This window comes from Lepidochelys olivacea (assembly GCF_965140295.1).
Source record: "Lepidochelys olivacea isolate rLepOli2 genome assembly, chromosome: 20".
In the NCBI taxonomy this organism is placed as follows: domain Eukaryota; kingdom Metazoa; phylum Chordata; order Testudines; family Cheloniidae; genus Lepidochelys; species Lepidochelys olivacea.
The window spans coordinates 16,662,121-16,801,739 of NC_140430.1; the positions used below are offsets into that span (position 1 = coordinate 16,662,121).

At 54.3% G+C, this 139,619-nt stretch overlaps 4 protein-coding genes across 8 annotated transcripts; 2 read left to right on the forward strand and 2 right to left on the reverse strand.

Moving 5' to 3' along the window:
* The first annotated feature begins 13,888 nt into the window (after window positions 1-13,888).
* LOC311510658 (CCN family member 1-like) lies at window positions 13,889-23,886 on the forward strand. Its single transcript, XM_084610502.1, has 5 exons — window positions 13,889-14,049; window positions 15,031-15,244; window positions 17,578-17,895; window positions 19,399-19,598; window positions 21,449-23,886. The coding sequence occupies exons 1-5, from the start codon at window positions 13,999-14,001 to the stop codon at window positions 21,755-21,757; spliced, it is 1,092 nt and encodes a 363-aa protein (XP_084466628.1). The 5' UTR covers window positions 13,889-13,998; the 3' UTR covers window positions 21,758-23,886.
* Window positions 23,887-34,311: 10,425 nt separating this feature from the next.
* Window positions 34,312-75,510, forward strand: PRR36 (proline rich 36). The gene is made up of 6 exons (XM_084610713.1): window positions 34,312-34,465; window positions 62,038-62,554; window positions 63,694-63,748; window positions 67,864-68,009; window positions 68,773-71,409; window positions 72,938-75,510. Exons 2-6 carry the CDS (start codon window positions 62,119-62,121, stop codon window positions 73,363-73,365), a joined length of 3,702 nt encoding a protein of 1,233 aa, XP_084466839.1. The 5' UTR covers window positions 34,312-34,465; window positions 62,038-62,118; the 3' UTR covers window positions 73,366-75,510.
* Window positions 75,511-80,693: 5,183 nt separating this feature from the next.
* SAMD1 (sterile alpha motif domain containing 1) lies at window positions 80,694-88,903 on the reverse strand. Of its 2 annotated transcripts, none has more exons than XM_084610080.1 (5): window positions 87,843-88,903; window positions 83,463-83,859; window positions 82,849-82,942; window positions 82,170-82,281; window positions 80,694-81,495 (listed from the first exon to the last, which is right to left on the reverse strand). In XM_084610080.1, the coding sequence occupies exons 1-5, from the start codon at window positions 88,563-88,565 to the stop codon at window positions 81,337-81,339; spliced, it is 1,485 nt and encodes a 494-aa protein (XP_084466206.1). In that variant the 5' UTR covers window positions 88,566-88,903; the 3' UTR covers window positions 80,694-81,336. The 2 variants fall into 2 exon arrangements, with proteins under 2 accessions (XP_084466206.1, XP_084466205.1); XM_084610079.1 differs by having other exon boundaries at window positions 83,463-83,862.
* Window positions 88,904-92,998: 4,095 nt separating this feature from the next.
* Window positions 92,999-117,372, reverse strand: LOC311510812 (cAMP-dependent protein kinase catalytic subunit alpha-like). 4 transcript variants are annotated; one of them, XM_084610826.1, is made up of 10 exons: window positions 116,918-117,145; window positions 107,071-107,132; window positions 105,558-105,686; window positions 105,280-105,378; window positions 97,204-97,286; window positions 96,191-96,317; window positions 95,852-95,947; window positions 95,613-95,735; window positions 94,321-94,485; window positions 92,999-93,517 (listed from the first exon to the last, which is right to left on the reverse strand). In XM_084610826.1, the coding sequence occupies exons 1-10, from the start codon at window positions 117,111-117,113 to the stop codon at window positions 93,392-93,394; spliced, it is 1,206 nt and encodes a 401-aa protein (XP_084466952.1). In that variant the 5' UTR covers window positions 117,114-117,145; the 3' UTR covers window positions 92,999-93,391. The 4 variants fall into 4 exon arrangements, with proteins under 4 accessions (XP_084466952.1, XP_084466951.1, XP_084466949.1 ...); XM_084610825.1 differs by lacking the exon at window positions 116,918-117,145 and adding an exon at window positions 117,204-117,372 and having other exon boundaries at window positions 93,000-93,517; XM_084610823.1 differs by lacking the exon at window positions 116,918-117,145 and adding an exon at window positions 113,756-114,327 and having other exon boundaries at window positions 93,000-93,517.
* Window positions 117,373-139,619: the final 22,247 nt, after the last annotated feature.

The following is a 139,619-nucleotide window of genomic DNA, read 5'->3' on the forward strand; positions in this document are numbered from 1 at the left end:
CTGGCCAGGGGACCCGGGGGTGGACTCCCTGGGTTTGTGCCCCTCCCCCACCTGGTCAGGGGGCCCTATAGCATGGTACCTGCTCTGTCCCGTCCCACCCCCTTCCCCGGGCCTGAGCCACCCCTGTGGCTGGGTCCCTCACACTCTGCTCAGAGTGGGAGCAGCCACGAGGTGGGGCCCAAGGGACGGGTTGGGAGGACATGTCACCCCCCATCACCCTCCAGCCACAGGGAGCTCGCCAGGCCACCAAAACTGTCCAGTAGCCCTCTCCCATCCCATACTGGCGGGGCTTCCCCTCCCCTTCCTCCCCCTAACCGCCCTGCCCCATACTGGGAGGGGCTGTACCGCCCACTCCTCCCCTCTGCCCCATACCAGGAGGAGCTGTACCTCCCCCTCTTGGTTTGAGCATTGGCCTGCTAAACCCAGGGTTGTGAGTTCAATCCTTGAGGGGGCCATTTAGGGATCTGGGGCAAAAATTGGGGATTGGCCCTGCTTTGAGCAGGAGGTTGGACTAGATGACCTCCTGAGGTCCCTTCCAACCCTGATATTCTATGATTCACAAGTACTCTTCCCCCTTGCCCCATACTGGGAGGAGTTGTCCCTCCCGCTCACTCCCTCCCAGGCTCCCACCAGCCCCACACTGAGAAGGGCTCTCTCTCTCTCTCCCTCTGCCCGACAGACTCTTCTGCTCTTTACTGGGAGGAGGGGGCTTCTTTTCTCTGGCCAAAGGATGGACTTTCCAAGAGGCAGCACTGGCTAGTGGGTGAGAGCTGGGGCTGGGTTCTCCTGGGTTCTGTCCCGCCTCTGGGTGGGGAGTGGGGTCTAGACGGGTAGATCCAGGGTCAGGGGAGTCAGGACTCCTGGGTTCTGTCCCCTCCTGGGGGGGCTGTTGTGCCCTAGGCAGACTCTCCCTGCTGTTATTAATAGGCACCATGTTTGTCGGGGCTGTTGATGCAGGGGGGATCGGGTGTCACGCCAGCGAGGGTAATCTGAGCTGGTAATGGGATCCCAGTGCACCCCATTTATCCCGTTCGTAGGAACCCCCCGAACACAAATACTGCAGGGGCTTTTTTATAATGGGGGGGGGGAGCTGGAACACTAGGTGCACGCAGGGGACTGCCCCCCAAACTCTGCTGGTGCCCCTCAATCCTGACCTGCAGCTGCCTGCTGTCCTGGCCCCGTGCCTTCCCACCAAACACAGCTCTGCTGGTGCCCCTCAATCCCGACCCGCAGCCCCTGCTAACCCTGGGGGGGGGGGGGCTGCTTGCACACACCCCATGGCAGAGGTGTGCGGGGGAAGAGGGGGGAGCACACAGGACTCTTTGTCCAGCCGGGGCCAGAGGAAGCTGCCTGAAGCTTCCACAAACATCCCTGGAATCCCTGCTGGGCTGGGCCACTCCAGCTGCTGGGGGTGGAGGTGGGGGTGGGTGTCTCTCCCCTTCTCCTGGGCAGAATCCAGGGGGAGCCATCACAGGACTGTATGAGGCCCCCCGACCTCTCCCCCCACCACTACTGGGGGTTTGGGACCCTTCGCTTTTTTGGAGTCTGGATCCAAATGGCAGGGGGGCAGGGTCCAGATCCCAGATTCACAGCTGGCTCTGTCTGCAGAGGAAAAGGGAGAGCAGCCCCCCCACCCCCCGCCTTTGTGGCTGAACCAACCCCCCTCAACACTGGGGGCTCGGACAGTCCGAACCAGAGCTTCTCTCTAGGGTTAGCTACACGGACAGAGGCTGGGCTAGAACCCCGGAATCCTGACTCCCAGCCCCCCATTCTAACCACTAGACCCTATTCCCTCTCCTAAACTGGGACTAGAACCCAGGAGTCCGGGACTCCTCATCCCCCTGCTCTAACCTGCTCGACTCCAGAAGAGCTCAGGAATGCTGAGGAGTTACAACCCCCCTGACTAACTGTGGGGCTGTTTTCATCTTCCCCCATCACCTCCCCAGGGCTGCGGCTCCCAGTGGCTGCATTTATGGGGCTGGCTCCCTCCTCAGCCAGATGGGGTGCCTGGTGCCCCTCTGCCCCCCTCCCTGCAGGGTGTGTGGGGAGGGGGTTAGCTCAGGTGGCTGCAGGGCAGTCAGGCCGGGAGTGGGGGGCATGCGGGGTGCACATGGGGGTGGGGGGAGGGGTCAGCAGCCTGGGCTGCAGGTTTAACATGCCCAGACTGGCTGGAACCAGCAACCCCCCTCCATCGCATGCCGCCAGCTGTGCCCAGCTCGTCCTCTGGCACCGTCACGCCGGATTCCCTGGCCAGCGCTGACCCGACCCACCGGGACAGGTTCCAGGGAAGCTGGCGGTGGAGTGGGGAGGGCAAATCCAGCAGGGCAGCCCTGCCCCTGGCTTGGGGTGCGAGGGAGGGGATTAAGCACCAGTGGTTCCCATCAGTCTGGGTTCCCACAGCAGGAGGCTGCCCGGGGGCCTCCAGAGGGTCCCTGCCCAAGTTCCTGGGGCGTCCCATGGGGCTGGACCGCTCCCTGGTACCAGCATGTACCTATGGACCCAGCCAGCTCTGTATCTGCCCCTCCCTAGACTGGACCCATGTGCCCAGAGAGGGTAGGGGAGAGGAGAGGGGGTGGGGGTGCCCAATGGGGACAGGGGAGGGGAGCAGGGGTGGGGGTACCCACAGGGGCCGGGGCCTGGGAAGATACCAAGGATATTTCTCATTCCCAGGGCGCAATGCTCCCTTGTTAGGCCCTTCCCCACACCCAGCTGCCTCCCCTCCCCCCCCTTCTCCTCCTTTTGGGGTTGTGGCTTTTTTAACTCTGATCCTGCTTTTCCCTCCTCGGGGAGGGGGAGCAGTGGGAAGCGTCCAGAGCCTGGATGGGGATGGCTCAGTCACAGTGCACAGGAGGTGCCTGTCAGGGGCCTTCAGCTCCAGGGAGCCGAGTATGGGGCAGAGCTTGGCTCCCCAGCTGCTCAGCTCTCCCAAGAGCGCGGAGCTCACCCCCCTGGTGCTCCCCCCCCCCCGCACATCTGATTCTCCCATAGGCCCAGACCTTTTAGATTTTTGGGGGGTGGGATTGGGAGTCAGGACTCCTGGGTTCTATCCCTGATTGTGGGAATGCTGCGGGGAGGGGGGGGGGAAGAGGGGGAATGGAATTGTGTCGTACCCAGGGCACTGTTCTGTTCCTGCCCCCTCCTCTGTCCGTGCTCCACCCCCACTCCCTGCACCAGGTGGGGAAGGCTCAGGATTCAGGACCTGGGTAGGGTTCCCCCCAGGGACAGATTGACGGGGGGGGAGGGGCAAGGGGCAACATCACCCCCTTGCCCCAGGCAAAATCAATCCCAGCACTGCCCCCACCCTCTGGGTGAGCTAACGGAAGGAGTGAGTCCAGCCCAGACTCAGTCCCAATTTCAGGGAGGGGAGGAGTGGGGAGCTGGTCCCAGGCCAGAATCACAGGGTCAAGATTCCTTTCACCCCTTCCCCCCATCTCCTTCCCTCCCACCCGGAAGCCATCCACCTCCCTTCCCCTGTCTGACTCATTCCCTCTTCTCCATCTCTCTTCCGCTCCCCCCACCCATTCTCTTCCCCTGGCCTCAGTCCATGGGCCTGAGCCCACCAGATCCCTGCCAAGGGGCGTGGCTGGTGGGTGTGGGCTCTGATGGTTTGCAGGGGAGGGGAGAGTCAGGACTCCTGGGTTCTATTCCCAGCTCTGGGGAGGAGAGTGGGGTCTAATGGGTCAGGGAAGGGGCTGGAAGCCAGCACTCGGGGAGTAGGGAGCAGAATTCTGTCCATATGTCTGTCTTATCTAGGCCACTGCTCTGTTCCTCCCCTCTGGCCATGCAGCACCCCACCCACGGCCCAGGAGGGGAAGGCTCTGGGATTCAGGGCCTGGGTAGGGGGATGCCATTGAGTTCAGTGGGTTCCCCCCAGGGGCAGATCTGATTGGGGGGAGGAATGAGAAAAGGCGGGGAGAGGGGCTCCAGCTTGGAGGGGAGTGGGCTCTAGTGGTTAGAGCAGAGGGCAGTTGATTCCCATTATCCCCACAGAAACAAGGAAATGGAAGTGTGAAAAAATAAGAGCTGGGCTTTCCCCTGCCTGTCCTGCCTCCTCCTCCCCAGTCCCATCCCGCTATAAATCTCCTCTCCATGCCTTCCACATCCCCCACTCCTCTGCCCCCCAACACCTCCAGGAACAATGTCTGATCCCAGCGCCCTCCCCGGTGCGGTGACTTCACCCATGTGCCCAGGCCCTGCTCCCAGCACCCCTGGGCACAGCAGTGTGGGGTGGGGAAGACTGTGGGTGTGTTTCCCCTGCTTGGGAGCAGAGAGACAGCATAGACCCCTTGGGTCACCACACCCTTTCGGGGGGGGGCGTGTCCGGGGAATAGGGTGTGGCCAGAGCACCCCTGTGCTGTGGCTATTCCTGGCTGCTGCAAAGGCCCCAGAGCACTAGAGGGGACCAGCCCCAAAACAGGGGCGGCACAAAGCATAGAGCACCCACTGCCACCGCTCAGGTGCATGGATGAATCCAGGCTAAGAAATCCAGTTCAGGATTTGCTGGTGACCGGTCCACGTGGGACCTATACAGTGGGACAGGGCTGGAAGAGCCATTGATCAGCGGAGTCTGGTTAGCACCAGGAGAAAACGTGGACTGGAATTATGGCCCCCTGGAACGGAGTCTTGGAGCAGCACCCGCAGGAAGAGGGGAACTTGGGCTGGTTTTCTGTGCCTCTGGAATGGACCTCGATGTGAGCCATTCCTTTCCAGAGGTGGACAGATTCTTCAGCACAGAGGTTCCAGTTAGGGACAGATTCTGGTGGGGCTGTTGGCTGGATCAGGGCATGGCTTGGGGATAATCAGAATCTCCGGGTTGATCCAGGAAAAAAAACAGGGGTGAGCTCCAAATGCAGAAGAAGGGGCAGCAGGGTGGCCTACAGTGATGCCCTCTGACCCATGTGTGTCCTGCCAGGCCTGGGGGCAGGGCTCCCCATGGGCAGAAGAGCAGTATAACACCTGAGACACAGAGAAAGGGGGGCGTGCCTAGAGGAACTTAGGAAGAGATCCGGATAGAGGGATAGATTTGTAGGTTTTATGGCGAGAAGCCATTTGATCACCTCATCTGACCTTCTGTATAACCCATGGCAGAGAAATCATCTAGTTCCCCTACACTGAGCGCAGTAACTTGGCTTTGCCTAAAAGCTTCTTCCAAAAAGGCATACAGTCTGGACGTGAAGACTTCAAGAGATGGCGAATCCATCATGTCTCTTGGGAGTTTGTTCCAATGGTCAGTGAGGGCGACATCTGGGCCTCATTTCCAGTTGGAATTTGTCTGGTGCCAGCTTCCAGCCATTGGGACTTGTTCTGCTTTTTCGCTGCTAGACTAAAGAGCCATTCAGTACCTGCAATTTTCTCTCTGCGAAGGTACAGATACACTGCAATCAAGTCAATAGAGGACTATGGATAGAGGGATGGACAGATTGGTAGCAAAGGAGTTCAGAGGGAACGATAGATAAATAGAAGTGTGGATGAGTGGATGGATGGATAGGGTGTGGATCTAGGAATAGATAGAGGGAAAGAGGTGGATGGATGGATGGATGGATGGATAGGTAGTTAGAGAGATTTAGATGTGGGGTATGCATGGCTGATAGAGGGATTGGGACAGGGTGGATGGACAGGGGGTGGGATGGATAGAGGGATATGGATGGATAGATAGAGGGATAGATAGAGAGGTGTGGATGAATGGACAGGGTGTGAGGGTGGATAGAGGGGTAGGTGGAGGGGTGTGGATGACTGGTTGGACGTGTGGGTGGATGGCTACAGAGGTGTGGGTGAATAGAGAGGTACGGGTTGATGTGACACTCTGTACCTCAAAGCAGCACCCTGGAATCCCCATGCCCACTCTGTCATATAATTAGGGTATATTTCATATAAAACATGCCATGTAAGATATGTAAAAGGTCATGATTTGCTGAAACCCACTGTTCTGTCAAAATATGTATATCACTAAGTGTGTATGAAGTTATGAGATTTTGCTGTATGGTTGTTACTGAAATATGCTGTAAATTTGTAAATGACATACAAAGGAGGGTGAACCACTCCCAGGAGGGTGTTTAACAACCATTAATCAGTACGGGAGTTGTAATCAATGACAGTTGCACAAGACCACCCCGGGGGATTGCTCAACTCTGTGACTCAGCAAAGCCCACCAGGACTTGTCTCGGCTAGTATTTTCGAGGCACACAGACTGAGGGTATTAACTAAGAGATAGTGGGATCATGCTTTTGTCTTTCTCCTCCCCTACCTATGCCTGAAGCATCAAGAATGCTGGAAAGACAAAGACTTCAACTGAGGGCACTGGTCCCGGGGTTAAGGGAGAAGCCAAGAAAGGGACCGAGAGACTTTGTCCGTTGGACCATATGAACTGGAACCATAAACTCACTGAACATTAAATCTCACCAAATGAGGGTCAATCCATCCTCATCATCGTATCCACTCATTATACTCCACATCTGAACATAGCCATTATATGAACATACCCTCATACCTCAATGTCTCTACTTGGACCCGTTAACCTTTTACCCCCAATAGGGGATATTGCAGATTACGTATTCTTTATGCCATCCAATATTAAACCAAACTTTGCACTCCTTGATAATCTGTACGTTATTCCCTGATAACCAGAAACTTTGACGCTTAAACTCTGTACCATTCACTTTTTTTTTAAAACATCTTAATAAAACTTTTGAACTGTAACATCCAGTGGGGAGTGAGAAAACTGCTTGATCTAAATACTCCCTAGTGTAATTGTGTTTAAGATTTAGACCTTGGTAATTATCTCTGACCTTTTATGCCTGCCACTTATAATCACTTAAAATCTAGCTGTCTGCAGTTAATAAAACTGTTTTATGTTTTACCTAAACAGCGTGTTTTGTTTGAAGTGCTTGGGAAATCTCAGCTCAGTTTACACAGGCAGGTAGGTGCATGTTCTCTCCACTTGAGGGAAGGATGGACTGGTTAATAAACTTACACTGGTCAGGCTGCTGACCAGAGCAAGATGGTATAGCTCTAGAGAGCTGGTGGGGAATTGACCGGTGCTTGTCTCTGTGTGATTCGTGAGTGGCTCTGGGAGCATTCATGCAATCTAGCTGGGTGTGGGTCTCCATATGCTGTTGTGATGAGTAATAACAGCACCTGGAGGGGTTTGCTGCTGGTCAGTAGTAAAGCATTGTGAGAGACAGCCCAGACTGGAGAGTTAAGGGGGCACAGCAGTACCCCATTTCCAGGTTGTATCCCGGGGACTCCATCACAGTGGATAGAGGGATAGATAGAGAGATGTGGATGGATAGACAGAGGGGTGGGGTAGGTAGAGGGGTGTGGATGGGTGGATGGACAGAGGGGTGAGGGTGGACAGAGGGGTAGATAGAGGGGTGTGGATGGACAGAGGGGTGAGGGTGGATGGAGGGGTAGGTAGAGGGATGTGGATGCAAGGACAGAAAGGTGAGGGTGGATGGAGGGGTCGGTAGAGGGGTGTGGACGGATGGATGGAGGGGTCGGTAGAGGGGTGTGGACGGGAAGACAGAGAGGTGGGGTTGGATGGAGGGGTCGGTAGAGGGGTGTGGACGGGTGGATAGAGAGGTGAGGGTGGATGGAGGGGTCGGTAGAGGGGTGTGGACGGGAGGACAGAGAGGTGAGGGTGGATGGAGGGGTCGGTAGAGGGGTGTGGACGGGAGGACAGAGAGGTGAGGGTGGATGGAGGGGTTGGTAGAGGGGTGTGGACGGGTGGATAGAGAGGTGAGGGTGGATGGAGGGGTCGGTAGAGGGGTGCGGACGGGTGGATAGAGAGGTGAGGGTGGATGGAGGGGTCGGTAGAGGGGTGTGGACGGAAGGACAGAGAGGTGAGGGTGGATGGAGGGGTCGGTAGAGGGGTGTGGATGGGAGGACAGAGAGGTGAGGGTGGATGGAGGGGTCGGTAGAGGGGTGTGGACGGGTGGATAGAGAGGTGAGGGTGGATGGAGGGGTCGGTAGAGGGGTGTGGACGGGAGGACAGAGAGGTGAGGGTGGATGGAGGGGTCGGTAGAGGGGTGTGGACGGGAGGACAGAGAGGTGAGGGTGGATGGAGGGGTTGGTAGAGGGGTGTGGACGGGTGGATAGAGAGGTGAGGGTGGATGGAGGGGTCGGTAGAGGGGTGCGGACGGGTGGATAGAGAGGTGAGGGTGGATGGAGGGGTCGGTAGAGGGGTGTGGACGGAAGGACAGAGAGGTGAGGGTGGATGGAGGGGTCGGTAGAGGGGTGTGGATGGGAGGACAGAGAGGTGAGGGTGGATGGAGGGGTCGGTAGAGGGGTGTGGACGGGTGGATAGAGAGGTGAGGGTGGATGGAGGGGTCGGTAGAGGGGTGTGGACGGGAGGACAGAGAGGTGAGGGTGGATGGAGGGGTCGGTAGAGGGGTGTGGACGGGAGGACAGAGAGGTGAGGGTGGATGGAGGGGTCGGTAGAGGGGTGTGGACGGGTGGATAGAGAGGTGAGGGTGGATGGAGGGGTCGGTAGAGGGGTGTGGACGGGTGGATAGAGAGGTGAGGGTGGATGGAGGGGTCGGTAGAGGGGTGCGGACGGGTGGATAGAGAGGTGAGGGTGGATGGAGGGGTCGGTAGAGGGGTGTGGACGGAAGGACAGAGAGGTGAGGGTGGATGGAGGGGTCGGTAGAGGGGTGTGGATGGGAGGACAGAGAGGTGAGGGTGGATGGAGGGGTCGGTAGAGGGGTGTGGATGGGAGGACAGAGAGGTGAGGGTGGATGGAGGGGTTGGTAGAGGGGTGCGGACGGGTGGATAGAGAGGTGAGGGTGGATGGAGGGGTCGGTAGAGGGGTGTGGACGGGTGGATAGAGAGGTGAGGGTGGATGGAGGGGTCGGTAGAGGGGTGCGGACGGGTGGATAGAGAGGTGAGGGTGGATGGAGGGGTCGGTAGAGGGGTGTGGACGGGAGGACAGAGAGGTGAGGGTGGATGGAGGGGTCGGTAGAGGGGTGCGGATGGGTGGATAGAGAGGTGAGGGTGGATGGAGGGGTCGGTAGAGGGGTGTGGACGGGTGGATAGAGAGGTGAGGGTGGATGGAGGGGTCGGTAGAGGGGTGCGGACGGGTGGATAGAGAGGTGAGGGTGGATGGAGGGGTCGGTAGAGGGGTGCGGACGGGTGGATAGAGAGGTGAGGGTGGATGGAGGGGTCGGTAGAGGGGTGCGGACGGGTGGATAGAGAGGTGAGGGTGGATGGAGGGGTCGGTAGAGGGGTGTGGACGGGTGGATAGAGAGGTGAGGGTGGATGGAGGGGTCGGTAGAGGGGTGCGGACGGGTGGATAGAGAGGTGAGGGTGGATGGAGGGGTCGGTAGAGGGGTGTGGACGGGAGGACAGAGAGGTGAGGGTGGATGGAGGGGTCGGTAGAGGGGTGCGGACGGGTGGATAGAGAGGTGAGGGTGGATGGAGGGGTTGGTAGAGGGGTGTGGACGGGAGGACAGAGAGGTGAGGGTGGATGGAGGGGTCGGTAGAGGGGTGCGGACGGGTGGATAGAGAGGTGAGGGTGGATGGAGAGGTCGGTAGAGGGGTGTGGACGGGAGAACAGAGAGGTGAGGGTGGATGGAGGGGTCAGTAGAGGGGTGCGGACGGGTGGATAGAGAGGTGAGGGTGGATGGAGGGGTCGGTAGAGGGGTGTGGACGGGAAGACAGAGAGGTGAGGGTGGATGGAGGGGTCGGTAGAGGGGTGTGGACGGGAAGACAGAGAGGTGAGGGTGGATGGAGGGGTCGGTAGAGGGGTGTGGATGGGAAGACAGAGAGGTGAGGGTGGATGGAGGGGTCAGTAGAGGGGTGCGGACGGGTGGATAGAGAGGTGAGGGTGGATGGAGGGGTTGGTAGAGGGGTGTGGACGGGTGGATAGAGAGGTGAGGGTGGATGGAGGGGTCGGTAGAGGGGTGCGGACGCGTGGATAGAGAGGTGAGGGTGGATGGAGGGGTCGGTAGAGGGGTGCGGACGGGTGGATAGAGAGGTGAGGGTGGATGGAGGGGTCGGTAGAGGGGTGTGGACGGGAAGACAGAGAGGTGAGGGTGGATGGAGGGGTCGGTAGAGGGGTGTGGATGGGAAGACAGAGAGGTGAGGGTGGATGGAGGGGTTGGTAGAGGGGTGTGGGTGGGTAGAAGGGTAGGTAGGCAGAGAGAGGGGTTGCACTAGACACACAGCGTGTGTGGGGCACATCCATGCAGGAGATCAGTAATGGGGAGTCATTTCCATCACCCACGCTGGGTCACCCCCCTGCAGGAGCACATTCACTCCAGGGTGAGCAGGTCCTTCCTGGGCCCACCCGCCTGCGTGGTGAGCAATGCCCATGGCCCCAGCTCCGCTTGCAGGCTGCCAGAGGGGCTGAGTCATGGACCCGGCAGCTTTTGCTCATAGGTGTGGGAGGATACAGACCTGTCTGTGCACCCCCCCACCCCACCCCACCCCACCCCGCTGCTCCTGAGCCATCTGGGGCAGAAGGAAATAATTGTGTTGTGACCTCAACTGCCTCCTGACCAAGGGAGAGAAGGCGGCTATGCAGTGTGTGTGTGTGGGGGGGAGGCGGAAGCTCCCTGAGCTGCCCCCCGTCTGTACTTAGCCCCCTCACCTCACCCTGGCTAATGTGTGGGGAGGCCATGCAGAGGGTGGCCCAGGTGAGTTGTGTCTCCAACGTGTGTTACACCCAGGGAGGAGGAATGGGTCAGTGAAGGACATGCCACCTGGCAGAGAGCCCAGGGCACAAGGGCCAGCAGCACACGGGGTCCTTTCTGCTTGAGCCTCTCGGGCTAGGAGCGTGCAGTGGGCTGGAGAGGGACTCTAGTGGTAGTGGGGATTGGGAGTGTCTGAGTGTGAACACCTGGGCTCTCGCCCCAGTTCCGAGAGGGGAGGGGGGGTCTAGTGGTAGAGCCAGGGCAGCCGGGAGCCAGGGGTCCTATTCCTAGCTCCAGGGTGTGTCATTAAGAGCTGGGCACTTGGGAGTTGCATTTGTACCAGCCCACTTGTCCCCTGGTGCGCAGGCCCAGCACTACACTTGGCAGCAGGGTCTTCTGGGTAAAGTACTGCATTGTGGGATAGATTTGGGCAAGCCAGCTAGAACCAAATCAGCTGCTGCCACACTCACTGGGAAGCAACTCTTGTCACCCTCAGCAATACAGGCCGGGAACCTGCCGGCTATCGCCAAAGTGGCTAGACCCAAGGGGCCACTCTGGCAGCGTAAAGTGGGTGCGAACCTCCCTCCTGCAGAGGGTCCTTCCTGGCTGGCATAGGGACTCTGCACCCACCCTGCTCCCAGCACAGGCATGGGGTGGATCGGAGGGATGGCCAGAGCACACTGAGCTGTGGCTGATCTCTGAGCCCCAGGAGCCATAGGAGGAAGAGCATGAGTTAGAGCCGCCACAAGGCGGCTCTAACTTATGCACAGCTGCCAAGTTTTGTGCAGCTCCACATGTGACATTTTATGCAAATGATCCCCTGAGCTCATCGGCATGTCTTCAATGAATTTGCAGGTGCTAATACTCCCTGGGGGCGTGTGCATAGAGCTAAACCTCACTGGGCAGGTATACAAGGCTGGGGCAGGGAGGGAGAGTCCTGGCTCCTCAGTGGCATCTAGTGGCTGACAGAAGGTACAGCAGCTGAGACAATGTGTGTGAGATTTCAGGCAGAACAGTGGGCACGTGTGATAGGGACATATGTGCCATATGGGGAGGCACTGAGAGGCAGGGCCCCAATTATGGGGGGTTTAAAGCTACCTTAACCCCAGTGAGGGCCCCAGTATACAGGGCTTGCAAACCCCTATCTGCAGCTTGGGGGTCTGGTTTCCAATGGGAGCCCAGAGACCCCCAATGTCAGGTCCCTTCACAGCTAGCGCAGGGTCTGCCGGCCAGCTAGCACCTGGTCCCAGTCCGAGCCACACTGGCGCCTGTCCCTGGGGCTGGCTGGGGTATTAGCAAGGTCTCCTCTTCCTCCCGCCCAGTCAGGGTGAAAAACAAATCAAGGTGAAAACCCAGCCCAGCCCCCGCTAACCAAAGAAGCCGCTGCAGGAAATAACAGCCAGGAATGTCAAGCTATAAATCGAGTCACCGGCAGATCACAGCTATGAAGTTGGCACAGCAGGAAATCCCTGCTGTGGGTTATTGCCCTCTCTGGATGCTGCCTTTATACACAGAGGACTTATCTAGCTGGGAGGAACAGAGAGTTATTTAGCTACCTTTGGAATGAGCCAGGCAGCAGCTGATTAAGTCTCCTAGCCTAGGAGTGGGGTAGAACTGGCCAACCCTGGCAGTAAGAACCTCCCCCTCCAAAAATTACTGGGCCAGATCCTCAGTTGGTGCAAATTAGTGTCACTCCACTGAATGGGGATCTGGCCCATTGATTCCAATGGAGCAAGGGCCATTTACCCCATGTGGCCCTTTGCATCTGGACCTCTGAGTACAGACCTAATACCCGCTAGATGATCCTTGGTGTGATTGCACTGGGGATGACTGTCCTCTCATTCACACCTGGTGTCAATCAGGAGCCACTCTGCTGGGGTTTGTCAAGTGTTAATCTGGAGTAAGTGAGATGAGAATGGGGCCCCTTGATTTCACTGGAGCTGCTCCTGATTCCTCAACCCAGTGAGGAAGTGGGATGGATTCTTCTCTCAGTTCGACGGATGTAAATCTTGAGGAACTCCCAAAACACTGATGGAGTTACTCCAGATCCACACCAGCATAGCTCAGAGCAGACTCTAATCCAGCGGGAGGAGAAACAGTCCCTTTTGTTTGTAGAGCCTCGCCTCTCCTTGCTCACCCTGGTGTGAGTCCAGAGTGACCCCACTGGAGCGGATTTTCCTCCTGCGCCAGTGTGTATCTGGAGTAACTCCATGGATTCTGATTTCCCTTTCATTCACTCCACTGTAAATCCGGAGTAACTCCAGGGGGTCTGATTCTCCTCTCCCCTTGTGTAAATTGGGAATAACCTTATTGCTCCCAGTTCTTTGTCTGGTGGATCCAGAATAACGGTTCAGGCTTCCAGATTTACACCCGGAGAGCTGAGCAGGAGCATTGCTTCAGATTTCAACAGGGGGGACTTTGAGTGCTGGTGCAGTGCCCCCATTCTTCAGAGCCGGGGGGGGGGGTGAAGCCCCCAAGGGAGGCATGGCATGACAGTGGTCAGCTGGGCCAGATTTGAGTGGCGTGGGACCTCATGCACCAGGTCGCCCTAGCTCTGGGGAGCGGGCGGGGAATCGACTGGTGCTTTTCTCTGTGCGGTCACTCGACCTTAGGGAGGGCGGGTAAGTAACCTCCTTAGCCGAAAATCCTGGGCGCACCTCTGGCGAGAGCCTTGGGGGCGGGGCCTGCTTTCCGGGGTGCTGGTCAGAGCACATGGGCCCTATGCCCTTTGGGCCCTAACCGCGATGAATAACCCTATGGGCCCGCAGAACCCAGTGCTGACGGGCCGCCGGGGCGGGAGAGGCGTGCACAGACCTGCTCCCGCGGCCCCTAGCCCGCCGCAAAGCTCACAGCCTGGCTCGCCTTACAACCCCCCGCGCTGTTTATTTCCTTTCGCCCCGTCTGCCGGCCGCCCGCGGCGTGGAGGTGGCTTTCGTGCATTGCAGGGACGGCTGCGGCCGGCGCTGCCCCTCGCCCGGGCAGGTCTGCGGCGCAAAGGGGGCGAGGCCAGGCGCTGCGCCCAGCTGGAACGCGCCGCGGCCCACGCGCGGCCCTGCAGCCTTGCAGCGCCTCTCCTCTTATGAATGACTCCATTCACGCGGCCCCTCCCACCGCCGCAGGCCCCGCCCCTTCCCCCTTGGAATGTCTGGAAGGCCGCCACCCTTGCTATTGGCCGGCCAAGGCCGGTGGGCGGGGCGCTGGCGGTGGCAGTATAAATAGGGAGCCGAAAGGGGCCGGCGTAGATGCTGTTCGGGGTGGCTGGGTGATGCATGTGCTCGGCGCGGTTTGCTGAGCGGCGGCAGCGGAGCTCAGGCTGCCGGAGCCGCTGAGCCCTCGGGGCGTCCTTTCCTCTGGCCCGTTGAAGTCCGCGATGGAACAAGCGTCTCTGCTCAGCTTTGTTTTCCTGCTGTGCCTTGCGCTGGTGAGGGGGGGACCTTCCGGCTCCTCCTGGGGGTGGGCGGGCGGATCCTCAGCTGGTGTAAGTCCGTCGCTCCCGTTGACTCGAGGCTGACTCTCACCGGCCGAGGGGCTCGCTTTGGGGGCGTCCAAAGTCTGCGCAGCTGTCTAGGGAGCCGGTTTCCATAGGGGGCAACTTCTGAGGGATCCCAGCTAAGGAGCTGGGTCCTGTTGAGACCTGATCTGGCCTTTCCTCGCCTGGACTTCACGCAGCGCTGGGTGTTCTGCAAACCTGGCTACTGACGTGTTTTTTCTTTGAGGTGCTTAACTTTAGGTTCCTGAATCTGGGGATTTTTCTGCTCGATGCTCCTCTCCATCAGTGGGCGTGACACTGGTTTAGGTTAGCTGAAGATCCGGCCTCCTGAGCTCACTTGCTTTGGTGTAAACCTGGAGTCACTTCCTGTGCTGCTGCTCTAGATTTAAACTAGTGTAAACAAGATCAGGAGTCACTCCAGTGGGATCTGTGCTAGCCTGAGAGCAGAATTTGATCCTGAGGTGTTTGGTTTTTTTTCTTCTAAATTACTTCCCTAAATCCCTTATCTCGTCTCTGTCTCGATGGTGGTGACTTTGATCCTGGCTGGATTTTTATTGTTGAGGTTTAGTGGGGGGGGAGGGGGGGAAATGCAGATCCTCTGAGAAATGCAGCTGCACCTAGGAAACTATTTTAGTGCCACCTCCCATAAAAAGAGGCCTCGCTCATCCATCCCAAAATAGTCCCTCTTTGAAGTGCTTGCCCAGCTTTTTGGGGGGAGGGGAATGTTTGGACTCAGCAGGGCTTGTCTATTTAAAACCTCCAAAACCTTTTTGTAGGACCTACAAAAATGTTGTTGTTCTGTCCCTCTTCCCCACCTCTAACATGGCGTCTATTCAAAACCAGCTGGGACTCCTTTTTTTCTAGGTCTTGCCAAAATATTATCCCTCATCCAAGGGCTTTCTTTGCCTGTAGGTGGCGTGTCGTTGCCCTCTGCAGTGTCTTTGCCCCCCCAGCCCACCCCATTGTGCTCCTGGGGTCAGCATGGTGCTTGATGGCTGCGGGTGCTGCAAAATCTGTGCCAGGCAGCTGAACGACGACTGCAGCAAACACTGGTTGTGTGACCCCCACAGGGGGCTCGACTGCAACTTTGGAGCGGACCCGTTGGCCAGCAAGGGCATCTGTCGGGGTAAGCAGGCTGCTGGGACTGGCACAGGGTGTGTGGGGTGGGGGGCACATCCTCATTTACTTTCTGTCTACATCTCTGGGGGGGGTACCCTGATTCCAGATCATCAGGGAGGATGGGGGGCAAATACCCCCACCCTAATATAAACTCTGCTTGTGACAATCCCCCCACCCTAAAAGAGTGAGATGAACCCCCACATACAGACCCTGCTGGCAACACCCCCGTCCCTCTGGCTCTTGAGCTAAATAAGAGGATCTTTTTTTAATGTAGGGGACAATGAACTCTTTTCCCCTCCTCCCCCACAGTCCAACAGATCTAGCCCCTGTCCTCGCCTAGGAAAGGTGTTAATCGGGTACCAAATTGGCATGGAGGAGGTGTCCACCTGTCTGAACTGGTGGAATTCCCATCCCAGGGGTAATGACAGGGCCTAGGGTGTCTCCTGGAGCCTCCCTGTCAAAGAGCAAAGTGGTGGTACTGTAGGTCCTTCAGTAACCATGCCCAGCTGATGCACTGCACAGGGCAGGTGGGGAGAGGAGCCCAGGACAGTGGAGGGGGCCTGTCACTGATGCTCCACCAACCCCTATGATTGACTGACACACACCCCACCCGCCCCAGCACCAACTTCCCAGGCTCTATTCCAAGCGGGGGGGTGGGGTTCATGCCAGCCCCATGGGGCAGTGGGATGGGTGAGTGCCTGCCCCACAGGAGTCCAGGATGGTGTAAATGGGGGGACGGGGTCTCCCTTTGAGTTCTCACTGGCTGAGAAGGCAATCCGGCTCAGGGTGTCTTGAAAACCCATCTCCCCTGCCATGCTGGAGCTGACTGCCCTGGGGAGACTGTCTCCCTTGATCACGTGTGTGTCAATAATACCCTGGTGTGACAGAGGATGGGGGATGGCTGGCTTAGGAGTGGGGACACACGTGTGCTTCTCTTGGATTCAACCCCCATGTACATCTGGAGGGCAGGGCAGGGGGCATGGCACAGAGCCCAGAAAGAGAAGTTCATTCAGCAGCCTGTTCAAGCATGGGGAGACCGAAGAGCAAGGCGTCCCCCCTGCTGGCTTGGGGTGGGAGAGCGTCGCTGACCTGTGCCCCCCTGCCCGAGTGTGGATGGGCTCAGGCCCAAGTCCAGAGGGGGGGGTGGTGGGAAATCTGGAGCCTGTGAGCTCAGGGCTCAGGAATGTGTCCAGGAGAGTGAAAAGCCGGGCCAGGGATCCAGAGCCAGCCACATTCCTGCAGGGATTGTACATTTGCCCCTCCATCCTTGGAAATCTGCCCCCCTCACCCTTTTCTCCTGTGGGGGTGGGGGAGGTAATTTTTCCCCTGGTCCTGGCGGGCAAGGGAGCCTGAATCCAGCATGAGGGTCTCTTTTTTTTTTTTTCTTTTCCCCTGCTGTTGCAACACGATCCATTCCTGGCCCTTGTGATCCCGGCCCACATCCTGTTTTCCGGAGCTATTTAAAGCTGGGGCTCCTCTCTAAAATCTCTTGCTCCTGGGCCCTTAAGGGGAGCAGCAGCCTCAGTCCCTGCTCCAACACTTGGGTCTGGCCCAATGGTGTGGTCTAAGGATGAAGCACCTGTACTCCCCTGCCCCCCACACCCTCCGTCCCCCGCCCAAGATCCATCCACGTCCTTCATCCTGCAAGGTCACTCAGCATCAGCAGCTCCCATTGGCCTCTCCAGGGCCTGGAATGCTCTGGCGATGGGCTGTGAATTCCCTTAGAGGTGAGGTTCCTTCCTTATTTTGGGGGGCACCCTAGTCACCACGCTTAAAGGACCCCTGCCACAGGAGGGGGCTCCAGCCTTGGACCTCTGATGGGAATGGTCCAATCCTGAACCATGCTGTGCCCCCCCTTAACAGGCTTGACCCCCCCAAGTCCTCTCTAGTCCCCAGTGCAAGATGCCCCAAGTCTCCTCTAATCAAATCTGATGCCTGCACAACAATCCCCAGCTGGGCATAGGCCTGTGCCAGGAGGTAAGGGCATGGATGCCCAAGCACCATGCTATAGCTGCCCCAGGGTGCTGCTGACCCCCAGTCCGTGTGGAGCAACTGATGCTGCAAGTTGTCTGGCCACTGCCGTGGTTCTGCCCCTCTCCCACAATGCAATGCTTCTGAGCAGCAAAGTACCCGGAGACCCTTGTTGCTCTGGGGCCACAATGCCAAGCCAGCATGTGGCTTTGGAGGGGTGGGGGAGTTAGGAGCTGGGCAGACCAGCAGTGGGTTCCTAGGACATTTGGCTATCTTGACATGAAAGAGGTGGAGGGATCCACTAGGGAGTGGGTGCCCCTCTTGGGCAGCTGACTAAGGAGCCTCTTGGGGGCCCTGCTGTGTCCCCAGCCAAACAGGAAGGCCGGACATGCCAGTACAACGGGCGGATCTACCAGAACGGTGAGAACTTCCAGCCCAGCTGCAAGCACCAGTGCAGCTGCATTGACGGTGCTGTCGGCTGCCTGCCCCTGTGCCCCCTGGAGATGCCCCTGGCCTCCCTCAGCTGCCCTGACCCACAGCTGCTCAAGGTGCCTGGCCAGTGCTGCAAGAAGCTTGTGTGCGGCAAGGGGGCTAAGAGGTTTGGGGAGGTCTCCTTTGAGGGCAGGGAGACCAACAGCAACGAGCTTGTCTACGTGGGCAAGGATGGGCACTGGAAGAACCTGCCAGGTGAGTGCATGAGGGGTGGGCACCAGATAAAGGGCTGGGGAGGGGGTGCCCACCCACCAAGGAGCCCAGGATGAGATGCCAGGGCTGGACAAGAAGTGGTGGGTGTTGTGGGATAACCCCTGATTTGTAGGGTGCTATCACCAGCTAGCAACAAGCTCAAGTCTGATGTACCCGTCCTGGTAGGGTGACTAGGAATGGTGCTTCACCCACCTCCCCAGGCTAATGCTCCAACTCCTCCTGTCATTTAGCCTGATTGTCTGTTCTGGGAGAAAATCTCTCCTCCCTCCCCCCACCAGCAGGGAACTTCCTCAACTGGCAGAAGGGCTCTGCTCTCACACTAGGGAATGGATCAGGGCACAGCCAGAGCCTGTTGTGCTGCGGCTAGTCTCTGCTCCCCAGGGACCACAGAGGGGCAGAGCATAAATTAGAGCAGCCTCTAGGCAGCTCTAAATGCACATCTGTGGCTGGACTGGAAGGTATCTTTGCCTCCAGTTTCCCCACATTGCATAGGCTGGGTGCATGCTTCCGTGCATACTTCGTTTAGACTGGGACCCTGCTGGCTGCAGTAGGAACATAAGGCTGGAGGCTAGTCCCTGCCCCAAGAGTTGGAAATCCACATTGGCTGTTTGAGTGCCCAGGAATGGCAGGTGCTGTGGTCAATGGCACCCAAAGGGCTCGGTTCACCGCTGCTGGGAAGCAGTGGCAAAGTTAGTAGGAGGGTGTGGGGAGCAGGGCATGGCAGCCTCTAGGGATAAGTGTGGTGCCTTTTCAAGTGGATTATGCAATTGACAGGAGGGGGCACCTGCCCCCCATTGTCCTGTGGGGCCGGAGAGTGCGCTTGCCTGGCAGCAACAGTGCCTGTCCCCGGGGCTGGGCCTGGCTCCCTGCTCCTGGTGGTGTGATGTGGTGCACAGGGTCAGGTGACACCCCACCATCATCCCCAAGGGCCAGCGGGGCCAAACCTGCATGGCACTGTGACCCCATGTGCCAGGCTGCAACACAGGGAGCTGAACCCAGCCCCGTGGGCAGGAGCTGCTGCTGGGTGCCCCACCAGTGACCTGTTGCACCCCCGGTTGCAAATCCTGGCTTGGCCACCCCTCAAGAGGCGGCCCAACTGGCCATCAGCTGAATTCCCCTCTGCAAGTTCAAGAGGGCAGCAGAGGAAGCTGCGTAACCAGCCCCCGAATCCAGGGGTGCTGGGCAGGCAGAGTCCCTGGGGCAGTGCAGGACTTAGGGTCTGCTGTGAAGGGGTCATGAGCAGGTTGCACTTCCATTCTCCCCTTCTAGGACCAGCTCCAGAGTTGGGAATGGGGCAGGACAGAGACGGCAGCTTTAGTCGGTTGCCCTATATACCTTGCAGCTCATGCCAAGCTTCTAGGCCTGGCTTTGCTGTGGGAGCGTGTGACTGAAGGGCAACCTGAAATTCCCAGGTCCTGGCTTGATGGCAAGCACCCCCTGCTGGTGAGCCTGTGTATTAACTGGGCTCCCTCTCTCCTTCTCCAGCCTGGGCACCTCTGTTCAAGGCCCATTCGGTGCTGAGGAAATGCCTAACCCAGACTACGGACTGGTCTCCCTGCTCCAAGACGTGTGGCCTGGGTGCCTCCACCCGGGTCACCAACAACAATCCCCAGTGCAAGCTGGCCAAGGAGACGCGGCTGTGTCAGATCCGACCCTGCAGCCAGCCTGATTTCACCAAGCTGAAGGTGGGGCTGGGATCCCTACCTGTGGGGCAGTGGGGGGGATAGGCTGGGAGGTCCTTGACCTTGCCAAGGGAGGTGGGGACAGCCTCTAGAAGTGGTGTTGGAACAAGGAGCTTGCTATCCTAGCAAAGGACTCCAGGGGGGTGGGGGTGTTTCAGGAGGGGCTAGGAATCAGGACTCTGGGGGGGGGGGGTATCTCCTGCTCCAGGGGAGTGGCATCTAGTGGTTAGAGCAGAGCTGGTAGGGGAGGACTCTTGAGTTCTCTCCCTGGTGCTGCCACTGGCTCACTGTGGCCTTGAATCATAGAATATCAGGGTTGGAAGGGACCTCAGAAGGTCACCTAGTCCAACCCCCTGCTCAAAGCAGGACCAATCCCCAATTAAATCATCCCAGCCAGGGCTTTGTCAAGCCTGACCTTAAACTTCTAAGGAAGGAGATTCTACCACCTTCCTAGGTAACGCATTCCAGTGTTTCACCACCCTCCTAGTGAAAGTTTTTCCTAATATCCAACCTAAACCTCCCCCACTGCAACTTGAGACCATTACTCCTTGTCCTGTCCTCTTCTACCACTGAGAACAGTCTAGATCCATCCTCTTTGGAACCCCCTTTCAGGTAGTTGAAAGCAGCTGTCAAATCTCCCCTCATTCTTCTCTTCTGCAGACTAAACAATCCCAGTTCCCTCAGCCTCTCCTCATAACTCATGTGTTCCAGTCCCCTAATCATTTTTGTTGCCCTTTGCTGGACTCTCTCCAATTTTTCCACATCCTTCTTGTAGTGTGGGTCCCAAAACTGAACACACTACTCCAGATGAGGCCTCCTCAATCTCAAATAGAGGGGAACAATCACGTCCCTCAGTCTGCTGGCAATGCCCCTACTTGTATATCCCAAAATGCCATTGGCCTTCTTGGCAACAAGGGCACACTGTTGACTCATATCCAGCTTCTCGTCCACTGTAACCCCTAGGTCCTTTTCCTCAGATCTGCTGCCTAGCCATTCAGTCCCTAGTCTGTAGCGGTGCGTTGGATTCCTCTGTCCTAAGTGCAGGACCCTGCACTTATCCTTATTGAACCTCATCAGATTTCTTTTGGCCCAATCCTCCAATTTGTCTAGGTCCCTCTGTATCCTATCCCTGCCCTCCAGTGTATCTACCACTCCTAGTTTAGTATCATCCGCAAATTTGCTGAGTGCAATCCACACCATCCTCCAGATCATTTATGAAGATATTGAACAGCTGGGGAAGATCCTTCCCCCCTCAGTTTCTCCATTTGTCAACTAGAGATCAAAAGGGTTGCTAAAGCCCCATCTCCACATGGAGACTGTATCCAGGGCCCAACACAGCACTAAAGGCAGGGGCGGGTCTGGTGTAGAGCTAAGGGGCTGATGTAGGGTCACACTGGGCTGGCTTCTGGGGGTTGGGGATGCAGGTCAGGGTCATGAGGGTCTAGACCCTCTGCTGGTATAAATGGCTCCATTGAAGTCCAGGCTTCCCCGCTAGGGAGCTGGAGACTTAGCCCAGCCTTTGAGTGATGGGTTGGATCCCAGCCAGTGCTGGGAGTGTCTGTCCTGCCACAGGCAAACTGCGCTGAGCCCCAGTGCACCCATTCCTAGGAGTCCCTCCTCATATCCCCTCCCCAGACACAGCTGAGGCCTAGCATACTCATTCCACTCTGGGTGCATCCAACTGAGTCCCCCATCCCCCTCTTGGCTGAGACCTGGCAAACTCATGCCACACTGCAGCTGTAGATATTGGGGCCCTTATAGCTGTCTGACATGCAGGCAGCTCCTACTCCCGCCACATTCTCCCTTCCCCCTCCAGCTGCATCTAACTGGGGTGTTTCCCTCCCCCCCCACAGAAGGGCAGGAAGTGTCTCCGGACCCAGAAGGCGCAAGAGCCGGTGCATTATGTCTATGCCGGCTGCAAGAGCCTCCGCAAGTACCAGCCCAGCTACTGCGGCTCGTGCCTGGACGGGCGCTGCTGTGTGCCCCTGCGCACCCGCACCCTGGCTGTGCCCTTCCACTGCCCCGATGGGGCCTCCTTCACGCACAGCGTCATGGTGATCCACTCGTGCCAGTGCGGGCCGGCTCACTGCCAGCCCCTCAACGAGCCTGCCATGCATCCCCAGCACCGGCTAGATGAAGACACACACAAGTTCCTGGAGTGAGCTGTGCTGGCAACCCAGAACGGGCGAGGTCCTGGCGATGGCGTGGCGGGAGGGATGCCCCCTGCTCAAAGGACACTTTAAGGACTTGGATCTCAGCTCTAGATTGGGGGGTCTCTAAGTTGATGGGTGGAGGGCAGGCCTAGGGAGCTATTGACCCACATGGCAGCCCCTTTCTATCCTGTATTTCCACTCGTGACCCCCCCCCATTTCCTATCCCATAGTGTCTCTTTCCACCTGTGCCCCTTCATGTGCCCCACTTCCCTTACCTACCCCATGGAACCCTGCTGTGCACCCCCACTTCCTCCTGGGGGTGGGAGTATCTCACCACATCTTCCCCCCAACCCAACACACTGTCTGCCTCTGCCTTGTGCACACTCATTGCCCCCTGGTGGTGAGCCCCCAATGGACACCCTCTCCATCCCTGGTGGAAGAGAGTAGGTGTCATTTGAACCACATGGGGGGCAATATATAGCTGCCCCACCCTCTAATAATCCAAAGGGTTCTTCTCTCTCCCCCCAGCCTCATTAAGCACTTTTAATTATACCCTGGATGCCAGGAGCCAAGGGGTTGGTGGTCCCATGGGAAGGATGCAGAGGAGGGTGTCTAAAGAGTTTCATGCCTGTTCTATCGCCCCCTGCTGGGCTGTTTTGTACTCACAGGCACAGCAATGTTGCACTTGCTGGGGGGGAGGGGGAGAATTGTTTAGGGGAAATTGTTTTGTTTTTCTTTAGCACACACCCAGCTTCAAACTCGGCTTGGAGCGATGGCTGTTGGCTTCATAAGGAAGCCCATCTCATCTGTCACCCCTTCTTGCTGTCTTCCCCTCCTTGTTAATTAACGATGCCTGCTTTCTCTCTCCCCCTCCATGGGGGGGATGGAGGGGGCAATTTATAGTGACTGTCACCATGATTGAAAGTCCTTTCTCTCTCTTGCTGGTGGGTATAATTGCTTTGTGGGGGAAGGGGTATCCCCAGACCCTCTGCAAACTCGTATCTCCATCAGAATGTGTTTCTCTTTTCTTCCCCCCACTCAAAAAACAAACAAAAAACTGGAAGGGAGTTTAGAAGCTGGTATTCTGCTCCAGTTGCTGGCTGGATAACTAGCTGCAAATGTCAGATCTGGATCCACCAAACCCTTTAAAGTTTATGGGGCTCTTCTGAACCACCCCACCAGCCCAGCTGTCTGTTCTCTGCTTAGTTTGGCTTAGAACAGGAATGGCATATGAGGGGAGGGCAGCTCTGTTTCTCTCATAAATACCCTCCCCCATCATCCTGCCATTATCTCCTGATCCAGAGGAGTTTATTCAGGATTCCCCCTTCAGTGCATCTAACTAAGCTTGGCAGCATTTGATTTTAATTTCAATAGATAATGCTTGTTTGGTTTTTTAAAAAAAGACGTTTACAGTTGTGGGAAATTATGGAGGGGGATCAGACAAGGGGGGGGTCAGATGCTAATTACAGTAGATGTTGAGATTCGAAAAGTTAACGGTGAACAAGCTTTAAAACACAAATGGCCAACACCCTATGTCAAACTCTACACAGGAAACTGCCTTAAATCAAACTCAGGAGTTCTCAAGCAGCGCGTTTCAGCTGTGGCCGGTCGTCACTGATAACTGACTTGTACCAAAGCTATTTTTTGTGGGTTTGTGTGACTGGTGTAATTCATGTTTGCTGACATTTATCCCTAGAAATCGAATCCTTCCAAGCCTCCCTGTAACCCACCCTGAGCAGCGTTGTCGCCCTCTCGGGCCTCATCCATGGGCAGGGGCTCATAAGTGCTACACCGCAGTCAGAGTAGCCACTCCTGCTTCTAGATTCCCTGCTTTTGCCCTGGTTGGGGGCATCTCATCAGAGGCAGCCTCCCCTTGTCTTGTGAGGTTAAGCAGCTACTAAAGAGTTAATGGCGCTTGGTAGCCTGGGGGTGGGGCTACGGGGTCTCTGTTCTATGTCCAGGTCAGTGGCTACCTGCCAGCCTGGCTGTTTCTCTGTGTCTAAGGTGGACGGAGCCCGGTTTATGGGGAGAGGTGATATGTATTTATCACAATAAAAGCTGCTTATTTTTTTATTTTTGGATATAACTAATGGAGTCTAGGGCTTGGGGGGTTTATTTGTTTTTTTTAATTTACACAATAAAACAAAGTTTATTTTATAGAAAACTCAGCTGTGGCTAGTTTGGAGGTTTGCTTGGTTTTTTTCCCCAGTGAGTGTCTGCACCCCGGGGCAGAAAGAAGAGCAGGTGCTTCTGGGCTGCAGCTTGCCCGAAGGATCAGGGCCCTTAGGCTTGGTCTAAGCAACAAGCTGGACTGATTAGATCACGTTCATGCTAGCAGCCCTTTCCCCCTACTGCTATATCACCAAAGCACTAGTCGTGTGGATATGGCTGGCAGTGAGGTCTAGTGAGTGGATCACCAGGCTAGGTGCTGGTCCCAGCTCAGCCATTGGCTTGCTGGGTGACCTTGGGCAAGTCACATCCCTGCTCCGTGCCTCAGTTTTCCCATCAGTGCAATGGGGATAATGATCCCAAACTCCTTTGTAAAGTGCTTCAAGAGCTACTGCTGGAAAGTGCAAGGTAAGTTAGGGGTTGCTATACTGGCAAAAGGGCTCCCAGTCTGGCTGCAGCAGGGCTGTGCACGGTGCTGCTACAGTGAAGCCTCCCCCTGCCCCACCCTTGACCAGAGCAACCTATCCTGGTAACAGGGCAGCTCTGCAGGCAAAGTGAGTCTATGCTAGGAGCTCATGCCAGCAATGCTCTGTCCTCACCGCACCCCTGAGTGATGCCAGCAGAAGTCAGTAGCGTAGACCTGCTTTAACTCTTTGAGTTGTAGTTATGCCTAGGATCTTAGCTGTGGGCCAGGCCCCCAGGGGGCTAGGTGCTGTACAGTATCAGGTGTATTACAGCAGTGCCTAGGATCTCAGCTGTGGGCCAGGGTGCTAGGTGCTGTATGTTATTTGGTGTATTACAGCAGTGCCTAGGAGCCCTGCCATGGACCAGGCCCCCAGGGGGCTAGGTGCTGTACGAACACAGACCAGAATGACACTCCTTGCCCCACAAAGGTCACAGTCCCCATAGAGTTCTGTCCCCAGTGCGGGTGCTCCCTGGGTGATGCAGCTTTCACATTGAAATAGGAGCATGCACATTTGGGGGTAGGTTATACAGGTTTAATCCAATGGGTGTAACTCTGCCTGGATACTCTTTTTTTTTTTATGTAGGTTTAAATCTAGCACCGGCCTGGGCTGAACAGGGGTTTTTGTATATCGGGGGGAGGGGGTTATACCGAGGCTGCTCATTCAGTTATAATCTTTCCTAGCCCTTTCTGGGGTAGATCTGAGTGCTTTACAAAGGAGCTCAGTGCCATCCCCATTGTATGGATGGGGAAACTGAGGAAACAGAGTGGGGGGAAGTGACTTTTCTGAGGTCACCCAACACGGTGGGCAGTGCCAGGCCAGCACTGTACCCACTAGGCCACTCTGCTTCCTCTGAGTAAGGATGCAGTTTGAGCAGGATGAAGGTGTGCTCATAGATTCCAAGGCCAGAGCGGACCACAGTGGTCACATGGTCTGACCACCTGCTTAACACAGGCCGTAGGATGGCCCTGAATTAATGCCCATTGAAGTGCAAAAGCTGGGGTTGAGCTGCAGCATGTCTCTCCTAAAAACCATTTAATCTTGATTTAAAGATTTCCAGTGAGGAAAAATCTGCTCTAGCCCTGGGTGAGCTGTTCCAAGGGTGAATGACCCTCACTGATACCAAAAATGGTTCTTTATTTTTGGTGTGAATTTTGTCTAGCTTTAACTTCCAGCCTTTGGATTTCGTTAGATGTTTGTCTGCTGCACTGAAGAGCCCATCAGCAAATTTCTCTTTCCCCTGTAGGTACTAACAAATGGCAATCTAGTCACCCCTTCAACCGCCTCCTTGTTAAATTAAATAGATTGAGCTTCTGGAGTCTATCACTAGAAGGCAGGTTTGCTAATCCTTCAGTCCAGAAGTCCCCAAACTGGGGGGCATCCTCCTGGAGGGGTGTGGAGGGCCTTGGTCAGCCCCCATGAGGGTGGGGAGGGAGCACCACCCAGCCCTGTCCCATCCCCACGTATGGCTCTGCATTGGCCAAGGGCCCAACTGCTGGCCCCCACTACAGCCTGGCTGCAACCCTGCTCCTGCCCCCAGCCTCGGCCCCTGGCCCTGGCTCCCTTCCCTGCCTGGGACTGAGAGCGGAGCTGTGCCTGGGTGCTGCTGCTGCTGCTCCTCCTTTCCCATCCCTAGTCCTGGCCCCCTTCCCCCATCCATGTTCCCCCAGCTGCAGCCGTGCTCCTGGCCTGAGCCTGGCATGGGGGGTATGTACAGGGATAAGGAGGGATGTGACCCTTAAAAGTTTGGAGACCACTGCTCTAGTCGTTCTGCTGGGTCATCTCTGAATCCTCCCCCATGGCCCCGCAGCCAGCCTTCGCAAACTTTAGCAACCAGAACTGGCCATGTTATTCCAGCAGCGGTCACACCAGTGCCAAACAGAGGAATTGAATGTCCTTGCTATGGATCAATACTTCCTGTTTACACAGCCACGGGATTGCACTAGCCCAAATAACGGGCTAAGCTATACAGGTGCCTAGGGTTGCCAACTGTGGTTGGACAAATTCCTGGGGGTTTCATCACATGTCATAATCTTTAATTAAAGATTAATCTTTAATTCCTGGAGACTCCAGGACAATCCTGGAGGGTAGGCAACCCTGCTGGTACAACTGGGCCCGTACTGGGGGGGGTTGTACCCCAGTTTCCAAAGGGATCGTAGTTAAATCAATATAATACTGCTTCAGGCTCTGTCTGTCTACTGGAGATGCTTGTGTCTGTATATTTAAGCAGGTTAAAGGACTAGAGTCCAGGTATGGGCCAGCACAGGTTTTAACTAACGAGTTCTAAGCCCCGTCTACACTAGGAGGGGCTCACTGGCGAGGTGCTAATACCCCCTCAGTGAGGAAAACAGGCTCTACAGGCAACGCACAACCACTCTCGCACAGCTGTGTCTACACTAGGGCATTTGCTGGTCTAGAAACGTCCCCCGTCCCCCCCCCCGACAATGCTATATGGGCATACGTTCCTAAAATAGACCTGGCTTAGGGCAGCGGCCCCCATGCTGTTTGCTGAGCAGCCCCTGGAATAGGAACGCTCCCCCGCAGGGGGGATGCATCAGCAGTGAGAGACGATGAACGTGTCATTCCTCACCCACCCAGACGGAGAATGGAGCAGGCAGGACAGATGCCTGATGCACGGCTGGGGGGCACCCCAATGCCACGGTGATGGACGTGGTATAAGGACCTGTTGAGACTAGGGTCCTTCTCAGATTGGGCCTGAGTGAGGGTGGTTGGGGGTTGGATTAGACCCTCCCCCTCTAGTGGTGGTGGGCCTGATGGGCCTGATTCAGCCCCGGCCTGCAAACCTGGCTCTTAGCTCAGGCCCCAGAGGCTCACGTGTTAAGAGCCAGAGATCCTAGGTTCAGCTCCTGAGGGGGGCCATGGCCCAGTTTAGGCCTGGGTGAGGGAGGGGAGGTGCCCCATGGCTTGGCCTAGGTCATTCCCAGGGGGTGGTATTCTGTTAGGAGGGAAGTATCCCACAGCCCAGCCTTTGCTTGTGGAGGCGACAGGACCTTTTTGAACTACAGCTCCCCCGCTTTGCTCCTGCAATGATGAGGCGCACCCCCACTGAACCCGCAAACCTCAGGGCCGAAGCCCAGGCCCCGCCCAAGGAGCCGAAGGAGGAGCTCCACTAGCCGGCAGTAGTAGCAGGCTCTTACCCACTTGTGCAGACCAGCCACTGGGGCAGGAGTCACAACCCTCGCGGCCCCGCCGGTGGGTTGACAGCTCTGGGGCTGCTGCAGCCGCTGCCTGCTAGGGGAGAAGCCGGACATTTCGTCCGAACGGGTTCAAACACACGGGTGCAGGGGGCGGATGAGCTGGTGGTTGCTTGAGTTGTGGCTGTTTTTAGAGATGCCCATTGTGTGGGGCTGGGGTTCCCAAAGGGCTCAGCCAGCAGCAGCTCCCCAAGACTCCAGGGCATTTCCCCCACCCCCGGCATTGAGAACAACTGTACCAGGGCCTGGAGATGCCAGGGGTGGGGGCGTGTGCGTGTCACACTGCAAAACCATCTGGGAGCAGCTGAGTAGCGAAGCAGCCCCACCCCCCCTCGGTAAGGCCAATGTCAGCAGCATTGACAGCACCCCAGACCTCCAGCTAGAGCCCTGACGTGTACTTGGGGGCCCACAGTCACATTACACCTTGAGCTACCAGTGCAGGGAGGGCCAGCTCCCACGGCAGGCCTGCTGCAGTGTGTGGCTTTGCACATGCATGGGTGCGTGCACGTGCGACTGGCCGAGCAGGCCTGCAGCGAGCGTGTGCACCCGTGTGTGTTGCCGGAGCTGACAGCAGGTGGTGCTGTCGCTTTACAAACCTGTGTGAGGGGCCCAATGATTCTGAATTCCAACACCCCCCCCCCACATACACATACACCCCACACTCCCCCCGCTGGACCCCAGGGAGGCAAATCTGGACTGTTCTGCCTTGAGGCATCTGTGGGGACAGAGAGGGTGAGGCGGGGAGGGCAGTGCTGAGAGCCGGCACCTGGCTGCGGGCGGGGTGGCCGTCTGCGTGGTGATGGGGGTGGGGGGGGGCCACCGGCTGCCACCCAGCTCTCTGCATTTGGCAGGGGGCTCAGTCAGAGGCGTCTCCAATAACATGCCCCGGACCCCTGCAGCCCAGAGAGACTGAGAGTACCAGCCTCCGCCGGGCAGCTGGACAGGGACGGGCATGGGGGCGGGGGGGCGTCTCCTGGGCTCCTGCGGGGTGCGGTGCCCCCTTGCTTGCCCTCCCTGCCCAGGCTGAGATGCCTGCCTCTCGGAGACAGTGGCCATGTCCATGCAGTGCGCTTGGTCCCCTGCCCTGGCATCCAGGTGACTGCCTCTTACGAGGGTGGGGGATGAGAGGGAAGAGGCAGTGGGGAAGGGATATGGGGCGGGAGAAAGGGAAACTCATTCTGTCCGGGGAAACCTTCCTAGCAGTGCAATCTCTGCCTTGGGGTGTGGATGGAACAGTCTCCCAAGGGAAGGGCTAGTGTGTGACCCCTACGGTACAACCTGGGCTGGAAGAAACTGTCTCCTGTTTTATATGTTTAGTCCATGTGCTCTGGCAAACATAAGTCCAAGCATCATGTTGGTGGGGGCGGGCACTGCTGAGTCCCAGGGTTGAGTAATTCTCATTGAATTGCTAATTGTCGTTCACTTGGCTGCACAATGGCTGGTGATGGTTGTGTAGCATCCACCCAGCCATTCGGTCAAGTGCCTTGTTGTTTCTGGGGAGATGCCTTCTGGGCTACTCCCAGATTTGCAGCATATTTCATTAACACCATACAGCACAATTTCACAACTTTATGCACTTTAATGATACACATATTTCGACAGAACAGTGGGTTTCAGCAAATCATAACCTTTTCCATGATACCTTACATGGCCTGCTTGATATGAAATATAAAGAATATATACAAACGATGAATATGGGGCCTAGAGAGCACAGCACGCCACTCCCCCAAGGTATAGAGCAGTGGATCTCAAACTTTTATACAGGTGACCCCCTTTCACATAGCAAGCCTCTGAGTGCGACCCCCCCCCATATAAATTAAAAACACTTTTAATATATTTAACACCATTATAAATGCTGGAGGCAAAGCGGGCTTTGGGGTGGAGGTTGTCAGATTGCAACCCCCCCATGTAATAACCTCGCGACCCCCTGCGGGGTCCTGACCCCCTCAATTTGGGAACCCCTGTTATAGAGCGTCACAGCTAGAAACTCCAAGGCTTTGGGACTTTTAAAAGGAGACTGGACAAAACATGCAGTAAGGATCAGCCCTGCATTGGCAGGGAGATTGACTGAGCCAGGATGATCACAGAGGGCTTTGCCCCCGGTAACTTCTATAATTCCATCCCTCTCTCCTGGGAGTACAAATTCTGGCACTAAAGACCTGGTGCCTGGATCCCACATTGCCTTGCACTGGGACTGGGAATTAGTGCCCAGACGTGCAACTCCTCCTATTGGGCCAGTGTAGGGCCTGCGGTTAGTACAGCCCCGTGCAGGTGCTCTGGTGTTTAGCTGACCCCTTGGACTCAGTCCCTGAGTGTAGCCCCACTAAACTGAGAGCTAGACGGACACTACTATCCTGCTGTGTGGATCCCAGTGTGCTTGTCCTGTGACTGTCTGGCATGCACCCGTGGCTATATTCATCTCATTGTGCTGGCCGTGCTCCTTCCTTGGTGTGATGATGCCATTACGCTAAAATGAATCCTGAAAATAGCGACTTTTGCTGGTAAGAGAGAGAGAGAAGCTTAGGAGCTTTCACAGAGTTCTTCTTCCTGAAGAAGGGCTCTGTGAACGCTCAACATCTTGTCTCTCTCGCCAGCAGAAGCTGGTCCAATAAAAGATATCACCTCACCCACCCTTTTTCCCCAATGTGAATAGCCTCCCTCCAAAACTGGCAGAGGTGCTCGGAGGAGGGGGCGGAGGGAATGAGCGGGTGGGAAGGGGTGGAGCGGGGGCGGCGTCTCGGGAGTGGGCAGAGTCGGGGTGGGGCCTCGGGAGGGCACCCACCGGCAAAACCAAAAGTCAGCACCAAGCCCTCATTCAGCTCTGCCGGTGCCCCTCAGTCCCAGCCTCCAGCCCCCTGCTGGCCCAGCCCTGGGCTCCTCTGGCACACAGCTCTGCCCATCCCTCAGCTCCTTGGGGGGTGCCCCGTCAGAGCTGGAGAAGCAAAGGCAGCTGATTGAAGGAGCAGCCTCCAGAACAGCGTGCGCAGCAGAGAAGCCTGGCTGGGGGCGGGGGGTGCGTCCCGGGGTACATCCAATAATACTTCTGCCTGCGGTCTCCCATGTCCAGGGTGAGGCTCGAGCCTGTGACCTATAAGCAGCCCCCTACTGCTTGAAATGGAGGGGCCCGCGCCTACCTCCTGCTGCAGTTGCACAGAGCAACCACTGGGGGGGGGACAACCTCGTGGGCAGGCCAGCTGTTCCATTCCGACACAACTGGGGCTGTTCAGCAATAAGGAGTGTAGCTGGGGACTGCTTGAGCAAGAGGGGGCAAAGCCAGCCCTAGCAGCCCAGGCCCTGTTCTGGGGAAGGGGAGGCAAGTCCTACCATAGGATCCTGCCCCCAGAAGCATCCCCTCAGCACCCCAGGCACTTCAGGGCCCAGGGTTCACCCAGTTTATTTCCCCTGATTTCATAGAATCATAGAATATCAGGGTTGGAAGGGACCTCAGGAGGTCATCTAATCCAACCCCCTGCTCGAAGCAGGACCAACCTTAACTAAATCATCCCAGCCAAGGCTTTGTCAAGCTGGGCCTTAAAAACCTCTCAGGAAGGAGATTCCACCACCTCCCTAGGGAACCCATTCCAGTGCTTCACTACCCTCTTCCCTACGCAGACCTGCCCACTCCTGTTTCACCTTGTTTGCAGCCCCCAGGGAGATTGCACTTCCATCCTGCTGGCCCCACCGCAGGGCCCAGCTGGCAGGGTGCCATGGGGCTGAGCCCTTACCAGGACAGCAACGGGCTGGTTCCCTTTCTAGAGCCCTAGCCCTACATAATGGGTGGTGGGTGGGGCGGGGGAGAGGGGCAGGCTGTCTCTCCAAATTCCCCTGGAGGCTGGGGAGCAAGGAGAGACCCGTCCACAAGGCACGGGTTTGCAGCACAGTCATAAACATACTGGACGATATGGGGCAATATTGAATGTTACAGGATCTACCAGGCGATCCTGGATTTCCCACTTCCTCTGACACCAAAGCGTTAGAGAGAGAATGCATGATGGACAGACAGATGGGTGAGTGTGGGGTTGGATAGAGAGATGCTTGCCGTGGTGCTGTAGCCGTGTTGATCCCAGGAGATGAGAAACAAGGTGGGGAAGGGAATATCTTTTATGGGACCAACTTCTGCTGGTGAAACAGACAAGCTGCACAGAGCTCTTCTTCGGGTCTGGGAAAGGTCCTCTGAGTGTCACAGCTACAGGCAAGGTGGGACAGATCGTTCAGCATAGGTAGGTAGCACATACTGGAAGGAGGGGTAGTTAATACTGCAGGCCAAATCCGGACTGCCAGATGCTTCTGAACAGACCCTCAAATCTTTTTATTTATCATTATTGTGGTGTGAAAAATGTTTCTCTGGAATCTGGACCTTGACAAAAAAATCATTTACTACCCCTGTTGTAAGAGAGGTTTCAGAGTAGCAGCCGTGTTAGTCTGTATTTGCAAAAAGAAAAGGAGGACTTGTGGCACCTTAGAGACTAACCAATTTATTTGAGCATGAGCTTTCGTGAGCTACAGCTCACTTCATCGGATGCATAAAGTGGAAAATGCAGTGAGGATGTTTTATACACACAGACCATGAAAAAATGGAATCACTTCAAAAGGTTTTCTCTCCCCCCACCCCACTCTCCTACTGGTAATAGCTTATCTAAAATGATCACTCTCCTTACAATGTGTATGATAATCAAGGTGGGCCATTTCCAGCACAAATCCAGGGTTTAACAAGAACGTCTGTTAAAGAGACCGTTCAAGGCAGCGTGGCCCATTAACCCCTCTGCAGTCATAAGACAAAAAGGGGGCGTCCATGGGTTACAGTTTGTTGTGATAAGCCATAAAGGCAGAGTTATGAATGGACACTCCCAAGCTCCTCTTCTGAAATGGTGCAGGTTTCTCTTGAGGTGGAGGCCTGAGAGGTCAGAGGCAGAGCGATCACTCTGTGAAAAGACAGGTTTCAGAGTAGCAGCCGTGTTAGTCTGTATTCGCAAAAAGAAAAGGAGGACTTGTGGCACCTTAGAGACTAACCGATTTATTAGAGCATAAGCTTTCGTGAGCTACAGCTCACTTCCTCAGATGCATATCGTGGAAACTGCAGCAGGCTTTATATATACACAGAGAATATGAAACAATAGCTTTGTAAGTCACGAAAGCTTATGCTCTAATAAATCGGTTAGTCTCTAAGGTGCCACAAGTCCTCCTTTTCTTTCTGTGAAAAGAGACAAGGTGGGGGAGGGAATGTCTTTTGTTGGACCAACTTCTGCTGGGGAGAGAGCCCAGCTTTCCAGCCACACAGAGCTCTTCTGCTAACCAAACCAACCCGGCTACAGCAGACAGACAGAGGTGCAGGGGGATAGAGAGATGGACCGATTTGTGCGCAGGGGTGACTAGACAAAGTAGCTTGTGGGGATAGACAGACAGAGAGGTATGTGGGGGGGATAGACAGGCAGACAGAGAGGTGTGTGGGGGGGGATAGACAGGCAGACAGAGAGAGGTGTGTGTGTGGGGGAATAGACAGGCAGACAGAGAGAGGTGTGTGTGTGTGGGGGATAGACAGGCAGACAGAGAGAGGTGTGTGTGTGTGGGGGATAGACAGGCAGACAGAGAGAGGTGTGGGGAGCGGGGGGATAGACAGGCAGAGAGGTGTGTGGGGGGGTAGACAGGCAGACCGAGAGGTGTGGGGGGGGGCGGGGGGAGAGACAGGCAGACAGAGAGGTGTGGGGGGAAAGACAGGCAGACAGAGAGAGGTGTGTGTGTGGGGGGGATAGACAGGCAGACAGAGAGAGGTGTGGGGAGCGGGGGGATAGACAGGCAGAGAGGTGTGTGGGGGGGTAGACAGGCAGACCGAGAGGTGTGGGGGGGGCGGGGGGAGAGACAGGCAGACAGAGAGGTGTGGGGGGAAAGACAGGCAGACAGAGAGAGGTGTGTGTGTGGGGGGGGTAGACAGGCAGACCGAGAGGTGTGGGGGGGGCGGGGGGAGAGACAGGCAGACAGAGAGAGGTGTGGGGTGGGGGGATAGACAGGCAGACAGAGAGGTGTGGGGGGGGCGGGAGGATAGACAGGCAGACAGAGAGAGGTGTGGGGTGGGGTAGACAGGCAGACAGAGAGAGGTGGGGGGGTAGACAGACAAGACAGAGAGAGGTGTGGAGAGCGGGGGATAGACAGGCAGACAGAGAGAGGTGTGGGGAGCGGGGGGGATAGACAGGCAGAGAGGTGTGGGGGGTAGACAGGCAGACCGAGAGGTGGGGGGGGGCGGGGTGAGAGACAGGCAGACAGAGAGAGGTGTGGGGAGCGGGGGGATAGACAGGCAGAGAGGTGTGTGGGGGGGTAGACAGGCAGACCGAGAGGTGTGGGGGGGCGGGGGGAGAGACAGGCAGACAGAGAGAGAGGTGTGTGTGTGGGGGGGGTAGACAGGCAGACCGAGAGGTGTGTGTGTGGGGGGGGGGTAGACAGGCAGACCGACTGTGGTGCGGGCACAGGACAGGGAGCCCCTTGCTCCCCCAGGAAGCCCTGGCAGTGAAAGGGTTACAGGCCCGCTCCCCTCCCCCCGGCCCATCGATCCAGGAACCAGCTGCCCGGCGCGGGGGCACCAAGCGGCAGCACCCGCCGGCTGGCGAAGATAATTGACCAGCCCCTGGGGGTGGGGGGGGGGCGGGTGACATCATCGCTTTAAACCCCAGCCTGCCCTGCCATTGGCTAAGGAGCTAATTCAGCGGGGGGGGGGGGCGTGTGTCCTCCCAGCCTGGTCCCCTCCTCACCCAGTGGGGCTGGGGCGCGACTCGGCACCGCACGCCCGGGCCGGGAGCAGCCGCCGCGGCCAGACAAAGCCGGGTTTGGACGGGGGCTGCAGCAGGTGGCGAGAGGCGTTTCCCCGCGGATCGCAGCAGGTAACAGCCAGGCGGCCCTTTCCCTGCGGCCCCCCCCGGCTTGAGCTGAGCCCCCCCCCGGCCAGTCCTGGGCTCTCTCTCTGCGCCCCCCCCCATCCCCACCCCGCCGGGTTCCCGGCTGGAGCGGAGCTGCGGGGGAGGTTTGTTTTGATGTAGCCGGGTGTGAATCTTAATCGCCCAGCAGGTGCAAATCTCTCAGCTGGGCTTGGGGGGGGGGAGCCAGCGCCTTTGTTAGCCGGGGCGGCTTGACCCACCTCGCTTCTCCCCCTGCCCCGCGTCTGGCTGGAGCTGGCCGTGGGTGGGTGGCGCCCTAAGGTGGGGCGAAAGGGCTCTAAGGGTCACCCACTGCTCCGAGCCCCTTTGGCAGTGGGGTCCTGTATGTTTTACCCTCCCTGGTGAGTACCACGGATGGCTCAGGATTCCCGACAGCTGACTGATGATATCCGGGGGGGTTTCCTAGGTCGCCTTGGGGCTGCTACTCTGCCCATCAGAGAGGCCTGGGGGTGGGAATGGGCTTTGTAATGGAGGCCCAGTGTGTCTGGTTCACTAATGCAATGGGGGGGAGGGAAGCGCGCTTTGCCTGTGGCTGTTTAAGGGTGTGAAGGCTGAGGGGATGGGCCTGGCAGTTCTGAGCCAGGCGTAAAGCTGCACCCAAAGTGGCTCTGGTTTAGCCCCTCCTGGGGCTCTTTCCAGGAGAAAAGTGCATGAGCTTTAATTCAAGGGGTGAATTTTAAACTCCTCGCAGCCAGCCCGGGCGGATGGGTGTGGAACCATGGCTAGGAAAGGGGCTTGGGAGAGCCATCCGGGGCCGACCCTCCTCGTGTGACCACAGCTCCCGCCAGCAGAAGTGTCCCAAGGAAAGACCAAAGCAACAGGCTTAAGCTAAATCTAAATCAGATGCTCTACGAGGGTTGGCAGTGATGCATGTGGGTATGTCTACACAACAGCTGCACAGGGGAGAGGGAATAAGCCAGACCAGCATCAGTGAATTTAAAACTGCAGCTGCACTAGGGGTTATGCTGATATGAGATGACTTTAAAAAGTCACACATAAACAACTGCCTGGTTACACAGTCCCAAGCGACTGAAACAAATCACCTGGTGAAGGCCCATGGGAACACTCTTTAACTAAACTGGTTTAAACTAACACCTGAGGAACACCATCTTTAACCTACCTCATGTAGCAGAGCCCTCGGATAAAATTGTGCATTCACTGGGCTGAATACGGGGGTAAGTGAGTGGCAGTCTCTGGCCTGGTTAGACAGGAAACTTGCATAGATACTCCAATAGCCCCTTCTGGTCTTAAAATCGCTGTGTGGGTTGGCCAGGGCTGTAGGTAGTTGGATTAAATTAGAGAGGCAGCGAATCCTCGTCAGAAATTGACAAGATCATGACCAACCACTGTCTTAAGTACAGAAGGGGATTCACCCCCATGCTGGCGTCTCCAGTGTCTGGTCATTGCATGTGGGACAAACGCTCCTCTTTGCGAGGAGGGGAATTGCCTAACTCACCTTGTTCTGTGAATGCACCAGGGTCTTGGTATCTCTCTGCTGAGATGAGTAAAAGACGCTCCACCCTGGATTCTGTCTGTGGATTAAATCCAGTTTATAAACTAAATGGCTGATTCATGAATAATTAGTTTATTGATTGGTTTAAGGGAGTAGCTGCCAGGTTGGAATGGGATTATTTAATTTCAACCCCCCTGCTGAGAGAGACTGAGGAAGGTCCTGTTTTGAGATGTCTCTTCCTCCCCACTCCACCCCACACAGTGTCCCTTGATGCCAGGGAAACTGTCATCTTGTAGGGCTCCTGTTGTGAAGGCCTCTTGGGCAAGGCCTGTGTCTCTGAGCAGAGGCACCTGGGGAGCAAGAGGATCTGGTGTCTCCAGCCCCCACCCGACTGGTATATCCTGATCTGTCGGGCACATTCTGCCCCTGAGGGGGAGGGGGCTTTGGGAGCCCACAGTAAATGCAGGAATGTCTGGCCCTGGGCCACTGGCCTCCGGACAGTCTGGCATTCTGGAACCTGCGGGACGGGCTGGGGATTAGGTGGGATCTAGCTGGTGGCAGCAGTGTGTGGTGGTGGTGGGGGGGGAGGGAAGGGACAGCAGACAGCGCACACACACCCTTTCCCCCAGGGTTAGGGGTCAGTGCAGATCAAGATTCAGCTCTTATAGGGGTGTGCGTGGAAGCTTATCCCACCGTTGTGCAACTTTTATCCAACCTGTGGGTACACGGGGTCTCCAAGGCTAGCATCTCTTCTCCTCCCCCACCTTCCATGCCGTCACTGGGTGGGGGAGTTGCCTAGAATACCATAGGCTGACACATTACCATGCTTTCCCCCCTTGTCCTTGGTGAGGAGAGGAGGTTTACCAGTTGCATAGGGCCAGAAACTAAATGTTTCCCAGCATGGTCTAGGTCTTGAGATGCAGCCACCTCTGGGGATGGTGTGGCAGAATGTCTGGGTTCTATTGCCAGCACATAGCTGGATGCAGGTGGGGGGAGGGAGGGGCACTGAACCCCGTGCTCTGCCTCCATGCCATCCCCTGGCATCTTAAGGCACTTGATGCTCTTCAGTGTTGTGGTTTCCAGCTATTTGCCAGGTCTAGAACTAGGATTGTTGGTGGGGTGGGAATGATCCCCCCCCCCCCCCAACCATAATAGGAACAACTTCATCCTATGATGACTCTTATCTGGAGTGGGCCACACCTTGGGGTGCATCTGGGCTCCCCTTCCAAACCATCCTGCCAGAGGTGGAGATGAATGGGCTGGGGATTGACCCTTTCATTGCAGTGGGGTGAAGTTTTCTCCACCTGAAAGGGGAGCTGTGATCTAGAGGAGAAATTGCTGAGCTCCTTCCAGGTGCTGGCAGGACTTGTCTCTGCTGCATCTCTCTAGGGTGTGTCTATTGCACCTGCCCCCTATCGAAGTCCCTGCTGGATCTGAGGCTTCCCCCAGCATGGCACAATGGCTGTACCCAATGCTGCCCTATAGGGTGTCCAGATGTCCTGATTTCATAGGAACAGTCCTGATATTTGGGGCTTTGTCTTATATAGGTGCCTATTACTCCCACTCACTGTCCCAATTTTTCACACTTGCTGCCTGTCCACCCTACTGCCTTGCCACGCTCTGGAGTGGCCGAGATGCCATGTCCCAGTGTGTTGGGGAGAAGTGCCTGGCCCCCTAAACTCCACCGTGTGCTGTGCTGGATCTGAGTCTCTCTTGGTTCTCCTGATGTGTCAGAATCGGCATGCCCGATGCTGCTCAGAAACGGCCACGTATGGGAACAGAGCTGGGAGGCACTCTTGGCTGGCTCTAGAACCTGCCTGGCTGGCTTTTGAGTCTCTGTCCCAGCCACCCAGGTGAGGTGGTCACCAATCCTCTCCCTCTGCTCCACTTGCCCAGTCAGCTGCTTAGTGTAGACAGCAGCCGCTCCCATGCATGCTCAGGCCAGGATTTAGGGTGACCCCCAGTGGTGGTGCTAGGTAGTGCAGGCTGGCAAGCGTTTGGAAACCTCTGGGTCAGTCAGCCTCACTAGAGACTCATGTGGCCTAAAACCGCTTCCCCCTCAATTGGAAACCAGTGTCGCAGGAGAAGGCAGCTGCTGCAGCCTGGGTTCTATCCCTGGCTTTGCCACTGGCTCGCCCTGGGCAAATCTCTCCCCCTCTGTGCCTCAGTTGTCAACCTGCAAAAAGGGGGTGAATGACACTGACCTGTTTTGGGAGGTGCTCGGAGATCCACTGACAGAAAGCGCCAGGAGTCTGAGCATGTTCTGCGAGTCCTTGTACAGGGGGCTCACCACAGACAGAACAGAGCCCTGCTCTTGGGTGGGTGCATGGGTGTCTCCTGCCATGAGTTCAGCTGAGAAGCCCCCGCCCCAGCCTTCAGAGCCCAAGCTGCAATTTCAAAGCCCAGTCTATTATCAGGAGTGGCCAAACGCTGATGCTCCGAGCCGCATACAATAATCTTCAGAAGTCTTGCGGCTCTTGAACAGGGGCAACCTGCTAAAGCCCTTAGACCCACTCCCCCCGTTGGGCAGAAGCCCCTAGTCGCACCACCCTGCCACAGGACAGAAGTCTGAGCTCCCCCCCCATACAGACTGGTAGGCTGAGAATGGGGGCAGCCTCTGCAAGCCGCACTTTAACTGTAAAAGAGCTACGTGTGGCTCACGAGCCCCAGTTTGGCCCCACCCAGTCTACACCATTGTCTTTACAGCATTGGCGTGAGCCCTGCTGGGCAGAGACGGACATGGGCTGGCAGGCTCCGGAATGCAGTGTAAACATACCCATAAAGGCCCCAGGGACCCTGGGGATCTTCTAGTCCGGCCTCTGTAACCCAGGCCACAGGCCTTCCCTGGCCTTTGAGGGGGCTGGAGCAGACCTAGGAAAACAACTGATCCTGATGTCAAAACATGCAGTGAGGGTAGGTAGGCTGTTCAGGGGTTGATCCCCTGCCCTGCTAACTGCAGCCGTGATGGCTTCTCAGCGATCATTGATTGAGCATCTTTCCCCGGCAAGCCAGGTGCCTGGGCAAGGGGCTGTTCCCAGGGAGTTCAGTTGCGTATCCAGCACACAAAGCCAAGTGGGGGAGAGGCAGCTCGACTTTGTCACTGCAGTTATTTGAATAAACAAAACAATCTGGCAGGGTATTTGCCTAGTCAAGGCTCCCAGGAGGATCTGTGAGATGCTGCTGAGGATCAGCAGGGGAATATTGACCCATGCCAGCATTTCCGGGATTCTCCCAGAGCTGGGAGTAGCAGGGTGGGGGATCTAGTGGGTTTAGGCTGGGGGCACCAGGATTCCTGGGTCCTCTGGGAGGCGAGTGGAGCCTAGTGGCTTGAAGCTGGGGGGCAGCAGGATTCTTGGGTTCTCTGGGCAGGGAGCAGGGTCTAGTGGATTAGATCAGGGTGAGGCTGGAGAGCCAGGATTCCTGGGTTCTATTACTGGAGTGGGGGGAGGGTTGGGGGGGGCAACTACTGCTGTTCTCCCAGGACAAAGCACAAGCCAGGAATCCGTGGAGTGACTCCTAGGCCTTCCCCTGTGCTGTGCTTGTGACTCAAAGGCATCTGTGGGAGGGTGGGATTGTGACCCTCCCATTCTTAAACAGCAGGTATTTTGCTAATGGGGAATCCTCACCAGTTGTTAGCAGTATAGGCCATGACACCTGGCTATGCAGTTCAGATTCCAGCCAGCAGAGGTCACTGCTGCAGGGAACACTAGTCAGCTTGTAGCAATAGCCGGGGAGTGGGGGGGGGGGGCCTTTTGGGGCAGCAGCCTGAGCAGATGGATGTGTGGGGCTGGCTCTATGACTAGGCTTCATGGCACTGTGTGGGGGATGGATCGGTGCATGGGGAGCAGCAGCTGCCTGGCTCAGCTCTGATCCAGGGATGTTTTTCTTTTGGTTGTTTCCCCTTCTCAATGGATTTTCTCTCTCTCTCCTGCACCGCCCCCCCCCTCCCCCCTAGCTGGGGCCATTCTTATGCAAACAAGGGCTGGGATAGAGAAAGCTCTTAAAGGGGCCATGCCCCCTTTTGTCCAAGTGTGGAAGCAGGCGCCAAGCCTGGACTCTGCCTCTGAAATGCACTGGCCTAGAAGGCCTTCGGAAAGGGAAGAAAGACACGATCTTGTTTAATCCTCTCTAAATCTAGCTTTGGGGGGGAAGATCCTGCTGCCCCAGCCTTTCCCAGCAGGAGGTGCTGTGGGGAGCAGGGCAGAAGCCCTGTGCAAAGCTCTCACAGCTGCTGTACATGAGGACAAAGGGGGTGTGGAGCCCTGGCACCCCAGTGAGGCCTGGAGTGGGCAGTGCCCAGGGCTGCCTGGGGTGTGAGCTGGATGAGGCGGCTCATTCCAGATTGTCTGTGTTTGCACGGGGCCAGTCCAATAGCAGGTCTGTGTGCCCAAAGCGGGGTGTTTCAATGGGAATGCAGGCAGCTGTATGGAGCTGGGTTCCTTTCCCACAACCCACTCCGGGCTGATGTTGGATCCAAACCGCTGGGTGGAAGGGCTGGTGTCTGCCAATGCTTCAGCTGGGAGGGGGCAGCCCCTTCTCCCTGCCCAGAGGGGCTGAGGCATGTCGGCTGCAGATCTCTCTTCTGGGGGACTGGGACGGGGTGGGGAGGGGAGGGGAGTGGTGTCTGCTTTCTGCGAGCCTTGAGTGAGGTCTGGGGTCACTGGCTGCGGGGGGAGATCCAGGATCCGGAAGAGGTGGTTACAATTGGGGTATTTGGGGGGGATATATTGTGAATGAAGAGTCCTATGCTTAACTTCATAAACTGTAGTTGGCGGGGTGTAGTGGATCGAGCTGGGCAGCAGGACTCCTGTGTGTTGTGAGGTAGCTCGCAAGCTACCATTACGGTGCCCGAAGGTGCTACGGGGACCAGGGCTGCATTGTGCTAGGTGCTATACATAGAATGACGAAGGCCTCTGCCCCAAAGAGCTTATAAGAAGAGACTGCAGGTGGATACAGTGAACAGACTGGGGGAGGGGGCTTAGCTCAAGCTCCCAGGGAAGATCTTGCTGAAGCAAGTTTCTGAAAGCACCAATTCACATCCCTGTGTGTAGGAGCTAGACTGGCAGCGTGTTAGTAACAGCAGGATTCTGACCTGCTTGGAAAGTCTCTGCCAGAAAAACACTGACTCATTCAGCTGAGATCCTGACCCATTTAAAGATCCTGCGATGTCCTGGCCATGCTCCAGCTTGAGCAGTTTCCATTCTGCCTCCCCAGTCTGCCCCTTCCTCGCCTTTCTCCACCTGCAGATGCAATAGTCTTCGCTTCCTGTGTGAAACAGCATGGTGTTAAAAGCAGCCACAGCTGCGCTATGCCCCAGAGCTGGCTGCATCTCGGCGGTTGCTTTTTGTATCATTCTGCTGTGCCGAGCAGCCTAAACAGCTGTTGGACAGAAGTGGAGCTACGTGCTCGAGCCAAGCTGTGTCCTAGGTCCGTTTGTGAAAGCGCCGCTTGGGGTTTCACGAACAGAACCACCTGTTCTGAGACTGCTGGCTGCTGAGCTAGAGGCGAATCACCCTTCGGTGGTCTGTAGCATAGGGCTTAGGACACATGGTTCTGAATCTATCCACTAATGGGCAGTGATGCACACACACGTTTTTCTAGCTCGTAGAAATGGAGGGTTGGAAGGGACCTCTGCTATCTAGTCTAGCCCCCTGTGCTGAGGCAGGACCAAGTAAACCTAGACCATTCTTGATCGGTGTTCGTTCAACCTGTTCTTAAAACCCTCCAGTGATGGGGATTACAGAGCCTCCCCTTGGTCCCCTGTTCCAGTACTTCACTTCCTAGTTGTGAGGATAGTTTTTCCCAATATCTAAGCTACAATATCTCTCCCTTGCTGCTTATTAAGCTGGTTCCTTCTTGCCCTTCCCGCAGTAGACGTGGAGAATAATTGATCACTGTCCTCTTTATAACAGCCCTTAATGTATTTGAATACTGTTATGAGTTCTCCCCTCTCTCAACCTTCTCTTCTCTAGACTAGGCATGTCCAGTTCTTTCAACCTTTCCTCATACAGCTTAGGTTTGCTAAAGCTTTTATAACACTTCCCCCCCCCACCCCCCCAAATCTCCTCTGGACTGTCTCCAGTTTGTCCACGTCTTTCTTAAAGCGGGACACCCAAAGCTGGACACAGTACTCCAGGTGAGGCCTCACCAGTGCTGAGTAGAGGGGGACAGCTACCTCCTGTTTGCTATATGCAAAGTTTCTGTGGATGAACCCCAGAATATCTGGCTTCTTCACAGTCGCATCATTGTTGGCTTGTGTCCAATTTGTGATCCGCTCTAACCATCAGGGCCTCGTCGGCAGGACCGCTGCCAGTCTCTTCTTCCCCAGTTTGTAGCTGTGCTTTTGATTTGGCCTCTCTAGGTGTAGTACTCTGCACTCATCTTTGCTGGCTTTCACTTGCTGAAGTCGGAGCATGCCAGGAACGCCCTGAGCATCCTTTCAAAGGACCCCCTATAGAAACAGGAAGTCACAGTAGAGCATTAGCACTATTAAAATTAACTCTGCTTTTATAGTGTTTATTATCAGTAGATCTCGAAGGGCTTTGAAAAGGTCAGTCTCATTAGCCGAACTCTACAGATGGGGAAACTGAGGCACGAAGGGGCATGCTGTGACATCACCAGGGTACAGTCTGGACTGATGGACAGCTGTGTCCCCTCAGTTCTCCAGCCTGGGGTGCCTTTTACACTGCTTCACTGAGAGAGCAGCCACTCTTGGTGTGCTCTCTCACAGCCTCTTGCATGTGCATTGCTTCCAGTTACACTGCATGTGGGCTCCAGCCAGCCACTCTTGAATTATGCTGCAGGGCAACACCAGCAAACTCCCAGTCCCAGGCTTCCCCCAGAAATGTGCATCTTGCACTGCCCAGCACCCTCCTGGACAACACAAGCTCATATAAAGTTGGTTGTGTTGTCAATAAAAGGTGATTATGTGCAAATCCTGTTATCTCAAATGGAGTTTCCCAAACACTCCAATCCAAACGCACTCGTTTAGATAAAACAATGAAGCAAATGTATTAACTAGAGAGAGAATTTAAGTGATTACAAGTAATGAGGCATGAAAGTCAGAATTGGTTACAAGAAAATGAAAGCAAAACACAACCAATGCCTAACTTAGACTTTGCTTAGAATTCTCTTAGCTTGTTCTCTCACTGCATATTCCCAACTGTTTTACGAACTCAGTCTCTTTCAGACAGGATCCCTCCCACAGTCCAATGCTGTTTTCCTTGTTCTTTAGGTGGTGGTGAGGCTGTGGGTAGAGATGAAGGAGGAGAGAGAATTTGGGGTGTTTGCTCTCCCTCCTTATATGTTTGTCTCTTCTTTGAGAATCCTCTCCAAGTCAGGGGGAGTCCTGTCCACACAATCTCCTCCCCCCCCCCCCCCCCCAGTGTTCCTTTGTCAAGGTGTAGATTTTCGCCCACATCCTTTTTCCTGTCAAAGAATGGCCACTTAGCCAGGTGGTGGGTCCATTTGATTTTGTTGACACCTTGCTGAGGCATTGGCTGGCCTTTTTTTCTCTGGGGAACTGTTTGTGAGTGGTCTTCAGATTTGGAATATGGCTTAGTAACATCATACAGTAAGTAGAATCTTACAACTTTGCATACAAAGTTGCCACACACTTCACCAGGACAATAATGATCAGCAAATTGAGTTTTCAAATGATACCACACAGGGCCTCCTCTTTACGAGATCTAGCATAGCTCTATAAAAGAGGGGTACAGACTTTCACACGTGCCCAAGGTCATCCAGCAGGCCAGTGACAGAGCAAGGAATAGAACCCATGGCCTCTGGATAGTGGTGCTCTAGGCAATGCTGCTGATATAGTGTCACAGGCATGGAGTGTGCTGGTGTCAATGGGGTCTGAGCCAAACTCCCTGCAAACGGTGAAGTTCTGATCTGTGTCTGAAGTTGGCCTGGTGGCATTTAGACCTGGGAGGGGAAGAATTCTCCATCTTGGAAGAGGCAGGACTGGGAATTCCTCTTGGGGAAGAAGAGTGTTTAACACTTTCTGCTCTCCCATATATCTACATAGATGCAGATCCGTTCTGACCCCAGGGGCATGGTTCTGCCCTGGGTTGGCCTCTATTGAAGGGTGAAGTGATTAGTCTAGAAGTACCTACATGGGGAACAAACATTTTATACTGCGCTCTTCAATGTAGCAGGCAAAGGCCTAACATGATCCAATGACTTGCAGCTGAAGCAAGACCAATTTAGACTGGAAATTGAGTGTATGTTTTTTAACTGTCAGGGTAATTAATTAGCCATTGGAACAATTTACCGTGGGTTGTGGTGGGATTCTCCATCACTCACGGTGTTGAATCAAGACTGGCTCTATGAATGATTGTGGGGCAGTTCTCTGACCTGTGCTATACAGGAGGCCAGATTAAAGCCAGAAGGAACTATTGTGATAATCTAATCTATGAATCTGATTCCAACCCTACCAGCTGGGGCTGTTCAGAGGGGAGATCAATGCTAATTGTATAGCACCCCAGCAGAGATCAGGGCCCTGCTGTGCCAGGCCCTGCACAGACACAATGAGAGAGGGTCCCTGCCCCCAAAAGTTCATTATCCAAATAGGATGAAAAGTATTCCCCACCCTGGCTTAAAGGTGGGGAAACTGAGGCACAGAGCTGCCGTGACTTGCCCAAGGTCACCCAGGCAGTCTGTGGCAGAGCTGGGATTTGAACCCTGATCTCCTGAATCCCAGTGCCTCAGCCATGGCCCTGCCCTTTCTCTAGCTTGGTGCTGCCTCGCAAGCTCCGGATCTGAAGGGGATCTGCGGCTTTGGAGGTGGGGTGAAGAAATGGGGGCACGGCTCGCCGACGCTGGCTGCTTAGCTTTCCCTGAAATCCGATCAGGCTTTTGGCCTGCCCCTGGCTGGCACGGCAGAGCGCTGTGTGTCTGAGCTGCCTCGAGCCCTTCCGCAGAGCCTTAAAGATGCTGATTGCTGCATCTAATGAGGAGTTAATCACTAGCAACCTCCTGGTATCTTTCAACCCCAGGGAGCGGGAAATAAACAAAGAGGGCAGCTGCCATCTTGAGGCGTGGGGTGGGGGGAGCTCGAGGAGCAGAATGGCTGGGGCTCAGAGCTGTGAGGCAGGGCCTGCACACGCTAAGGAAGCTGGCTAGACCCATGGGCAGGGAAGCTGCCATCTCCGCTTGCGGGAACTATCCTCCGTGAACTCTGGCTGATGGTGTGTTTCGAGCTTGGAGCAGGGGCAGTAGGCCTGAACGTGACCCGCGGGATGCTTGTGTCTCCCTGTTTTAAACGGGCCTGGGGGGGCCTGCTTTACAAAGCAAATGTCCAGACTCCTGAAACTGACAAAACAAAGGGATGCCCCCCGGCTAAATGTAGCTTTTGCTTCTGGCCCTTTGCTAGGCTGGAGTCCTCCTGCCACGGTGGCTCGGAAAGGAGTGGCTGTGGCAGGCTTAGCATTCAGCAAAGAGCCCCAGGGAGCTCGCCCAGACCTCAGTGTGGGCCAGTGGCCGAGAATCTGCCCCCTCCAATCAAACCTTGCCTGGATCTGTGTGGCTTATTGCCGCTTAGCCTCCTGTCCATGGGGAAAGCAGTGGGCCTTCTGCCCTCTGGGCCCAGCTGGGGAGGGAGTGACTGGTGGGCTGGGACCTTGGGGGGTGGGGGACACTGTCCAGCTGGTGCAACCCCCTCCTCACAGGCCTCCGGGTCTGATTAACTTCCTCTAAACTCAGACAGTTAATAAAGCCACCGAGCTGGTTAAGGGGCCCCATTGTTAGCCATATGGTGCCTCCCAGCACTGAGTTGCAGGGGGGAGCAGGCTGGGCTAGCAGCGGCTGGTGTCTATTGACTTGCTCCCAGCCAGGCCACAGTGGAGCCAGATCTGTTTTCAGAGTTCAGAGTAACAGCCGTGTCAGTCTGTATTCGCAAAAAGAAAAGGAGGACTTGTGGCACCTGAGACACTAACCAATTTATTTGAGCATGAGCTTTCGTGAGCTACAGCTCACTTCATCGGATGCATACTGTGGAAAGTACAGAAGATCTTTTTATCATACACATTGTAAGGAGAGTGATCGCTTTAGATAAGCTATTAGCAGCAGGAGAGTGGGGTGGGGGGAGAGAAAACCTTTTGTAGTGGTAAACACCCGTTTTTTCATGGTTTGTGTGTATAAAAAGATCTTCTGTACTTTCCACAGGATGCATCCGATGAAGTGAGCTGTAGCTCACGAAAGCTCATGCTCAAATAAATTGGTTAGTCTCTAAGGTGCCACATGTCCTCCTTTTCTGTTTTCAGAGTGGGGCCAGCATAGGCCAGTGGGAAGAGGAACAGACCTGGAAGCTGGGACTCCTTGGTTCTACGCCCAGCTCTGGGAGGGGAGTGGGGTCTTATTGGCTAGAGCATGGGGGAAGGGGGCAGGGCTGGGAGTCCGGACTCTGGGGTTCTGAATGGGGTTTGACCACTGCTCCTGCTGTAGGGCCTTGGGCCAAGTTGCTTCGTCTTTCTGTGCCTCCATTTCCCCAGCTGTGGTTACCCAGGGCTCCTCTCTGCCAGGGCTTTGAGATCTAGGGCTGAAAAGGCCCTACAGGTTGGAGGCTGAGCCCAGAGGACAAGGGACCTGCTACTGCTACCAGCCATAGGAGAGCTGCCCTGGCTCTAGTAGCAGGAGCCTGCGGGCTGGTTCTCCTCCTGGCTTTGCAGGAGTGGCTGGACAGGCACTAGGCCTCTGTATTTGTCCATAAGATACCACTGGGTTGCACCCATGACCCCAGGTGCAAGGGTCTGCAGCTCTGTGGCTGGGAGCAGCGCTTCATGCCAGCCTGGAGGGGACAGCAGAATTGATGCCTCTGGGGCTATTGGTCACCAGAACAGGGCAGCTGCTGGCCATAGGAGGAGGGGGTGGGGGCAAATGCCTTCTGCCTTCTCCCTGGAGGCAGCTCCCCAGGCACTATGGGGCACTGCACCCCATTTGGAGTGTGTGTGTGGGGTCGAGTCTTGGATTCCCTCCACTAAGTACTTGCAACTCCCCCAGTGGGGGCTCTGCTCTGATTTTTTCCTCCCACCCCACAAGCACCACCACTGCTGGTTGTCCCAAGCATGGGGAATCTCCCTTAGCAGTATAGGGCCTATGACACACAGCAGAACAACTTTGCTTCCAGCTAGCACAGGGCAGTGGTGAGCAAATGGGATCATAAGACCCATGTAGGTTCCTCAGTGGCTCGTATGACCGGCAGAGACTGCTGTGACCCATGTGGTGCGCACTCTGGGGCAGACTTTCAGGCCAGCTGTGCAGAGATGCTGCTGCCACCCAAACTTGTTGTGTCTCATCCTTCCCAGCATGCTCCGGGAAGGGATTTTGCTGTTAAATCCCTCTGTGGCCTTAAACCACCCGAAGTGCTGTTGGAGCCTGTAACTGGATTTGGGGGTAGGGATTGGCAGGGTGACTAGATCTCTGCTGGGGGGGGAGCACGGGGGCAGTAGCACAGATCTGTTCTCCCCTCTACACAAGCAGAGATCTCTGGGCATGGCGGGAGGGCAAGGCTGCTAGATCTGTGCACGGGTCTGTCTGTAGCAACAGTCAGGCCGCGTCGTCAGCTACTCCCAAGGAATCTCCTCTTCCCTCTTTCCACCCAGCCCCTGCGGCTCTTCCTGTGGTGCTGTGAATGTGCCTCTTTCTGTGTGTGTGTGTGTGTGTGTGTGTGTGTGTGCACACAGCTTGTGGTTCATGAGCTCTCCCACCCCACTGCATCATGGCTGCTCGCAACTTCATGGCATCAGCGGGGCGAGAACTCTTCCCCCTCCTGCGCCTAAAGCCCAGCCCAGCCCACTTGGGCTGAAGGAGATCTCCATCAGCAGCGCGGGGCCTGTGGCACACGATCAACCAGTCCCCATTGTAGCCAGTAGAGGGCAGTGTTGCACATAGCCCTGTGTTTGGCTTCTGCATGAGCCATGGCTCCAACCCCCTAGTTCCATAGGATGGTGGGGTCTCCTCCTGGGCAGGGTCAGGCATGGCTGGGGGGGAGGGGACAGGAAGACTTTGCTCTCACTAGGAACAGCCTCTCTGGGTGGCCCTTGGCATCAGGCTACCGAGCCAGCACAGGGGGCATGTGAGGCTGCTCTCTGGCTTGGGGGTGGGGTTTATGTAATGTTTAATTAGTGACATAATTGTGCCTCTGACCAGCACTGGCCTGGAGCCCTTCCCAGACTCTGCTCCTTCCTCTGACACAAAGGCAGAGACCCTCTCCTGGATGGTCACCACATGCTCATTCAGGCTGACTTTGGGGTCCCTGTGCTGACAGAATGGGCTCTTGGCTCTGATCTGTCACCGTGTGTGACACAGCTACATAGACTGGGACTGCTGAGAGCAGAGGGTCCTCGAGAGCCCTGTAGCAGAGAGGATGCACAGTGCAATGGTTAGAGCACTAGCCTGGGACTCAGAAGACCTGGCCTGACATGCCAGATCTGCCACAGCCTTCCTGTGTCACCCTGGGGGAGCCCTTCAGTGCCTCAGTTTCCCCACTAGTACTATGGGGATAATAACCCTTTAATGTAAGGATAAATACCTTCCAGATTGAGACGCTCAGCTACGGTAGTAAAATAAATCCCAGAGCTACCTAGAGATTAGGGATTGCATTGCTTTAACTACACATCTTGTGCTTAGACAAAGCCCTAGGATAGATGCAGTTATATCTGTTTAGAGGTGCTTCTACTGATATAGTTATACCTGTACAGGAAGGCGAGTAAACCATGTTGGAACAATAATCCCTAGCGTCTTTCATCAGTAGGTCTCCTTTGTAAAGTGCTTTGGGGGTCTGTGTCACTAGACCCATTTTACAGGTGGGGAAACTGAGGAACACAAGTGACTTGGCTGAGGTTGCCAATTGGGGAATAGAACCCAGTACAGTGCTGTAGCCACTAGGCAGTGCTGACATCTTTATACCAGTATAAGTGTCAACACTAGGGGTTGTACTGGATATAAATGTTAAAAATCACCCAGCCTCAACCCACATAGTTATCAGTACAAAAACTGGCTAGAGCAGGCCGAGCTCTTTTCAGTGGGCAGCAGATTAGAGCAAGAGCCAGCAGTGTGTATCTGCAATAATTAAAAAAGCCACCTGGTTTTGGCCCGCTGAGGCAACTCCAGAGTAGGTGGGGAGAGCTGCTTCCTGGAGGTTAGAAAATATCGGAGTTTCTTGCAGTTGACAAAGGAAGCTAAGAACTCTCTTCTCCTCTGCAGGCCACTCCTATTTCCCCCCGCCGCCACCACCCTTGTGCTGACTCGGCGACAGCTCGAGGGGAGGGGGGTAAACTTTGCCTGTAAAAATCCTAATTCCAAGGCCCAAAGGGATCGTTGGGATTGTCTAGTCTGACCTCCTATATGCCACAGGCCGGAGAACTGCCCCCAAACCATGCCTAGAGCCATCGCTTGGGTACAGTGAATCGGGGTGATCGCCCTGAGCATTGCATGGGGAGGTGAGGCGGGTGGTGAGCAAGCAAGGTGAGGGGGCAAACAGGGAGGCGAGCGGCCGGGGGCGGGGTGTGTGAGGAGGAATCCCCCTACCAGAACCTCTCTCCTGCCCGTCGGCAGGCCCCCGCCAATCAGCTTCTCCCCCTCCCTCTCAGCATCTGCTGTGGATCAGATGTTTCGCGGCATCAGAAGGTGCTGGGGGGGAGGGGAGAGGATCGAGGGTGCAGTGTGTTTGGGGCAGGGGGTGGAACTGGGCAGGGAAGAGGCGGGGCAGGGGTGGGGCCCTGGGGAAGGGGTGGGGGGAGGGCGTAGCCAGGGGGAGCAGATTAGAAGCTTGGCACCTACGTCCTGGGCGCTGCACGCCCCTAGGGCCGGCCCTGCCTAGAGCAGAGCGTTCAGAAAAACATCCAAACTTGACTTAAAAATGGTCCGTGCTGGAGATTCCAGCATGAACCTGGTAAATTGTTCCAGGGGTTAATTCCCCTCCCTGTTCAGAACTTTGGGCTTTATTTCCAGCCCGAATTGGATCGGGTAAGACCTTTCGCTGCTAGATGGAACAGCCCGTTGTCATTTGTTCCCTGTGTGGGCACTTGACTGTCGTCAGGTCACCCTCCCCGCTTCTCTTTGCCAGACTAAGCAGATACAGTGATTGAGCCCCTTGAGCCTGAGCCATGTTGTCTGATCCTTTAATCCTTCTTCGAGCCCTTCTCCACCCCTCTCTAATTTGTCAATACCCTTCGTGCATTGTGCACACGGCACTGGATGCCGCAATTCAGGGCAATTGCACCTGTATCCCCTCCTCTAGGGGCCAGGAAGGGCACCCGCTCAGTTTCAGGCTCCTGACCTGTCCTGGGTGGACATACTCACCCCATCCCTTCGGACTGGCCTATTGCTGGGCTTCCCAGCAACCCGACTCTATTGTAACGTCCTCCACAAAAGACAAGTGGCCTAAACAGCCTGTTGTGTCTTTCTCTTCCCAGTTAACCGCGTAATTGCCCCAGTTAAGCCACCACTCAGCTATTTCGAAGCAAGCACATTGTTTTCTGAAAGTAAAAGCATCAGAAACGCTGGGCAGGAAGGGACTCAAAGCGAAGTCCAGTGCTCTGCACTGAGGCAGGGCCCAGTAAACTCAGACCATCCCTGACAGATGTTGGAGAAAATGGGTTTAAGCCAATACAAGAACCTACACGCATGCTAATAAGCTCACCAGAGAGCACTCGATCACTCCCACAGGGGCTCTCGTTGGGGAGTACGCCTTCAGATCCCACTCGGGGCTCTTTCTTGTGCTTACAAGCTCACCGCAGTTTTAGCTCCCAACAAGCGCGCAGTGTCTTATGGGGCCTCTGTGGACTAAAATCCTTCCAACACCTCCCTAAGGACAGGGGAGGGAAAACACTGTCTGTGAACGAGGTAAAATAACCTCTCTGTTTCTACTTGAGATTTCCCTGTTCATGCATCCCAGGATCTCATTAGCCCTTTTGGGGTTGCGTTCAGCTGATGAGCCACCCCCACCCCCAAGTCATTTTCAGAGTCACTGCTCCCCAGGATAGAGTCCCCCCCACCCTGTAAGGATGGCCCTAGATGTCTGTTTACCTCTAGCCAGATTAAAACCCAGCTTGTTTGCTTGGACGCAATTTACCAAGTGACCTGTCCTCTTCCTCACGTGACCACTCCTCCAATCTGAGAGTCATCAGTGATGCCTTCCCCCTCCCCGCAGCTCATTGATGAAAATGTTAACTAGTGTAGGGCCGAGACCCTGTTCCTGCAGCCCCCCGGAAACGCACCTGTTTGATGCTCATTTCCCATTCTCAGCTACCTTTTGAGACAGCCCGTTAGCCAGCTTTTTTAAAATGAGAATATTATGAAATTGATGTGGCACACATTCAGTGGATTGATCAGAATGCCATACATATTCTACCAACATTACTTTCATCAACTAATCTGCTAATCTCATCAACAAAAGAGATCAACTTAGTTTGACGGGATTCATTTCCCATAAACCCATGTTGCTTGGCACTAATTACATTACCGTCTTTTAGTTCTTTATTAATAGAGTCCCCTATCAGCTGCTCCATTATCTTGCCTGGGGCCGATGTCAGACTGACACGCCTATAATTACTCAGGTGATCCCATTTACCCTTTTTAAGTATTGGCACAACATCAGCTTTCTTCTAGAACTTTCCAGTGCTCTGAGGCTTATTGAAAATCGGTGTTCACAGTCCAGTGAACTCCTCAGCCAGCTCTTTCAAAATTCTTGGATGTAAATTATTCAGGTCTGTTGATTTAAAAAATGTCTGACTTCAGTAGCTGCTATCTAACATCCTCCTGAGAGATACTAGTGGAATGGAAAGAGTGTTATCCTATGTGATGACTACATCATTTCTACGTGGGAAAATACAACAGAAATATTTATTAGACACTTCAGCCTTTTCTGCATTATTATTATTTATTACCATTTGCATCTAGCAATGGACCAATACCGTTGTTTAGGATTCTTTTTGTTCCTAATATACTTTAAAAAACAAACAAAAAACCTCATTGTCCTTAACTCTGTTAACCATAGATTTATCCTTGCGTCCCTTTCCTTCCCTTACCAGTTTTCTACAATTCCTGACTTCTGATTCATAGTCATTAACAACTTCCCTCTTTTTTTCCATTTTATATGTGCCTTCTAAACCAGGTTTGTTTTTGTTTTTTCCCCCCCTAATCAATGTGGCCTTCTTCTACTGTGGCTTTTTGGGGAATCTAATAGTGTTTAAAATTCCCAATTATGATTCATATTTTTCTGATTAAATTCTTCCTCCCAGCTGATTTGGCTCAAATTGGTTTCAATTTTGTGAAATGGCCCTCTTAAAACACCGTGTGTGTACATATCACTGGTCTGGACTTTATTCTGCCTGCACGTTATGAATGCAATGGAATCATGATCACTTGTATCTAAGCTACTATGTAACTTTTAGTTCTGTCATCAGTTCCTCTTTATTTGTCAGGACAACTTCTAACAGAGAAGTCCCATGAGTTGGATACAACATTGTGAGTTAGGAAATTTGTCATCCTAAAATACTTAGAAATTCCAAGGCTGTTTTAGTGCTGGTAACGTGAGACCTCACACCATGAGGGAATGTCACACTCCAACTGGGAGAAGTGTGAATCTGAGAAGAGGGCTTTAAAAAAAAACAAACAAAAAAACCCTTTAATTGAATCTAGATCTGGTGATAGTGACCAAGCTACCTCCTTCCCTCCACCCACAACTCAATGATCTGAGGCTGAAGGCTCAAGATTAATTTTCACTGGGGGGCCGCAGGAGTGAAAAGGTGCTGTTAGTTTTATGTGAAATCCTAGGAGACAAGGAAGAAGTAATTCCTTACCTCCTCGCATCGAGAGATTTAACTTTAGGGCTGGCAAATAAGAATTCCATAGTTTGGGAACACAGGAGGATTTCAGCTTTGTTTTTATTCCACATCAGAACTTTCCTGAAAACAGGGAAGAATCATAGATTTTTAAGGTCAGAAGGGACCATTATGATGATCTAGTCTGACCTGTACAACACAGGCCACAGAATTTCACCCACCAACTCTTATAACAACCCCCTAACTTATGTCTGAGTTATTGAAGTCTTCAAATCATGGTTTAAAGACTTCAAGGTGCAGAGAATCCTCCAGCAAGTAACCCATGCCCCACGATGCAGAGGAAGGTGAAAACCCCCCTGTGGCCTTTGCCAATCTGCCCTGGAGGAAAAATCCTTCCCAATCCCAAATATGGCAATCCGCTAAACCCTGAGCATGTGGGCAAGACTCACCAGCCAGATACCCAGGAAAGAATTCTCTGTAGTAACTCAGATCCCACCCCATCTAACATCCCATCACAGGCCATTGGGCATATCTACCACTAATAGTCAAAGATCAATTAATTTCCAAAATTAGGGCTATTCCATCATATCATATATATATATATGTCTCCTCCATAAATTTATCGAGCTTAGTCTTGAAGCTAGATATGTCTTTTGCCTCCACTGCTCCCCTTGGAAGACTATTCCAGAACTTCACTCCTCTGATGGTTAGAAACCCCTTCATCTAATTTCAAGTCTAAACTTCCTGATGGCCAGTTTATATCCATTTGTTCTTGTGTCCACATTGGTACTGAGCTTAAATATTCCTCTCCCCCCCGATATTTATCCCGCTGATAGATTTATAGAGAGCAATCGTATCTCCCCTCAACCTTCTTTTGGTTAGTCTAAAGAAGCCAAGCTCTTTGAGTCTCCTTTCATAAGACAGGTTTTCCATTCCACGGATCATCCTTGTAGCCCTTCTCTGTACCTGTTCCAGTTTGAATTCCTCCTTCTCAAACATGGGAGACCAGAACTGCACACAATATTCCAGGTGAGGTCTCACCAGTGCCTTGTATAACGGTACTAACACCTCCTGATCTCCACTGGAAATACCTCGCCTGATGCATCCCAAGACCACATTAGCTTTTTTCACAGCCACATCACATTGGCGGCTCATAGTCATCCTATGATCAACCAATACTCCAAGGTCCTTCTCCTCCTCCGTTACTTCTAATTCATCCGTCCCCAGTTTATAACAGAAATTCTTGTTGTTAATCCCTAAATGCATAAGCTTACACTTCTCATTATTAAATTTCATCCTATTACTATTAGTCCAGTTTACAAGGTCATCCAGATCCTCCTGTAGGATATCCCGGTCCCTCTCTGTATTGGCAATACCTCCCAGCTTTGTGTTATCCGCAAACTTTATTAGCACATTCCTGCTTTTTGTGCCGAGGTCAGTAATAAAAAGATTGGCCCCAAAACCGATCCTTGAGGAACTCCACTGGTAACCTCCTTCCAGCCTGACAGTTCACCTTTCAGTGTGACCCGTTGTCGTCTCCCCTTTAACCAGTTCCTTATCCACCTTTCAATTTTCATATTGATCCCCATCTTTTCCAATTTAGCTAATAATTCTCCATGTGGAACCGTATCAAACGCCTTATTGAAATCGAGGTAAATTAGATCCACTGCTTTTCCTTTGTCTAAAAAATCTGTTGCCTCCTCAAAGGAGATCAGGTTGCTTTGACACAATCTACCTTTTGTAAAGCCATGTTGTATTTTGTCCCAATTACCATTGACCTCAATGTCCTTAACTATTTTCTCCTTCAAAATTTTTTCCAAGACCTTGCATACTACACATGTCAAACTAACAGGTCCGTAGTTACCCAGATCACTTTTTTTACTTTCTTAAAAATGGGAACTGTGTTAGCAATTCTCCAATCATATGGTACAACCCCTGAGTTTACAGATTGATTAAAAATTCTTGCTAATGGGCTTGCAATTTCATGTGCTAGCTCCTTTAATATTCTTGGAGGAAGATTATCCAGGCCCCCCCAATTTAGCCCCATCAAACTGTTCGAGTTTGGCGTCTACCTCGGATGTGGTAATATCTACCTCCATATCCTCATTCCCATTTGCCATCCTACCATTATCCCTAAGCTCCTCAATAGCCTCGTTAAAGACTGAGGCAAAGTATTTAGATATTGGCCCATGCCTAGATTATCTTTAACCTCCACTCCATCCTCAGTGTTTAGCGGTCCCACTTCTTCTTTCTTTGTTTTCTTCTGATGTATATGGCTATAGAACCTTTGCTATTGGTTTTAATTCCCTTTGCAAGGTCCAACTGTACATGGCTTTTATCCCTACGTGTGCTGACCTCAGTAAGGTAGCTTTCCTTGCTGATCCCTCCCATCTTCCACTCCCTGTAGGCTTTCTGCTTTCTTAATCACCTCTCTGAGACGCTTGCTCATCCAGCTGGGTCTACAACTCCTGCCTATGAATTTTTCCCCTTTCTTGGGATGCAGGCTTCCGATGGCTTCTGCAGCTTTGACTTGAAGTAATTCCAGGCCTCCTCCACCTTTAGATCCACAAGTTTTTCAGTCCAATCCACTTCCCTAACTAATTTCCTTAATTTTTGAAAGTTAGTCTTTTTGAAATTAACAGCCCTGGTCACAGATTTATTTTTGTTAATTCTTCTGTTCAGTTTGAACTGAATTAGCTCATGATCACTTGAGCCAAGGTTGTCCCCTACAACCATCTCTTCTATGAGGTCCTCACTACTCACCAAAACCAAATCTAAAATGGCATCTCCTCTAGTCAGTTCAGCAGCTACTTGATGAAGGAATCCATCAGCTATCGCATCTAGGAAAATCTGAGCCCTATTTATTATTACTAGCACTTGTCCTCCAGTCTACATCTTGGAAGTTAGTCTCCCATGATCACACAATTCCCATTAGTATTTGCTTCTTTAAAAACATTAAAGAGGTCTCTATCCATATCCAGATCGGATCCCAGCGGTCTATAGCACACCCCAAGCACTATCCCAGGGGAGGGTCTGGTAGCTTTCTTCCCCACTGTGGGATGTGGGAGACCCAGTGTCAGGCCTCTGCTCTGAATCAGGCAGAGCAGGTCTCCCACATCCCAGAAGAGCGCCCTACCCACTGGACTGTGTTGGGAAGTGTCCATCCTGGGCCTGAGAAACCTTCCCAACCAAAGTTTCATCAAACCTGATCCATTCCTGCGACACTTCAGGTTGGATGAATCTTCATTTTACAACGTGTCTCCTGAGGAAAATCCCTCCCCCCCCCACCGCTCTGACTGACCCTGCCTAGCGACATCTACAGAGCATGGTCTCTGTTCCAGACATGCACAGAGTTCGGTGCACTGTAAAAACACACGCCTTCTCTTTGCAGCGAACACAACTTAAGTGTTCACAGCTGGAGAGCTAAAGTGAAGTGACTTACTAAATATGGATTTTGGGGCCCCATTGGTAGAACTGGCTGGATCCTCTTCACTGATGCTAGGGACATGAAGGGCTTGCTGGACTTGCTCAGATTGGAGATCAAGGGTTGCCAACCCTCCTGGTTTGGCTGGGTGTCTCCCAGAATCGGGCTCTATCTCCCAGAGGCTACTGAAGCCAAATGGGGAGATTTTTTTTTTTTAGGTGCTAAAAGTCCAGCAGGGCTAAGGCAGGCTCCCTGCCTGCCCTGGCCCCGTACGGCTCCCGGAAGCGGCCGGCATGTCCCTGCAGCCCCTGCGGTGGGTCCAGGGGTCTCCGTGCTGACTGCACCCTGAGCACCAACTCCACAACTCCCATTGGCCAGAAATTACAGCCAATGGGAGCTGTGGGGGTGATGCCTGTAGGCAGGGGCAGTGTGTGGAGCCCCCCTCCCAGGGGCCCCATGGACTTACTGGCCACTTCGAGGAGTGGTACACAGAGGGGGCAGCACGTGAAGCCTTTGTCCTGCTTAACTCTGGCTCCTGGGTGCAAAGCAGTGGGGTTAAGGCGGGCTCCGTCCCCGCAGCTCCCATTTGCTGTGGTTCCAGCCAGGGACATGCTGGTTGTTCTGGGAGCGGCGTAGGGCCAGGGCAGGTAGGGAGCCTGCCTTAGCCCGTCAGTGGGTGGCGCAGCGGTAAGCACCGCCTGGCTGGAGCCCAAACCCCCTCCTACACCCCATCCCTGAGCCGCCTCCCAGAGCCAGCACCCCAAAACTTCTCACATGCCCCAGCCCCACACCTTCTCCCGCACCCCAATCCCCTCCCCCAACACTGAGCACCCTCCAGCACCTGATCTCCCCCAAGCTTGAACCCCTTAGCCCCAGCCCAGAGCCCGCACCCCAACCCCATGCTCCAATCTTGTGAAACTGAGTGAGGGTGGGGGAGAGCGAGCGATGGAGGGTGCAGGGCGGGACAAGGGTGTTGTGTTTGTGTGATTAGACAGTTGGAGGTTTATAGCGTCCGGTATCTGGCCTCCAACTGCCTCAGAGGAACGTATAAGAAGTGAGTCCTACAGCGGCAGGTGTGGGGGTAATCTTACCTCCCCTCCCCCGACCCCCGCTGATCCCTACTAGTTGAATTGTGTTAAGTCCCAAAGCAGGAGGTTCAACATCCTTCCATAAAGTGTTGGCAGTAATGAACTCTGGATCTTCTCGCCCATTTAAATATCTGCTCCCTCTTTTGAAGCTCGCCAAATTCTTGGCCAGAATGAATTCCGGTGGCCAGCTGCAGTTCCCAGGAATTTCAGTGGGGTTTGTGTGTGTTGTGATCTCTGCATGCCCTGCAAATTGTTGGCTGCTTGCCTTGAAACTGATTAGCCAGTCTGGGCGCCCAGATCATAAAAATTCTTGGCCTGAGGTCCTCAGTGCATGAAGTAGGGTAAGAACAGAATTAATTGAGGTAAACGCCCTCCACCATCAGTGTGGCATTCCTCTGGGCCAGGCCATGCTGGGCAGAAAGCTGTGGCTTTGAATCACATTACGTAAACTCGGGGAGCCTGCGGGGCAGTGGAGAATGCTGGACTGTCTATCCATGGTATACCACTCTCCTTGCTGAACCAAATACACTGGTCCAAGTGGTGCCATATGAACATGCTCCATTGAAATGTATCCGTCTCCTGCTGAGCTAACCTGTCCAGGGGCAGCTTTTTTGCAGACAGGGTGAGGTGTTGCAGGCTAAGCTGTAAGCAGGTTATGTCCTGGCCTAAGCCGCCAACATACCTCCAAACACGCTAGCCAGTGTCTTGACTTGGCTTTTCAATATTAAGTGAACTTTTGTGTTAACGCGATTGAGACCCACCCCCTGACTCATCAAGACCTCCTCTGGATAACAGGGTTGCCAACACTTGCAAATATCAGCTCTCATGTGTAGCCAGTTTCTAGCAGTCATGCTTCTAAGCTCTTCTCTGTCATGAGGGCTGCAGAGGATTGCCAAGCAAGGTTTTTGACCAGAACGCTCGGTCAAAAAGGGACCCCGGCGTCTCCGGTCAGCATTGCTGACCAGGCTGTTAAAAGTCCAGGCAGTGGCATCGTGGGGCTAAGGCAGGCTCCCTGTCCTGACACCACGCGGCTCCCGGAAGTGGCCGGCATGTCCCTGCAGCTCCTAGGCAGAGGGGCAATCAGGGAAGCTCCTTGTGCTGCTCCTGCTAGTCAGCGCTGGCTCCGCAACTCCCATTGGCCAGGAACCGTGGGCAATGGGAGGTGTTGGGGGTGGCACCTGAGGGTGCGAGCAGTATGCAGAGCCCCCTGGCTCTGGTGCCTAGGAGCTGGACATGCCAGCCACTTCTGGGAGCCACATGGAGTCGGGTCAGGGAGCCTGCCTTAGCCCTGCTCTGCCGCCAACCAGGAGCTTCTTGAGCACTGCCCAGCTGAAGCCTGCACCCCAAACCCTGGCCTGCACCCCACCCTCCTGCCCCAGATCAGAACCCCCTCCTGCACCCCCAAGCCCCTCATCCCTGGCCCCATCTGGCAGCCTGCACCCCCTGCCCCAGCCCAGTGAAAGTGAGTGAGGGTGCGGGAGAGTGAGCAATGGGGAGTGGGGGGTGGAGTGAGTATGGGTGGGGCCATGGGGGAAGGGGCAGGGCTGTGGGAGAAGGGGTGTGGCAGAGGTGTTCAGTTTTGTGCAATTTAGAAAGTTGGCAATCCTAGCTCTACAGGCTCCAACCAGAAGACCCAGATCCCTCACATGCGTGAATTCTTAAGCTGATCATCTGATTTCTGCACACTCAGGCTTGGCAACACTGATTAGGTCTGATACTGGCATATTTGGGGCCAGCATCGCACCTTTTAAACGCCAGTTTAGACACAGCAGGAAACCACCTGGGAGTCAGGGCATGAAATACTCTATTCTCCAGGCCTTTTCAAACCAGATCTCCCCATTTCTGCCCCCCACCCCGATGATTAAGAAGCCCTGGCTGTGACAGGTTAGTTTGCTCGTGACTGGACGGGGGCCAGCACCGCTCATCTCCTGGGTGATTATGTCCTCTTGAATGTGAATCTGAGCTCCTGGCTGAAAGCTGTGATCGTGGAGGGGGGGTGGGTGTTTGTAAGCGCGCTCTGTGAAGACCAGCTGGCTGAGCGTCCACGAAACACTGGTGAGAACTGAGCAACCCAGGTGCAAATAGGAAACGGGCTCCCTGCCTGTACAATAAAGATTTTTCTATTATGTAACTGCTTTCTAGTGTATTCCAGCCACTTAGTAGAATTAACAGCTCCAGCATTTTCCAGGGAGATAAAGAATAGATGGTAAGCACAAGGCCTTGTGGATTTCCCTGTGAGCTTGGGGGTCCAATGCTATCAGAGTTGCATCCCTGGGGATTTGGGTTCCCTTTAAATCCAAGGGGATTTCGGGACTTGAGTCCATCTGGGAAAAATCTCTCAATCCAAGCAGGTTGGACTAAGGCGTATTCCCAGATAGCTTTGGACTGGCTGTGTGGTGCAGGGCAGATTTCCACCCTGGCAGTGCCTTAGTTTCCCCAGCTGTGAAATAAGAATGAAGCTGGCCTGTTTTGCAGGGAATGGGGTATGAGGCTAAATTTCATTCAATCTGTAAAATGCTCGGCGTCTCAGGCTGAAGGGAGGTTACTAGTGGAGTTCCTCAAGGATCGGTTTTGGGGCCAATCTTTTTATTACTGACCTTGGCACAAAAAGCGGGAATGTGCTAATAAAGTCTGCGGATGACACAAAGCTGGGAGATATTGCCAACACAGAGAGGGACTGGGATATCCTACAGGAAGATCTGGATGACCTTGTAAACTGGAGTAATAGTAATAGGATGAAATGTAATAGTGAAAAGTGCAAGGTTATGCATTTAGAGATTAATAACAAGAATTTTAGTTATAAGCTGGGGACGCATCAATTGGAAGTAACGGAGGAGGAGAAGGACCTTGGAGTATTGGTTGATCACAGGATGACTGAGCTGCCAATGTGATATGGCCATGAAAAAAGCTAATGCGATCTTGGGATGCATCAGGAGAGGTATTTCCAGTAGAGATAAGGAGGTTTTAGTACCGTTATACAAGGCACTGGTGAGACCTCACCTGGAATGTTGTGTGCAGTTCTGGTCTCCCATGTGTTAGAATCATAGACTTTAAGGTCAGAAGGGACCATTATGATCATCTAGTCTGACCTCCTGCACAACACAGACCACGGAATCTCACCCACCAACTCCTGTAACAAACCCCTAACTTATGTCTGAGCTATTGAAGCCCTCAAATCGTGGTTTAAAGACTTCAAGGTGCAGAGAATCCTCCAGCAAGTGACCCGTGCCCCATGCTACAGAGGAAGGCAAAAAAGAAGGATGAATTCAAACTAGAATAGGTACAGAGAGAGGCTACTAGGATGATCCGAGGAATGGAAAACCTGCCTTATGAAAGGAGACTCAAAGAGCTTGGCTTCTTCAGCCTAACCAAAAGAAGGTTGAGGGGAGATATGATTGCTCTCTATAAATATATCAGAGGAATACATACCAGGGAGGGAGAGGAATTATTTAAGCTCAGTACCAATGTGGACACAAGAACAAATGGATATAAACTGGCCATCAGGAAGTTTAGACTTAATTAGACAAAGGTTTCTAACCATCAGAGGAGTGAAGTTCTGGAACAGCCTTCCAAGGGAAGCAGTGGGGGCAAAAGACATATCTGGCTTCAAGACTAAGCTCGATAAATTTATGGAGGAGACATATATATGATATGATGGGATAGCCCTAATTTTGGAAATTAATTGATCTTTGACTATTAGTGGTAGATTTGCCCGATGGGATGTTAGATGGGGTGGGATCTGAGTTGTTACAGAGAATTCTTTCCTGGGTATCTGGCTGGTGAGTCTTGCCCACATGCTCAGGGTTTAGCTGATCACCATATTTGGGGTCGGAAAGGAATTGGCATAGGCCCTGGAGGTTTTTTGCCTTCCCCTGCAGCGTGGGGCAAGGGTCACTTGCTGGAGGATTCTCTGCACCTTGAAGTCTTTAAACCACAATTTGAGGACTTCAGTAGCTCAGACATAAGTTAGGGGTTTGTTACAGGAGTGGGTGGGTGAGATTCTGTGCCCTGCGTTGTGCAGGAGGTCAGACTAGATGATCATAATGGTCCCTTCTGACCTTAAAGTCTGAGTCCCGAGCTCCAAAAGAGTGGGAACCCTTCCTGTGTGGAGGGGCAGGCAGTTGACATCCACTGCTGCGGAATTTAACTTTGTGTTTTAAGTTAAACTCGTGCTTAAGCCTGTAAGTCTTTCCCAATGCAGCACTGCCTTCCTGAACCTGCAGGCAGCTCTGTGCTGCTTCTGTTGCTCATCTTTCTACCTAACCATGGGGACCTGTATGGGCTCTAGTCAGTTTCATGGCTACTCTGTCTATGGGCACTCATGACAGTGACCAGCACAGACTGTTTTGTGCCCCTTGGCAAGGCTGAGCAGGAGGAGGATGCCAGGGCTGGAGCTATTCATGGGGTGGGGGGAAGTCCCTCTAAGATTGGGGGAGGGGATAAGACACCCCACTGTTAAGGGGCCTGATGGAGGAGAGCCCCCTCTTCCTGGTGCTTGGAATGCTTCAGAGGCTACTAGCCAGAGGTGGCCAGGGAAGATGGGATCAATGGACAAAGCGTGGGGATGGGCCTTTCCCATCAGGTCTGGGGAGGTCAGGGCTTCTAACCTGGTGTGCTACGGGTGGGGGCTGATCTTTCAGCTCTGCCCCTGGCTAGTAGAGATTTCCCTCCCTGGAGGTGGGGGAGGCAAAGCTTTAGCTGGAGGTGCTGCAGAGTGGGGCGGAACTGGTCCCTCTCTGATTAACGTCTGTCTCTTTCGGTCCTAGCTCGGAGGCAGAGGAGGATTTGGCTGTTCTCCATCACCTTGGAGGGGGCAGACGGCCTGCCCAGCACCTGGGTGGCACAAGATGGATGGCAAAGCTACTGCCAATGGGCCCCCCCCGCCCCAGACCAAGGGCACGGCAACTGCTGGGAAAGGGGCGGCAGCAGCTGGCCAGCCTGCAGCAAAACCCAAGCCTGCCAAGAACGCTGTGAGATCAGCCCCCGTCTCTGGAGCTAGGCGGCCTGCGACCACCCACGCCCATTCCCCCGCGGCCCCGGGTGGCGGCTCCAAGCCGCTCAGCAATGGGGTGCCCCCGAGGGCCGAAGCCTCGCAGAGGAAGCCACCGGCAGCAGCAGCAGCACCCAAAGCTGGTGCTGCCGTTGCCAAGCTCACTCCGGCCAAAGCGGTGGCCAGGAAGCCGGCGGGCGAGAGTGGGGCAAAGCCTTCAGAGAAGGCTGGGCCGGGCAAGGCCGGGCAGCTGAAGGCCGTGAGGAAGACGCCGGTCCCAACTGTGGCCTTGGGTATGTTCCTCACCTTCCTGCCAACACCAGGCCCGTCTGGGCGGGTGGTAGGGTTGTCAACCCTCCAGGATTGTCCTGGAGTCTCGAGTAATTAAAGATTGTCATGTGATGAAACCTCCAGGAATACGTCCAACCCAAATTGGCAACCCTAGGGGGTGGCACCAGGCTGGGATCCCTGGGACCTACAGGTGCCTTAGGGCCTGTTCCTCAGCCCCTTGTCCTACGCCAGGGCGGTTCAGTCCTGATCTGGGGAAGGCTCAGTGCAGAAAGTCCCCTGTGGGCTGATAGAAGGCTGTAAGGAGACTGGGGGGAGGAAGGCTGGAAGGGGGGGCTCTCACTATGGCTCTATAGTAAAGGGGGGAGGGGTGTGCTGGGCTGTGATCAGAACCCCCCAAATAAAACGGCTGGCAGGGCTCTGACAGACTGGGGTCAGGGGTTGGTGTTGCTGATAAGGGAGCCACGTTGCGGCATCCTGTCCCACTGCAGGGGCAGGGCAATGCCATGCTATGGCATGATAGGTAAAGCGCTTAGCGGGGGAGGGTCCCCTTAGTCTCACACCCTCCCACACACACCGTGACCTGGCTTGGGGGAGTGGGATAGAACCCCTGGTTTCCCCTGCGCTAGTGATAGCCAGGGTGGTTGAGAGGCCCCTGTTTGCAGCGAGCGTGGCAGATCATAGTCCCCGTTCCTAGCGGGCCAGGTGCCCGTCCTCCCACTGCCATGGGGTTCGGCCCCTCTGCCAGAGGGGCCAAAGCTAAATCCCGTTCCACGGAGGGTGGCCCAACTGCACTGATGGGGGGCAGCACCAGCTTCCTCTCCTGTGTGCCCTGACTTCTTGGATCCCAGAGCTGGGAATAGAACCCAGGAGTCCTGTTGCCCTGGCACTAACCTACCTGCCCAGAGCTTTGGGCAGCCCCTCCAGCTTCTTACTCTAGACTTCAGGGCTAAACTCCAGAGCTGTCAGCCTGTGCTCTCTGCTCCCGCATCCACCCCTGTGGAACTGGAACGCAGCCTGTGCTCTCCGTGAAACACCCCCCCACACACACACTCCATGTCCATTGATATTGGAACAGCGGCCTCATCAGTAACCTCAGATCTCCGGGCGCTGAAGCTGTGTCTGTCTCTCTCCCTGTTTCTAGTCCCAAAGTCGGCCTCAGTGAAGCCTGAGAAACCGGAATCTGCTAACCCTTCCAGGTATGGTATGAAGTTGCCTGCTGGCTGCTCTTGATACTATGGGGACAGATGTGGGAGGGGCTGGGTAAAAAGCCTGCCCTAGGATACCCAGCAAGGGGGCACGTGGTGGTGCTAGGAAGGCTGGCATTTGATGGGGTCTGGATGAGATTTCCATGTGGGATGGCTCCTGATCAGGCAAGGCCCTGCCCTTGGGACCCCCAGCCCACCTGGAGCAGCAGGCAGAGGCAAATGCCATGAGCCACGTGCAGGGTGTGTGTGCTACCTGATCTGATGTGATCAGACGCAATCACGCGAATAACAGCATGAGAAGGGCTGGTAGCGGGAGTCCCTGATCTAGGGGAACTTCCAGAGGAAAACCGTCCCAGATCAGAGGCAGCACTTGGGAGAGCATGAGATGAGACGGAAACAGACTCTGTGTTAGAAACCTTTCAGAATTTTCTCTCCCATTAGTGTGTGGTGGGATGTTCACTGGCGGTATGTTGTTCAGCCACTAGATGTCCCTGAGCTGCATAGCATTCCAGTCAGGGAGTGGTCCCTGGTAAACAACAGAGACAGAAGTGGGACATGAGTTAAGTGGAGGCTTGTCTGTGGTTCAGTAAATGCTTCCTGTTACCGATGGACTGTGGTTCTGCATATCATGAGACAGAAATATCCCAAAGGGGGGAGGAGACTTCTGGTGGTAGACGGCTCTTTAATCTAGCAGCCGAAGTCCAAATGAGATCAATGAAGTTGAAGCTAGCCAAATTCAGATTAGAAATAGGGTGAATTTTTAGCCCTGAGAATGCTGTGGGGGATTCTCCATCCCTCTAAATTGAGCCTGGATGTCTTTCTACAAGAGATGCGTTGTCTCAGACAGATGTGAACCTGCCTGATGCACAAAGCCCCAGGTGGCTTGTCTGGCCTTTGTTTGTTGGAGTGTATGGGAACAAGGCAGCGTCCCTTTTGGACTGCTGGCCCCCGTGTTTTGAGAGCTGTCAGAACCTGTCCGAGCAGCAGGCCGTAGGTGACTAGGCCTGGCTTGTTTTGTGCATAGTTGGGAAATAGGCTTATCTGGGACCCAACGGTGGCTTTTTTCCTGTTATGTAACAAACCAAAGAGATGACAAGAAATAGCTACTGCTATTCTTCCTGGAAGGCTAAAGGAGACCCCTGCGCAACACAGGAGTCCCATGACTCGGGAGCTGTGGCTGAACTAGGGAGTGGCCTTAAAAACAAAAACAAACAAAACCATCCAGGCTTGATTATTCTTAAAGACATCCAGTGATGGAGAAACCACCACGCCCCTTGGGAAGCTGTACCAATGGTTCATCACCCTCTCTTAAAGTCCATTCACCCATTCTGGCCTAGTGGGTGGCGGGAAAGCCATAGACATGATGTAACTTGATTTTTAGTGAGGCTTTTGTCACAGTCCCAAGTGATCCTCTATCATAAGCAAACTAGGGAAAGGTGGGTGTGCAACTGGTCATACTCGTAGTTGTTCCAGTGCTGTGATGTCCTGCAGGGGTCAGTCTTGGGTCTGGTACTAGTCAGTATTTTCATTCATGATTTGGATCATGGGGCGGAGGGTAAGTTTATAAATGTGCACATGACACCAAACGGGGGGTTGCAGGCACTTTGGAGGAGAGGATGAGAGTCCGAAATGACTGTGACAAATTGGAGGATTGGTCTGAATTCAACAAGATGAAATTCAGTAAAGGCACATGCAAAGTACTTCATTTAGGAAGGAAAAATCAAATGCCCGTCTACAAAATGGAGAATAACTGGTTAGGTGGTCATCCTGCTGTAAAGGATCTGGGGCTTATAGAGGACAAGTCAACAATGTTGCAAAAAAGGCTAATGCCATTCTGGTGTGTACTAACAGGAGCGTCCTATGTAACTGTCCAGCTCTGCTCGGCACTGGGGAGGCCTCAGCTGGAGTCCTGTGTCCAGTTCTGGGCGTCGCACTTTAGGGAAGATGTAGACAAATTAGAGTCCAGAGAAGAGCAACACAAATGATCAAAGGGTTAGAAAACCTGACCTGTGCAGAAAAGCGAAAAACCTGGACATGTTTAGTCTGACAAAAGAAAACTGTGGGGGGAGGAACCAGACAATGGTCTTCAAATACATGAAGGGCTGTTAGAGAGGACTGGGATCAATTGTTCTCCATGTCCACTGAAGGTAGGATGAGAAGTAATGGGCTTAAGCTGCAGCAAGGGAGATTTAGGTTAGATATTAGGAAAAACTTAACTACGCTGAACAATTAGATTAAAGATCTGGAACAGGCTTCCAAAAGAGGTTTGTAGAATCCCCGTCACTGGAGGGTTTTAAGAACAGGTTGGACAAACAGCTGTCAGGGATGGTCTAGGTGTACTTGGTCCTGCCCCAGTGTTGGGGGGCTGGACTTGATGACCTCTTGAGCTCCCTTCCAGCCCTGTTCTTCTGGGGGAAGTGGACTTTTGTCTTCAATTAGATAGCTTAAAAAAAAAAATAAAGTATAGCTAAAAGGCAAATCCAACTCTCACCAGCACACCTTTACTGAATGCCTCAAGGTAATGGGGAAAGCTTGAGCCAACACTGTGCCCAGTTCCTGGCTCCCATGTGGACTGGCCTGTTTGAATTCTGGGAAGGGTGGGGGCTAGGCCCACCCAAAACTAACCCCCACCCCATCAGCTGAGGACTTGGGACAACACATGTGAAAACAAGGATGTGGGAGCGAGGGGGGTGTGTGTGTCAAAATGAGGGCACCTGACAGGGATTCTGAGCAGAGAACCCTGGCCACCTGCTGCTCAGAGGAACTCTGCCTGGAGACAGGATACCAGTGGGGCTGGAAATAGGCCCCACAGTTGCAGTGCAGCTCCCTGAGATAAGTCAAGAGATAAGTTATCTCTCCTGAGATAAGTCAAGCTTGTCAGTTTCACTTGAGCGGCTAGTCAGTTTCACTCCCCCAGTGTGTTAGTGGGGTTAGAGGGCTCTCAGCATCCCACCCCGCAGGTTAGCGGGAAACTCTGCTTTGAATGGGACTTCAAATGTTCTTCCCGTTTTTCTCTCTCAAAACCCTGATCCCAGCACTGGGGGGAGGCCAGGGCTCTGGCTCACCGGGGAGGCCCGGCAAGCTGCCCTTCAGTGTGGATATGGTGGGGCTAATCGGCTGTGATTCGGAAGGGGTTTTACTGTAACCCCAAGACTGATGGATTCAGCACTTATGTTCAGAGGCGCTGCAGCTGCAATGCGTCCTGCCTGCCGAGGGGGCTTGCAGCTGGGAGACAAAGGGGGTGTTGGAGGGGCACCAGTCAGAGCTCTCCAGAGGGTGAGCCTCTACTTGCAAGAACGTGGCCTCTATTCAGATCCCCTAAGCTCCTGGGCTGGCAAAGGGCCTGGATGGCTTGGATTTGTTTGGTAGGTGGCCAAGTGCCTCTCGGTGCAGAAAGGAAAGGCCGGCCCAGTGACTAGAACTCTGGGATAACAGGCTAGGCCAATAGAGGGCGCTGTGAGCTGCTGCAGCACCCTGGGAAAGCCGCTGGGTCCCACTAAAAAGCTGGGGACTTGAGACACTGGGTTCAGTTCCCAGCACCACCACAGCCTCCCTGTGTGAGATCGAGCAAACCACTTTGTCCCCTTTGCCTCAGTTTCCCCTCCTGGGTACATTGGAGTAACAGCAGTAAAGATGGTGAGGTGCGCAGATGATACAGTGACCCCTGCTCGAGCTAGTCAGGGAGCAAGGAGTCCCCCAGTCAGGGTTGGGAACATCCGTCTCAGACCACTGCAGACTGGTACTAGGCAGTCCCTTTGTGGTGCAGCAGTGCGTGCACTGGGGGAGCTTGCTCTGGCATCCCCTGGGCTGTACCACTTGGTCCCTCTGGTGGACAGGGCACAGGACTGGCTCTTAGGTGACCTGGGTTCTATTCCTAGCTCTGCCATTGGCCTGCTGGGTGACCTTGGGCAGGTCACTGCCCTGCCCTGTGCCTCAGTTTCCCCATATGTAGAGTGAGGAGAACAGGGCTTTGAGCTCTGCATGGGAGAAGCGTAGAGAACATCCAGATATTCAGGGTGTGACATGGACCCATCTCTGTTGACTGCATGAGACAAACACCTGCTGGCTTCTCTCTCTCCCTTCACCCCTCTCTGTTCTGGTTTCAGACCCCCTGCTCCAGGGACGGAGTACACCAGAGCCCTGGCCAGTAACAAACCAGCCATGGCCAAACCTAAGCAGATGGCGCCACCTGGTGGCCAGGCCTCAGCAGTACCACAGCAGCAGAAGAACACGGCCGCCTCCGCAAAGAAAGGTACACGCGCCTCGCGACTAAGCATGGGTAGGCGGCTTCGATCTGACACCAGCAAGCTACGGTGACCCCACCGCGCGGGCAGCCGGGGCGTCTGAGACCCAGGGTCTGCTTGGATCCCTTGGGAAGGGTGCCTGGGGCAAAGGGCGAGGTGTATTCGTAGGCTGCTGCCCGCTTGGGCCGCCGGGCTCCCCCTGACCCTGGGCAGGAGCGGGGGTGGCCCTTCCTCCGGGCAGCGGGCTGCTGCCGCTCGCTCGCCCAGCGGTGGGATGTCCAAGGAACGATCTCCACCCCCCCAACCCCCCCACTTTGTTACCCCAGTGCCCCGACGTGCTGCTCAGGGCTCAGCTCCTCTGAGAGTCTCTCCCTGGCCCACCATGCTGGGGGGCACGGGGACCCCAGCCAGCATGGAGCCGATCCCAGGGCTCAGCTCCCCGCCCTGGGCATTAGGGATGCAGCTGGAGTGTTCTCTCATTTCCTAAGGGAGCGCATGAGTTGGAGCAGCCCCGGGGCTGCTCCCAGTGACTCTGTGGGCAGGGCCATCGTTAGGACCACCACCAAGGTGGCTTAAAGCCTGCTCTATCCTTGCCCCGTGGAGTGAGGTGGTACTTGGGCCACTTTCGTGGGACCCAGTGGCTTTCCCAGGGTGCTGCAGCAGCTCACAGTGCCCTCTATTGGCCTGGTCTGTTACCCCAGAAGGCACTTCCAATTGGCTATAAATCTGCAGCCTGGCCCTGAGACCTGGCTTCTTTCTTGTCCCTTACAGACCTCGTCAGAGCTGCCCCCATCTCCAGGGCCCGGCTAGCTGGCTCAAACCCTGCCCTCGACAAGATTGCTGGCCAGGTCAAAACTGCCAAAGCCAAGCTCCCGGTGGAGCCCAAGGCCAAGAGCCACCCAGTCCCTGCCGCTCCCAAGGGCCTGGAGAAGCCAGGGCCTCCGGGGCCGAAGACCTCTCCCAAGGCAGGGGGCAGCCGTCCTGTCACCCCACAGAGAGCGGTGGCCTCCACCCCGAAGAGGCTGATTGCTGGGAGCCCTGGCAAGAAGCCCCCTAAGAAAGAGGCTAGCTACAACCTGGAGCCAGTGCCTGTGCCCAGGAAAAAGCTGCTTTCCTCAGGGCAGGGAGAGGCCAAGGAAGCTGCTGCCAATGTCCTTGTGGCCTCTCCTGATGCCCTGCCTGGCACGGAAAGGGCAGCCCCTGAGGGCGCCGTGAGGCCTCTGGATGAGCAAGGATTAACGCCAGAGGTGGGCCCGCTCCTGCCCAAGCCGGTCCCTGCAGACAAGGATGCTCTGCTCCCAGCACCTCCAGCCTATAGCTCACGGGAGCAAACACCCGTCAGGGACCTGGAAGGGGTGGTTGGAGGTGGAGCACCCCAGGAAGGAGGAGGCTCATCTGGCCCAGAGCTGGTGGCAGCTGAGCCTCTGTCCCACCAAGAGAGCTGTCCTGGAGACCAGCAGCTGACTGGTCTCTCCCCACCACAAGAGGTTGGCTCTCCTCCCAGAGAGATGCTGCCCACAGCAGGTACCTGGGGGCCAAAGCCAGTGGGCACAGAGCTCCCTGATGAGATGCTCACACCCCAGGCAGAGCAGAGCCTGGTGGACACCCCGGCTATGCCTCTAGACCCCTGTGAGACTGGCCTAGCAGCCGAGGGGGAACCATTGCCCTGCCAGGAAGCGCTGATGCCTGCTGAGCACCTGGACTTGTGGTCGGAAGGCAAAGGAAGAGCGGTTCAGGACATGACCTGCCTGGCCCCAGCCCAGCTGGATTCCTCCTGCCCAGCCGGGGCCTCCCAGATGCTGCCCCTCAGTGAAGAGATCCCTCGGGGTGGCACAGGGAGATGGCAATCTCTATCCATGTCACCGAAGCACCCGGCAGAGCCTCTGCGAGGGGGGGAGCGGGAGGAAGAGACGCCGGCACAGCCAGAGGCAGAGTGGTCAATGCACGAGATGGACTCATTGCCTCGGGTTGGCCTGGAGGGGGTCTCCCCAGAAGATGTGGCAGAGCCAGGAGCCGTGGAGCTGAGAGAGGAGCGGAACGAGGGGAGTCTCTCTCTGACCCTGCCAGGGCATGGACAGGAGACCCAGGATGCTCTTCCCCTGGAGAAAGGAACACAGGGCGCTCGCAGGGGCTCTGGAAAGATGGAGGATCTGGATGCTGAAGGAATGACTAGTACAGAGGCAGTGGCTGCTTCCCAGGGGATAGAGGGGCTCAGCGGAGAGCCTGTCCGTGCAGGGCATGAGCCAGGGGAGGCGGCGGCTGCTCCCCCCACAGAACAGCTCCCTGAGGACAGCAAGGGCCCTGAAGACCAACCCAGCCTTGCTTCTCCTCCTGGCATGTCCCTCTCTGGTGCTGGGGGGTCTCTCCCTGCTGAGCTGGCCGGAGTCGCCTTGAGAAGTCCTGAGGAAGCCGAGCTGGGATACGACCACCTAGGTTCTCCTGGAGACGTTGCCAAGGTGGGGTCTGCAGAAGGGGAGCCCTTACTGAAGGGTGGGGCTGATGTGCTGGAGGACCCAGAGCCACATGCCCAACGGGGGTCACCGCTGTGCCCCGAGGTGACCATGCACAAGCCTCAGAGCCTGCCCCTGAAGAGCCTGGAGCTGCCCCAGGAGCCAGCCCAATGCCCCCCGCACCCGGGGCAGCTGTGGTCCAGTAGCGCCGAGTCGGAGGGGCCGCCCAAGAGCCGCTCCTCCAAGTCCAGCACGCTGAGCGGCCCCGACCTGGCCGGCAAGAGCAGCAGTGAGACGAGCACCCCAGAGGAGCTGCGGGAGTACGACAGCAGCTCTGGTGTGGAGTCGAAGTCAGACGAGAAGCCAGAACAGACCTTCCCTCGCAGCCCCCTGGAGGACCTGCTGGGGGAGCAGGACCTGGGGATCCACATGGACAAGGGGGACGATGAGGCAGAGACCCTCCCAGCAGACGAGCTCCTAGGTGACCTGCCCACAGTGTCCTCTGAGGAGGAGGGCGAGCTGGACGGAGACCTCCTGAAGGAGCCTGATTTCCCTGCCATGGGCAAGCCCCTGGTGTGCCGGGCAGCCTCCCCGCCCCGCAAGCCGTCCCTGGAGGAGTCGGAGCTGGGCTCGGGTGATGCTGGCACGGGGACGCCGGCCTCCACCAACTCGGCCACCTCCTTCGATGCTGCCTTCCACCTTCCCTCCACTGACAGCTGCGGGAAGAGCCCCGGCCTCTCCTCCCTGGAGAGCGAAGAGCACTTGACCGAGAACACCAGAGACCAGATCCCCAAGGGCGCCGAGCCGGCCAGCCTCCCCGAGACAGAAGAGCACAGCAAAATCTCCCTCCCCAGGGACTGGGGCTGCCAGCTGGAACGCCCCCTGCAGATGGGCCTGGCGGACGAGGAGGAACCGGCCTCCCAGCCCTATGGCACTGCTCCCCGTGGCCCGGCGGCAGGTAACGTATAGAGGAGCCTGCCATGTGTGTCCAAGTGCCATCGCCGAGGTACCTTAAAGCTTAACTCAGTCATGTGCAATAGTACCCCCTGCTGAAGGGAATCTCCCCCCCGCCCCATCAGTGTTCCCCCTCTTCCTCTCCCGGTGTTTATCTCCCACCTAGCCAGAAGGGTCTGACATTGCTGTACAGTCCCTCGTTCATAGCCTACATTATTCTGTGTCTAGATCAGGCTTTCCCCCCAGGATCATGGGCACCTAGGGGGAAGACATCTGTGTTTTAATGTTCTTCCGTTTCTGGGTGGAGGATTGGGGGCCAAACTTTTTAGCCTTTCAGTACGTTGAATAAAGAGTCACTTATCTGGATCTGACCTCCTGGCCTGTTCTTTGTATTTTTGTGCAGGACTCTTACCTTAGCTTGGGCTGGGGAGGGGAGATTAGAGGGAGCGGGGGCGTGGGGTGTGATTGGCAGCAGCAAGCAGAGCCAAGTAGGTTTGGGGTGGGGGCTAGGAAGCAGCCATCTATCATGGCTGATGTCTAACTGCTTGGTTTGTAGCCTAGCAGTAGACTAGAACGTCTGGCCTTAGCCATAGACGTTCTGTTGCCATGAGTTCTCCAGGAGATAGTTTGGCCACCACATGGAAGTTCTTCATGGGGCTGAGAGCGTCTCAAGCCTTCCCTAGACCACCATGTGGTGGGCAGACTCTTCTAGACCCCACCAGCCCTCATCTCCTGGATGTTTTGGTCCAAGGGAACTTTCCTGAGTCCACAGACCATAGTTTTGAGAACCAGAGCACCTGATGCTGTAGTACCTTCCCTTGGACAGATCTAGCCGAAAAACCAGGCCCCTGCCATGACCCGAGGCCTAGTTCTATGGGCAGCTTCAGTGATGCGGTTGTCATGGAGACGCTAGATAACTTTAACAGCCGAAGGATGCTGTGCCTAGGTTGGTCCCAGCGCATTGTGCTTAAATGGAAGCTTCGTGGCTGGTAGGAGATGGACCTAATCTAGGCATCTCCCACCAGACTCTGTCCTCCTTGGTGCTAAACCCCAGGTCCCTAGCTGCAGTACAGGACCCAGACATGCAGTTAATGTTGCATCCATCAGCCAACTCACTGCAGCAGGAGTAGCTCCACCCAGCAAAGACCATCTGGGGGGGGGGGGGAAGCAGTGAAGGCGCCACTAGCCTTCTCCTTAGCTGCTCTGCTTAGGATACTGCCCCCAAGACCTTGTCTCCCTCCTGGGCAGCTGCTGGCAGCCTGGGTATCGCTGCCATGGAGGCATCCCGAAGATCTGGCCATAGGCGGGGAAGTAGGAGCCAGTTCCTAGTTGAAGCCGCTTTGGGCATCTTGCCTGGGTGGGGTGGTGTCAAATGGGCTAACCCTGGATGTTGCCTGGACTCTCCTCCCTGCCTGTCTGTGTGTGCCTATGCCAGTCTGTCCTGTTGGTGCCCCCTGTCTTTCCTTCGTCCGTCTTGACACCCCTCCCCATGGGCTGTTGTCTCCAACCCGTGCTCCTGTGCCCTGTTGTAGGTGAGAGTGGGGCTGGCCTGGGGCCCTTGTCCTGGGGGCCCTGCCCCCCTGAAATCCTCTCCACCATCTACGAGGTGGAAGGAGGCGCAGAGACCCCTGGGCAGGTGCCGGAAGAGGAGGATGGGAGCTGCCAGCTCCTGCCCGCTGACCCCCGTGACAAGGCCCCCCTGCACCTGGGAAGCCTCCAAGCAACTGTCATGCAGCAGCTGATCAGCCGGACTCTGCTCTTCTCCACCACTGGGGAGATGCCAGTGGGGGGCAGAGGGGCCCCTGTCATGAGTGAGGTGGAGCTCGGCAAGTGGACAGACCTGCTGTCACCATTGGATGAGTCTCGGGCCAGCATCACCTCAGTCACCAGCTTCTCCCCCGAGGACGTCTCGTCTCCCCAGGGCGACTGGACGGTGGTGGAGGTGGAGACCTTCCACTGACTTCCCCCACCCACGCTGGCTTCACCCCCTCTTCCCCACACCTCCTCTGGTTGAAGACTCTGACTGTTGTGGCTTAAATCCCTGCTGTGACCTGCTCTTCTCCTTCCCTTGGCTTTTCTGGGGGATCATGCATGGTGGGTTGGCCAGTGCCTCTGGTCCAGCCACGCAGAACTTTCCTTCTACCTCTTGGCCCACAGTGGAGCAAGTGGCTTCCCAAGTAACCAGGCGGAGGCGGCCACTGGAAGAACTTGCACTGGGATGAGACGTAGCTGCTTCCCCCGAGTCCTTGACTTTGGTTTCAAATGTCTGAATTCTGATCTTGTCCCCTCTTCCCCAGCTCCATGGAGCTCCCAGAGCCTGCAGGTGAAGGGTTAACAGCAGGATGGGCAAAACTCTCTTTTGCAAGCCCCTTCCTAAGGTGGGGTGAGCCCCTAAGAGCCCCTGCCTGCCACATACCTCCTGAGTCTGGTCCCTTAAGAGACCCTTTTAGTTTGTTAGCCCTGGTGGCCTCCATAAGGAATCTAAAATCTACAGGTTCTTCGGCAGAGGCTGGAAGAGGGGTTAGCAGTTCCCAGCCAGTTCTCAAACAGCCAAGCCCATCTCTTCACCTCCTTCCCACCCGCTGCTAGAAGAGGCCTCTTCCTTCAGGAGAACAGTGCCAACCGCCCATGGTGTAGCTGGAAGAATCGAAGCCATGGCGGCGGTGGAACTTTCCTTGCCCAGGGGCTCTTCCCCCTCGAAGACATCGAAGAGTTGGGGTGGGTCAGTTGGGTCCATGATCTGTCTAGCCTGTGGCAGGATGGGGGGAGGAAGAATGACATGGCCTTAAAGCTGGACCTAACTCTTCAATGAATGTTCTCTAATTCTCTTCCCCCCCACCACCATGCTCTTGGAGCTGGGCTCATGGACCGGGGCTGGGGGGCTGTGCTGCATGCATGGGGGTAGTTTGCCATGATTTGCTTGCTGCATTGGAAGAGAGCAGAGGCGTTCGCTGACGTTCCTGCTGTTGCATTGTGGGGGTGTGGAGTTGTTGTGTTTGCTTTTTGCTGCTGTGGGTGTAGCCTTTATGCACAGATCTGCTCTCTCTGTTGACTGCCGCTGCCCAGCCAAAACTCCAGTAGCTGAAAGAGCCCTGATAGTGGATGGGTGGGGGGTGGATTGAAGGCTTGGATCCTCAGGTCGGGCCTGGGTGCAGGGGGTTGGGGAGGGTCATGGGCAGAGTGGGGTGGAGAGGCTTGGAGGGGGGCTGGGAATTCCTCTCCTGCAGGGGTCAAGCCTCTGGAAAGGGGGTGTGTTTTGTGGCAGCCCTGCACCCTAGCTGCTCGCCCCTTGTGTCTATGTGTAGGCTGGCTTACAAGAAGCCTCTGCCTAGGTCCTGACTACTGGTGGCAGAGAGGAAGGCCCCATGGTGCCATCTCCACCATAACAGCTCAGCCCCGCTTCCCTCTACTGTGCTGCTCGGCTCCAGGGGAGGCGCTGGGCTGGATGCTGTGGCGGGGACCTCTCTGGTGCCATCCATGGCTTACCTGAGGACCTCAGTGGGCATGGAGAAGAGACCCTTGCTGTGCTGAAGAGCACCAAACTCTGCTCATCTTCCATAAAGTTCCACGGGTAAGCTCCTCGCTGGAGGAACCCCAAGGCTGCTGGCTGACTTCACCCCATGGAGGGGTGGCAGCAGGCTTCTTGCCATGGCCTAGCCACGGCTCACTACTGAAGTTTAGAGGAGCCAGATGTCAAGCCAGCTATGCAGCCTCCTGCCCCTCAGACTTGGCCATCTTCAAGGGATAGGCCTGCGTTCTCCAACACTTGGATCTCAAAGGGGAAAGCACGGGCCGAAGAAGAGCCCAGCTCTTCAGCCATTCCCAGTCAATGGGCGTCCGTGCGGTTAGGCTGCGTCTTGCGGAGAGGGACGTGGTTCTTCAGCCTACCTCCCCTAGAGCCACAGCCTGCTAATGTGTGTAACGGTGTTGTCGTGAACTGTAGGGAACCTAGCTGTAGTGGAGCAAGTGGCCTTTTTGATGAAGTGTGTGTCCTGCTGGTTTCATTTTAACATGACAAACTGTGAACAGGAAACTCATTTAAACAACAGCTGTGGCTTTTTTTTAAGAGACTCTTTAGGTTTTTAATAAAGATGAATTAAATGCTCTGGTGTTGGGCTCTTCCTGCGTGACCTAGGCTGGAGTGGGAGGGAGAGTGGAAAAGGGGATCTCTGTGCCACCGGTTGGCAATATCTGAGTTTTAAACCTTGGTTCACCAAGTCCAATAACCCCAACAGGCCCCAATTGAGAGGGAAGCCCATAGGGATGGCCTAAATGTGCAGCACCCAGCCCCATCTCAAAGCTTACACCCTAAGAAGGGTGGGAGGAGAAACTGAGGCACAGAGAGGGGGAAAAGTGCATGAGACGGCAGTGACCTGACTAGCAGGCTCTATTACCTCTCTGCTTCCAGAGCTCTTGAACCCATGCTCTGAGCAGGGGGGGGAGGATGAATGGGCTGTATGCACCATTGCAGCTTCTCTGAGAAGGTAGCAGGCTCCAGCCAGGTCCCTGTCTTCACCAGAGGCCAGTAGTAGCTGTGGTCGATGATTTTACATGATTGAGGTGAAAACAGGAGCCATGCTTGAGCCAAGAACTGCCTCCTACTCACAGGTGCCTAAGGAAGGTGTAGTGATGGGATTATCCACCTCCTTGGGAACCGTCTTACAGCATATTACTGAAAGGTTGGGCCTGAACTCAACCACAGGAAGTTGAGACTTTGCAAACAAGCAGCAGCCTTTAGTAATAACTGGCTCGTAGTCTCCATCAAATAATCCTCTTTGTCTAAGTGCTGTCTTGAGGGAGGGAAGGCCTGAGGCTCGGGCTGGGCATATGGAAAATGCTTCTTGTGATCACTCTTAGTCCTCTGGCCTTTCAAGCACCAGCCCCTTGCTGTTTTCCCAGGACAGCACCAGTGGTCTAGGCTAATACACAGTCCCATTGCCTCAGTGTGGTCCTCCTATGCCCTAGTGAACTGACATCGGCCCTGGCCTGATGGTATCCAAGTATGTATCACAACCTCTGCAAGGTGCTATTGTTTCCCACTTTACTGACACATGAGGCTCTTAAGCTGCAGCTGTCAGCCCAATGGTCCATCTCGCCCATTAGCCACTGCTGGAGCCTGAGCCTCAGGGAGCATGTACAGAGCAGGGCAAGGAGATTTGACATTGGCTTTGGCTGCTGGCAGTCAGAGGTTTAACATCCATGCAAGCAGAGGGTTACATCCCTGGCCAAGAGCCAGTGCTGGCCCTGTTCTCCATGAACTAATCTAGTTCTTCTTTAACTCAGTTATACTTTGGGCTATCACCCTGGCAATAAGTTCCACAGGGTAATTGTGTGGAAAAAAGACTTCACAGAACGGGAACAGACCTCAGTTGGGCATCTAGTCCAGTCCCCTGCATCCAAAGCAGGACTAAGTAATAACTCTACCATCCCTGACTGTCGAACTGCTTCTTAAAATCCTTCAATGATGGAGATTCCACAACTCCCCATCGCAATTTATTCTGGAACTTAACCACCCTGACAGTTAGGAAGATCTTCCTACTGTCCAACCTAAACCACCCTCACTGCAATTTAAGCCCATTGTTTCTTGTCCTATCCTCAGCAGTTAAGAACAATTCTTCAGCCACCTCTTTGTTACAACCTTTTATGTACATAACCTATTATGTTCCCACCCCCCTCAGTCTTCTCTTCTCCAGACTAAACAAACCCAGTGTTTTCAATCTTCCCACATAGGTCACGTTTTCTAGACCTTTAATCATTTTTGTTGCTGTTCTCTAGACTTTCTCCAATTTGTCCACATCTTTCCTGAAAGGTGGTGCCCAGAACTGGACACATGACTCCAGTTGAGGCCTAATCAGCACAGAAGAATTCTTGTTTTGTTTACAGCACACCTGCTAATACATCCCGCGATGTTGGCTTTCTTTGATCCCTTGCCCAAGAACTCCTTCTGAGACCATTATTTTACATTCCTTGTCTTTGTATTAAACCTGCTTCTTATTAATCTCATCAGTTGACCCCTCCCCCCCCACTTTGTTACTTCTCCTTTTCCACAATACAACTCTTCTACCAGTCATGATTTTAGACCTCTATCATAGAATCATAGACTATCAGGGTTGGAAGGGACCTCTGGAGGTCATCTAGTCCAAGCCCCTGCTCAAAGCAGGACCAATCCCTGATTCTTGCCCCTGATCCCTAAATGGCCCCCTCAAGGATTGAACTCACAACCCTGGGTTTAGCAGGCCAACGCTCAAACCACTGAGCTCTCCCTCCCCCCCATCTATCATACCCCCTCCTTACCCATCTAAGCCCAACTTGCTTTAGTCTCCCCTTGGGTAGAAGCCATTCCCAACCCCTGATCATCCTCGTTGCCCTTCTGTGAACCTTTCCCAGGTTCCCTAGATCCTTTTTGAGATGGGGCAGCTAGAACTGCACACGGTGCTCAAGGGGCTGGGGGGATGCCCATGGGTTTATAGCATCGGCTTGTGGGATTTTCTGTCCTTGTCCTACTAGGTCCTAACAACCTTTCTGACCACTGCTGCAGTGAGCGGATGTTTTCAGAGAACTGTCCACACTGATGCTAAGCTTTCTCTCAAGCTAGCTTAGAAGCTAAATACACCTGCACTAGCTGGGCTGCTGCAACTCACCCAGGGCCACACCCCCTGACCTCCCACCCCATAGCCTTAGACTCCTGCTCTAACCCCCTGCGTCCCTGGAGTCCCACTCTGCTGCATGGGAAGCCCCTGGGTTTGTAGAATTGCACTAGAGCAGGGCTGCTGCTCTGTAGGTTGGGGATGACCCCTTAATTCCCAATCAAAGAATCTCCTAACCCTCCTTGGTTACAGTGAATACAATATAGCCACAACCCCACCCTAGACTTTAGGGAGGAGACGGAGGGAGGGTGGCCCTAAGCAAAGTCCTTCAAAGCTGTCATAAAATTTTCAACCTTTGATGCTTCCCAAACCTGCACTGGCTCTTCCACTTCCCCCCATCCCCAAGAGCAGAGATGATCTCCCATCTCTTTCTTGTTGCACAGGCTGTTTGGGTGGCCCACAGCTGGCGTGGGGATTTAATCAACAGGGCCTTAAAGAGGCAGCAGAGGGGGGTGGGGGAGGGGAGGGTCTGGTTTCAGAAAGTATGAGCATCCCCTCACTGAGTAAGGCCCCAGAAGCATCCTAAGATGGGCACTTAAAAAAAAAGGGGGGGGGGCAGCACAAGCCTTGCCAAAGCAGCTAAAGATCTCCAAGTCTTTTCCCAGGGACAAAGCGCTAGACAGGGCATCAGAGCTGGATTCTAGTCCCACTTCTACAGGGTGACCTGTCCTGATGCTGTCCTGGGACTCTGCGGGGTCCCATCCTTGCTCTGTGCCTCAGTGTCCCCAGCTATAAAGTAGGGATATTGTAAAGGGTGCTAGAGGAGAGCTAAGGATTATTGTTTCCTAGCAGATATTGCTGGATAAATTGGATGGCCAGAGGGATTTAGGCAGTTAGCTCCCTTTGAAATCAACAGGAAGTCATTGCTATCAAGGGGAGCTAGGCACCTGTGAGGATCTGGGCCTAGATCCCTTCTGCTGCAGAGTTTTGCTTTCTTGCTCTTTTAAGTCCCCTCCCACTAGTCCTGTCCTCCTCCATGGAACCAGGGTCAACAAGCTCTGACTTGGATGTTTACAGAATTGTAATTCTCCTTTGGCAGAGATATTATGCCTCATTTCAACCACTCTCCCCCAGAGCCCAGAATGAGATCCACCAGGTCCTTCCACCTTCCTCAGCAGTAGCTGGTGGGCGCTCCCACCACAGGGATACGGGGCTTGGTGGAGCAGGGGGGCACATGCCCTGGCTGGCGATTTCTATGTTCCCACCAGCAGGCAGCTGCCATGGGGGGCAGCTGAAGAGGCACAACCTTCCCCCCTCTTCACCGGGGAGAGAGAATCACCTGGCCACCACCTCCACCAGGGGACAGCCCCAGCTCAGCAGATAGAGGCTGCTGTGCTCAGCAGCCACCATTGCTCCATGGCCCCTCTTCCCACAGCCACAGGGATCAACTCTGCCCTGCTCCGCCTGCCCTTTGGGCTAGGGAGAGCCCAGAGGAATCAGACACGCAAGGGGGCCTGTGGAGAGCAGGGTTCAATTCCCAGCTCTCCTAGATTCCACCTGGGACCTTGGGATAGTCACTGTAATGCACTGGACCTCAGTTTCCTCACCTATACAATGGGAGGAATGATCCTGCCTTTGTCTATTGGGGCCAGCACTGATTGGATGGAGCAGCACCCCCTGTTGAGCTCCCACCCTGCTCCCTGCAACAAGGCACCCCCTGGTGTGACAATGGGGCCAACACTGACTGCTAAGGGAGAGTGCCCCCTACTGAGCCCCCAGCAACAAGAGGAGAGAGCCCCTCCAACAATCAGGCACTGGTTGGGGAAGTCAAAGTAGCCCTCAGGGGTATGGGGAGAGGAAGGGCCCTGGCCCCAAGGGGTTTCCCAGTCCACTTCCTCTGCCCCCCACGAGCAAAGCCAGGCGAGTTGAGATTCAAACCCTTTTCCCCCAAGCTCTTACCGGGGTCAGCACAAGAGGAAACACCTCCATCCTCTGGGTACTGGGCTAACAGGAAGCCAGCATTCCTTCCTTAACAACCAGCTTCCCCAAAAGGGGGTGAGGGGGGAAGAGGGGGAGGTGCCAAAGCACAGGAACCGGCCTCCTCTGGCGTAAGTGAGGTCTAGTCGTTCGAGTGGGGGGGGGGGCAGCTGGAAGTCAGGATTCCTGGGTTCTAACCCCAGTTCTGCCACTGATCATCCCCTCTCTAAAGTGGGAATAATCTCACTAGATTCCACTCCCCTCCCAGAACTGGGGACAGAACCCAGGAGCCCTGACCCCCACACAAACCAACCACTAGCCCATATTCTCATTCCAGAGCCAGGCACAGCACCCAGAAGTCCTGACTCCCAGCCCCCGCCCAAAAGCACCTCTCTTTAGACACAACTCATCTCTCGGCTGTCCTAAGCTCTGCCCTCCCCCTCCCATCCTGAAAGGGTCCAGAAATATTAACCGATTGGTGTTTCTCTTGTTTTTAAGATATATTTTTTTATTTTAAAAAAAGGAAGGTGGGGGGAGGGGAGGGTGCGATATTAAAAAGCGACTGACTCTGGGTAGCATCCATTGATATGTAAAAAAACAAACCAAAAAAAAAAAAAAAAAAAACAATTTTACCCCCCTGCCCAACCAGAGAATAAAAAGGATCCCCTGTTAAAACCTTCCCCTGATGCAGGGCACCCCCCAGTGCCCCACCCACCCCCAAAAAATCCCTGCCCCACCCCATCCGGAAAGCAGGGAGACTAGATGTTGGGGGTGAGGGGAGATCAAACCAGAGTGCCATGTCCTGAGTCGGGGCGGGGAGGAGAGCTAAAAGAGGCCCCCCACCAAAGTCCTCAGACATCTCCTGGGCACGAAATGAGCGAAAAAATCCACCTCTCCCACCTGCCCCCAGCTTGAAATGGCCAACGATGCTACGATGTGAGACTAACCAAGGGAATAAACACACAATGGAGGAGCGGGGGGGTGGGGGGCAGTGCTGGGCACGGATTCCCCCCTCCCCCCAAAAAACACCCCTGTAAACCCCTCCTCCGAATCCTACGCCTTCACTCCCTCCCCACTGCAGGTTTTCTACCCCTCCCCAGCCACTTGGGGGTTAATCACGAGAGGGGGGAGGATGCAGCTAGGATGCCAGGGTCCTTTCCTGGCTCTCTTCCCCCCTGCACCAAAAGCCCCCAGGCTGATGGACACCCCCCCATCATCCGTTTCCATGGAGATAGAGGGATGCTGGGAGGGCTGATTCCCGAGACACCCGGGGAAGGGGTGCAGCAGGCAGGGAGGGGCCCGGCAGGAGGCAGCAGCTGCTGGCACAGTCCCGCTTGGCCCCAGCTGCGACCCCCCTGTCTCCCTGCTCAGCCCAGGAAGGAATCCACCTCGTCCTCCTCGAAATGGCTCTGCTGCAGCACCTTGATGTGGTACTCGTAGATCTTCAGCGCGGGGCCCAGGCGGATGGACAGCCCGGTCAGGACGTCTGTGCGCTGCATGAGCAGCAGGGACTTCCCGTCGATCTCCTGCGAGGGACAACGGAGGAAGGGTTAACAGGGCTGGGGAACGGGACACGGGGCCTTTCTCCTCTAGGGGACTGGTTCTCTCCACACAATGCTCCCTGCCTCTGAGCTGGCAGCTGCCCCCACCCCTGAGCACTGACCCAGGGGCGCCAGAACGGGAGGGGCCCAGGCCCATCCACTTTTCCACCACGGGCCCGGCCCCCCCCGACCAGGCCAGAAGCTGGAGCCCAGCCAGGTAAGAGCGGCCCCGGGAGCCCGGGCAACTGTGGGAAACTGCAGACCCTCCACCTGCCTGGAGTGGGGGGGGCGCCCCCCCGAGAGCAGCACCCGACCCGTGTCCCCACCCCTTAAGCCCCCCGCCCAGGGCAAATGGAGGGTCTGTGCCCAGGGAGCTGTTATCAAGGCCCAGCTGCAGCTCTTCAGCCCCCGAGGCCCCACCCCCAGGCCAGGCCTGTAGCCAGAGCCAGGTCAGGGTAAAAGCCGCATGAGCAGCTGTGGGGAGCTGCGGACCCTCCACCTGTCCTGGGACATGGGCCAGGACTGCTCTCAGGGCCTGCCACCTCCAGGCTTGGCTGGGGGGCAGGTCCTCAGGGGAAGGGGTGGGGCCACAGAGGGGGTGGGGCCTCAAGCCCCTCCCCCCCACACTTTCAGGAGGGATCCATCAGCCCTGCACTGACCTGCTCCTGAAAGGCCAACGCCTGCTCTGCAAATCCAGCCTCTGTGAAATAATCCACCACGTCCATCACTGTCCACTCCACGGGGTCCGAGGGCTTCTCCTTCTTCACCGAGCTGGGCGGGGGGGAAAGGGGAACAGAGCCATCAGGGTCCTGGCCACAACCCTCATCTCCCAGGCAGACACAGCCCACACCCTGCCTTCATCACCAGGTCTGAACTCCCCTGCCCCATCCCCTCCCACACTGGGGGGAGTCCCCTGACATCTCGAGGGGAGGGGGCTGGGAGCCAGTCCCTCTCTGCAACAGGGGTCTCCAGGCAGCCAAGGGTTAATGGAGGCAGGAAGGGAATGGAGGAGCTGCCAGAGCATGGAGGGCTTCGCCCATGCCATGGGGGTGGCAGGCCCTGGAGGCTCCCACTGGGGTGGGGCACTGGTGCAGCCGGGAGTCGCTGGGGGAAGCAGCAGGGAAACATGTCACATGTGGAGATTTAAGGACCCAGCCGCCAGGGGTGAGGTGGGAGAGAGTGGGTTGATAGCCATGGGGATGGGGGACGTTATAGAGCCTGACTTGCTCACACAGGGCTCACAGACTAAATACCAGCCCTGGCGCTGTGCAGAGGGAGATCCTCCTGGTGGCAGCAAGGCGGACGGGCAGGCAAGAAGTCAACGAGCGCAGGACTTACACGCAGCTGAACGGTGTCCCGTCCGCTGCCTGGATGCCTGGCCGCCCGGGGGACAAGGGCACAGGGGGGTCCGCGCCCGCGACGGCTGGAGAGACTGCAAGCAGGAGAGAACGAGAGAGAGATGTCAGGCCCGGCACAATCACAGACAGGGCTTTCACCTCCCCGTGGAACATGAGGAAACCAGCCCCCCGCAGCCCCTGGCTCCCCTGATGTCCTCCAGCCCGACTGATACCCCTCAATCTTGTCCCATTGTCCTGGTTTTCCTCCCGCCCCTAAAGTTCTGCTGATGCTCCTCGATGCTGACCCGCAAGCCTCTGCTATCCCGGCCCTGGGCTCCCCCTTCCCACAGCTCTTCCGATGCTCCTCAATCATGTCTTGCAGCCCCCTGGATATTCCAGTTCCAGAGCTGTCCCCCGAACGCAGACACAGCCAGTACAGCGGAATTTCACAACATCCCCAAGGCTGAGACCTGCCAAACTCATTTCACAGGTGATCTCAGCCACTGCACCTCACCAGTCTCACCCTTCCCCCCCCCTCCGCCCATAGACCCTTGGTTTCCCCTTACCCTTTCCCTAAGAGAAATTTCAGCCCCTGGAGTCTCCCCAATCCGATACCTGCTCTGTCTGGCTGCCCGTAGGAGCCCCCTTCCTTCTTGCCCATCCCGAACTGCTGGCAGGCGCTCTCCCCAGGGGAGCAGGCCTTGGCATGACACCTCTCGCTGCCTTCGCGGTGGGGGCGCTCGGAGCCCTTGTCCGGGGAGTGCTCGTCCGGGGGGTGCAAGTCCCTGGTGTGGCCACCCCCCGCGGGACAGTCCTTCCCACCACGCCTGCTGTCCTTACAGTCCCCGTTCATCTGGCTCTGCTCGGCGGGGGCTGCTTTGCCGTCACTCTCCAACCCAGCCCCGGCGCCCGCCCCCTCGTAGTCCGGAGCCTCGGAGCCCTCCGACATGGTGGAGGCCTCGTCATCCTCCTCTTCCTCCTCCCCCTTCTCCTCCGATGGCTCCTCCCCGGCCTTCTGCGGGCACCAAGAATCCAGAGTTAGAGACCCCAGGAAGCTGCTCCCCTGTGCCCTGCACAAGGCATCTTCTGGGCAAGGCTGGGGCTCCTGGTTTTACCCACCATTGGGCCCCATCTAGCCACTCTCCCTGACTCGGGACCCCCTGCTAACCCAGCCCTGGGCTCCACGCCCACATCAGCTCTGCCAATGCCCCTCAATCCTGCCTGGAGCCTCCTGCTAGTCCAAATTTGGATCCCCACCCCAGCTGTGGTGGTGCCCCTTGATCCCAACCTGCAGCTCTCCACCCCCACTATTCCAGTCCCCATACTCCCTTCTCCAGCACCCTGCCTGCTCTAGTGTTAGGCGACTCTTAGGGTACAGGGCTAAGCATCTAACCACAGCGAGTTGGTCACAGCATAAAAATTGACCCTCAAACAGGAAGCTGCTGGGCTACCAGACTACCTCATCAAAAGAGACTTCCTCCTGGAGAGCGCCAGCTGCCACGGAGACCCCTCTGCCGGAGCAGACTACCGGGCACACGTCCAGCTGGACCCACTCCTAGAAGCACCAGGACCACTTTGACTGTGGCAGCACTGGACTGGGGAAGAGTTTGTTGTAAACAAAGGGTGACCAGATAGCAACTGTGAAAAATCGGGATGGAGTGGGGGGTAGTAGGCGCCCATATAAGGAAAAGTCCCAAAAAACGGGACTGTCCCTTTAAAAACGGGACATCTGGTCACCTTAACTTTACGCCCAAAGCTCATGTTGAGATGGGTCAGAGGCAGCATGGTCCAATGTATGTGGCACCAGCCTAGGAGTCAGGAGACCTGGGCTCTATTCCCAACTCTGAAACTGGCCTGTCGGGCGGCCTTGGGCAAGTCACTGCCCTGCTCTCTGCCTCAGTTTCTCCAGCTGTAAAACAGGGATAATCCTTCCTTTGTCTGTCTAGATTATAAATTCTCTGGGGCAGGAACACTCTCTCTCTTGCCACATGCCTGTGCAACACTCTGCACAATGGTGGGTCCCTAATCTCAGATGGGGGCCCCTGCCGCACCCAGCCCGAAGGGGCCCCCGCCCATCTCAGCTGGGGCATCTAGGCACTAATCCAACTCAAACAAAAAAAATGTCTGAAGCAAAACCAGGAGCTCCCAATTTAGTTTTAACAGAGCCTGTTAAAATAGCTCATTAGGATTTAGAAGATAATTACACCCCCGCACCCTTCTGCTTTTAAAAGGAACAAAAATGGTTTAAAAAAAATAGAAATAGAAAATATACCCCCCCTTTGTTCTTTTACAACCACCGCAGCAAAAACAGAGCGAAAGTCCAAGTTCTTCAGCAAGATCTGGCTCTCCCTTCGTCAGAGGCCTCCCCCGTGCAGACTGCCTACCTGAGGAAGCCATGCCAGAGATGCCTGGTTTGTTATTGCCGGGCTGCCAGCCAGGCCCGTGCGGAGTGCTCTCATTATAGTTATATTATGGTAGTGCCCAAAGGTCCCAGTTAGAACTGTGCTGGGCACTTCATAAAGAGAACACAGCCACCCCCAAAACACAGGCAGAGATTGTAGGGTTGCCCAGCAGGCCTGCACCAGGGGTCCTGGATTGTTAAAAGATGGGAAGCAAAGAGTAGGATCAGATGATCAGTTTTCACCATGGAAAGTGGTAAATAGCGGGGTCCCCCAGGGAGCTGTACTGGGACCCATTCTGTTCAACATATTCCGAAATTATCTGAAAAAGGGGGCAAACAGTGAGGTGGCAACGTTTGCAGAGGATACAAAATTACTCATGGTAGTTTAGTCCAAAGTGGACTGCGAAGAGTTACAAAGGGATCCCACGAAACTGGGTGATTGGGCAACAAAATGGCAGATGAAATTCAATGTTGATAAATGCAAAGTAATGCACATTGCAAAACATAATTCCAACTATATGTACAAAATGATGGGGTCTAACTTAGCTGTTACCACTCAAGAAAGATCTTTCAGAGTAACAGCCGTGTTAGTCTGTATTCGCAAAAAGAAAAGGAGGACTTGTGGCACCTTAGAGACTAACCAATTTATTTGAGCATGAGCTTTCGTGAGCTACAGCATCCGATGAAGTGAGCTGTAGCTCACGAAAGCTCATGCTCAAATAAATTGGTTAGTCTCTAAGGTGCCACAAGTCCTCCTTTTCTTTTTAAGAAAGATCTTGGGAGTCATCATGAATAGTTCTCTGAAAACTTCCACTCAGTGTGCAGGGCCATCAAAAAATTAACAGCATGTTAGGAACCATTAGCAAAGGGAAAGACAGTAAGAGAGGAAATATCACAATGCCACTATATGAATCCATGGTGCACCCACACCTTGAATACGGCATGCAGTTTTGGTTGCCCCATCTCAAAAAAAAAAAAAAATACATTAGCATTGGAGAAAAGCAACAAAAATGATTAGGGGGATGAAACAGCTTCTGTATGACAGATTAAAACACCTGGGACCGTTCAGGGGGATATGATAAAGGTCTATACAACCAGGAGTGGCGTGGAGAAAGTGAATTCAGAAGTATTATTGACCCTTTCGCATAACACAAGAACCAGGGGTCGCCCAATGAAATTAACAGGCAGCAGGTTTAAAACAAACCCAAAGAAGTTCTTCTTCACACAACACACAGCCAGCCTGTGGAACTCGTGGCCAGGGAGTGTTGTGGTGGCCAAAAGTGGAACTGGGCTCAGAAAAGAATGAGATACGTTTATAGGGGATAGATCCAGCAATGGCTATTAGCCAAGATGGTCAGGGAGGCAGCCCCATGCTCTGGGTGTCCCTAAGCCTCTGACTGCCAGAAGTTGGGACTGGATGACAAGGGATGGATCACTCACTAATTGCCCTGTCCTGTTCGTTCCCTCTGGTCACAGTCACTGTTGCAAGACAGGTTACTGAGCTAGAGGGAACATTGGGCCGGCCCAGGAAAGCTGTTCTTATCATAAGGCTGTGCTGGGCCCAGCATTGGTTGCCAGGGGGCTGTCTGGCAGGGCTGGGGCCCAGCGCCCACGAACGGTTGCCGGGAAGCAGCTTGCAGGTTGGTTGTTCCTGGATGCTTTGCTGTGAGCATAGCGCTGTTTGAACAGACCCATCCATCACACAGACTGTCCAGACCAACGCATCACAGCCAGGACAGGCATCGTCGCCCAGGACCTTGCCAGGACAGGAGGCCTCAGCGGATCAGAAACTACGGCGGCACTCGTACCCTAAACTGGAACAATCCTGGACCTCACCCAACCCGATTCCCATGGCCGCTTTCATTCTAAGCCCCTTCGATGGGCACTGCCCATGGTCCCTCCCACTCCAGATGCCCCATGGCACCCCAGGCAGTCCTGCCTCTTGACACCTTGCATATCCTGTGACTCTCCGGGCATGTGCCTGTACAGGAGCGAAAGAGGCTGCCCCAGGGCCCGGCCACGGGCACCTTCCCTGGAAACAAGCACCAGATCACTGCCTGACCCCTAACTCCCTGGCAGCCCTGCCCCAAGCAGCCCCGATCCCTTTACTCCATGTGCAGCCCTTTCCTATGCATCCCCCCTCCAGCCATCACCTTCTTGTGCAGCCCTTTCCACCCCACGCTCAGGTCCTATCCCAAGCACCCCCTAAGCCAACCCTTTTCTGAGCTGAACCTCCCCTGTGGCCCAGGGCACTGCCCCCTGCTCACTGCCCCTCCCCCCACAGGGGCCGGAGCACCGCTCACTCCCCCCCCAGACACAGCCCCGCCCTTCCCAGACATTGCCCCTCCCCCCACCAGGGCACGGCTCACTCCCCCCGCCCCCAGACACTGCCCCTCCCCCTCCGGGGCCGGGGCACCGCACCCCCTCGCCCCACCCTGGTACTCACGTGCCGCCTGCCCAAGCCTTCCCCACCCCCGCCACTGCCCCTTTCCCCCGGTCACCGCTCACCCTCCCAGTCCCTCCGGGCGCCAGGGCGCCGCTCACCCCCACCCCGACCCTCCTGCCACCTGCCCCAGGCCCTCCCCCGCGCTCACCTTGCTCCGGTGCGCCCTGGCGTGGGGGGCGCGTCCCTGGGGCCCCCTTTCCGCCCGGGCCACAGCAATGCTGCCGAAGCGGGTCCTTTCCAGCCTCCCGCGGGCCACTTCCTCCTCCAGCAGCCCCTGGACTCGGCCGCGGGTCACCCGGCCGCCGCCGGCCGCGCTCCCATCCCCGCCCAGGTAGCGCACGATCTCCCGCAGGCTGACTGGGGAGCTGCGCTCCGGGGCCTCCTCTTCTGGGGCCGGGGGCGCAGGGGGCGGCGGCCGCTCCCGGCCGGTCCTACGAGGCGGCGGCGGCGGCTCGGCGCGGGGCGCTGCCCGGTGGGAGCGGGGCGCGGCGGGAGCCGGTGCCCGCGTGGAGCGGGGCGCGGCGGGGGACGCTCCGGGCGGGGAGGCGCGGTGCGGGCGGGAGGCGCCCCCGGGGCGCTGGGCCGGGGCCGGCGCCGGGGCCCCCCGGCGGGGCGGCTGGACGCGGGCGGCGTTGCGGTAGGAGATGCTGCCTTTGTAGCTGACTCGCAGCACCGCCCGCTGCTGGATCAGCTTCTCCAGCTCGGCCCGGGTGCGCTCGGGCTCCGGCCCGTGTCTCCGCCGCACCATGCGGCAGATGCGCTCCAGGTCCGGCCGCGCCTTGCGGGAGCGCAGCGAGTCGATGGTGTCCAGGATCCACTCCTGGTAGCGGGGCGCCTCCTGCCCCGGCGGGGGCGGCGGGGGCCCGGCCATGCCGCCGCCTCCTGGTTCGCCCGGCCGGGGCCGCTACCGCTTCTCTGCCTCCCCTCCCCCGGGGGCTGCGCCCGCTGCACCGGCTCCTTCGGCGGGGCCTTCTGCGGGCGGCTGCACGGTCCCGGCGCCGCTGGCGCTCCCCGCTGCACCGGCTCGGCTCGGCGCGCCGCCCCCTGCCCGCGCGGAGTCGCTCCTCCTTCCCCGGGCGCTATCCCCCGGCCGGGCTCCCCAAGCGCTGCCGCGGCTGCAGCTGGAGTCGGTGGCGCGCGGGCTGGTCCCGGGCAGGCAGCGCGAGCCCCTCCCTCCCCGCCGCACGCGCCGCCGCCCGGGACCCGCAGCCCCTCGCGCGGCTTAAGGAGGCGCCGCTGCCCGCAACCTCCCTTCCCCCGGCCGCTTAAGGTGGAGCCGGCGAGTTCCGAGTCCTGCGTGTTTCCCGGCACTCCGCCGTCCAGCCCAGCCCCTCACCCCTGCCTTTCTGACCCCCAACAACAGTCCTCACCGCTCACCCATCCCCCTCTCCACCCCCCACCAGCATTCATCCCCCCAGGTCCCCTCCCCCCCGACCCACAGCAAACTCTTCCCTATCCCCTTCCTGCCCCCTCCCCGAAACCTGCCCTACCTCCCAGCAGCCGACTCCATCCCGCCGCAGTCGCTGCCCCCCCATCACCCCACTTCCCGCACAGGGGAGCTGGCCCATGTCCCCGCTTGCAGCTGGCTTTGGTGGTGCTGCAGAGCGGCATTGGTGGAGGCTTGGTCGCCCCTTTAGGGGATGGGGAGCTCATGGGGTGCTTCCATGCCCCCCCCACCCGACAACTAGGGGCTCAGGGTGCGGGCGAAGTAACCCTGGGTCCATCCAGAGGGGGGGCAGCTAAGCAAGGCTGGCTCAGAGGGGTGGGGAATAGAGCACGGGGCCTTTCTCCTCTAGGGGGCGCCCGTCTGGTGGGGGGCTGGAATGGGACACAGGAGCCTGTCTGCCCTAGGGGGGGCTGCTGGTGGCAATTGAACTCTTACCCGCTGCCCCCCATTCTGCTGCCTCAGGGGCCCCCTTGCTGCAGTTCATTCTGGCCCCCAGCAGATGGGCCACCATAGCCTCTGAGGCAAGCAACTCACTTTAGCTCTTTTGGCTGGGGCCTGGTTAGTCACAGCCAGGCCCAAATGAGCCAGGGAGCCTGAACTCCTAAGTGGGGGGGTGGGGGCACCCTTCTGGTGAGACACAGGACCACAGGGCCCAAGTCCCAGACAGCTGCCAGGGCCCAGGACTGTGGCAGCAAAATCCTGAAAGCCCTTAAGGGCCCTTGCTGCTTGCCCGCTCCCCCGCTGGCAGGATTTTGCAGCACAGCTGGCAGACTGGCAGCAGCCGCTTTCCCTCTCTGCATGGCTGGCTGGCGCCAGCTGAAAACACCACTGAGCCGTTCACCCTGAGTGTGCAGCCCCATGGCTGTTGGGTTGGATTTGCAGCTCTGGAGCTACCTGGCAGTCAGACCTGGCTCTCAGATAGCCCGGGCCCAGATTCCCAATTCACATCATGCCACTGGCATCACCTGGTGTCAATCGGCACCACTCCCTTAGAGTCCACAGAGACGAAAGACTGATGCCAGCTGAGGATCTAGTTTCTTATCTGGCTACCAGCCTCAACCAACGGCCCCTGGCCTGAGGGATGGTACCAGGCACAGCTCCGTGCAGGACATCTTGGGGTATGAGGCTCCAGCCAGGCACGATGAAGGAAGTGGGGGTCAATGGGGGGGCAGGGGCGAGAACAGCAGCCTTGGTTATCATCACTTTATAGATGGGAAAATGAGGCAGAGAGAAGGGCTCAGGTCACACAGCTGGTGGCACAGGACCCAGGAGTCCTGACTTCCAAGCCCCATCCGATCCTAACGCCCAGAGCCAACTCCCCTCTAGAACCCAGGAGTCCTGACTCCCAGCTCCAGCTGCCCTGGCCTTACTCAGTAGATCCCGTCACAGAGCTGGACTAGAACCCAGGAGTCCCAGTACACAACCCCACCCCCACGCTCATGCACCTCACTTTAACCGCTAGAACATGGTCCCTTGGTATTGCTGGAAATAGTAGCCAGTCACATGATCAGTCCTATGCCCTCTGACATGGGGGGGTGGATTAAGGAGGGGCCATGCTTGAAGCCGCCCTGCTGCGCTAATCATGGAAGGCATCCAAAATGGTGGACGGGGACAGTCTGCAGAGGTGTAGCCAACGTAGGCGGGGTGGAGAAAAGGACTTGGAGAATCCAGACTCCTGGGTTCTATTTCCAGCGGTGGGAGCGGAGTGGTGTCTAGTGGTTAGGGGAGGGGCTGGAAGCCAGGACGCCTGGGTTCTGTGTGTGCTCCACTCTGTAAGAGGCGGATAATACCTGACACACACATTACAGACAGTCAACGTGCAATCTTGGTGATTTTTAAAAAAGGAACTAAAAGTAGCTTAGGCCCAATGCCCGCCCCCACCCCAAAATCCTCTGCCAATTTTTACACACTTTTTAGGCCCCCCACTCATGTAAGACCCACGCCAAACAAACAGGGGATCTGCCCATAGCCAGACAGCAACAGAGACCCGAGAAAATGCTGCAAAGCGTAAACTGGGCAAACTCGGAAGGCTATTTGCCTGGCTTCCGCCACTGCAGCGATGCCAAACCTGAACGGTGAAAAATAACAATGGGTCTCAAACCAAATCTTGAGATTGGCTTCAAAATCGTGAGATTTTATAAATACTTGGCAGGGTGTTTTTATTCACTTCCTGCTATGGGGACTTTTAAAAGGTCACCTGGTTCAAGCTTTTCTCTGCAGTGAAGAGGGCGAGACAGGGAGGGTTTTTCCACCTGAGGAAATTAACAGAAAGAGCTACAGTGGAACATAGTGACTCCAGTCAAATTTCCCCATGCAGACAAGCCCTGATTGCTTTTTAATCAAACTGGGGAGGCTCACATGATTTGGTGACTGGTGCCTTAAGAAGAAAACAAAAGCCCCACGCACAAATCCTGTCAGCCTTGTGCCCGAAGCACAAAGGTTGCTACGAGTAAGAATATGAAGGTTACATTAAAAAATTTCAGCCGGGTTCCTTTGTACAGGCAGTGGTGCCCAGAGGCAGAGCGGGGCAGTTTTATTGCCAGAAAATGCTGATTTATAGACAACGAAACTTTTCAAGGACAGGTTGAAAGGTTTCTCAGGTCAAAACAAGACCCCGCAGTAACCCAGTGGTTTGGGCACTCACCTCTGCTGGGGAAAAGCAAGGTCCTGCTCTGACTCACTCCAATGTAGAATGGGAACAAATTTGAAACCCTCAAATTCTCTCACAAAACACAATCGGTTTCCAGCCCGATCACACTTGGAACCCCCTTGTGCGAGGGGCTGTACGGAAGGGCTCATCACTTTCATTTTATTCCTCATAAACTGCCTTTCATTCACAGGGGTTTCCTCTCTCCCCCCCACCACACTGGGAATTAGCTGGCATCTTATTACCTGATCCCCTTTGGAAGCAGATTCACACACGGCAGGAGTTCCCCTGCAGTAAGGAAGGTGTGCACATATCCACACTTTGAGGAGAGTATTCTGCTTCTGGCAACCCCCTGCATTGCTGCACACCGGGGTCGGCCTGGCTGTTCTCCTCTCCTGCCCCGACCTCATAAGGCTAGATTATCGATTCAGACAGGACCACTGTGAGCACCTCGTCTGACCTGCGTAACACAGGCCACAGGACTTCCCTGAATCAACTCCTGTTGGAATTGGAGCCGATCCTTTTGAAAAACCTCCCATCTGGATTTAAACAGCGTCAGTGATAAAGAATCCACCACGATGCTTGGTGAATTGTTCCAACGGCTAATTACACCCCCTCTCCCCACCCCAGTTAAAAATCTGCTCTTTTTTCCTGTCTGAATGTTTCTAGTTTCAGCTTCCAGCCACTGGCTCTCCTTCGACCTTCGTCTGCTAGCGGGACTCGCCCATTATCACAGTTTTATTCCCCATGTGGGTACTTCGAGACAGGGATCACGGCACCCCTTAACTTTCACTGTAAGAAGCTCCTTGCCTGTCAGCATAAGGCAGGTTCCCCCCCATTTAATCGTTCTCATGGCAACTCTCTGCCTATTTTTCCCCTTCCTTCTCGAATTGTGGGTGTCAGACCTGGCCATGGTATTCCAGCAGCTGTCGCCCCCCACCAGACACCGAGATAAAATAACCGCTCCGCTGCTGCTTGCAATGCCCGTTTATCCATCAGCCAGACGCCGCCAATCATTGACGCGCGGACACTCGCCCCTTGGGGCTTCCAACTCCAGGCGAGTTCAGGTCCCGCTTATGGCAGCCGCCGGCCCCTGGGCTCCATCCCTGAACTCCTTGGGCCTCCGGGGAGAGGAACAGCTCCCGGCTCATCCCAGCCACGACAACTGTCCCCTGGAGCCCAACAGCCCACACGCCAGACTGATTTTTTTTTTAAACAAAACTTTATTGGTAATTGTTTCAAATATGTTGACAACAAAGCACACTGTTAAAGAGGAAGTGGGGGCTGGGGGGGTTGTTTTGTTTTTTCCGAAACAAGTTTTGTCGGAGGACACAGATGTATTTCCCAGGGTGGGGCGGATGATACCCTCACCCTCTAGACGGGACTCTCCAGCTTCTTTGTGGGAAAGGGAGATTTTGGGGGGAGGGTACAGGTTTAGAATAAGGGGTCTCCCGCTCCCCACCAAACCAGATCCAGGCAAATCCCTACCCCCCCGCCCACAAAAATAAAACACACAGGCAAGGAACTCGGGTCTTTCTCTTGATCAAACCCAACCCCGCCCCCACCTGCTCCGTGCACACCTTCTCGGGGGGGGCCGCTCGCCCTAGAACTCAGCAAACTCCTCGGTGCACGTCTCAGTGCTGGAGACCCGGATCTCCTCTTCCTCACAGTCGTTGAAGTTACTTGTGTCTCCGGGGCCGTTGCACTTTGGTATAAAGGGAGCTTCCACCTGCGAAGGGAGTGGGGGGAGGTTGGGGACGAAGTGAGGGATCAACATTTGTATTACCCATCTCCTGCCACTCCTGGGTCTGCTAGGGGTGCACGGTCAGGCCCCAACTTTGCAACAAGGCAGGCAAGGATCAGCCCCGCCTCCGCACCTACTATACAGCCAGAAACCCGCACATTTTGCAATCACAGAAGGGGGAGCCCATGACCCCCCTTAGGAGCCCAGGATCAGGACCCCCAGCACCCTCCTTAACAGCCCAAGATGAGGGCTCCCAGCACCCTTAAGGGATACAGGATCGGGCCCCTTAGCAACCAGGTGAGGGATGCGGATCAGTACCTCCTCAAGCCCTTTTATCTAGCCAGAACCTCCTCCTCTCACTTTGCAATCAGGGAAGGGCAGGGGGTCACGAGCCCCTTGGATCCCTGTAAGAGCCCCCACTTGCATCATCAGGAGGGTTTTAATCAGGACCTTCAGCCCAGCCCTCTCCCACCAGACATGGAGGAATAACGCCATTAGCTGGTAGCAGCAGAAGGAGGCTGTTATCCTCAGGGGGTGGGGACAGGACCTTGCTTTTGCCACCATGTTACAAACAGGTGACTGAGGGCACCCGACTTTAAACCAATGCTGGGTGAGCATATCTCCCCCTAGTGGTTGCACCCAGCCACAACACCCTGCTACAGAGTCCCAGGAACCAATGCGCTCCTAGAGGCCTGGGCACTGATGATCCCAGGTTCAATTCCTGCTGACGGAGGCTGCACCAGGTGGGAGTTACCCAGGCTCTCCTCTGCCTGCCGCCGCCCTCCTACCTTCCTCTGGTAGATGGCGATCCAGTCGGTGGTAGCAAACCACCTGTGGTTCTTGATGTCGTTGACCCCGTTCTTGAGGTTGCCAAAGCGTTTGGTGAGGTCCACCTGCAGCAGGTTCCGGAGCAGGTCCCTCAGGTCAAAGCTGAAGTAAGCCGGGAACTGGAACTGGGGTGGGCAGGAGAGACAGAGGTCTGCCCTGCCCTCGTGGCTAGATTCATAGATACACCTAGTAATGTACAGCCCCTAACGCAGGGGGGGTCCTGGGCTACACCTGGGGCACCTGGGCACTACCATAATACACGTAGTAATGTACGGCCCTATAGCACAATGGGGTCCTGACCCATGACTGGGACTTGTAGGCACTGCATTGTAATACACCTAATAATAAAGAACAAGCCCTTTAAAAACACTCCAGGACAATGAGTGGACAAGAAGTTAGTCCTCAGTCTACTGAGGACTGACACAGGAGCTGAAACGGTTAATTAGCAGCAGCCCCCCAGCTCTTATTGAGCATTTTTTCTCCACAGGGCTGCCGCATCACTATCCTCATTTTACATAAGGGGAAACTGAGGCACAGGGAGACGTGACTTGCTCAAGGTCATTCAGCAGGCTGGTAGGAGAACCGCGAACAGAACCCAGGTCTGCAACACAACTTTGCTTTTTTAAAACCCCACTACGTTTAAAGCTGACCGTGTCCGACACAAGTGCTTTGAGATCCTTGGCGAGAAGGCGCTGGGCTGGGCAGAGGAATATTATGGGCTCTTGGTTACTATGGTGATGAGTGCTCTACCAGTGCCTGGAGGTGACTGATGTCTTTAAGGAACATTTAGTCTTGCAATGTAGCAGAGTTGTGGAGAGTTTTGCAATTCACGACAGTGTATAAGAAAACCAAAAGCACCTGTTCCAGGAGTCCCCATGAGAGTTACAGGGAGCCCAGTGGTGGTGGGGTGGGGAATGGAATCCATGTATTGGAGAAGTAGGGTACACAGCAAGGGAGGGCCCATGTGTGGGGCGTAGGAGTGGGGGACATAATGGGGAGGATGTCCATATGTTGGAGAACAGGAGTATGTGGCAAGGAAGGGTCTATGTGTTGGGGTGCAGGGGGAATGGGGTACATGACAGGGAGGATGCCCACGTGTTGGGGATTGGGGGAGCATGGGAGGGCATGAACACGTGTGTGGTGCGTGTAAGCATCTCCCTGATCAGTCGCTGAGACTTGGCACGTCCCTTTTGCTGGCGAAATCCTGCCCCCCACAAAATCACACAAGTGTCCCCTCCCACAGCCCAAATACCTTGCCAGAGACAATCTTCTCGTAGAGCTTCATGATCTGGTCCGTGAAGAATGGGGGGTAACCAGCCACCATCTCGTAGATGAAGATGCCCAGAGTCCACCAGTCCACAGCCTTGTTATAAGCCTGCCCGGGGAAAGCAGGCTGGGGTCATGCACCGAACATTTGGGGGGCGGGAGGAACCACCTGGTGGCCAGGGACCAGCAAGAGATCAGGCAGCAGACAGGCCCTCCCCAGCTCACCTTGCTGAGGATGATCTCAGGGGCCAGGTATTCTGAGGTCCCACACAGAGTCCAGGTTATGTCTTTCACCCGCTTGGCAAAACCAAAATCCGCCACCTGGAGCCAAAACACAGAGAGGGGAGAAGCTGGATCAGCCTGGAGGCTGTGACAGCAGGAGGGGAATGGGGGGGAGCAGACGATTGATGTATTCTGGCCGTGTTACATTTCTGGGGGTGTCTTGGCTTTGGGAAGGGGATGGCAGCAGAGAGAGACTTAGACAGGCAGGAGATCACGGCAGGGAGCCAGGAGCCAGCGCTGGGATGGGGATGGGGATGGGAAGGAGTGAGGGAGGGGCATCACCAAGATGTAGCCTTGCTGGTCTATCAGGAGATTCTCTGGCTTCAGGTTTCGGTAGATGAGATCCAGCGAGTGCAGATACTCAAAGGTCAGGATGATCTGCGCAGCGTAGAACTGGGCGTGAGGTTCACTGCAATGAGGTGGGAGGAGAACGTGGACATCCCAGGCCAGATCCGCCCCCTCACAGCCAGCTCAGCATCCTCTGCCCCCTGCCGCCCCCACCTTCACCTCAGTAGCTAGGGGGGGAACGGGGGAGCGGCCCCCCTCACTGAGCACAAGTGGTGCCTTTTGAATATCTTGGCGATAAAAAAAGAAACCTCCACCTGCTGCGGGCCTTCGGCGGCACCTCGGCGGTGGGAGCGTCAGGGCGGCTGCAGACACCCGGTGCGAGTGAGGCAGGCTTGCAGAGCGCCGCTGGGTGATCGCTCCCCCTGTTCCCTCCACCTGGCTACGCGGCTGCTTCACCTTCCTTATAGATCCCTGACTCCATCTACCCAGGCAACCCCAGGCAAGATGCCCCAACCCTTCTGGGCCTGGTGGCCCCATCTGCCCTAGCCCACACATCCCATCCACCACTGCTAGACCCCTGAGTCCACCCAGCCTGGCAAACCCCTCCCAGACCAGCATCTCCCCCCCCAGCACACACCCCCATGGACCTCCAGCTCCATCCAGCCTGGCCCCATCTGGCCCTGGCATCCCTGCCACTGACTGTGGCTCATGCTGGCAGAAGATCTCAGCAGCTCTCCCCATGGGGAATCCTTCCTGACCAGCCCAGCTGGGGATCAGGTCACACCCTGCAGCATGAGGATCAAAGCCAGCGTCGCTGCAGATGCTGCTAGTGGATAAAAGGTCTAGTTCTCTACCGAACTAAATCCCAAATTTACAGCTGCGGAAACGGAGGCACAGAGTGATTCTCCCCCCTCCCCACAAGGAGTGAATGGCAGAGGCAGGATTAGGACCCAGCTCTATCCATTAGCTATTCTGTCCCCAACATCGGCTCCCGTGGCAACGCTCACCTGAACCTCCCAATCTGCCGTAGGTGGGAGAACATCTCCCCGCCCGGGATGTATTCCTTCACCATGTACAGATTGGAGTTATCCTAGAAGGAAATGCAGCAGAAACTGAGTGCAAGGGATGGAGTCACTCCGGCCCCCCGTCAGTGCCTGTGACACCGGGATGAAGCTGCTCACCACACCCCTGCTCCTTTATTAGCCCCGTCCTTTTCAGGGCACTAACCCCACACTCCTCAAGGGAGCCTGATGAACTGGCCTGGCTTCCCCCTAGCACACAATGCAGTACACCCGCTGTCTGGGAGATAACAGCCTACTACTGCCACCACCTGCTTCTGTTACTCCTTTGGCTCAAGGGCCAGAGGGGTTGTGCTTGGTGCTGAAGGTCCCAGGCACACACCTGCAGTGGGAGTTGCTGCACAGACGCGGCTGGGGAACAGACTCACTAATGAGAGGGTGCAAGCTTTATTTGCTTGGAGTATTTTCGTACTAGAGCCCTAGAAAATTCAACCCCTCCCCCACCTTTGGTCTAGAGGCAGGGACAGGCAGGCCCAAGAGGGATTTCCCAGCTCTGATGTCTCCGATCAAAGGGGAAACCCAACCTGCCGCCAGGTCTGACAGCCAAAGGAGCAGAAGCAGGAAGTGAAACTTCTCAAAAGCAGGTCTCAGAGTAGCAGCCGTGTCAGTCTGTATCCATAAAAAGAACAGGAATACTTGTGGCACCTTAGAGACTAACAAATTAAGGTGCCACAAGTACTCCTGTTCTTTTTTCTCAAAAGCGGTGTGTGAAATTGACCAGGTTGGCTTCACCCTCCCTCACTGCTGCAAAGTAACTCCGCTGAGCCCAACAAAGCCATTCCTCTAGTGGGCTATTCTCAACAGTTGACAAAAGAAGGGACGAAAAAATCACTTTTGTAGTGCTAATGAGTTCAATGTAATCAAGGTGGCCCATTTCAAACAACTGACAAGAAGGTGTGAGTATCAGCAGTGGAAAAATTAGTTTTTGTAGTGACCCATCCACTCCCAGCCTTTATTCAGGCCTAATTTGATGGTGTCCAGTTTGCAAATTAATTCCAGTTCTGCAGTTTCTCGTTGGAGTCTGTTTTTGAAGGGTTTTTTGTTGAAGAATTGCCACTTTTAAGTCTGTTATTGAGTGTTCAGGGAGACTGAAGTGTTCACCTACTGGTTTTTGAATGTTATCATTCTTGATGTCAGATTTGTGTTGTTAGGATATAGATATTCAGGCCTGCCTGTAAAGGCCTATACTTTAAGAATTTAGGTATATCTTTATCATTTAGCTAGTAATAGAGGTATACAAGAAAGAATCTGTGTAAGGGTCTTCTCTCACTGTGACAGTCTGAGGCCCTGTTCTTACGCCAATGCCTTGGCTAAGCAGCAGAGACAGCCATAAGCTGGGAAGCGACTGGTCACATCCTCACATTCCAAACTAGTCAATATGGGGCTGTTAAGATGATAATCCGATCTATCACCACCAGAGAAAGGGAAGAGCCTAGAAGATGTAAAAGGAAATTTAGTTTGATAGTTTTCTGTCTGGTAAGAACTCACTTATCAATAGACACAGCTGGGAAACCCTTATGTCTTTATAGATGTAGTTGTGAAATCCTCACTTCTGTATTGTTTTGTCATTATAGTTCCCACTTTGCTATTGTTTATTTGCATGGTCTCTGTCTGGTTCTGTGATTGTTTCTGTCTGCTGTATAATTAATTTTGCTGGGTGTAAACTAATGAAGGTGGTGGGATATAATTGGTTAGCTAATCATGTTGCAATATATTAGGATTGGTTAGGTAAATTTCAGTAGAATGACTGGTTAAGGTAGAGCTAGGAATATTACTATATAAATTAGGGGCAAACAGGAAGTAAGTTGGGATTCGAAAATAAGGAAAAAGGAACTTGGATTTAAGCTTGCTGGAAGTTCACCCCAATAAACATCGAATTGTTTGCACCTTTGGACTTCGGGTATTGTTGCTCTCTATTCATGCGAGAAGGACCAGGGAACAGGGAGAGTGAAGGAATAAGCTCTCTAACGTGTCCATTTATTCTTCTGCGTAGAGACTGTCTGGTTTGGCCAATGGACATGGCAGAGGGGCATTGCTGGCACATGATGGCATATATCATATTGGTAGATGTGCAGGTGAACGAGCCCCTGATGGTGTGGCTGATGTGGTTAGGTCCTATGATGGTGTCCCTTGAATAGATATGCGGACAGAGTTGGCAACGGGATTTGTTGCAGAGATTGGTTCCTGGGTTAGCGTTTTTGTTGTGTGGTGTGTAGTTGCTGGTGAGTATTTGCTTCACGTTGGGGGGCTGTGAATTTTCCCTCTCTACTGTATTTTCCACTCCTTGTATTTGATGAAGTGGGTTTTAGCCCACGAAAGCTTATGCCCAAATAAATTTGTTAGTCTCTAAGGTGTCACAAGGACTCCTCGTTGTTTTTGCTGATACAGACTAACACGGCTGCCCCTCTGAAACATTCTGCTAGTGAAAGCCGACCCGGCTCAGTGATGAGAACATGAGCACTAAGCACCCACGCACAAGCCAGCAGAGACCACTGCCCCTGCCCTCGAGCCCAGGGTCAATTTCCAGCTAGCCCTGGAGAGAGGGTCCAGCCAGGGCATGGGCACAGCGCCCCATGCTGGATGGTCAGAGACCTTTTTCTGCAGCCGCATTAGGAGAGCAGGAGCCAGCAGCCAAGAAGCAGAAAGTCACATCCTCACATTCCAGCTAAATTATATCAAAACAAGGTAATATCGGGCTGTTCAGAAGGCAATTCTGTCCTACTAGGACCCACCATCACCAGGCAAAGAAACAGATCTTAGGATGTTCAAAGGAATCACTTATCAGCAGTGCGGGTGTGAAATCTCTACTTCTTTATTGTTTTCCCTTGCTGGTCCCCACTTCTCTATTGTTTATCTGTCTGCTTTCTGTCTGGTTCTTTGATTGTTTCTAACTAATTTTGCTAGGTGTACATCAACTAAGGTGGTGGGATCCGACTGGGTAAAGAATTGTTTCACACTATGTTCGGATTGGTCAGAGAATTATTTTGTACTACTTGCATAAAATGATGGGTTAAGGTAGAGCTAAGCAGGACTCAAGTTTCACTCTATAAACTGGGGTCCAAAAGGAAGTTCTTGCAACCAGCTCCAGGACACAGCCCAATATCAGACCTCAACACCCTGCCAATGACACCAGGCAGAAGCTGGAGACCCAGCACGACCTGATCCCGACTGGCCACCAGGGAAAGTTGGTCTGCCTTATTGGCAGTGATGGGCATTGTATGCGAAGCGGGTGTATTCTGTTCTGGTAACTGTTAATAAATAGAGGTTAAGGATATTACTGTGTGAGGCTCTTTCACTGGGAAAAGACCCTGCAAACCCACAGAGTGTGAGGTGATGCCCTGAGCCAGGACCAGGGTAAAGGTGGGTGCCCTAGAGCATACAGGGAACAATGCCTGAACCCTGCTGTCCTCGAAGGGGATGAAGGCAGCCCATCCTTGATCTCCCTGCTCAGGCCATTCTGGGCTGTGACATGGGCCTTCCTGACCCTCTACCAATGAGACAGGCCCCAATGCCCAGTCAGCATGTACCAGGACAGACTCCTAGCTCAGAGGGGTAAATCCAGAGCAGTCACATTGATTTCAACAAAGTTCTCCCATATTTACACCCGCGGATTCAGGTATTTATTTTACGCTGTCATAGGAGAAGCGATTGGCTCAGCGAGCCAGCCTGTGTGACAGCAGCCGCTGGCCCCAGTGCCACTGTGTCACCCGAGAGCTACACAGCCCAGTCCCACGCAGCTGGCATGGAGCAGGTGGGATATTTCTATTGTAGCAACTTCTGCGGACAAGGGGCCAGAGATCAAAGCTATTTAACCCTGGGACGATGAGGGGCCCCCAAGAAAACGACCCTTCCAGCACTGCCTACTGCTAACACACCCATCACCCTAGCCTCCAGGCTCCCGCAGGGGGCTTCAGTTTATCCTGCAGCCTCCTCTGAGCTGACAACTCTTCCTCGCTACAACCCACTAACCACAGGCTTACAGACGAGGAGACAGGTCTCTCTTCAGAGCCAGCCCCTCTTTAATCAGGCCAGCCACAGGGGGTGCTGTGGAGCTCTAAGGGACAACTACCTTTGCTCTCCCCCCTACACACAGGGTATAGCTCACAGGCCCCAAAATCCAGGTTCAGGGAAGAGGGTCCAAGCCGCATCACCAGGGGCCTGAATTTTATCTTTCACAGAAACTCCACCAGGAGGAAACGATCCCATGTGATAGTTTCAAAGTCTCCACAAAGTCAACTGTGCATGGAGTTAGGACTTCCTCTGAGACTCCCCTGCAAGCCAGACCTCATGCCCTAGGGCCAGCGCATGGGAGCCGGAAACTGAAACTGGCTAGGAACGAAAGCAAAACTGACTAGGTTGCGGGGGGAAGTATCACTGTTCAAAACCTGGAGTCAAAAGCAGAACAGAAGAGAGTGAAAAAGGGGAATGATCCAAACTGATTTTTCTTAGCTCCAAACCTGATCCCAGACATCACGCCAGGAAGGTTTGTTCTCAGGATACAACAGAGATGCAGACTGTGCCCTTCGACCCCCCAAAGTGACCACTCTCTTCACAATGTGTATGACAATCAAGGTGGGCCATTTCCTGCACAAATCCAGGTTCTCTCACCCCCTCACCCCCATACACACACAAACTCAATCTCCTGCTGGTAATAGCTTATCCAAAGTGACCACTCTCCCTACAATGTGCATGATAATCAAGGTGGGCCATTTCCAGCATAAATCCAGGCTTTCTCACCCCCCACCCCCACCCCCGGGGAACACACACACACACACATAAACTCACTCTCCTGCTGGCAATAGCTCATCCAAACTGACCACTCTCCAAGTTTAAATCCAAGTTTAACCAGAACGTCTGGGGGGGGGGGGGGCGGAGTAGGAAAAAGCAAGGGGAAATAGGCTACCTTGCATAATGACTTAGAATCATAGAATCATAGAATATCAGGGTTGGAAGGGACCCCAGAAGGTCATCTAGTCCAACCCCCTGCTCGAAGCAGGACCAATTCCCAGTTAAATCATCCCAGCCAGGGCTTTGTCAAGCCTGACCTTAAAAACCTCTAAGGAAGGAGATTCTACCACCTCCCTAGGTAACGCATTCCAGTGTTTCACCACCCTCTTAGAGAAAAAGTTTTTCCTAATATCCAATCTAAACCTCCCCTACTGCAACTTGAGACCATTACTCCTCGTTCTGTCATCTGCTACCATTGAGAACAGTCTAGAGCCATCCTCTTTGGAACCCCCTTTCAGGTAGTTGAAAGCAGCTATCAAATCCCCCCTCATTCTTCTCTTCTGCAGGCTAAACAATCCCAGCTCCCTCAGCCTCTCCTCATAACTCATGTGTTCCAGTCCCCTAATCATTTTTGTTGCCCTTCGCTGGACTCTCTCCAATTTATCCACATCCTTCTTGAAGTGTGGGGCCCAAAACTGGACACAGTACTCCAGATGAGGCCTCACCAATGTCGAATAGAGGGGAACGATCACGTCCCTCGATCTGCTCGCTATGCCCCTACTTATACATCCCAAAATGCCATTGGCCTTCTTGGCAACAAGGGCACACTGCTGACTCATATCCAGCTTCTCGTCCACTGTCACCCCTAGGTCCTTTTCCGCAGAACTGCTGCCTAGCCATTCGGTCCCTAGTCTGTAGCTGTGCATTGGGTTCTTCCGTCCTAAGTGCAGGACCCTGCACTTATCCTTATTGAACCTCATCAGATTTCTTTTGGCCCAATCCTCCAATTTGTCTAGGTCCTTCTGTATCCTATCCCTCCTCTCCAGCGTATCTACCACTCCTCCCAGTTTAGTATCATCCGCAAATTTGCTGAGAGTGCAATCCACACCATCCTCCAGATCATTTATGAAGATATTGAACAAAACCGGCCCCAGGACTGACCCTTGGGGTACTCCACTTGATACCGGCTGCCAACTAGACATGGAGCCATTGATCACTACCCGTTGAGCCCGACAATCTAGCCAGCTTTCTGCCCACCTTATAGTGCATTCATCCAGCCCATACTTCCTTAACTTGCTGACAAGAATACTGTGGGAGACCGTGTCAAGAGCTTTGCTAAAGTCAAGAAACATAGCTTAGCCACTACCAGTCTCTATTTAAGCCTAAATTAATAGTATCCAATTTGCAAATGAATTCCAATTCAGCAGTTTCTCGCTGGAGTCTGGATTTGAAGTTTTTTTGTTGTAAGATAGTGACCTTCATGTCGGTGATTGCGTGACCAGAGAGATTGAAGTGTTCTCCAACTGGTTTATGAATGTTATAATTCTTGACATCTGATTTGTGTCCATTTATTCTTTTACGTAGAGACTGTCCAGTTTGACCAATGTAAATGGCTGAGGGACATTGCTGGCACATGATGGCATATATCACATTGGTGGATGTGCAGGTGAACGAGCCTCTGATAGTGTGGCTGATGTTATTAGGCCCTATGATGGTGTCCCCTGAATAGATATGTGAACACAGTTGGCAACGGGCTTCGTTGCAAGGATAGGTTCCTGGGCTAGTGGTTCTGTTGTGTGGTATGTGGTTGTTGGTGAGTATTTGCTTCAGGTTGCGGGGCTGTCTGTAGGCAAGGACTGGCCTGTCTCCCAAGATTTGTGAGAGTGTTGGGTCATCCTTCAGGATAGGTTGTAGATCCTTAATAATGCGTTGGCGGGGTTTTAGTTGGGGGTTGAAGGTGACGGCTAGTGGCGTTCTGTTATTTTCTTTGTTAGGCCTGTCCTGTAGTAGGTGACTTCTGGGAACTCTTCTGGCTCTATCAATCTGTTTCTTCACTTCCGCAGGTGGGTATTGTAGTTGTAAGAAAGCTTGATAGAGATCTTGTAGGTGTCTGTCTCTGTCTGAGGGGTTGGAGCAAATGCGGTTGTATCGCAGAGCTTGGCTGTAGACGATGGATCGTGTGGTGTGGTCAGGGTGAAAGCTGGAGGCATGCAGGTAGGAATAGCGGTCAGTAGGTTTCCGGTATAGGGTGGTGTTTATGTGACCATTGTTTATTAGCACTGTAGTGTCCAGGAAGTGGATCTCTTGTGTGGACTGGACCAGGCTGAGGTTGATGGTGGGATGGAAATTGTTGAAATCATGGTGGAATTCCTCAAGGGCTTCTTTTCCATGGGTCCAGATGATGAAGATGTCATCAATGTAGCGCAAGTAGAGTAGGGGCATTAGGGGATGAGAGCTGAGGAAGCGTTGTTCTCAATCAGCCATAAAAATGTTGGCATACTGTGGGGCCATGCGGGTACCCATAGCAGTCCCGCTGATCTGAAGGTATACATTGTCCCCAAATGTAAAATAGTTATGGGTAAGGACAAAGTCACAAAGTTCAGCCACCAGGTTAGCCGTGACATTATCGGGGATAATGTTCTTGACGGCTTGCAGTCCATCTTTGTGTGGAATGTTGGTGTAGAGGGCTTCTACATCCATAGTGGCCAGGATGGTGTTATCAGGAAGATTGCCGATGGATTGAAGTTTCCTTAGGAAGTCAGTGGTGTCTTGAAGGTAGCTGGGAGTGCTGGTAGCGTAGAGCCTGAGGAGGGAGTCTACATAGCCAGACAATCCTGCTGTCAGGGTGCCAATGCCTGAGATGATGGGGCGCCCAGGATTTCCAGGTTTATGGATCTTGGGTAGCGAGGGAGTGAGAGAACCTGGATTTGTGCTGGAAATGACCCACCTTGATTACCATACACATTGTGAAGAGAGTGGTCACTTTGGATGGGCTATTACCAGCAGGAGAGTGAGTTTGTAGGGGGGGGGGGCGGAGGGTGAGAAAACCTGGATTTGTGCTGGAAATGGCCCAACTTGATGATCACTTTAGATAAGCTATTACCAGCAGGACAGTGGGGTGGGAGGGGGTATTGTTTCATGGTCTCTGTGTGTATATAATGTCTACTGCAGTTTCCATGGTATGCATCCGACGAAGTGAGCTGTAGCTCACGAAAGCTCATGCTCAAATAAATTGGTTAGTCTCTAAGGTGCCACAAGTACTCCTTTTCTCTCTACCTTGAAAGAATACTCTAGCTTGGTGAGGAATGGAAAGTTGACGGCCTGGAGGATCCGTTTCTCGTTGAGGGGGTGCTCAATTTGTTTCAGCTTCACTACCTGGGAGAGAAAAGGAAGTAGCAACACTTGATCTTCCTCTGCTGCCACAGCACCCCCTACGCCTCCCATGCACTCCCTTCTCCAGCGTCCCCACACAGGGTTCAGCCCCAAATCCCTCCCCTGCACTGGGGATTCCACGGCCCCAGGCCAGATCTCTACGGAAGCCCCCAGCATCTTACCTGCTGTTTATCCAGGATCTTCATGGCATAGTGATTCCCGGTCTCTTTGTGTTTCACCAGCATCACCCTCCCAAATGAGCCCGTGCCCAGGGTCTTGATTCGATCAAACTGATCCAAACTGGCCGTATTCTGGAAGGGGTAAAATAAATGTGATGTGGGGCCAGACTGGTCCTGGGGGCATCAGGAAGGAACCTGCCCAGGACAGTGGGATTTGCACTGCAAGACTGGAGGGATCTTTAATGACCATGAGGGGGGTCAGAGCCACTACCGGCTCCAGGCACCAGCTTTCCAAGCAGGTGCTTGGGGCGGCATTCAGAATGGGGGTGGCAGTCTGTGTCCCACAGCCGCAAGTTGGTGGCAGCTCTGCCGCTGTTCCGGTGGCGGCAATTCAGCAGCAACTGCTTGGGGCAGCAAAATTGGTAGAGCCGCCCCTGGTCAGAGCTTTGGTTTTTATAGCTCACCAGAACGGCAGCCCCCCCAGGGTCATCACTAACTGTGATGGGAGAGTGCCCCCTACTGAGCCCGCCACTCCCTGCAGCACAGCACCCGCTAGCCCCGCACTGGGGTTGTTCTTGAGAACATTGATATGAAGTACATGTCACATTTCACCACCAGAGGGCGCCAAAGGAAACCACTACAGTTTTAAGGAGACACTGACAAGGGACTCCCTGCTCCTTGGGCAGAACCAAACTCCAGTTCCAGACAGGCGACCCGCCCACCTCCATTCAGTGGGGCTGGCGGGGGCGGGGCTGGGAGTCAGGACTCCTGGGTTCTAGCCCTCGGTCTGTGAGGAGAGGGAGTGAAGTGTAGTGGTCAGACGGCAGGAGACTAGGAGTCAAAAGATCTCTTCCTAGTTCTGCCACCAACTTCCTATACCCATGACCAAGTCCCTTTCCCCTCTGGGCCTCAGTTTCTTCATCTGTGCCATGGCGTTAATGACACAGGGTGTGCGGGAGGACTAGCAAAGTGACGGTGCTGCAGAGGGACCAGCAGCTCTGCCTCAGGAATTACCCACAACCACCCCAGGCGGGATTTCCAGCGGGGACAGACCCAGGGCACTGGGGCACTGCGCTCAAGCGTAGGCAGCAAATGGAGGCCCTTTGAACAGGGTCCCTGTTAGCACAACTCCCCTGGGAGCCAATCTGGGGCTGGGCTGGGCTGGGCTGGGCGACCACGCTGGACCCTCAGAAGGAGGATGGGGGAGACAGGCTGGATCAGGAGGAGTCCCACATTGTTAGTGTCCCCCTCCCTCAGCAGAGTGGAGTTCAACCTACAGAGTTTTTGGCCCTCCAGTTACCAGAGGGCAGACTGGAGGGACGGGCAGGAGAGCAACATGGTCCACTCAGCCCCGCCCCCCAGGAGCAAAAACAACCCCCAGACCATCAGAGGAGGCTGTGTGGCAAGGTGGCTCAGTGATGGGGAAAGAGATCTAGGGGGTGACTGCGGAGTAATCAGCCTGGGGCTGCAAAGGCCTTGATTGAGGGGGGTGTGATCTGGGTTGGGGGCACAGTACCTGAGAGGGGCTCTCCCATTTCTTAAGGAAGTCTTCTTTGGCTTTGGCTAAGAATTCCTCCACTGTAAGGGAAAAAGAGAGGGAGCAGCGTGAGGAGTCAGAAGGTGGGGCACCCAGCCTGGTGGACAGAGCTCCCCTTTCAGGCCCCGCCCCACTCAGCAAAGAGGCACACAGTCACAAAGGGGATGGGGATTTTAAGCATATCAGCCGGATGGTGATGCCTCATTGGCTATAAAGGGCGGCTCAGGTGGGATTGGCTAGGGAGAGGTCCATGTGGGGGTGCTCCCGCAACATCCCCACCCCCGTGCCCCTGGACACACCAAACAGCCCCGTCAGGGAGGGCTAATGCAGCCCCCAGCACCAAGGGGATGCACTTGTGCCTCTATCCCCCCGCTGAACATGCCACTTGGGGTGCCTGGTCCACGCCCCTCGACACAGAAACTGCACCCGATAAGGAGACACTCGTACAACCCTCCAGTCAAAGGACGTTAAGATGCATGGATCAAGTTGCCCTAATGGGAGGATACGTGATCTACTACTGCTGCCAGCAAAGGGGGGTGAAGAGGAAGGAGATTCCCCCTTAGCTCAAAGGGCAGAGGCCTGTGTGTAGCCTTCTCTCAACCATGCAGGCCTCACAGATCAATGACACCAACAGCCCTCAAGGGGGTGCTCCGTGCACACACACAGAGCTGCAGAAGGCAGCCGTGAAAGTTGCAAACCCCAGTTGGGCTTTGCCCACAAAGGGGTTAAAACAACCTGCCACAGCCTCCACAGCAGCAGCCTGGGACCAGCCAAGTGTCCCGCTCTCTGGCATCCAGCCAGGTGATCCTTCCTTCGCCAGCCGGGCTCCCTGTCCTTGCTGCCAGATCCCAGAACCATGGGAGGGAGGAAGCGGGATGAGGGTTGGAGCAATCTGCAGCATCTGGAGGGATATTTGGTACTGAGAGCCCCTTTTATCTTCGCTGCCTCCTGCTGCTCCCAACAGGGACAAGTCCCGCAGCTCTTAACAGTGCAAGAGACGCCCACGGCATTGGAATGGCTGCAGCAGCAAGGCCAAGCACAGAGCAGCAGCAGGGGGTGGCTTTGAGCCCAGAGCTCCCCCCTTGCCCCCACCATCACAGGCAAGTCTCCCCCACACCGGAGGTGTATAAAGTTAACTGCCTCCCCCAGGGATCATTGGTGCTGAGATGCCAGGGAGGGGACAAGCTAAAAGCCTAGATCCAGATGTGGGTGCTGCAGTTCTTGGGGTCACAGATGCACAACCCAGGAGTCAACTCCCTGCCGCCCCACTCTCTCCACTACAACCCACTCCCTTCCCAGAACTGGGGACAGAACCCCAGGAGCCCCCCACTTTAATCGCTAAATAGCAACACTTCTGTGGAAACCCGGCATCACCGCGCTCTAGTCCTGTCATCCCTGCCCTACAGAAAGAGCTGAGAAATGGGCCAGGCGAGGGCCTGAAATGCACCAGCGAAGCAGAACAACATCCTACAGATGTGACTGATTCACTGCTGGAGGGAAGGAGACCAAGATTATGGGGATTCCCCTGATCCCACAGGACAGGGCAGGGCAGCCCTGAAAGGGTTTTAGGGATCAGCTATTTGCTGGCTAACTACCCCCGCCCACACTCCCTTCACCCTCTAGTCTCCACAGCCCATCTCCCGTGGAGCCCTACAGAGCGGGATTGAATTCACATCTGCTTCCCCCAGACGCTCAGTCTGTCTGACCTACTTTCACTTTGTCTCCTACTCTCTCTGGATTATTTATAGAAACAGGCTTGGCTCACCAGCCACTGTCTCCCATCATCGATCCCAGCCCCAAGGGGGCGGGGAAGAGGGATCCTTGCATGGACACGGGACAGAGAAGACAATTTCCTGCACTCTCCTGGCCGTACCTTACAGAACTAAGTTTAAGTAGCTTAGGAGTTCATTGTATTACAAAGGCAGGCGGTTATGTATTATTGTGGGACTGTATGTGACGTCTCCGATGGAAACCCAGGGAAGGGTTATGGGCTTTGAGGGATCATCTGAAACTATGGGGCCTTCTAAAGTTAAGTACGTTTCCCAGGAAATCTCTAAGGGGAGGGGTATGCAAACGTAACGCCTCTGTTATTCAAAACCTCAGCTGCTGGAAGCCGCTGACTGACTGACTGCCACAGGATCTAGGGATCATCTCAAACTTCCCCACCTCTTCTTCCTAGTTCTATGTGCCCTCCTCTGATCAGCCTTCCCCACTATAAAAACAGCACAGCACAGGCATGTATAAAAAGACCCTACCAAAACCAGCACCTCCACTGCACACACAGCTCTCCCCCTGGTGAAAGAATGAACCGCAGGGGACAGATGGGAGTCACCTTGCTTATGGCATGGACTGAAAAGTGACAAAACACTATGGTAGTGAGGGCAGGATAGGAACGTACACAGTGCCTCTACACTGGTCAGTTTCACTCCTTCGCCAGCAGGGTTAAGATGCCATCCTGCAGGTTCTCAACACTGTGGCAGGACAAAGGGTTAACTGAGGCTCCAATCCCGCAATTGAGTGTATGGACAGACCCTGGCACTAAGCCCCATTGATTTCCAAGGGGATACTCCCTGTACAATCAATTGCAAGCTCTGGGAGTTCCATTGTAAGCTCTTTGGGGCAGACACTGGCTCATTTCAGGTCTGTACAGAACCCAGACACAAGGAGTCCTCGGTTGCAATCAATATCTCTGGGGGCTACTGTAATTAAAAAACCATTTAACGAGCAGCCAATTCAAATTTGGCCTCCAAAAATTTAAGTTTTGGTTAAACCCGCCAATGCTGTCTAAAAACAAATCCTGAAATATTCCAATTATTTTTGAACTAAGTCCCACTTGAAACAGACAAAAGGTCCCCCATGCCTCTTGCAGCTCAGAGAGCCCTAGAGTGAAAATGACTATAAGCAGGAGTGAAATTGATACTAGTGAGATTTCCTTTGCTTAGCAGACAGACTTATCTATCTCAGGGTTTTATACGGGTGCCCAGCTCCCTAGTATCTGAGCAACTTCTATGCAAAAGCAATAGCGGGAACAGGGTAACATTTTCCAAAGGGCTTATAGGCTTTAGGAGCCTGCATGCCATTGATGGTAACTCATAAATAGTAAATGGCAACCTGGATTTTTAGAATCCTCTTGTTCTAATAACCCCGAGGTTTTGTAGCCATTCCTTTCCAGCTCAGTGGCCTTTCAGCTGAGAGAGCCCCTTTAAAGACCCATTAATGCATTTCTATTCATGTCAGTTTTGTCAGATGGCACGAATCTGGCATATGAAACTAATTGACTGTCTCTAATTACACAATAGACTAACACACTGACCTGCGCCAGGATAAACACCAGAGGATAGCTGGCTAATGGAGATGTTTTCATACCGCTAATCTTTTGTACCACCTTTCAACAAACTGAGCAAAACCTTAACCTCCTTAATCCTTCCAGGAGGTAGGTACTATTCCCTTTTTTATGGGAAGGGAAACTGAGGCAGGGAGACATGACCTTGCCCACTGTTGCACAGGAAGTGGAAGAATTGAAAAGAGCACCAAGAGTCCTCAACCGCTAGATTCCACTCCTCTCCCAGAGCTGGGAATAGAACCCAGGAGTTCTGATTCTCAGTCCCCTGCTCTAACCACTGGATCCCACTCTCCATCCCAGAGCCAGGAATACCAACTCCCATTCCTTACTCTGACCGCTAGACTGCACTCTTGCTTATCACAATGCACCCAGTTCTCTTGTATCCAATGCAGCAGCACGAGGTATTATTCGAATACCTGGGACAGGGATCAACCCCAATACACAGAAAGGAAAATGCACAAGCTCAGACCACTTAGGACAACAGATCTGCTTAACAAAGCCATTCTCTGTTGAAGGGAAATCAGAGCCTGATTCAAAGCCCAGCAGAGCCCAGCACCAGGGCTCTAGGGACCTGTAATTAGGAGAGATCAGAGTTATCTGGAAGAGAGCTGAGTCTCCTAATCAGAGGGCAGACTGCTCTTAAAGAGACATGACAAGTTTTAGGCCCAACATTTGTGATTACAGAAACCTAACGCACGCCAGCTTGTGGGTAGCAGCTTCCAACCTCATGCTTCACTGTAGAGCCTCTGCCTTTCAAACCAAGTCAAGTTCTCAGTCCCCATCTTCAAGGCCTCCATGGCTTGCGGCAAGGGGGATCTAAATGAGCGTACGACTTTGACAGAAAGATAATGGCTGACAACTCTACTTCATTGGTACAATGGCACCTACCACCACGGTGAAGTTCAGCTGTGCAGGAGACAGAGTTTCCTCAGGGTCTGGTTGTAGACTATGGAACTACCTGCCACATGAACCAGGGACCATCCCAAATCCAGACCCATTTCTTTGACCTACGGAACCTCAAAAACTATAAGACACTCCACTGCCTCACTTCTCCTTCAAGGGAGAAGATGAGAGAACAAGCCACATGACAGATGTGAAGTCACATAATTTAATGCACAACTGGAAGGCATTCAGATACTGCGGTGATAAGAGCAGAATAAGAACCTAGAGAGGACAGATTAGGCTTGTTTCTGAAATCCCGTTGCAGGATCAGGGCCAGATGCATAAGAAAAACAATTGAGTTGCACAAGGCCAGGGTTACAAAACGTCACACAACTTTCCCCCTATTTGGGGGAGGGGGGCTGGTTTGACAAAACTTTAAAGACTCCGCCTCCAAAACCAGTGTTGGGCCCCCAGCCTCTGCAAATCAACACAGGAGAAATCAGAAACAAAGTGAAATTGACTAATCAAATTTCACCACGCCCCAGAGGCAAAAAGGGCATGAATGGTGAAGAGCAGATTAGAGGTTTACAGGGACTGGTCACCTTGGAATGCAGCCAGAATTTAAAAGCAGGCTCATTCCCCCTGCCATTTGGAGTGTAACTGACAGGGGGTCAGGACTCCTGAAGGCAAAGCTTCCACAGCAGCCAATACTAAGTGGTCACTAAAAGGATCATTTCATCTGCCACCAAAATGCAGCCACCTCTGGGGTGAAACAGGGCAGCTGTTTCAGGACACTGTACAACAGCAAAGAGATCCTGAAATTACAGGTGAAAACTCAGGGAGGGAGAATGGCACCGGGGTTAACACCCACACAGATTCCGCCCTTGCGTGCCCGAGCGATGATTGTCCGATAGGAACAAACATGCTGACAGCTCCCCCATGGGCTTGTTCCACTCCCCTCCATCCTCCCTCTTAGCCAAGCATCATCACCTGCCATCATGGATTTAGATTTTAAGCCCTTTGAGGCCTGTTCCCCCAGGCCACTAGATGCACGTTAGCAACCTGCCTCAGCCCCACTTTCCACATTGGATGCCATTTCTGGCCATGGGAGGGTTTCCACTGGGATGACGCCTGACCAGGATGGGGGGAAGGGCGGGGCAGGGCAAGCTGCAAGCACCACAGGAAAGTCACTAGTGCAGCCCCAGGCCTTATTCTGATTCCAGCTACATCCCGCCCATCTCATGCCCCCAGCTGCTCCAGATCCCGATCTCCCAAAGTGTAAACTCCATCTTACCTGGGCAGAACCGAGGAGAATCCACCTCCTCCCCATCCCTCCAGTGCTGGTGGCTGAAGGGTTAAACCCAGAGCTTCCCTGCCACTAAGGACTCACTGTCTCTCTCTGGTGAGCACCAAGCAGATTCCAAAAAAAACCTGGTTTATTTCCTTTAATGAGCCCAGTGGGGAAAGAGGCCCAAGGGGGCAGGTGATGGGGCTGGAGCGTAAGCGATCCAGGGCCTGGCTCCTGATGCGAAGGATCTAATGAAGATCTACATTACAACCCGGTCTGGCGCACGTGGTCCGCGTTACACCCAGCACCCTGCTAACGATTGCAGGGGCCAGTGCACGACCGTCCTGCCTCTCGCTTGGGCTGGGGAAGAGAGCTGAGTACTGAGACCTTCACTACAGTGATCGGGGTGGACAGGCCAGGTGGCTGTGGGAGCCAGGGATACAGAGCCCTGAACCCTGACATCCTCCTGTTGGATGGCCGCTGGGTGCAACGAGCTGCCAGGTTTTCACCTCCCATGGGGATTGGTTACAATGATGTCAAGCCTATGATTCGATGGCACCAACAGGCCCCCACCAGGCTCGGCCGCATTGAGCTAGGTGCTGTACAAAGCCACGCTCCCTGCCCCAAAGAGATCACAACGGCAAGATCACAGCCAAGGCTGCTAGTAGAAACTGGCATAGAGAAGCAGCGCAGCCTAGCAGGTAGGGTTCTAACCTTGGGCAAGTCACTGCCTCGCTGCAGGGCTCTGTTTCCCCTCCCCATTCAGGTCAATTTAGACTCTGCACTCTTCAGGGTAGGGACTGTCTCTGACTGGAAGTATGTACAGCGCCCTGCACAATGGGGCCCTGAGCTCAGTCAGGGCTCAAGAGCTACCATAATGTAACCAGATGCAGGTAGAGGTGAGCTTCGGGTCTCAGAGGGTTAAACTCATAGATGGGTTAAGCAGATCTCAAACGAGCTGACCACTGACCAGAACTGGCTTGTGCCTTGGGGGTGCAGGATCACCGTGTGCCTGCTGTGAGTCATCAGCTCCCCTTTGCAGAGAGGAAGGAAGGGACAGACCCTGGCACTTCAAGCCATCAGGGATACTAAGGGAGGGGAGATGACCACACACCCTGCCTGGGATCCCCTCCCCCAAAGCCCCCCTTTACCGTCCATGCTGTGACCCACGGAGGCCGCCGGCTGTGGTTAGGAGGTCATGGCAGGCAGAGAGGGAGGTCTGGCCTGGCGCCTCATGGGGGACTTTGTCCCAGGCAGCAGGAGCAAACACAACCTCTGCTTCGACCCCGGCTTCTCCGGCGAGCCGAGGAGAGACCCGAGCCAGCACAGGGCCCAGTGCAGCTCCAGGGTGTGTCTCTGGCACCACCACTCCCTCGGCTGCATCGGAGGGGCCGGGTTTATGCCAGGCTGGAGGGCCCCATCACGGTGTCCGGATCCTCCGGTGACAGGTGCCTTCAAGCCCCCTTGGCGCAGGGGGTCTGTGCCCGTTAGTGCCTATTGCCCCTGGATACAGCAGTGTCCGCCCCCAAGGTCAGCCTTGCCCCGGACTCCTGGGTTCCTGTTTGCCGCTAGAGGTGGATCTGCCAGTGCTGCCAATCCCACTTGCCTGGGGATGGAGGCAGCAACAAGGCGAGGGCAACGCCCCAAAGTGTCCCTTCACCGCCCCGGTATGTAGGGCAGCTGGTTCCAGAAAGCAGCGCCTGCCGCCAGCCCTTCCATGGGTTCTGAGCTCTGGGCGTGAGGACGCACATCCAGGGAGGGGGTGGGGAGGACAGGGACAGAGCCGATCACATGGTGGAGGGAGACAACGTTCACACAGCGATGCTCCAGGGGTCTATTTATAAATAACAACTGCAGCTTCCCCACCCCATCCACACTGGTCTAACTGGGTTCTTAGCCAATACCCCATCACCCATAATCCCTTGGGGCATCTGGACACTGCCCTGATCCACTCCTGGAGGACGAAGAGAGGATCCCCCAACTCCCCCCCCACACCACTTCAGCCGCCTCACTGTAACTCCCTATCCCCCTATGAGCTGTGAAAGCCCGTCTCTATCCCCCCACCCTGAGGATCTCAAAGCAGAACTCCCATGGCATACAATCAACCCCAGTTTACAGGTGGGAAAACTGAGGCAGAGAGAAGGGAAGGAATCTTGCTGAAGGTCCCATGGCAGAACAGTGGCAAAAAGGGAACAGAACCCAGGAGTCCTGGTTCTCCACACCTTCGCTAAGCAATACACCACCCCTCCCTGCCTCATGCTGGGAATAGAACCCAGGAGTCCTGTCTCCAAGCCCCCCGCCCCTTTTCTGCTCTAACTCACTAGATCATGCCCCTCTATAGGGCACCCCACAAAGCAGAGATACTAAACAGGGATCCTCTATCCAGGCTATTTGACAGAGACATCCTGGAGATCTCTCTGGCTTGCCACTGCCACGCCAGCACTACATGGTATCACCACCAGGGGTCTCCCCTAAATTCTGGCCTGGAGCAGCATGGCAGGCATACCTGACGTAACCCCACTACTCTCCACACACAAACACCTCTGACCCCAGTTGGGAGGGGCTAGCCGGCCAAGTGGGGGTGGGAGATGGAGCCCAGGGGCCAGCCGGCCTAGCTGGGGGCACGGTAGCAGTTAGGCTCTGCTTTTACTCGGGCTGGAACCCACCCACTCTGCAGAGGCTAAACCCTCGTGTGCCAACAGTCCCCCAAGGCCTTCTCACAATTCCTCTACAGGGCAGACAAGTTCTCCCGCAATGGCCAGGGAAAGAATCTGAGCATCTCAGCACAAAGAGCCCTGGGATTTTCCCTTGGAACAAGTGCAGAGCCAGTGAGGACACAGTTACTCAAACGGCTTTGCAGGGGGCTGCTCAGACCCAGACTAGGCTACCGGGGGCTGATCAGCCTGGCTAACTCTGGAGCAAAGACCCACCCGTAGGCTCCCAGGAGCTGGCTTAGCCCTGAGAAACTTGCAATTGACCAGCACAAGACCAAAGCTAGCCAGGTCCAGAAGGAGTCCAAGGGGTTGTGACAACCACTGTTTCGGTCAACACCAAGGATTGAACCAGGGACCTGAGGAGCTAAAGGCCGGAGTCTTTACAACTTTTCATCACAGCCAGGCTCTGCAGCTGGGGCAGGAACAGACTCGCAGCGTCTATGGGTCAGGGACACACAACACACACTAGGTTACACTCGCCCCTCCTCCCCAAGGGAACATGGGCCAGGGTGGTTAAAAGCTCCAGCGGATGCCACGAAAGCCAAATGCCTCCTGCTGTCTGGCCGTCCCCGGGCATGTAACTGTACCCTCATGCCAAGAGATAAGGTCAAAGACATGACTTGAAATCCCTTCCTGCCCCCTCTCCTTCATAGGCTGGCTCATCCCTAAGCACGTTCATGGGGTGGGTCATGGCAGCTGGTCAACAGCGCACAGCAATGCTGCATGGGGACTGCTCCTCCAGCACCAAAATGCAGCTGCTTCTGGGGTGGGGACAGCAGCTCCTTAACAGGCACATTGCGGTGCAGAAGAGTGAAGGGTCCAACACACTGGGAGGTGGACTTCAGAGGAGGTGGCGTACCCTTAACCACGCTGGCATTTGGTCAGGGTTATTGTGGGACCTGCTCCTGCACCCAGTGAGGTAATGGGGCATCTTGACATTGCTTTGGATAAGCCAGGAGCGCTCAGGAGGCCTGACTGACTGTGTGAGTTCAGTCAAGTCATTTTCCAGCTCTGTAAACTGGGGCTGAGGATTGTGCTGGGGGGCGGAGTTCATTCACAAAAGTGTTTACAAGTTCCTTGGCTAGAGGCTGGCGAACATCATGAAGGATGAGCTGGCCACTGCAGCCACCTGGATAGTCAATCCGAGGGCTGGCAATTCCAGCACTGGGCTTCCCGCCCCCTCCCCCACTCCTGCATTTCTGACGAGAAGCCTGACTTTCTCAACTCTGAGATATTGCCAGGATCTTTTCCCTCCTTGGCAAACGCCGCCCGGATTCCCCCATCCAGAGAGTGCCAGGCTACAGCCGGATCCTGCACGGAGCTCCTGGAGTTTCCGATCCCGATGCCAGCACGCTGCCTCATCCCCACCGCCCACTATCGGAACAGATGAAGGACAGAACTTTTGCCCCAGGGCTGGAAAGTTGATGCAGCAGCAGCCCTGATCGATTTCCCAGTGGCCAGATTTAATGCCACACTCAATAAACTCAGCTCTGGAGCTGATCCATGAGCATTAGGGGAGGAGCCAAAGCTTAAAAGCTGGAGAGAGCCCCGCCCTCTTTGATCAATCCCTCCCCCAGCTGTACCTCGGCTGCAGATCACGCTGGGAAACAGTGTCAGGCTGGCTAAGGTGGGCTGTCTTGCTACTGGCCGGGGCCCCCGCCTCGCTCCACGACCCCCAGTAGAAGATCCGCCCAGCCAGGGTCTCCAGCTTCTGAAGCAGTGACATCTTAGCGCCTTTGTGCCTGCTGGGGTTGGGGCAGGTCATTTCTGCTCCATGGCTCATGTTTCCCTTCATTTATTTATCTCCCTCCTTCCCCGGCCCTCACAACCAGAGTAGACGCGAAGCTCGGCCCTGATCCAGGAATCCTCCAGCCTTGGTCATTACCCAGCAGCGGAGAAGACAGCAGGATCAGGAACTAGAGGGATGGCCCCAAGCCTCAGCAAAACTCCTCCACTCACGACAGAGACAGGGGGTTTGAGCTGATTGTTCTCGACTTCAAACCAGGAGGCAGAATTTCCATCCAACAGCTCCCCTGCCCTGCAGCAGCCCCAGAGCATGGCTGTCAACTCACAGACCGGTGTGCGACTCTTCAGGACCAGCCAGTCACATCCATGCACATTCCCAAGCGGGAAAGACCCAGGGACTTGGAAATGGTTTCTTCTCTCCCACCTCTCTCTGGAGAGTTGGCTTTCCTGGTGGCGGAAATGGAGCTGGAGTGGGGGAGTCTGGTCACTTACGCAGCCAGCCAAGTCAGTTTCACTTCCGGGAGGGTGAGGGGAGGACAGATTCTGCATCAGAAGTGATGGGACAATGGCCAGTGGAAGGGGAAACACCCACACAGCAGGGCTTAAAACAGCGCCCTGGGTCTCCGCTCCTCTCAAATCCTTGGGCTGAAAGCAGCATGAGAGGCTCCCTCTGGCTTCACTGCCGATCCTGCTTGCATTGGGGGGCAGACCCCTAGAAAAAACAGGTTTCAGAGTAACAGCCGTGTTAGTCTGTATTCGCAAAAAGAAAAGGAGTACTTGTGGCACCTTAGAGACTAACCAATTTATTTGAGCATGAGCTTTCGTGAGCTACAGCTCACTTCATTGGATGCATGCCGTGGAAACTGCAGCAGACTTTATTTATACACAGAGAATATGAAAAAATACCTCCTCCCACCCCACTGTCCTGCTGGTAATAGCTTATCTAAAGTGATCATCAGGTGGGCCATTTCCAGCACAAATCCAGGTTTTCTCACCCTCCACCCCCCCACACAAATTCACTCTCCTGCTGGTGATAGCCCATCCAAAGTGACAACTCTTTACACAATGTGCATGATAATTAAGTTGGGCCATTTCCTGCACAAATCCAGGTTCTCTCACCCCCTCACCCCCCTCCCAAAAACCACACACACAAACTCACTATCCTGCTGGTAATAGCTCATCCAAAGTGACCATTCTCCCTACAATGTGCATAATTAAGGTGGGCCATTTCCAGCACAAATCCAGGTTTTCTCACATCCCCCCCACCCCCATACACACACAAACTCACTCTCCTGCTGGTAATAGCTCATCCAAACTGACCACTCTCCAAGTTTAAATCCAAGTTAAACCAGAACATCTCGGGGGGAGGGGGGTAGGAAAAAACAAGAGGAAATAGGCTACCTTGCATAATGACTTAGCCACTCCCAGTCTCTATTTAAGCCTAAATTAATAGTATCCAATTTGCAAATGAATTCCAATTCAGCAGTTTCTCGCTGGAGTCTGGATTTGAAGTTTTTTTGTTTTAAGATAGCGACCTTCATGTCTGTGATTGCGTGACCAGAGAGATTGAAGTGTTCTCCAACTGGTTTATGAATGTTATAATTCTTGACATCTGATTTGTGTCCATTTATTCTTTTACGTAGAGACTGTCCAGTTTGACCAATGTACATGACAGAGGGGCATTGCTGGCACATGATGGCATATATCACATTGGTGGATGTGCAGGTGAACGAGCCTCTGATAGTGTGGCTGATGTTATTAGGCCCTGTGATGGTGTCCCCTGAATAGATATGTGGGCACAATTGGCAACGGGCTTTGTTGCAAGGATAAGTTCCTGGGTTAGTGGTTCTGTTGTGTGGTATGTGGTTGTTGGTGAGTATTTGCTTCAGGTTGCGGGGCTGTCTGTTGGCAAGGACTGGCCTGTCTCCCAAGATTTGTGAGAGTGTTGGGTCATCCTTTAGGATAGGTTGTAGATCCTTAATAATGCGTTGGCGGGGTTTTAGTTGGGGGCTGAAGGTGACGGCTAGTGGCGTTCTGTTATTTTCTTTGTTAGGCCTGTCCTGTAGTAGGTAACTTCTGGGAACTCTTCTGGCTCTATCAATCTGTTTCTTTACTTCAGCAGGTGGGTATTGTAGTTGTAAGAAAGCTTGACAGAGATCTTGTAGGTGTTTGTCTCTGTCTGAGGGGTTGGAGCAAATACGGTTGTATCGCAGAGCTTGGCTGTAGAGGATGGATCGTGTGGTGTGGTCAGGGTGAAAGCTGGAGGCATGCAGGTAGGAATAGCGGTCAGTAGGTTTCCGGTATAGGGTGGTGTTTATGTGACCATTGTTTATTAGCACTGTAGTGTCCAGGAAGTGGATCTCTTGTGTGGACTGGACCTGGCTGAGGTTGGTGGTGCGATGGAAATTGTTGAAATCATGGTGGAATTCCTCAAGGGCTTCTTTTCCATGGGTCCAGATGATGAAGATGTCATCAATATAGCGCAAGTAGAGTAGGGGCTTTAGGGGACGAGAGCTGAGGAAACGTTGTTCTAAATCAGCCATAAAAATGTTGGCATACTGTGGGGCCATGCGGGTACCCATAGCAGTCCCGCTGATCTGAAGGTATACATTGTCTCCAAATGTGAAATAGTTATGGGTAAGCACAAAGTCACAAAGTTCAGCCACCAGGTTAGCCGTGACATTATCGGGGATAGTGTTCCTGACGGCTTGTAGTCCATCTTTGTGTGGAATGTTGGTGTAGAGGGCTTCTACATCCATAGTGGCCAGGATGGTGTTATCAGGAAGATCACCGATGGATTGAAGTTTCCTTGGGAAGTCAGTGGTGTCTCGAAGGTAGCTGGGAGTGCTGGTAGCGTAGGGCCTGAGGAGGAAGTCTACATAGCCAGACAATCCTGCTGTCAGGGTGCCAATGCCTGAGATGATGGGGCGCCCAGGATTTCCAGGTTTATGGATCTTGGGTAGTAGATAGAATATCCCAGGTCGGGGTTCCAGGGGTGTGTCTGTGCGGATTTGATCTTGTGCTTTTTCAGGAAGTTTCTTGAGCAAATGCTGTAGTTGCTTTTGGTAACTCTCAGTGGGATCATAGGGTAATGGCTTGTAGAAACTCGTGTTGCAGAGCTGCCAAGCAGCCTCTTGTTCATATTCCAACCTATTCATGATGACAACAGCACCTCCTTTGTCAGCCTTTTTGATTATGATGTCAGAGTTGTTTCTGAGGCTGTGGATGGCATTGTGTTCTGCACGGCTGAGGTTATGGGGCAAGTGATGCTGCTTTTCCACAATTTCAGCCCGTGCACGTCGGCGGAAGCACTCTATGTAGAAGTCCAGTCTGCTGTTTCGACCTTCAGGAGGAGTCCACCTAGAATCCCTCTTTCTGTAGTGTTGGTAGGGAGGTCTCTGTGGATTAGTATGTTGTTCAGAGGTATTTTGGAAATATTCCTTGAGTCGGAGACGTCGAAAATAGGATTCTAGGTCACCACAGAACTGTATCATGTTCGTGGGGGTGGAGGGGCAGAAGGAAAGGCCCCGAGATAGAACAGCTGCTTCTACTGGGCTGAGATTATAGTTGGATAGGTTAACAATATTGCTAGGTGGGTTGAGGGAACCATTGCTGTGGCCCCTTGTAGCATGTAGTAGTTTAGAAAGTTTAGTGTCCTTTTTCTTTTGTAGAGAAGCAAAGTGTGCGTTGTAAATGGCTTGTCTAGTTTTAGTAAAATCCAGCCACGAGGAAGTTTGTGTGGAAGGTTGGTTTTTTATGAGAGTATCCATTTTTGAGAGCTCATTCTTAATCTTTCCCTGTTTGCTGTAGAGGATGTTGATCAGGTGATTCCGCAGTTTCTTTGAGAGCGTGTGGCACAAGCTGTCAGCATAGTCTGTGTGGTATGTAGATTGTAATGGATTTTTTACCTTCAGTCCTTTTGGTACGATGTCCATCTGTTTGCATTTGGAAAGGAAGATGATGTCTGTCTGTATCTGTACAAGTTTTTTCATGCAGTTGATAGATTTCCACTCCATACGGCTAAATGCAGTGCCTTGCATAATGACAGGTTTCAGAGTAACAGCCATGTTAGTCTGTATTCGCAAAAAAGAAAAGGAGTACTTGTGGCACCTTAGAGACTAACCAATTTATTTGAGCATGGCCCACCTTAATTATGCACATTGTAGGGAGAATGGTCACTTTGGATGAGCTATTACCAGCAGGATAGTGAGTTTGTGTGTGTGGTTTTTAGGAGGGGGGTGAGGGGGTGAGAGAACCTGGATTTGTGCAGGAAATGGCCCAACTTAATTATCATGCACATTGTGTAAAGAGTTGTCACTTTGGATGGGCTATCACCAGCAGGAGAGTGAATTTGTGTGGGGGGGTGGAGGGTGAGAAAACCTGGATTTGTGCTGGAAATGGCCCACCTGATGATCACTTTAGATAAGCTATTACCAGCAGGACAGTGGGGTGGGAGGAGGTATTTTTTCATATTCTCTGTGTATAAATAAAGTCTGCTGCAGTTTCCACGGCATGCATCCGATGAAGTGAGCTGTAGCTCACGAAAGCTCATGCTCAAATAAATTGGTTAGTCTCTAAGGTGCCACAAGTACTCCTTTTCTTTTTTCTAGAAAAAACACCATCCTATAAGTACAGTGTCCCCCAGGCCAAGCCACTGTGGCTGCAAAGGAAATCGGGGGGCTGCGGGTGGGCTTGTGGCTCACATGAGGCCTGAGTCAGAGGGGTGCAGGTCCTTAAGTCCACTGCTGGGGGCCCCGCTCGCAGAGACGAACAGCAGGGGGTTGCAGCACATCAAAGGTGGCTCTCCAAGTGGCGTTCAAAGAGACCCACATTCGGAAACCCTCAGCCCTCGGAGGCACCCTGCTACAGCACCCCAGGGAGGAGATCTCGAAGCACCATGGGGTTTGACTCTCATGACGTGCAGTCCCAGGCAGTACCAAACGCTGGCAGGGGCGGGACCCAGGACTAGTCGCCTGGAGGTTTCTTTACTTTGCCTTTCCCAAACAAGCGCTGCTGTGCTCCTTGACCTTGGGAGCGAGAAGCCACTGTCAGCGGAAACCAAAGAGAGCCGGGTAGCGCTCCGGGGCAGAAGCAAGAGGGTGGGATGGGGAAGAAGGAGGCCCTTCCTTGTGAATCTCAGTTTCCAAACAGCTGGGGTCTGCAGAGACCGGGACTCTGCAGGCAGGTGGCAGGGGGGAATCCGGAAAGGAAGCTGCTCACCATGGATGCAATGGACAAGGGGGCTACTGTGTCAGCCCCCAAAAGGTGCAGAGGAGGTAATGGACCAGCCGGCTGAAAAAGTGCACCCAGAGGAAGAGCTGGATCCAGAACTGGAAGTCGAAATCTGAGCCTTCCTCAATCCCACAAAGGTGACTGGGTCTGAGCTCCATGCCGCTGCCCCCGGTGACGCAGACCTTGGCTCCTGGCCGCCGGGATTCTGATTCAGACTGCCCTCCTTATCTACGCTGCTCGAGGATCCCCCATGGCTGCATGGCTTCCAACCAGACCTCCGGGACCCTTTGAGGGGCGGAAGCGGGATCTCCGGGGGAGAAATGTCTGGAGGGTAGCAGGGTGGGAAGCAGCCAGCTTCGTTCCTGTCGCTTCCCAGGCTCAGGGCTCAGCCTGCCCTGGTGAGGAGCGCGCTATGTATTGTTTCCAGTGCTGCTCCCACGTGCAACATGATTGGCTTATTTGAGCTGCGCCTGGGTGAATGGAAGCCTTGACGTTGACCAGCCAACAAGAGCAGATCAGCTGAGCAGCTGGGCGGGAAGGTCTCCACTAGCTGCTGCACGCTCAGCTCTCCGGGGGTGGGTCTTGAGACAGCCCCTCCCATCTGGGACCTGTGCTGGAGCTCCCCCCATCACTATAAGGCCTAAAAGGGGATTGATTCGAAGCCACTCTCCATGGAAGGGACTGGAGCAGGCCATTAGTGCCCATCCTCCAGAGCTGGAGCCTAAACCCCCTTCCATGGAACCCGGGGTGCTCAAGCTGTTCAGGTCAGAACAATTCCATTGCCAGCCCCGTCTGAAGGCACCAGCAGAGGGAATTAACTGGGGTGATCGGGGTGGGGGTAACAGATATGTAGCTGAGTCCGCACTCCTGAGGGGCTGCCCCCCCCCCCACGTGCCAATCCGACAGGCTGGCGAGAGCGACGCCGAAAGGGTTAACCTTGTGCAGGTGCAGCTTTGGCAGCACCAGGGGAATTTTCTGCCATCTCAGGTGGCGGGTCCCGCAGGTTCAGCACGAAAGGTTTAAAATATTCCAGCATGCTCACTAAAAATCATCTGCCTGCAGCCAGCAACGAGCAGCAGCAGGAGGGACAAACGGACACAGCAGATGGCATTTTGCCCTCCTCAGCAATCGGAGCACCATGGCCTGGCCACAGATGGTGACCCCAGGGCAGTCAGCCTCATGGGGCAGCACCAGTGAGAGCCCCACTTGGTACACCCGGTCTAACTAGGGGCGTGTCTGGTCTGGCAGCCTGAAGCTCATTAGTCATTCATTTCAGCAGTGGAATCCCTGCTCCACCCCAGAAGTGGGTGCATCAGGGAAGCATTGAATGTTTATTGCTGAACAGCCCTGTGCACCCAAGGAAGCACCACTGGGAGTACAGGCCATTTAACACAGATAGGTTCATTTTGGCCTAGCAGGCAAGCCACCCTGCTTCAGAAGCCATCACAGGGACTCATGATCTTTGAACAACTGAAGCCCACCCAAGCAGTTGCAGGTATAGAACATACACATCTTGCCCCCCTTAACCCTGCTTCTGCTCCCCCAACAGCAGCGAGCTGGGTCTGTGAACACGCAGGGAAAAGGGAAGATGTAACAGATCGGGGGGGGGGGGCGGGGGAGGCAAGAGACAGCATGAAATATAGATCTAGGCTCTGCACACAATCCTCCACTCCCTAAGTTACAGCAAGCTTTCTGTCACAGTTTACCAGGGGCTGTGGCGGATTCTCCAGCACAGGCAATTTTCAAAACAAGTGTGGATGCTTTTCTAAGAGATCTGCTCTAAGTCAAACAGGCAAGTCCTATGGCCTCTGCCACGCTGGAGGTCAGACTAGCCCAGTGGTTTTCAACCTTTTTTATTTGCGGACCCCTGAACAATTTCAAATGGAGATGCAGACCTCTTGGAAATCTTAGACACTGTCTGCAGACCCCCAGGAGTCTGCCGACTACAGGTTGAAAACCACCAGACGACGAACACTGTGGTCTCGGCTGGCTTTGGGATCTCTGACCGATGGCCTTGTGGTAAAGGCAGGGGACTGGGATTCGGGTGATTTGGGTTCCATTCCTAGTTTGGACACCAACTTCACGCAACCTTGGGTGAGTCATTTCAGCTCAGCTCCCTGTCTGTAAAATGGGGCTATGAATCCCTCCATTGTGTGTCTGCTCTCTTTAGATTCAAAGCTCTTTAGGGCAGAGACTCTTTCCAGGTGTTGGAGGGTCTCGGATCGGGTCATCATGTGCTACTGTAATACAAATAATACAAATCCATCCCATTCTTAACCAAAAGGAAAGCAGGAAGCCAGTTCGGATGCTCACATCACAAACACATGCTGATGCAGGAGAGAATTGCAATCATTTTCAGCCCCAAAACTATGTATATTTACAAACATAGGGTTGTAAAAGCAGCGAGGGCCGAGGCACGTACTGGCCGCCGCTTCCCGCAGCCCCCATTGTCCTGGAGCGGCGAACCGCAGCCATTGGGAGCTGCAATCCGCTGAACCTGCGGACTCAGCAGGTAAAGAAACCAGCCCAGACTGCCGGGGGCTTTCCCTGAACAAGCGGCGGCCCGAGTTTGAGAACCAGTGTCCTAGACAGACCCCTCCAGACACACAATGAGGTGGGTGGGGGCACAGGCAACAGCAAAGTGCAGCAGTGTGGGGCATGGAGGAACAGGGCAGGGGTACACAGGTATGAAAGAGGCTCTAGAGCTATGGGTTCACGGGGCTGGGAGAATGCAGCCAGGCCAGCACAGAACTGCTGGGTGTCCCAGGCAAGGTGAAGTGGGGGCGGAAGGGGGCCCCCTCAGTAGCCTGTCCTCTCCACACTCACCCTGCCCGGATTCAACAGGCCTTTTTCCAGAACTGCTAAGCCCTCCTCCCCGAGGCCCGGGCACACTGCTCTCCCCAGTCCCCATGACCCCGGGCCCAATACCTCTTAATGCAGGGCAGGTCCTGTATTCAACCCCCCCGCTTCAATCCCCAATCCCCCGCACTCCCCACTTCCCCCCCCCACTCCTCCCCCCAGGCCCCATGCTCTCTCCCCCGCCCCAGCTTAGGCCCCGAACTGTCTCCATCCCTCCCAGGGCCCCGATCCCCCCGCAAGGCCTCCCATTCCCTACTCCCCCCGCGTCCTGCACTCCCCCCACTCCCCACTCCCCCCTGTGGCCCCGATCCTCTCTTCAGGCCCCGCGCTGTCCCCACCCCCCTGGAGCCCCGATCCCCCCGCCAAGCCCCACGCTCTCCCCATCCCTCCACTCCCTGCTCCCCCCCGGGGCCCCAATCACCCCCGCCAGACCCCGCGCTCTCCCCTTTCCCCCACTCCCTGCTCCCCGATCCTCCCAGCACTCACTGCTCTCCAGCTTGCCGCCCTTCTGGGACGTCGCCGCATTGCCCATCGTGCTGCTGGGGCCCGGGCGGGTCCGGTTGCAGCTTCCGCTACCCCTGCTACTCCCTCCGGCGCCCGCTGCCCGCAGGAGGCTCAGCTGGAGCTGCCGAGACCGTTATTGCCTCCCCTCAAAGAGTTCCTCAAAAACCAAATGCAGAGAGAAACTTTTCAGGATTCCGAAAGAAAATTCAGTAAAAAAAAAAACTATTTGCTTGAGGATTTAGAGAGATGTTACTGGTTTAAAAAAACATTACAACAAAAACTATGTTTCCTTCTTGTGTTACCGGCACCTGGGTTTATTACACTTAAAGCTTGTTTTTAATATAAATCCCTCCACACTTATTGCCTTTGCAGGTATTTCAGCATGGACAAATAGGGGGAAAAACACCCACTACAGCTGGTCAATTTCACTCCAGTTCGAGTCAGTTTCACTTCTGGTACATTACTCACTCCACATTGCTACACTGAACCCTGATCAGCAGATGGAGACACCTCAGCAACTGCTAGTGCCGATTCCTTGTTTACAGCCACTAAACTGCATCAACCCACTAAAGACTTTCTTCATCTGAATTTGAAATAATGTCTGCAGCACGGTTCACCCTAAATCAAAGAGGACACTGCAGAATTAGAAGGTTCAGAGAAGGGAGAAAAGAGAATGATCTAGGGCCTGGACAAACTCTCCTATGAGGAGAGATTGAAAGGATTCTTTACCTTTAGAAAGGAGACCAATAAGAGGGGTCATAATAAATATCTATAAAATAATAATTGGGATGAAGAAGGGAGATCAGGAGCTTCTGGTCTTCCTGTCTCATCCCACAAGAGCCAAGGGACACTCAAATAGAATGAAAAGGTAGGGAATTCAAAACCAATAAGAGGAAACACTTTTCAATTAGCCCGTGGAACTCACCACCACATGAAGTTGAGACCAAAACCAGCCTGGACATTCACATGGAGAAAGACTATCCAGGACTATAATTTAAATTACAACAATAATTCTGGAATGGATATTAAACCTTGTGCTTCAAGGTTTAAGCTGAACTGCTAGACACCAGGATGAGACCTATGGTGGTGAAAAGTTTTCCTCCCCACTGCTACTGTGGGTTCTTTACCCTTCCTCTGCAGCCTCTACTGCTGATGCGACATGGACCTCAGGGCTGACCCAGTCTGGCAATTGCTACGTTCAGGTTATTTTTCCGCGTTGGCTGTCGCTGCCCCAGGACATTAGGGGATCATGAAGGAGGAGCTGCTTGATGGGATGGCACAATGGGAACAGAGGGCCCCGTGGGGACCTCCTCAACCCCACACTATCAAAAGTCTGAGGTAACACCGAGCTCTTAATAAGCACTTTTCATCCGCAGATCTCAAAGTGCTTTATAAAGGAGGCTCAGTAACACACGCCCCATTTTACAGATGGGGAAACTGAGGCACGGGGAAGGGACTTGCTAAAGGTCATAGCTGGGAATAGAACCCAATTCTCCCAAGTCCCCGTGCTCTATGCACTAGGCTGCACTGCCTGCCAAAGCAGCCTGCACTGTCACAATGCCGCACTAAGAAAAGGAGTACTTGTGGCACCTTAGAACCTTTTCATGCTCTCTATGTATATAAATCTCCCCACTGTATCTTCCACTGAATGCATCCGATGAAGTGAGCTGTAGCTCACGAAAGCTTATGCTCAAATGAATTTGTTAGTCTCTAAGGTGCCACAAGTCCTCCTTTTCTTTTTGCAAATACCGACTAACACGGCTGCTACTCTGAATGCTGCACTGTTTGGTTTTCTGGGGAAGGTTTAAAAAACAAACTGTTTTCTTTGGAATTTCATAATTTCTAGGGACTTTGGGGTATGTAACAACCTTGTTTTTACAACCCCTAAATTCAAGGTCTAAATCAACCCCAGCCCTCTCTACATGGGGAAATGCCCCCTCCTTCACCCATCCCAAAAAATTCTAACCAGTTTTAAAACCAGCTGGAGCCAGAGCATCGACCAGGCTCCAACCCCTCCAACCATCGGTTAAGGCGGGCCTGGGCAGCCTGGACCGTGCCATGACTCCAGCCACTTTTCAAAACCGTTGAGAAATTTGGGGGGGAAATTTTCACTGGTCTTCAAATAAATCTCTCTAAAATCTTCAATTGCAGTGAGACAATTCATAGGTGCACTGAGTTTAAGGCCAGAAGGGAGCGCTGATGATCATCATCATTCTAGACTGACCTCCTGCATAACCCAGGCCAGGGGATTCCACCCAGTCACACCCGCATCCAGCCCAACAAACTGTAGTGGAATAAGAGCAGATCTTTTAGAAAGAAACATCTAGCCTGGATTTAAAGACTCCAAGCGATGGAGGATTCACTGCATCCCTTGGTAAGCTGTTTGCATGGTCAATTTCACTCCTTGTTAAAAATTTGCTCTTTATTATTCCCAGTTTGAATTTGTCAAGCATCAACTTCCAACTGATGAATTGTCTTGCCTTCATCTTCCAGACAAAAGAGCCCCTGCTATCAGAAATCTTCTCCTAGTGTATTTATAAGTAGTGATCAAGACAGCTGGGCCCCTTGCCCTCCACCTCCAACCAACCTCCCCTCTCCTGCTACCAAGCCCCTGACCCTGCACTGTCAGCCAGCCTCCCCTTGTACCCTCGCTGGGCCTCTGGCCCCCCACCTCCAGCCAGCCTCCCCTTGCCCCCTCACCCAGGCCTCTCACCCCCATAACTCTAACCAGAAGACCATACCCAGGTCTCTTGCCCTCCCCTTTCCAGCCAACCCCCACTGCGTGCACGAGGCCCCTGATCCCCAACTCCAACTAGCTCTCTACCCCCGGGCAACTCACCCTCCAACTCTAGCCCCTGAGCCAGGGACCTTGCTCCCCTCACTCTGATCAGAGCTCTACGGATTCTGGTCACATCCAGTCCCATCAACCTTTCCTGGTGCTCTGATTTCTGGAGTGGGGGCTCAGGGTCCGGTGGGTATGTGGCCCAGCCTACATGAAGACACACTGGGTGCGACCCTCCTGTAATGAGGCTCCAAGCACCTGGGCCATCATTTCTAATCTGAGAAAATTCCAGAAGCATTGAAACCATCAATCATTTCAACCAGAACTTCACCAGCCAGGCCCCTCCAGCTGGCCCGGCCCAGCCCAGCCCAGCCCTTCCCCTGGTGGGGGGCTCATCCTCGCCCTTTCCTCCCCCACCCCCAATAGCCTAGTGAACAGCTGCAACAGGCACTAGCAATGCCCTTCCAGTGCCTTGCTGGGCATCACAGCTGCTGGGAGCTGGCAGCTACATGGCAGCAGCTGATGTTCATTTGCCTCAATTAACACATTGTAAGGAAATGCTGCAAAATCATCACTGGACATACACTCCCTCAATGCACAAATCACATCCTCTTGTGTTACGTTCGGTGTTACAGATAATTTAGCTAACCAATTAAGCACAGTGTCCCGATTACATGGACCCTTATGTTTACCCATTGCTCGAGCTTGCTCTGGTGTCAGAGCTTTACTCTCGTGCTTTACCAGGGGAGGTTCCCCATCATTTTCGAACTGGGTAACCGTTGTTACGACAGGAGCCAGCGGGCATCCTTTTTGTGCAGCTTCCACCTCCTCCCAGCTTGGGGGTGCAGAAGATGGTTGCTCTCTTTCACACCAACTTTCTGGTGGATGTTTTTCACACCAGTCTATTGTTAAGGCAGCTAAAGGGTTGGTTTTTTCTGCCTTCATTACCCCTTGTGTCAATTGCAGTTGTTCTTGCAATTGCCTAATGTGATGCTGGCATTCCACATGTGAGTCAGGCTGTTTTTGGCTATCAGCAGCCTCCTTTATTAGCTGCCGAACTGCTGCTTGTGACTCCAGCAGTTCTTGCGCTTTGATTTCTACTGCCCTTTCAGTGGCTGTAGCCACGGCTGTAGCCTTAAGGCTAAGATCTCTCAGCTGCTGTTCTAACTGAGCCACCTGAAGTGTCAGCGTGGTCACAGTGGCTTTGGCCATTTGCAGCTCAGTGGCTTGCTGTTCATCCTGCTGAATGTGCTGCTTGTTCTTGTCAGTTTTCTGGTCTACCTGCTCTTTAAGCAGCACCAATTGGGAGTTGAACTCATAGCGGACCATGGCCAGGCCGTAGATTAGAGCTCGTTTCCTCTCCATTTTACTGGGCTTTGGCCTGCTGGTGTTATAGCTAGCCCATAGGATGGAGAACTTGCCCAAGGAATCATCTCCTGCCAATGATTCCTGCTGCCACGGATTTCCTCCCTTCCCAAATAAATCAATTGCATAGTCCAAAGAGTTTTTATTAGACCGGGGAGTCCTTCCGCGCAGGCTAAAGATCCGGTCCATTGTGCTGTTGTTAGGAGTTGCTTACCCAACTCCAGGAAATAAAAGGGCTACTCAGAAAGATAGAGGGGCTCTGGTAAGAAAACTGTGCCCTTATACACAGCACCTCGGCCCAGACTAGGCTAGCCTAACATGCTGCCTTATGCCAAAGAGAAAAGTGGCCACCCTTCTGGGGCACAGACGACTCCATACCAATCCTCTCTTGGGAAAGGCCTAACGGCACTGGACAGGGCAACCAGTAGCCGCTACCTACTACCGATGGGGCATCCCGGGCGTCCCCGTGACCTCTGGTCCACAGTAGCAGGATTTCAAGGGGGCTGTGAATAAATCCCAGCCTTGCCAAAGGCAGGGAAAAGGAGCCAACTGGTTTCCTTGCTCTTCGGCTATTACAATACAATCCCAGCACAGACCCTCTCCCCCAGTCTCACGGACCACCACTGCTGCTGTTCATAAAATAAAACAAAACCTAAGCCTAACAGGACCCTAAGGAGACAGCCAATCCAATCCCCAGAGAGTCCTGCCGCGGTCGCCAGAAAATGTTACCTCAAAGGGGAGCCAAGGTAACCCTAAATGTATAATGGTGTAGGTAACGAGATGTAAAACAAGCCCCTTTTACTCAGAAGAGCAGACCCGCCCTCTGCCGTGTCTGTCACCGGCGGACTGGTGTACAAGTCTCCTTCCTTCTTCCCTGTGTGTGGTGCAAATAAATAAAAACTGGCAATAGGTAAAGGTAAAAACGACAGGTAAGTGTATTGGGGGGATAAATTTACAAATCAGGGAAGGGGTAAATGGGAATCAACAGTAACTAGATAAACGATACAAAACAGTGAAACAGCAGCTTTAAAACAGGAGCATGAAGCTCAGGCCCAAACTACAAATCACCCTGGCAATAACACATAGAAATCCCCAGAGAGAGAAAAAACCCGATTGATCTCACTGTATTGTCAGCACCTCTGTGGTGGTGGTGACGTCCAGGACCTACAACTCGCTGGGTAACTGGAACCCGCAGAGGAGGAGCACTGGAGAGTCCCTCGATGTCTCCAGGTGGAAGAAAACCCTCTGGTGATCATAGGATAGAATAGAATAGAATAGCAGGGTTGGAAGGGACCTTAGGAGATCATCTAGTCCAACCCCCTGCTCAAAGCAGGACCAATCCCCAATTTTTGCCCCAGATCCCTAAACAGCCCCCTCAAGGATTGAACTCACACCCCTGGGTTGAGCAGGCCAATGCTCAAACCACTGAGCTCTCCCTCCCCGCACGTTGATGTTGTGCCCAGGAACAGCAGCAGGTCAGGAGGAATGGCTTCTTCCCTTTCTCTGGTTTCAGAGTAGCAGCCGTGTTAGTCTGTATTCGCAAAACGAGAAGGAGGACTTGTGGCACTTTTGAGACTAACAGATATTGCTCAAATAAATTTCTTAGTCTCTTAAGGAGCCACAAGTCCTCCTTTTCTTTTTCCCTTTCTCTGCAAGCCCCCCCTCCAACCAGTGTCCCCCCTCAGCAGTGTCCCTCGCCCCCCACCTCCACCCCGCCCCCTCGGTCAGGCCTCTCGCCCACCTCCAACGAGCCTCCCCCCTCGGTCAGGCCCCTCGCCCCCCCTCCACCCAGCCCCCCTCAGCCAGGCCCCGTGTTGTACCCAGGAACAGGAGCAGGTCGAATGGAGCGAACGGCCTCTGCCCGTCTCGCCCCGTCGGGAATGGCGTCCTTCAGCGCTGCCGGGGGCGGGGAGGGCCCGAGGGAACGGACTGTACCACTGCTCAGCCAGTCCCGGCCCCTCCTGCACGGAGCGGCGGGAAAACATGGTACAGTCCCAGCGGGGTGGAAACAGTCTGAGGTAAAATTGTCCTGGGAGCTGCCAATGGCGGGAAAAACCGGTTGGATCCAGTTGTGACTGGGCCATGATCACCGTAAACAACAAGATGGCGGTCACAAGATGGCCGTTCCGACGCCATCTTGGATTGCTGCTCTGTCTTTACAAACCCCATATTGAATTTAATATACACATATTTTAACAGACTATAATCCTATAACAAAACACACCCAACAGTATACAAGGCAGTATAAACAAGTCATTGTCTGTATGACATTTTAGTTTGTCCTGACTTCGCTAATGCTTTTTGTGTAGCCTGTTGATGTACCCCCTGGAAGACCTCTGCGTACCCCCAGGGGCACCCGTAACCCTGGTTGAGAACCACTGGGTTAGAGAAACGTGTGTGTGTGTGTGTGTGTGTGTGTGTGTGTCTAGGAATCAGGACTCCTGGGGTCTATCCTGACTGCGAGCGGAGTGGGGTCTAATGGTTAGAGCAGAGAGCTGGCAGCTGGATTCCTGGGTTCTAGTCCAGGCGATGCAATTGATTCATTCTGTGACATGGTTCGTTCTGCCTTGTCCTCCTGTGACATGTGGAGCGCAAAGACCTTCCCCAGCCCTTCCCTTCCGGCTGGGTGGTGCAGGAATTAATGGCCGTAGAGCCTGGGCTCTAAGATCCTGGAGCAAAGCGTCCTGGAGAAGGAATTTGTTCCCCAGCTTGACTGGCTCCCTGCCCCATCCCTCCCTCCGTCAATCAGAACGAATCCCTCATGGCAGAGCTGTTGTCTGGTTACCCGCAGTGCAGACCCAATCTATTGTGTCCTGGCTGCTCTTCAGCTCAGGTTAACAGCATGGTCTGTTTCTGTGAACTCCCCCAGAGCTTTCGAATGGAAGTGAGAGTCTTCTTCACATCCTGCTCTAAACTGTGAGGAGTGTCGCTCTGTGGCTGTTCAACAGCTGCTGCATTCCTACCCCAGAGGTGGCATCATTTCAGTGCTGGGTGAGTGACCCCTGTGTAGTGTTGTTGAGTGCCATGGTAAATGGGACAAAATACAACATGGTTTTACAAAAGGTAGATCGTGCCAAACCAACCTGATCTCCTTCTTTGAGAAAGTAACAGATTTTTTAGACAAAGGAAACGCAGTGGATCTAATTTACCTAGATTTCAGTAAGGCGTTTGATACCGTGCCACATGGGGAATTATTAGTTAAATTGGAAAAGATGGGGATCAATATGAAAATTGAAAGGTGAATAAGGAATTGGTTAACAGGGAGACTACAGCGGGTCCTACTGAAAGGTGAACTGTCAGGCTGGAGGGAGGTTACCAGTGGAGTTCCTCAGGGATCAGTTTTGGGACCAATCTTATTTAATCTTTTTATTACTGACCTCGGCACAAAGAGTGGGAGTGTGCTAATAAAGTGTGCGGATGATACAAAGCTGGGAGGTATTGCCAATTTAGAGAAGGACCGGGATATCATACAGGAGGATCTGGATGACCTTGTAAACTCGACTAACAGTAATAGGATGAAATTTAATAGTGAGAAGTGTAAGCTTATGCATTTAGGGATTAATAACAAGAATTTTAGTTATAAGCTGGGGACAGATGAATTAGAAGTAACGGAGGAGGAGAAGGACCTTGGAGTATTGGTTGATCATAGGATGACTATGAGCTGCCAATGTGATATGGCCGTGAAAAAAGCTAATGCGGTCTTGGGATGCATCAGGAGAGGTATTTCCAGTAGAGATAAGGAGGTTTTAGTACTGTTATACAAGGCACTGGTGAGACCTCACCTGGAATACTGTGTGCAGTTCTGGTCTCCCATGTTTAAGAAGGAGGAATTCAGACTGGAACAGGTACAGAGAAGGGCTACTAGGATGATCCAAGGAATGGAAAACTTGTCTTATGAAAGGAGATTCAACGAGCTTGCCTTGTTTAGCCTAACTAAAAGAAGGTTGAGGGGAGATATGATTGCTCTCTATAAATGTATCAGAGGGATAAATATCGGAGAGGGAGAGGAATTATTTAAGCTCAGTACCAATGTGGACACAAGAACAAATGGATATAAACTGGTCATTGGGAAGTTTAGACTTGAAATTAGACAAAGGTTTCTAACCATTAGAGGAGTGAAGTTTTGGAATAGCCTTCCAAGGGAAGCAGTGGAGGCAAAAGATCTATCTGGCTTTAAAATTAAACTCGATAAGTTTATGGAGGAGATGGTATGATGGGATAACATGATTTTGGTAATTAATTGATCTTTAAATATTCATGGTAAACAGGCCTAATGGCCTGTGATGGGATGTTAGATGGGGTGGGATCTGAGTTACTACAGAAAATGCTTTCCTGGGTATCTGGCTGGTGAATCTTGCCCATATGCTCAGGGCTTAGCTGATCACCATATTTGGGGTCGGGAAGGAATTTTCCTCTAGGGCAGATTGGAGGAGGCCCTGGAGGTTTTTCGCCTTCCTCTGTAGCATGGGGCACGGGTCACTTGCTGGAGGATTCTCTGCTCCTTGAAGTCTTTAAACCATGATTTGAGGACTCCAATAACTCAGACACAGGTGAGAGGTTTTTTGCAGGAGTGGGTGGGTGAGATTCTGTGGCCTGCGTTGTGCAGGAGGTCAGACTAGATTATCATAATGGTCCCTTCTGACCTTAGTATCTATGAATCTATGAATCAGCTGTGCTCCATCCAGAGATGTCTGCATTTCAGTGCCAGGCGAGTGATCTTTGTATAGTGTTGCTGTGTTACTACACTGCTGCTGCGCTCCACCCCAGAGGTATCTGCATTTCAGTGCTGGGTGAGCAATCCCTGTGCAGTGTTGCTGTGTGTTGTTATGCAGCTACTGTGCTCCACTCCAGAAGTGGCTGCAGTTCAGTGCAGGGTGAATGAAAGTCCATGTCTCATTTTGCAAAGTATGGGTTCTCCAAGCAAGGGTGCTGTCTGTCCCATGTTCCTGCTCAATAGACTCCAGATTCTTAGCATCAACAGAGCTACATTTTGAGCAGTGGTGGAACCAGGAGGCAGCTGGGTCATTGGTGGTTCCACCTTCAGTTATACCTATTGGCTTGAAAAGGCATCACACGTATACCTAATGGCTGCCAAGGGGGGCGGTTGCCCCCAGCCCGCTTTTAGCTCTGCCACTGATTCTTATTAAATGTTCATTGCGCTGCTTCCACTAGCCACTTTGATTTAGTTTTGTTTTACAGACCCAAGCAAAACGCAATAAACCGCCTCATGCTGGCCTGGCTAGAAGCAGATCCGTGTAATTGAACAGACTCATCCAATTACTGAGCCTCCCCAGAGCCATGTGCTGCCCTCAAGATACATCAAACCTAGAGGACCTGCTAGGCTCCCAGTAGATGCAGCCTAGAGCCAAACGCAGGCCAGGCAAGGTGGCCTTGCCCATGGAGTTCAGGTCCAGGGATTCGGTAGGGAGTAAATGGCCAGCAGTGGATGATTCAGGTTTTGATGCCCACCCAGAGACGGCTGGAGGCTGATTTTCAATTACACACCCGTGGCTGGCCCGGGCCAGCTGAATCCAGCACCCGAGGCTCGGGCTACGGGGCTGTTTAACTGCAGTGTAGCCTTTGGGGCTCAGGGTGGAGCTTCGGCTCTAGGACCCTGCGAGGTGGAAGGGTCCCAGAGCTCGGGCTCCAGCCCAAGCCAGAACTATCTGCACTGCAAGTAAACAGCTGCTCAGCTCGAGCCCCCTGAACCAGAGTCAGCTGTCCCGGGCCAGCCATGGGCATGTAACTTCAGTGTAGACACACCCTAAGTGCCCACGAGCCCCGCTGGGAGCTGCGGGTGTTTAGCACCTCTGAAATCCAGGCCCCAGGTGTCTCAACGTGGGCACTCAAAGTTAGGGGCCATTTGAAATCTTACTGCCAGTGTCCCTATGGTCATGAGAAGGCAGGGGGATCTACTGTCCTCTGCTGGCTACACTCAGAATAGCTCAGACTCTGGGCTTCATCCCCCACTGACGCTCATGAAATCAAGTGGCGGATGGGAAAGTAGGCTGACCAGACAGCAAGTGTGAAAAATCGGGAGAGGGAGTGTGTGTGTGCGTGTGTGTGTGGGGGGGGTAATAGGAGTCTGGGGTCTGACCACACAATGGCAGGCATTGGCCACAGGCACCGACCCCCAGCCTCAGCCACACGGCGGCGGGCTCCAAGCATGAGGCTTTGGGCACCAACCCCTTGCTCTGGCCACAGGGCAGCAGGTGCTGACCCCCAGCTCCGGCCGCGGAGCTTCAGTCAGCCTCTGGCCCCCAGTTCCAGCCGTGCGGTGGCAGGCACTGGCCCCGGGCTCCAGCCACATGGCCCCAGCCCCTGGTGCTGATCCCCTGCCCCAGCTGCATGGCAGCTGATGCCAACCCATGGCTCTGTTCCCAGGCTCTGACCATGCAGTGGTGGGAGCTGGCTCCGGATGCTGACCCCTGGTCCTGGCTGTATAGCGGCAAGTGCTAGCACTCGCCACGCAGCGGCACTGAGCCGCACCAGTCCTGGCCCCACGGCAGCAGACACCAGGCCCTGGCCCTGGCCATGAGACAGCAGGGCTCATCACCCACCGCCATCGCCCCTGGTCCTCGCTGCCTCCCACAGCCCCGCATGCAACGCCCCCACCATTGCCCCGGGCCCTCGCTGCCTTCCACAGTCCTATTGCCATCCCCCCTCATCCCCCCAGGACACTGCTGCCTTCCTCACCTCGCCACCATTCTCCCAGCTCCCGCTGCCTTCCCAGGCCCTGCATCCATCCCACCATTGCCTCTGGCCCCTGCTGCCTTCCCTTAGCCCCCACCCCATCCAGGGCTTAATGGGTCCTGGGGCTTGCTGGGAAAAGTGATATTAATAAACATGCAAGTATCACTTTTCACAGCAGACTTACTACCTATCTATGAAAAGTGATACTTGTATGTTTGTTAATATCACGTATCACTTTTCATAGCCTCCCAGGTAGCTGTGTGCTGTGATATTAACAAATATCACTTTTCACTTAAGCCCTGAATTGGGGGAGGGGAGGCAGCATTATTTTTGTTATTGAGTCTGCCAAAAAAACCCTACCAATATAAATCACACTGATTTGGATGTGAATCTGTGCACATTTAATTGTTTTTTCTAAAGTTAAGGAAGTATTTTAGGAAAAAGTGTCAGAGCGGCCACCAGTGAGAGTTGGTGGCCACACACTGAGGCCACCAAAACATTTATTGTGAGAACCCCTCTAGGGCAATAACAAAGCAGCAAACACAGCACCAGCCCTGTGTCCTCAACCCAGTCGAACCCCCTCCCTGCCCAATGTACACAGGGCACCTCAATAAGCCCTCTGGTCTAAAATGTAGAGGAAAGGGGCTCTCTGCCGCCATCTAGTGGAAGAGACAGAATGAGCCGGACCTTATTTGCATGTTTGTTGCCCATTGGGACCATTTTGGCCATTTAGTTTAACATTCATTTACGTTGTGGGTGCAGGGCTGATGAAAGGTGGGGCTCCTTGTTGTACGACAAGGCTGCAGCAGAAGTGCACCAGCAAACCCTGAGTGAGGAGTCACCATAACCAGAGCCTTCATCTTGTACAGCTGAGTAAAGCATGGGCACAAACCAGCCAGGTTCATTTTAAGGTGGGGGCGGGGGGAGAGTGTGGTGACATGGATTCTGTGCATGGGTATTTTATCTGCTAATGGGCCTCCATCCCTGGTAGCTCTTTCCTGAAACTGCTAAGTGCACTGACCACGCTGAGTGACTCTGATAAGGGCCCCTTTCCCCGGTGCCACTAGCACTGTAATTGCTATAGTTGGCTCAGTAAGGGACCCTGGGCAGTGGAGCTGGCATACAAAGATGGCGTTGTAGAGATGGTGTTGTGGCTAGAGGCAACACCCCCTGCCAGCACCAGCGTAGCTGAAATCTCTATTGCTGGGCCAGCCTATGGGTCTCTGAATGAGACCACGCAGCTTCCCCTGGCAGCTGGATGGGGGCTGGCCCAGTGTATTCCAGGGCTCTGGGATGGTGCAAAGCAGAGGGGGGCGCATTGGAAATTCACCCCTGCAAAAGGGACATGGCAGCAAAGGGCACTGTCAAAGGCACTGCGGGGAGGGTGGGGGGGTGGTTTAGTTGTTAGTTGTAGACACACTTCGTATGGGGCAAATTGTGAGAGAGCCAAGACCCTCCATGATCCACAGAGCAGAGGAGGGGGAGGAGGAGGAGTGCACGTATCAAGATGAGTTGTGGTTGCTGCATCTCCCAGATTCCAGCTCTGTGCCTGGTCCCCTTAATGAAGTTTTCAGTGTTTTTCACACGGACTCAGTGCTGTGGGTGAGGAACTTTTGCTGGCTGGGGGGCCCAGAGGAAATGTTCAGTTTTCCCAGGTCCCTGGGGGAGCCTGGCATGTGTCAGTTTCAACACAGTCCCCTGGCTGGTTGACCCTGGCTCTTGGCAGAAACGGTGCCCCATGTACACCAACCAGTCCGTGGCTGCTCCGATGTGGGTGAAGTCTGTTTGCTGAGGGAGCAGGGCTGGGTGAGCGGCTGCCCTGGGGCTGGGGACAATGGAAGGACTGTGCCTTGCCAAGAGGGGCTGGGCGTGTTCAGCCTCCGTGTGCCCAGCAGGAACCCCATCAGTGTCAAAGAGATCTGTGAATTTAGCACTAGTGAAGGGGGGCCCTGGGGAACCAACCCCCCTCCCCCCCGCAGCTCCAGGCAGGAGCTTCCCCTGCACACACCCACTTCTCTCAGGAAGGCCATTGTGGATTGGGTGTAGGGGGATCTGTTTATTGTGTCAATCCCAGCTGGCTTCTTCTCCTGGGATTTCCCCTGTGCCAAAGTTCAGGGCAGCTGGGCACTGGAGAGGATGGTGGTCAGTGCCCTGTGGTTCCATTCCCAGCTCTGGGTGAGGAGTGGAGATATATCACTGGTCCACAGGATCTGTGCTATGCCCCAGCATTTAAACAGTCCCTCAAAGGAAACCCTGCAGTTGGCCAGTCCCCCAAGGGGTCCTGCAGGCTCTTCCTCAAACATAGGCCTCAGTGCCTCTGCGACTGAGCCTCTGGGGCTGGAGTGAATCCAGCTGAGGCAGACACTTGGTCAGACACTTGTCCGCACCTCAGGCCCCAATGCACCTTAGCAAGGATTTGCAGTGACATCAGGAGCCTTTACAACCAGTCAGGTTTATTAGCTAGAACCCATCCCAGGAAGTCCCCAGGTTAGCGCACAGAAGCAAAGGCCAAGACACCGTCCATCCTGGCCATGGCCAGCGCACCACCCAGCCAATCCACTTTTGGCCCTCTCTTTTTGTCAGTCCCAGATGTGAGCTCTGCATCTCCCCAGAGGCCAGCTCTTATCTTAGCCTCCTGCCACCCCTCAGTCCATTCACCTCCTCCCCCAGGCCTAGGCTGAGTTCACATGTTCTGTCTGTGGAGAGGTGTCAGTTGCTCAGGCTTTGGGGTCCCATTGTCTTTCTGGATCCTCCACTGCTACCACCAGTCCTTTAATGCCCCACTCATGCCATCCCAGACAGCTACGTGACCTAAGTGCTTCTGCTCAGCTCCAAGAGCAGAGTTAACCCTTCTGCACTCACTGGGAAGCAATGCAAAGTACTGAGGGAAACTGAGACATGCCTAGGAATTATAAAAATATTACAGAAAATTCCCCTTTGTCACAGGTTTAGAGCAGGGGGGCTGGGAGTCAGGTCTCCTGGGTTCTATTTCCCACTTCGGGAGAGAAGTGGAGTCTTTTAGGTGGGCCAGGGGGTTGGGAATCAGGACTCCTGTGTTCTATTTCCTACTCTGCTGCAAGCTCACTGTTACAACACTTCTATATTATCTCTCTGAGGTAC

Bases quoted from the DNA above. Each gene is read 5' to 3' on its own strand.
- LOC311510658 (XM_084610502.1), top strand. From the start codon at position 13,999: ATGGAACAAGCGTCTCTGCTCAGCTTTGTTTTCCTGCTGTGCCTTGCG. The intron at 15,245-17,577 runs GTAAGCAGGCTG...CTGTGTCCCCAG, and splicing joins CAGCAAGGGCATCTGTCGGG to CCAAACAGGAAGGCCGGACA. The intron at 17,896-19,398 runs GTGAGTGCATGA...CTCCTTCTCCAG, and splicing joins GCACTGGAAGAACCTGCCAG to CCTGGGCACCTCTGTTCAAG.
- PRR36 (XM_084610713.1), top strand. From the start codon at position 62,119: ATGGATGGCAAAGCTACTGCCAATGGGCCCCCCCCGCCCCAGACCAAG. The intron at 63,749-67,863 runs GTATGGTATGAA...TTCTGGTTTCAG, and splicing joins GAATCTGCTAACCCTTCCAG to ACCCCCTGCTCCAGGGACGG. The intron at 71,410-72,937 runs GTAACGTATAGA...GCCCTGTTGTAG, and splicing joins TCCCCGTGGCCCGGCGGCAG to GTGAGAGTGGGGCTGGCCTG.
- SAMD1 (XM_084610079.1), bottom strand. From the start codon at position 88,565: ATGGCCGGGCCCCCGCCGCCCCCGCCGGGGCAGGAGGCGCCCCGCTAC. The intron at 83,863-87,842 runs GTGAGCGCGGGG...TGGTGCCCGCAG, and splicing joins CCAGGGCGCACCGGAGCAAG to AAGGCCGGGGAGGAGCCATC. The intron at 82,943-83,462 runs GTATCGGATTGG...TCCTGCTTGCAG, and splicing joins CGGGCAGCCAGACAGAGCAG to TCTCTCCAGCCGTCGCGGGC.
- LOC311510812 (XM_084610826.1), bottom strand. From the start codon at position 117,113: ATGAAGGGAAACATGAGCCATGGAGCAGAAATGACCTGCCCCAACCCC. The intron at 95,736-95,851 runs GTGAGCTGGGGA...TTCCCCGGGCAG, and splicing joins CTGAGATCATCCTCAGCAAG to GCTTATAACAAGGCTGTGGA. The intron at 93,518-94,320 runs GTAGGAGGGCGG...CTCCCTTCGCAG, and splicing joins TCGCCATCTACCAGAGGAAG to GTGGAAGCTCCCTTTATACC.